Genomic DNA, 121,896 nt, shown 5'->3' with positions numbered 1-121,896 from the left:
AAATAAATCGTACCAACGTTTCTGAGGTCAGTCTACCAAAGCAATAGAAACAAAAGCAAAATTAAACCGATCGGACCTAATCAAACTTACAAGCTTTTGTATAACAAAGGAAATCATATACAAAATGAAAAGAACAACCTACAGACTGGGAGAAAATATTTACAAATGATGTGACTGACAAGTGCTTGATTTCCAAAACACACAAACAGTTCATATAATTCAACACAAAACCCAAACAACCCAATCAAAAAACGGGCAGAAGACCTAGACACTTCTCCAAAGGCGACGTATAGATGGCCAACAGACACATGAGAAGATGCTCAACGTCACTAATTATTGGAGAAAACCAAATCAAAACTACAATGAAGTACCACCTCACACCAGTCAGAAAGGCTATCATTAAAAAATCTACTAACAACAAATGCTGGAGAGGGTGTGGAGAAAAGGGAACTCGCCTACACTGTTTGTAGGAATATGAGTTGGTACAGTCACTATGGAAAACAGCATGAAGGTTCCTCAAAAAACTAAAAATTGAACTAACATATGATCCAGCAATCCAACTACTGGGCATATATTCAGACAAAACTTCAACTCAAAAGACTGGCACATATACAATGGAATATTACTCAGCCACTAAAAGAATGAAATAATGTCCAAATAACATGACGGCCTTTGAGATCACTGTAGTAAGTGAGGTCAGAAAGACAGATACCATATGATGTCCCTTAAAGGCAGAATCTAAAATATGACACAAATGAACCTATCTAAGAAACAGAAACAGACTCACAAAGAGAACAACCTTGTGACTGCCAAGGGGGCTGTGTGGTGGGGAGATAGATTGGGAGTTTGGGGTTAGCAGACGCACAGAATGGATGAACGACAGGGTCTCACTGCAAAGTACAGGGAACTGTATTCAGCATCTTGTGATATACTATAATGGCAAAGAATTTAAAAAGCAATGTACATACACGCATAACTGAATCATTCTGTTGTACACAGCAGAAATTCACACAACACTGTAAATCAACTACCCTGTAGTTACAAAAAAGAGAAATCTCAAAGTAGTCTTTTAGCATATATTATATTATACTATATGTACTATGTTATATTATACTATATTTACTATGTTATATTATACTATATTATATATATATATTTTAAAAAGAGTCAAAATGTTTGCTTTGTGTATTTATTTTTGGTGGGGGAGGGAAAAGAAGACGAGGTTAAAAAAATGTTTGGTGTCTGCTTCAAAGCATTTTCCCAAAGAATGGTGATTCGTTCACTATACATCATTATGGATGCACAATGTTCTGGCTTTCATGATGGTCTGAACTCAAGGTGATATGTGTTTTTCGGAAATCCTTTGTATTTTTTTGGACATATGTGGGTTGTCCCTTGAGTTCCTATTCTCATATGAAAGGTATTGACACTTTGGCTTCACAAATGAACAAAAAATAACATAAAAACAACTTTTGTTTAATTCGGGTCTGGGCTAATTTATTTAAGGAACTATTTAACAATAATGGGCTCAGATATTTGAATGCCCTATGATGCTGTGATTAATTAAGGAACTGCTGATCCTAAAACTACACAACCAAAAGGGAATGAGGGAAGGATCACAAGTCTGAATGCCAAATTCAAAGCCATGTATCAATAACTTCCTTCTTACTTTTGCAATATCTATAATGTAGAGGGAAAAGGAATAAAAATTGTAAGAGTAATGATAAATTAAAAAGTGCATACAGAACTAGGAAAATATTTGTTAGATTTGTTACTTACTCCAGTTAAATAAGATGTTTGTAAAGAAAAGCTTAAGGCAGAAAACTAGTTACATTGCTGCTGAACTTCTTGACAGCAAAAGAAAGAATACCAGTCTACTTCCCTGGTTTATTTGTCTTAAGACATGTTATCTTGTAACTTGAACATCTAAGTTATGCCTTGAAAATTCAAAGCAAAAAGTAAAATCATACGGAAAACCCGAAACGTCAATACATCTAAACAGATGTTTGCTTGTAGTTTTTGGTATCCAAAACCTTTTTTCCACACATAGCGCAGATGCCTAAAACAAACAAACAAACAAACAAACAAACAAACAAACAGAAAACTCATGTGAGCAATCAAGTGTTAACAACAACTAATTATACCAATCAAATATTTAACTAATATCAATGATTTGGTTTATTTAAGTCACTGGTGAAGGTAAAAAAAAAAAAAAATTAAACAGCATCAGAAAAGAGAAAACGAATATACTTTCAACTATGACAAGTTCTGTATACTTCGCCTTAGAAAAAAGAGCATTTATCTGACAAATAAGGTTTATGAAGGGCTACTCTTACACTGTGTTATCCAAATCAGTATCAAAAGAAGTACATTTGATATGAATATAAACGTGGTATTGCGAGAAACTCACCCTTTTTGTAGGCACAGCCCTGGCAATAATGAGAACCCGGTTGGTGTACAGAACTTTTACAAATTCTGCAAGTGGAGAACTTATTCTTTCCATATGGATCAAACCTAGAGTTTTTTTTAAAGAAAGAAAAATGTACAGTACGATAGAAATACTCTTAAATAACCTCACTTAGGCAACAAATGTGATTAATCTATGCTTTCTGGTCCCTCTATAAAACTCTACAATTGATAGCACAGCACTCTTCTAACTGGCTGCTCTCTTAACATACCTGCACGTTTCTGCCCCTTCCATGTAAGCTGTATGCTTATAAAGAGTCATCTGTACTTAATCCCAAACCTGTTTATCAGAGTTGTATTTGTCAATCTATTCAAGTGTTACAATTAAACATTATGGAAACTCATGAAATGAAGAGCACAAAAAAAGTAACTGATTCTACTAAAAACTAAGTGAATGCTTTGACGACCAGAAAAGAGTGTATCATGAAAACTGCTACAGCATTAGTCATGGGTAAGAAAACTCAAATTGAGAAAAAATTCAAAATGGAAGGGCTTGGCACTTGAAGTGTCAGTTCTTGAGCTACTTTATTAAGATGCTGAAAATATATATTCTGGTTACAATTTATATAAGGCAAATGATAAAGCAGACTCATATTCAAAAAGCCTTGTCTCAATGTAAAATGATTGATGAAATATATGTACAGTTATGCGCTTTGACTTAAAATAAGGTATGTGTATCTCTTCATGACTGCCTAGTTTAGCTGATATTTTCAATTAACTGATGTAAACTTTTTTGGATAAAAAGTTTCTATTAAATGAAAATGTCACCTTACTGTAACTGGCGTGCAAGATAATTTTAGAGGAAATACTTCCCATCAAATTGGCAGTAACTTTTTGTAACTGAACTCATATACTGAACACCAATACTGTCCAGACCTGGTTTCTTCTCTTGGGTACAATACAATAGCTCATTTTCAAAGGTTAATTTTTCTAAATCCAAAAGAATGTCACTTTACTTCCCAAAAGGGAAGTTAAGAGTGAACCTGATTCTTCCTTTGAATAACAAGCTCAATTTGTTTGGATGTACAAGTCTAGAGATTACTTTTTCTTAGAACTATATATTTTTCCAAAATGTACATTTTAATATCTCAGAAATCTTATGTACACTTCCCAAAGTGAGACATTTAAAATACCCAAAAGTAATAGCTACTTATTAATGACACTGAAGTAAGTTTGGGAGCATAAAGGAACTAGGACCTAAAACTGTATGCTCTGTTAAAGAACAACTTGGTCAATAATAACTGAATGATCTCAGAAGACATCAACAGGTCAGTCAACAATACCCAATGAGACAATGAACTGAAGTTTAAGTCTATTATGCTAATTTATACTCATTATTTAATAAACACCTTTATGTGTAAGGCACTTTATGTATTAGAAGCTTTATTATTAAAAGCCAAAGATGAACTTGACAAAGCTTCTGTCCTCATCCAGTTGACATTTGTGAGAGGAGACAGACAGTAAGTAAGGAGACAACCACACTTTTAAGATAGTAATACCTGTTGTAGAGAAAATTCAAAGAGGATATTTGTGGTGGACAGGAGGGGAAGGAAGGAAGGAAGGAAGGAAGGAAGGAAGGAAGGAAGGAAGGAAGACATTAGTTTAGATGCTGGTTAGGGAAATAGATGGGGAAACAGTGGAAAGTGTCAGACTTTTATTTTGGGGGGCTCCAAAATCACTGTAGATGGTGACTGCAGCCATGAAATTCAAAGACCCTTACTCCTTGGAAGAAAAGCTATGACCAACCTAGATAGCATATTCAAAAGCAGAGACATTACTTTGCCAACAAAGTTCCATCTAGTCAAGGTCATGGTTTTTCCAGTAGTCATGTATGGATGTGAGAGTTGGACTGTGAAGAAAGCTGAGTGCCAAAGAATTGATGCTTTTGGACTGTGGTGTTGGAGAAGACTCTTGAGAGTCCCTTGAACTGCAAGGAGACCCAACCAGTCCATTCTAAAGGAGATCAGCCCTGGGTGTTCTTTGGAAGGACTGATGCTAAAGCTGAAATTCCAATACTTTTAGCCACCTGATGCAAAGAGTTGACTCATTGGAAAAGACTCTGATGCTGGGAGGGATCGGGGGCAGGAGGAGAAGGAGATGACAGAGGATGAGATGGCTGGATGGCATCTCTGACTCAATGGACCTGAGTTTGAGTGAACTCTGGGAGTTGGTGATGGACAGGGAGGCCTGGCATGCTGCAATTCATGGAGTCGCAGAGTCGGACATGACTGAGCAACTGAACTGAACTGAACTAGGGAGTGTCTCTGGAGAAATGACATTTCAGCTGCGACTCAAGTAACCAGGAGCCAGCTATGTGAGCTCTTAGGGACGAGTTCCAGGAAGAGGGCACAGTAAGCAAAACCTCTTCCAGTGAGAGTGTGCTTGGCAAATCTGAATCAAGAGTTGGCTCCATGGGAAGTCACAGAGGTAGGAGGGGCCAGACCATAAAGGACCCCGTGAGACCACGGCACAGGACCTGGATTTTATTCAATGTAAAAAGAAACCCAAGCAAAGGAGTTACTTATCCTTTAAGGAACCATGCTGATTATTATGAGAATGAAGTATAGGGAATCAGAGAGGAAACAGGGAGACAGAAGTTATTACAGTATTCAATAAGAAATAATAATGATGGTTTACAAGAGGGTACTAGCAGCGAGATGAACAGAGGTGGATTCAGGTTACTTTTTGGTAGTAGAGCCATAGAACTCGCTAATGGATATGGGAAGCGAATGAAATGAAGAAATCAGTGAGGAATTTTGGTTTGTACAAGTAGATTGAACCCCAGAGCCATGATGAGAAGACTATGATTAGACTGAAGGAAAAAGAGGATGCCTGTCAAACATCAAATTAGAAAAGTCAAGGAGGCAACTGGATATATGGCTGGAGTTCAGAGGAGTCATGATGAGATATACATGTGGAAGTCATTAACATACAGCTTGAATTCAAAGGTGCTGGACTAAAGTCACTTGAAGAGAGATAGCAAATTTATAAATGGGAAAAAAAATGTCTAGGATTGAGTCTAGAAGCACTGGATTGAGAACAGCACTGGAAGGAACAGTTAGCGAGTTAAGAGGAAAGGAGAATGTGGTATCTCAAAGCCAAGAGAATAAATGGCTGCAAAAAAAGGAGAGAGAGAGACAGCACGCTGTTAAAGGTTAAGAAAGGTAATAACTGAGAAGCAGCCAAGAGTTTCAAAGATCATGTGTGATCTTGACAAGAGTAGGTTTATAAGTGTGGTAGAGATGGAGGCCTGACTATAGTGGCTGAAGGAGTAAATAGAACTTAAGGACACTGGGAAAGTACTCTCTAGATACAGCTTTTGAAAACTTCTGCTATAAAAGGAAGCAAGAAAATGGATGGCAGCTAGAAGAATTTATGGGGCTTTAAAAACTGAATATAGTAGAGCATGGTGTCAAAAATTGTTTTTATGGTGGGAGACATTTTTATCCCCATTCCTCAGTAAAAAAACAACATTCAGGAAAGTTAAGGAACTGTTTTGACTTGCTTAAAGTTATAGAACTAGACAGTAACAAAGTCTACATTCAAATTTATGTCTGACTTTAGAGTTCATGATCTGTCCACATTTGTCTGCTGCCTGTGATTCACAGAAAAACTAAGAACTAGTAAAAATAAGTACTATTTTCTGGTCAAATTATAAAAATAATATATAATATCTTCATATATTGATACAGTGAAAAGAACAGGGTGAAACCAATAGGATGTAACAGATAGCTTGGTTATACACCCTGGGAAGTACCTAAGTCTATGCTTTATTACAACAGAATGAGGCAAAACAAATTCATTCCAATATACTTAATAGTAAAAAGAGTAGAAATTTACGACTGCTTTACAGATGCTCTTTTACCTACCTTGCTTTTTTTGAGGTCAAAGCCTTATTTTCGTTCAGCTTTCTTCCACCACTTTCTGCATAGAAATATACACACACTTTAGTGGGTTATTTCTACACATTTCACATAATAACATAACCATGCAACATTTAACAATCAGAAAGTTCATTTTTTGACTTCTAACCAATCAGTTCAGTTGCTCAATCATGTCTGACTCTTTGTGACCCCATGTACTGCAGTATGCCAGGCCTCCTTGTCCATCACCAACTCCCAGAGCCTACTCACACTCATGTCCATCAAGTTGGTGATGCCATCCAATCTTCTCATCCTCCTTCTCATCGTCCCCTTCTCCTCCTGCCTTCAATCTTTCCCAGCAGCAGGGTCTTTGCAAATGACTCAGCTCTTTGCATCAGGTGGCCAAAGTAATGGGGTTTCAGCTTCAGCATCAGTCCTTCCAGTGAATATTCAGGACTGATTTCCTTTAAGATGGACTGGTTGGATCTCCTCACAGTTCAGGGGACTCTCAAGAGTCTTCTCCAACACCATAGTTCAAAACCATCTATTCTTCGGTGCTCAGCTTTCTTTATAGTCCAACTCACATCCATACATGACTACTAGAAAAACCACAGCCTTGACTAGATGGACCTTTGTTGGCAAAGTAGTATCTCTGCTTTTTAATATGCTGCCTAGGTTGGTCATAACTTTTCTTCCAAGGAGTAAGCGTCTTTTAATTTCATGGCTGAAATCACCATCCGCAGTGATTTTGGAGCCCCTCAAAATAAAGTCTCTCACTGTTTCCATTGTTCCCCATCTATTTGCCATGAAGTGATGGGACCAGACGCCATGATCTTAGATTTCTGAATGCTGAGTTTTAAACCTACTTTTTCACTTCATCAAGAGGCTTTTTAGTTCCTCTTCACTTTCTGCCATAAGGGTGGTGTCATCTGCATATCTAAGGTTATTGATATTTCTCCCAGCAATCTTGATTCCACCTTGTGCTTCAGCCAGCCCAGTGTTTTTCATGATGTACTCTGCATATGAGTTAAAAAATAGGGTGACAATATACAGCCTTGATGTACTCCTTTCCTGATTTGGAACCAGTATGTTGTTCCATGTCCAGTTCTAACTGTTGCTTCTTGATCTGCATACAGATTTCTCAAGAGGCAGGTCAGGTGGTCTGGTATTCCCATGTTTTGAAGAACTTTCCAGTCTGTTGTGATCCACACAGTCAAAGGCTTTGGTATAGTTAATAAAGCAGAAATAGATGTTTTTCTGGAACTCTCTTGCCTTTTTAATGATCCAGCAGATGTTGGTAATTTGATCTCTGGTTCCTCTGCCTTTTCTAAAACCAGCTTGAACAACTGGAAGTTCATGGTTCACATACCATTGAAGCCTGGCTTGGAGGCTTTGGGGCATTACTTTGCTAGCATGTGAGATGAGTGCAATTGTGCAGTAGTGTGACATTCTTTGGCACTGGAATGAAAACTGATCTTTTCCAGTCCTGTGGCCACTGTTGAGTTTTCCAAATTTGCTGGTATATTGAGTGGAGCACTTTCACAGCATTATCTTTTAGGATTTGAAATAGCTCAACTGGAATTCCATCACCTCCACTAGCTTTGTTCGTAGTGATGCTTTCTAGTGCCCACATGACTTTGCATTCCAGGATGGCTCTAAGTGAGTGATCACACCATTGTGGTTATCTGGGTCATGAATATTTTTTTTGTATAGTTCTTCCCCCTCTTCTTAATATATACTGCTTCTGTTAGGTCCATACCATTTCTGTCCTTTATTGTGCCCATCTTTGCTTGAAATGTTCCCTTGGTATCTCTAATTTTCTTGAAGAGATCTCTAGTCTTTCCCATTCCGTTGTTTGCCTCTATTTCTTTGCATTGATCGCTGAGGAAGGCTTTCTTATCTCTCCTTGCTATTCTTTGGAACTCTGCATTCAAATGGGTATATCTTTCCTTTTCTCCTTTGCCTTTAGCTTCTCTTCTTTTCTCAGCTATTTGTAAGCCCTCCTCAGACAGCCATTTTGTCTTTCTTTTTCTTGGGGATGGTCTTGATCACTACCTCCTGTACAATGTCATGAACCTCTGCCCATAGTTCTTCAGGCACTCTATCAGCTCTAATCCCTTGAATCTATTTGTCACTTCCACTGTATAATCGTAAGGGTTTTGAGTTAGGTCATACCTGAATGGTCTAGTGCTTTTCCCTATTTTCTTCAATTTAAGTCTGAATTTGGCAATAAGGAGTTCATGATCTGAGCCACAGTCAGCTCCCGGTCTTGTTTTTGCTGACTATATAGAGCTTCTTCATCTTTGGCTGCAAAGAATATTATCAATCTGATTTTGGTATTGACCATCTGGTGACGTCCATGTTTACAGTCTCCTCTTGTATTGTCGGAAGAGGGTGTTTGCTATGACCAGTGAGTTCTCTTGGCAAAACTGTTAACCTCTGACCTGCTTCATTTTGTACCTCAAGGCCAAATCTGCCTGTTACTGAAGGTATTCCTTGACTTCCTACTTTTGCATTCCAGTCCCCTATAATGAAAAGGACATCTTTTTTGAGTGTTGGTTCTAGAAGGTCTTGTAGGTCTTCATAGAACTGTTCAACTTCAGCTTCTTCAGCATTACTGGTTGGGACACAGACCTGGATTACTGTGATACTCAACAGTTTGCCTTGGAAATGAACAGAGATCATTCTGTTGTTTTTGAGATTGCATCCAAGTACTGCATTTTGGACTCTCTTGTTGACTATGATGGCCACTCCATTCTTATAAGGGATTCTTGCCCACAGTAGTAGATATGATGGTCATCTGAGATAAATTCACCCATTCCAGTCCATTTTAGTTCACTGATTCATAAAATGTTGATGTTCACTCTTGCCATCTCCTGTTTGACCACTTCCAGTTTGCCTTGATTCATGGACCTAACATTCCAGGTAGACTAGCCTATAACAACATTTTCAAAAATCTTCATTTAAAAGCCAAGTTTTAAAGACACTACTTAAAAATAAAACAATTTTTTACTAGGAGAATAAAATTTGGATAAAAGGCAATCATTATAGGAATTCCAGTCCATGGTTAAGACTTTGTGCTTTCATTGCCAAGGGGGTTGATTCGATCCCTAATCAGGAAACTATGATCCTGCATGCTTCACAGCATGGTTAGGGATGGGGGGCAGGGTGAGGTGGTGGAAAAAAAGCAATCATCTTATTCCTCAGACTCAAGGTAGGACTTTGGGAATGGGTCTATATTTATTCTATCTAATGTAAAATCCAGACAGTACTACTTTACTGCCAGTGACATTGAATAGTGAAAGTATTTCTTTTTGTTCCCTCTGAAAAAATCCTCACTGTATTTAATGATTATGATGGTGAAAATATTTACATAATTTGTTCAAGAATATAGAAATCAGGTGAGGAAAAGGGGCTTTCAATACTAACCCTAATTAAGCTTAATCAAATCAACTATTAATACTATGATGCACTTGTTGCTTAAAATTCATTTAACTATTTTGCTATTTCCTTTCTACCAAATCAGTAACCCTGACACATCACTGAAAGAATGAAATAGAAGAATATATTAAACTGTTGGGAGATCTAGTATTCTTTAATGTTTAATAAATGAAGTATGCTGTACATATAACAATATTTCATCTTACAAATAATGTGAAAATGAAAACATTATTCACAGGAAGTATCTGATTCAATATCTACGTTCTAAAAGGAAAAATACCTGTAGTATTCCTTGCACCATCTTTCCATGTATCTGGAGTGATAACAGTACCAAGTTTCTTTTCACCTGTTATAAAAAGATAGTAAAAACAAGGGGGATTAGCGTTTACTCTCTAATAAATACACTACATTGTGCCTAAAGTTCATAATGGTATCACCAGTCATAATATGTACAAGCCTGTTAATGTTGGGGTCAGGGCCACTGAACTGAGACTTAAGATATTAACTGTGGCAATGGATAACTGACTCTCAAGTCAAATTTGTGGATAACACGATGGCTTATAATAGGCTTCCTCTGCAAAGAGTAGGACATAACTGAGCAACTGAACTGAACTGTACATGTATAAACAAATCTGATAAACCTATTCAATCCATAAATATTTACTAAGCATCTCTGATGTATAAGCCATTGTACAAAGTACAGATAAAAGTAAAATGAATTAGATAGAGGTCTAGATTTTAAGGAGTTTATAAGACACTGATTTCCCTAACAGTAGTTCATAGTCTGATTCTCACAGGTGGGCCACAGATGATATATGAATAAGATAAAACCGTATACAAACTTTTTGTATATTCATTTTTAAGTAGACTATACCAAGTCCATAGCTTTCATCACATTCTCAAAGGGCTCAGAGAACCACCCCCAAAAGTTAAGAACTATTAAACTAAAATATAAGCTGGAAAATAACAGGTATAACAATTCAGAATTGTAGTATTAGGAGAAATCCCATGGAAGAAAAAAATAACGTTGATCAGGGAAATCCAGGAAACCTTGTGGGAAAGGCAATAGAGAGGGTTAGTGGCAATGGGACTGGTAAGAGGAGAAAAGAGGATGAAGGTAACCTGGAAAAATGACACATCCTGGGGAAAGGCATGGAAAACTCAGGGTTATGTACATACAGGCATACAAAACAGTTTGGTTTGGCTGAAGTGAAGAAAATAAGGGTTAGCAAAAATGAAATTTAAAACGTAAGCTGGAAAAAAAAAAAAAAAAAAAACGTAAGCTGAGGCTTTATTGTGGGGGGGTCCTCCCGAATGCCAGGCTCCATACACAAAAACACCAAATTATTTTCTGTACTCTGAGAATTTAATAAGGAAACCATCCATGGTCATTCTTTCACCTAAAATAAAAACTCTGATTCAAACTCACGGGCGTCTGTGTTCAAAGTTTTATATACTGTGGGGATATAAACAAAACGGATCATGTAATTATCAGGATATGAGAACTTGAATCTTTTTTACAGAAGAGTCAGACATACCTAACGGTAGGAAAAAGGTATTTGAGGATATGACAGCTCTTTTTAAACCTATAACCAGTTTGTGAAGTCAAAAAATCATATTTTCTAGAACTCTCAAGGGTTAGCATTAGAGTCACCGAAAGGCAACTATAAGGAGGAAAGTGTTAGTCGCTCAGTCCTGTCTGACTCTTTGCGACCTCGAACTGTAACCTGCCAGGCTGCTCTGTTCATGGAATTCTCCAGTGAAGAATACCGGAGTGGGGTGAAGAATACCGGAGTGGGTTGCCATTCCTTCTCCAGGTGATCTTCCGGACCGCGGGACGGAACCCGGGTCTACCTGCACTGCAGGCAGATTCTATAGATTCTGAGCCATCAGGGAAGTCCATAAGGAGGAAAGACTTCTCTAAAAGCCAGTGAAAACTACAGGGACTTCTTTGAAGATGGTAAGATTCTCCTAGCCCCGTGCCTCAGTACTCTAGGCATTCATGCAAAGAGCACTTAAGTCATTGGGTGGGATCCTCATTTAGGCTTGTTAGATAAAGCACAGGACACCCAGTGAGATTTAAATTTCAGATAAACAAAGAATACTTTTTCAGTAAAAAAAGTCATAAAAGTGCGTGCTTTGGGACAAAGCACTTAATAGTAGTAAGGAGCAGCAAGCAAGGCCAAGTCTCAAATACTGCATAGGACATATTCACACTAAAAGTTATTCGTTGTTTACCTGAAATTCAAATTTAACTGGGCGTCGGATACTTTTATTTGCTAAATCCAGCAACTCCAGATGTGGAAGTGATTTTTAAGATCCATTCCAACCCTGAGGGTCTGTGAAGCGAGGGAGCCTGTCAAGAAGCAGTACAGGCTGATAGCCGGGGTCGAGCGGAAGCAACCGAAAAAGACAAAACGGGGCAAAACTGAGACCACCCCGAATCCAACAGATACAGGACTGTAGGTCATTGGGGAGGGGCCGGAATGGTCAAACAGCAAGACAGAAGGACAGAGATAAGAATCGGAGGCCTGTGGTCGAAGGTAAAACAGAGAAAGGCAAAGTTCCCAGGGAGTTCGAATTAGGGTCTCCCAGCCTCTTTCTCCCGGAGAAAAGTCTCCTTAACTCACATTTTTCGCACACCATCCTTTCGCTACGATACCCTCAGCCGCAGAACAAGCAGCAGCTGGAAGATATCAACACTACAGCCAAGAAAGGACTCCCCTTCCGGGTTACTAAAACCCACTTCCGGCCCCACCGCCCTTCGCCCCGCCTATCCTGCACCTGGAAAGCAGCGGGAGGAATGAACGCGAGCGAGAAGGCGGGGCTGCCTTCTTGGTCCGCCCCTCCACTTCTGCGATTGGCTGTGAGGCCTTGGGTCACCGCCCCACAGGCTGCGCCTGCGCGAGGCTCAGGGCAGTGAGTGGCAACTGATGGTGGGAGGTAGTAACCCTCGCTTCCGTTTGGCGGGCGGGAGAGATAGGTAAGCCCAGCCGAACGCCCCCGCATGCGAGCCTCCCGAGGCTGCAAGCCACTTTCGCCAACTGCCCATCTGGCCGGAAATCTCTGTCCCCGGCCAATTGGCGCCTGCTTGCCCCTCGAGCGCCGCCCTTCCGGCGTTACCCAAGGGTTGCCCTGATGGACTGGCCTCTTTCAGATACGTCTTTCTGTGTCTGTACCTCCGTTTGTGTTGGTCTCCACGTCTGTATTCTTTGATTATGCTTCTCAGCTTGTCCCTTGCTGCCCACACTCCGGTCGGTTGAGGCAGGCTTAGGCAGAGTCCAGAGCAATACAATTTGGGATGAAGCTGCAGGTTAATGTCCCGCCAAGGCTCCTCTAGGAGTCGCTCAGAAGGGCCTTCTCTACCTCTGCAAGGCTTGATGGCCCGGGTCAGGTCTGACTGCGGATGCCGGGTTCCTGGCCACCTGAGAGGGCACCTGACCAGAGTCGTCCTTGGCTGGCCAGGACCTGACACAGGGCTGGTTTCTGAGAAGGGCAGCACTGGACCAACTCTGTTCATTCACTCATTCCGCCAGCCATCTGAGTTTGGGTACTGCTCAGTCTTAGGTCCAGATCTGCTTGGTCAGTTGGGATTCTGAGGGTGGCCCAGAAAAATATCTGAAGGGTTGTCTATTGAGAGAATATATTCTAGATTTCCCTCCCCGGCCCTCAGCTGAGCATAGCACCCTTGAGAAACGTTTCCTTTCTTGCCATTCATTCTCTTCTCGACCCCTTGGCGTGTATATATCAGCGAGGCTAGGTTTTGAAATGGCTTTAGCACTTGAGAGCTTGAGACCTTGGAGTATTTCTTAATCTCTTTTAGCCTGTTTCCTTATCAGTAAAGTATTAATATTTGCCTTTGAAAAGTATAGTGTGAATTAATGAGAATGTTGGGATAAGGTGTGGATTCGCCCTTTTGCCCTAGTGGGTGCCCTGTGTGTGTGTCTATAAAATGTATACATATGCATATATATATGTGTGTGTTTATATATATAGGCTTCCTTGGTGGCTCAGTGGTAGGTAGAGTGCTCAGTCACTCGGTCCTGTTTGACTCTCTGCAAACCTGTGGACTATAGCCCGCCATGCTCTTCTATCCATGGGATTTTATGGGCAAGAATACTGGAGTGGGTTACCATTTCCTCCTCCACAGTGCCTGCAAAGCAGGAAACTCAGGAGACCTGAGTTCGATTCTGACCGGAACAATCCCTTGGACAGAGGAGCCTGGCAGGCCACAGTCTGTGGGGGTCGCAAAGAATGGGACTCGACTGCGTGAATGAGCACATGGTCCATATCTATATGTATGTATGTAGAAGTTTTTCTGGACTGTTCACCACAGTGTAACCTGTGGACTATTACTTTAATAATTAACTCCTTACTTAACATCAGTCCATACCATGTATAAGCTCTCTGTTAGGTAATTTGTAAATATGTACGTACATCAAATATGTGTTTTATAGAAAGAAAGTAAATATTTTTCTTCCTTTCATTCATACCCTGCTTTTGGTTGGAATCTGGCATCTGTAACGGACATTGCCATTTTGGTATTTTTGCAGCGCCGGGATTCCTAGTTTAGCATAATGTTCTTTGAAGGCTCTTGATAACACTGGCCACCATTTGAGTATTCCAGTGTGTGCCTGGTGTTACTTGGCATTTGCTAGAGAATGTGAACTACTGTGATGTTAGACAAAGGTCCATAATCGTAAAAAATGCCAACAGTCCACCCAAAGTGTATTATGGGGTTCCTAGAATGCATAGCTTATAATTCCAAAAGGGCAAGTTATTAACCTATGTCCTTTGTTTTCACCTCTGATTTTGGCAAAGAAAAAAAGGAAAGGAAAAATACAATGGATTGCTTAAATAGTCCTAGCACATGACCATGTTGTAGAAACTAAACACAAATATGTAAGAAAGTGGTTAACGTGTCCTTTTTTAGGCTGTGAGAACAGTCTGAACCATGTTACTCCACATGCATGTTTCCACGCGTGCATCTCCCTGTTCTCTAGCTGCTGCTGCTGCCGCTGAGTCGCTGCAGTCGTGCCCGACTCTGTGCGACCCCGTAGACGGCAGCCCACCAGGCTCCCCCGTCCCTGGGATTCTCCAGGCAAGAACACTGGAGTGGGTTGCTGTTTCCTTCTCCAATGCATGAAAGTGAAAAGTGAAAGTGAAGTCGCTCAGTCGTGTCTGACTCGTAGCGACCCCATGGACTGCGGCCCACCAGGCTCCTCCGCCCATGGGGTTTTCCAGGCAGCAGTGCTGGAGTGGGGTGCCATTGTACTCTAGCACTTAGACATTTTTGCCCATAGAAAACTGACTTTGGTTCATGGCTTATTTTTAGATGTCGAAGCATTTAGGACAATGCAAAAAGTCATTATTGTCTATGTTCTTTTCTTAATTTGTTTTTCATTAGATAGCCACTCAAGAAAACACCATGAAAGATACTGACATCAAGAAACTACTGTATACCCATCTTTTATGCATATTTTCAATTATCCTAAGCGTCTTCATTCCATCATTCTTCTTGGAGAACTTCTCAATATTGGAGACACACTTGACATGGTTATACATCTGTTCTGTTTCTGCAACTGCCGTCAATTTAGTATTGTATTTAGTAATGAAACCAAATGTGTCTTCTAAAAGAAGTTCATTATCATACAAGGTAAGGCTTATTTCTTGATAAATTATTTTTACATGTAGGTAATTTCTCTTTTACTGGAAGGATAAAGTATTAGTCAAGCACTTATTAGTCTATTTACAGTGAATAAAGAAGCTGATATTTTCCCCCAAGTCAGTAGTGTATTACTTGCTGAAAGATTGTCCATAATGTTTGATAGATTCTTGCCATGAGTTCATTGGATATCATAACACTGTGAACCTATATAGTCATGTTTTTTTTTTAATTTTTTTTTTAATTTTAAAATCTTAATTCTTACATGCGTTCCCAAACTATAGTCATGTTTTATGTCATCATAAAACATGATGAAGATAAAAACATGTAGCAATTGCACCTTTAAACCTTATAAGACATTTCAGTTTATTTTCGTGCATCTTTTGCATTTCTGAAAGACACAATGAGTTTTTTAGCCATTCTAAAATAAACCACCTTGGTTGCTCTTGTTTCAAACGTGGCCTTCCTTGACTAAATAGTAGTTGAAGTTTCAGATATTGGAATCTATTTTCTGAAATATTTATTACAGTGTAACACGACTATTATTTGGAAAGTCCTCACTGAACATTATTCAGTACTATATGTGTGCTATTAGGTAATTTAACACATGTTTACTGCCTTTTGATATAAGAAGCTCAGTGTGTGTTTTACCGTTAGATCTTCTTGAAGTCAAGTAGGTCCCACACACTGATTTTCAAACATGCAGGTCTTTTTTATAGTAACATAAATATGATTTGGGGAATTATTTAATATTGTAATTTTTTGTCCAGTTTTTCTAGGAATTTTGTTTTAAAATGAAAAAGATTTATTATAGTTGTTATTTTCTGTAAATATTTCACGTGTAACATTATCACACAATAAGGACTGTTTTTTGTGTATCCTAGCACTCTTATTGGTAAATATTTCATAAATACTGCTTAACAGCATAATTCAGTACATAGCAGAGGAACAAAAATGTTTTCTGACTCTGCTTTTGGTTAGGTGTGTGGAATATGAAGGTCGATTCTTGTCTTTTAAGCTTTTTAAAAGTGTTGTGCAAAGCATATGTGATCTGACTTCAGGAGCAAATCCAAAGAAGAGTCCCCTGTACCACTCAATGTGGGACCAAGTTGTATTTGTAGATAAAATTCAAAGTATCTGCTGTCCTTCAGGCACTCTTGATTCTTTACGTTGTTCATTTCTTTTTTTAGGTAACCAGATTTTTGAAATGCTGTATCTACTTTCTTACGTCTTGTTTCTTCTTTCACGTAATTTTTGTTCTGTATGGAGCACCGCTAATAGAGTAAGTCTGAAATGTGTACCTTAAGCCAATTATGTTTTAAAACAGTCATTGGTAAAACCAAATGCTGATTCTGTTGGTGATTAGAGAAATAAAATGGTGTGTTCAGTTAATGGATCACGGAAGGATACTGACATCGTTGCCCTTCTTTGCCAGGGTTATTTATTTATTTTTTAAAGACAGTGAAATAATTTAATTTACTAAATGCTCCTATTACCTAGCCTTCTGTTACCCAGTTGCCTGAGGAGGGAGGTACATGAGAAATTGTCATATACTAGTAAGTGTATGATACTGGTAATCATAATTCCTTAGAACGTCTAAGGAAACTGATTATAATGATACATATAAATTAGTTATAAACAGCATATCAGTTCCTAGTAAATGTGATTCTAAACTGCTCAAAAACTTTGTCTTCTTAAAAGTCAGTAGATTGCTGTATTGGAGAAGGCAGTGGCACCCCGCTCCAGTACTCTTGCCTGGAAAATCCCATGAATGGAGGAGGCTGGTAGGCTGCAGTCCATGGGGTCGCTAAGAGTCAGACATGACTGAGTGACTTCACTTTCATGCATTGGAGAAGGCAGTGGCAACCCACTCCAGTGTTCTTACCTGGAGAATCCCAGGGACAGGGGAGCTTGGTGGGCTGCCGTCTGTGGGGTCACACAGAGTCGGACATGACTGAGCGACTTCACTTTTCCTCTTCACTTTCATGCATTGGAGAAGGAAATGGCAACCCACTCCAGTGTTCTTGCCTGGAGAATCCCAGGGACAGGGGAGCCTGGTGGGCTGCCATCTATGGGGTCGCACAGAGTTGGACACGACTGAAGCGATTTAGCAGCAGCAGCAGCTTGCTGTCTTTAATTACATAATAAGCTAATGTTTATCGTTGAAAGGTAAAATTTGATTGAATACCTTTTCTAAACCGAAAAATTTTTAATTAGGGAAAGGCAGATTCATGAATATGTCTTAACGCACACGGTAGTTGAAGAAAGTTCAGCTTAGCAGTGATAAATGATCATATGAAATGAGTGATGTAATACACATACACACACATAGCTGTGTGTGTATATATTTTTGTGTGTGTATCTGGTTATATGTACACACAATAAATTAATAGGCAGTTATTTTCTAGAGGGGGACAAGACCTTTGTAACAGGAAACGGCAGTCTTCTGTCTAGTCCATTTAGAGTAGAGTGGATGTCTGGAGCAGTGGTTCTCCAAGTGTGGCTCTAAAACCAACAACGTCAGCATTCTATCAAAATGCAAATTCTCAGGCCTTAGTCAGAAACTAGTTTACTAGTTCTTCGTATGGTTCCAGTATAAGCTGAATTGAACCACTGGTTGCATAGAAAGTTCCCGAGACTATTGAGGAAAAAGTTAATGATCTAGAAGTGGGTTTTCTTGCAATGGACAGTTTCAGTGTCATAGGGCATTTAACACTTCTGAGCTCTATAGTTCGAGCCACGTATCTGGTAGATTGTTTTTTATAGTTTGCATTTCATTAGTAACATTTTTTATAGTCATCATTTTCGTAAGACAATAAGTTTATATTATTAAATCTGTTTTAATAAAAATGACACAAAATGTGTCCACGCACGTTTAACACTTCTTAAAAAGTTAGTGAAGGTTTTCTTTTTTCTAGGTTGGCATTGGAGACATTTTCACTTGCGGTTATTTTGTCCACTTTCACTACCGTGCCTTGTTTATGTTTGTTAGGACCAAACCTCAAAGCCTGGCTAAGAATTTTCAGTAGGAATGGGTAAGTTTTAATTTTATATTCTAGAGATGTTTGAACTATTAAAAAAACTAACTAGTTAGTATTAAAAAACTTAACGAGGTCCTTTTCTATTCAGGGCAACTGTTTCTCAGCCCTGGATGGTTCCCAGAGATGCCTTCTAGGCCCGCTGCCGCTGGGGACTGGGACCCAGGGAGGGTTGTGTGCCCTTGAGGGGCACCCGAGCAGGCAGAACCATAGGCCTCTCCCTCCACTTCAGCATGAGCAGCTCTGCTTTTTTTTTTTTTTTCCCCTGTATGGTAGAATTTCATTTAGTCTTTTGTGTGAAAAAGAAAACTGTTACCGAAAGAAAACTTTGAAAACACTCCTTGGGGACACTTTGTCACTGTGATAAAATTGCTGCAGATAAAATTGCTTCCATACATCTTATTATGTAGAATTGGCGTTCATTAGCAAAAAATGTTTAGTGTTAACAACCATAGTTTCTTATTCACCCTCTTTTGTAGTGAGACATCAAAGTGCAGGTTTTACAGGATTTTATTCCCTTAGTGCTGTATGTATTTTTAGCATCACTAAGTTAAAATTTTAGCTTCTTAAAAAGCATTGAAATTACTTATATCAGAAATGGTTGAGTCATAGCTAAGGAAACTAGAAGTTAGTTAGCACCCATGATTTTGTCCTGTTTATCATCCAGCAGCAGAAACTTCTTGAGCCTTTAACTCTGTTTAGAGTTTGTGCAGAGTTTGTGGAGTCTGAATCAGCTGATTCTCTCCCTGAGGGGCTTCGATATTCAAGCGCCAGGGATGAGATGAGCAAAACCATAAGAGTAAATTTATGTAAACAGTAAAGTTTTAGGAACTCGGTAGCAGGGGAGATCCCTGAAGAGTGAGCTGTACTGGGGATGATCTATGAAAGACCTGGATCAGGAGTAAGAGATTTGGTGAGACTAAGGGGAAAGGGGAGACACTCCGTGCTAGAGGAATGAGTGAAATCATAGAAACTGAAATGAACGTGGTATTTTTGTGTGATTTGGAAGAGAACTGCCCAAGTAGAGCAGATACTTGCCATGTAGCTAGACTCCATACATTACTGACTTTTTCCTTTTGAAATGCATACTATTTGTTTCCCTTCAGGACCATCTTCTAGTGTTCATAAAGTCTCTAGAAAACAAAACAGTTTGTTTTGAATACCTTTTCCCACATCATTACCATATTATTCCAAATAGCATTGATTTCTTGTAGCATTTTAGTTTGAAATTTTTAAACAGTGAAAATCAGTTGAAATCTTCTTGGTTTGGATTGATGATTTATTCAGCTTTGATTTTGGTTTCTGATGATAGCACTGATGTTGCATGTAGGGTGATATTGTTATCTGATTGTACAGTCAGTTCTACTGTATGATGGCATATGCATAGCTAAAAATCCTTGCCTTATACAAAACTAAGCAGGAAGAAACACAGAACTTGTGAAGAAAATGGGACTGAGGCGCAGCACTCAGAAACTTCGTCAGTAACACATCATAAAAGGTATTCAGTATTCAGAAGAGCATGTGCACGCGTGTTCAGTTGTGCCCGACTCTTTGTGATGCTGTGGACTGTAGCCCACCAGGCTTCTCTGTCCATGGGGATTCTCCAGGCAAGAATACTGGAGTGGGTTGCCATATCCTCCTCCAGGGGATCTTCCCAGTCCTGGGGTTGAACCCGTGTCTCAAGTAGATGTGGGAGGAGTTGCCTCTTGTAAGGAGGGTTGTTAAAAAATTAAGGCAGATGGTGGACGGTGTGGCTCAGATACCTGAGGGGAACTGAGACAGCTGGGAGACGGGGTATTTTTAAACAGTATGGAGATATAATTCAGACACCATATATGTCACCTATATAGTGTCCAATTCAGTGATTTTTAATGTATTCACAGATGTGTGCAACAGATATGTCAGTTTTGAATATTTTCATCACCTAAAAAAGAAACTGTGTCCTTTGGCTATAATTCCCTTATTCCTCTCCCCTAGCCGTAAGCACCCTGGAGAAGGAAATGGCAACCCACTCCAGTATTCTTGCCTGGGAAATTCCGTGGACAGAGAAGCCTGGTGGGATACAGCATGGGTTGCAGAGACTTAGCAACTGAATAAGCCCTAAGCAACCACTAATCTATTTACTGTCTGTAGATTTGCCTGTTTCGGACATTTCATAACAATGGAATCATATAATATGTGATCTTTTGTGATTGGCTTTTTCATGTATCATGATGTTTCTGAGGCTTATCCACGTTGTAGCATGTTGTTAAGTCATGTCTGACTCCTTTGCAACCCCATGGACTCTAGCCTGCCAGGCTGCTCTGTCCAGGGGATTTCCCAGACAAGAATTCTGGAGCAGGTTGCCGAATCCTCCTCCAGGGGATCTTCCCTACCCATGTTCGAAACCCTGTCTCCTGCTTGGCTGGCGATTCTTTACCACTGAACCTCCTGGGAAGCCAGCTGTAGCGTGTGTTAGTACTCTATTCCTTTCTGTGGTTGAATAATAAGGATGCATATGTACCACATTTTGTTTATCCATTCATCAGCTGATAGACATCTGAGTTTTCACTTTTTGCTATTCTGAAAAAGTTGCTGAAGGAGTCTGTGTGCAGGTTTTTGTGTGGGTATACTTTTAAATATGAAACAGTTTTTTATTTTATGTTTTTAAACTTTACCGAGGAATAATTGATGATATAAAATTATACATATTTAAAGTGATTTGATATACATTGCAGAGTGATTCCAAGATCAAGATAAGTAACACATATGGATAAATGTTTTTATTTTACTTGAGTATATGCCGAGGAGTGGAGTTGTTGGGTCATATGGTAACTCCAGATTTAATCATTTGAACAACTGCCAGACTTTTTCAATGTGGCTGTTCCATTTTATATGTCCATAGTAGTGTGTGAGGGCTCCAATCCCCCTACATCCTCACCAACAGTTGTTAGTATTTGACTTTTTAATTATCCTTATGGGTGTGAAGTTTTATCTCTTTGTGTTTTTTATTTGTATTTCCCTTTTGACTAGTGAAGTCAAGCATCTTTTCCTGTTCCTATTGGCTGTTAAATGTTTTCCTTGAAGAAATATCTTAGATCCTTTGCTCATTTTTCAATTGAGTTTTTTATGGTTTTATTATTAAGTTGTAAGAGTTCTTTATATATTCTGGATACAAGTCCTTTATCAGATATATGATTTGCAAATATTATTTACTCTCTTTCTGTCTGTTGTTTTTTCACTTCCATGATAGTGTTCTTTGAAACACAAAGGTTTTAATTTTGATGAAATCTAATTTATTTTTTTCCTTGGTTGCTTGTACTTTTAGAGTCATATCTAAGAATCCATGGCCAAATCCAAGGTGTTGACGATTTTCTCCTGTGTTTCTTTCTAAGAGCTTTCTAATTTTGATTCTTAAATTTGGGTCTTTGATCCATTTTGTGTTAGTTTTTATGTATGGTGTGAAATAAGGGTCTCCCACTTTATTCTTTGCACGTGGCTTCCCAGTCATCCTAGCCTCATTTGTTGAAAAGCCATTTATCCCTCTGAGTGATCTTGGCACCTCTGTTGAAAATCAGTTGACAATAAGCGCATGATTCCATTTCTGGACTTTGAGCTCTTATTGCGTTAATGTATACCCTGATGCCAGTACAACACTGTCTTGGTTAGCTGCTGGATATTTGAGGGGTGTGCATGTTTTTTGTATTCATACGCTGCTCAGTTCAACTGGGTGCAGTTTTTGTGTTCACTCTTTCTCACAGACAGAATCACTCCTATTGTTCTTTAATATATCAATCAAATTGGAATAAATTCAAATTTTCAAAGCAAGCATTATAGCAGAACTGACCAAATATATATAAATTCCTAATATTTTAAAATTAGAAAAAGTCAAACTTTAAAACTGAAGGGAAACAGAGTAACCATTCTTAGTTTCTCATAGTAATTTATCATGAACTTATTATATAGACATTTTCTGAGCCTCTTTCTTTTGATAATTAATTTTTTTGAAGTATAGTTGTATTATATGTTATATGTTACAAGTGTACAGTATAGTGATTCACAATTTTTAAAGGTTATACTCCATTTGCAGTTATTATAAAATATTGGTTGTATTCCCCGTGTTGTACAATATATCCTTGTAGCTTATTTTATACATGATAGTTTATACCTCTTAATTCCCTGCCCCTGTATTGCCCCTCCCACTCTGAGAATTGAGTGAGATTATGAAATAGTAAGTGCTCAAGAAATGTTTGTCACCTGGATTAACAATTGTCAGGAGACATTTTTATACTTCATACTCCCAATCCTGACTGCTGTTTGTCTTGGGACTTTTCTTGGTTTAGGTAACAGACCAAGGAGTGCTGAGCATAGACAACCACAGGGAAGGAGGAAGGGTTTTTACAGTATATTTAACGTGAAGTTGATTTGAACTTTGTCGTGGGGAGCTTAAGTCTTCATGTCTCTACCATACATTAGTGATATTTCAGTTTCCTCCTATCACTTCCCTATCACTTTTATCACACTTCAGGGATTTAGTATAAATATGTCACATGTCCAATTTTGAATGAGGTAGGAAATAATCTGATACAGTAACTTGTTTAATGTTAGAGTTAGCCTTAAATGTTCACTTTAATGCAAAATTTTTAAAAATTCAAAGATCTGGTGATTCTGCAATGGTAGTGTGAAATACCCAAGAAAAACAATGACTTGTGTGTTATTTTGAAATTATTTGAATATATTAACATTTTTATATTGAGTCACAACTTTAATTTAAAATAATGTTATTATAATTTAAAGAGGTTATATAGAACATATGAATAATACGTTTCTTCCTATCCAGTAATCCTTTTCAACAGAAATTAAAGTTCTGATTTGAAGTACTTATGCTATAGTTCTAATTCACTGAAAGTATTTAAAATACCTTAAAGGACTGATTGAAGATTTTAGAACTTTAAGTTTTTATCATTCATCCTATGTTTTGTATACAAAACATTAGTAGAATAGTAGAGTGTTTTTTCTTTTTTTTTGCTTATTTAAAGTTGGCCCTTGTATTATTTTTGAAATATAACTAATTCAGGTGTTCAGTATGAATAGCTCAGTTTTGAATTGGGCTGACATCTTGTTCAGTATTGAGTCAATATTTTGTACTATTTTAAGTGAAATGTCATTATATCCTAATTTTTAGTGTATTTTTTTGCATGTTTAACACTAAGTAGATGATAATCAAATAAAGACTGAAGACACTAAAGCTCTGAATTTGAGAACTATGTAAGAGATGCATCCCAAGAATAAAGGGCAAGTTCTGACACTGTTCAGATTGAATATGTAATTAACTGACACTGTTTTAACAAGACTTTTTCTTAAAGTCATGTAAAGTTATTGTAAGGTTTTTTTTTTTTTTTAAGAATGCTATTTTAAAGAGGCTTGAAGATAGAAAAGTCATTTGGTTTCCTAAAAAATTCTAGCAACTTCTTTTTGGTATACTTTATTACTGAATATACTCAATTTGTACTAGTTTACTTCAATTTGTTGCTTTGGTGTTGTAATTATTGTGGTGCCTTTTTTTTTCCATTTGTTGACTTCCTTATAAAGGAAAATAATAATTTGACTATCTTCATCCTATATTTCTCATTCAAGTTTGCTTTTTCTTTTATCAGTTTATTTTATGCTTTTATTTGAATGTTTCAGAATCTGATCACTTTTCATGAAATGAAAAAATTTAATTTCTGAATACGTTCCTGAATCTATGATTATCTTGCCAAGGTAAAGACAGCCTATAAGCCCTATTTTTGTAGTGAAAACAGTAGGCCTCTTTTTGCCATCTTTGTGTTGAAATGGACTTTATATCGAAAAAAACCACTGTGGACATTAAAAGTGAAAGGATGGTGAATCACCAGTTTTTATATATATTAAAATTAGGTAATTTAGTCTTAATGTGGGTACAAAAACTTAGTAGCAAAGAGGCATTGGTTTTAATCTTTATTCAGTGGGGGAAGGGGAAAGTTTATAAGACTTCTGTAAATATCTTTAGCCACTAGGAGGAGTTGTTTAGTGCCTCTTTTTTTTTAGATAGAGATCAACAGTTAAAAAGATCAACTCCATCTAAATAAGGACTGTTTTGATGACAGCCTGTCTGAGCCATAGTATTTATTGTTAACTATCTGAGATAACTGATACAGTATCTGGAACATAGATAGTAGGCATTTGAAATGGTTTATTTATTTCAATTAAGATTTGATTAAATGAATTTCAGTGGAGTCAAATAGTGTGGACATTTACTTAGAACTCACTGTCATGAAGACTGATCTGTAATATTTAGTCACTTTTAAGTTTGTTTGCAGAATAGTGCACTATGTATTCTATTCTCAATCATATATATATATATATATATATATATATATAAAACTTAACTATGAAGAAATTAGCCATTAAGCATTGAATTCTAATGGCTTTATTATGGAAATTTATAAAATGAAAATAAATCAATGTCAGTGCTGCTATAAATCAGTGACTAGAAATAAATTTATGCTTTTTGTTTTTTGCAAAAGAATATTACAAAAATTCAAATAATAGAAAAATATCAAAAGTTAAAGATCTTAGAATGCTACATAAAGAATAGCTGTTACTAACAGATTTTATGTTCCAGATTTTATCTATGCAAAAATATATGTAATTTAAAAACAAAACTGGTTATACTAGTCACTGCTTTATAATATGCTTTGCTTTTCACTTATTGGGCTGGTAGGGAAATGGCAGCAACTTCTCTTCTCTCCTTAAATCTTCCTAAACTAATCATTGGGAAAGAATGGAATCACCATGATTTAATTAGCCTAATCATCAGAGATGAGATGAATGTTGGTAACTAATCATCATTATAAGTATTCCATGTACCATAATTTAACTAATTTCCTATTGAGGATTATTATCAAATTTTCATGATATAAATAATGTTGTTATGAACATCTTTGTACCATATAATTTTGTATACTTGAACACTGATTTCTGTATACCAGATTTCTGGAGTAGAATTCCTAGGTCAAAAGAAGTTGATAGACATCACCAAATTAAAATTCTAACTTGAAATCTATACACACACACACACGTATATACTTTATTATTATATACATATATATATATAGCTTCCTAGGTGGCTCAATAGTAAAGAATTGCCTGTCAATGCAGGAGACCCAGGTTCAATACCTGGGTTGGGAAGATCCCCTGGAGTAGGAAGTGGCAACCCACTCCAGTGTTCTTGCCTGGAAAATTCCTTGGACAGTGGAGGCTGGCGGGCTACAGTCCATGGGGTCACAAAAGAGTTGTAGCACGTCATCTGAGCACATCTGACCTCACATCACACAACTGAGCACACACATCATCATCAAAACTCACACATACACAAACATACATTCACCTCAACAGAGTGCCAGTTTTCCTGAATCCCCATCAGTGCTGTTTATATTCTTTATCAGTCCCAGGGCTGCTGCCTACTGCGTTTTACCTAGGAAGCAGACTGTTCTACTATAGTTTCATCTGATTCCTAATGGGATGCATAAGGCCTGGTCAAAAAATTTTTTTAATTTGTAGAACCGCCATTCATTAAATTTCAGCTGAATGTTTCTGATTATATTGCAAAGACACCATTTCCCTTGCCTTGGCTCTCTGCCTCCATTCTTTCCTTTTGCCTCATGTCACCCAAAATTTGATAGAAAAGAACATCCAGTCCTCAAAATGCAACTTCAAGACATGAAGAATTGATGTTGGTTAAGATGGGAAGGCAGCTTCAAATAATGCATTCATTTTATCCAAGCAAATGGGTAGTTTGGGCAGCCTGACCACATGAAGTATAGGCAAGTTTGACAACGGCTAAAAACAAACTACAGAAGAAGAAAAAGGCATGTAGAAGATAAGGAATTCAGCCTGGAAGACAATACTACCCAAGGAACAAAAACAAAAAAGCTCCCCACAGTTTACCACAGAAAAAAATGTTATTAAGGATATTAATGCAATAAAATAAGAGCTCAAATATGAGATAATTAAAGAAAATGAGGTGGAGAAGGAAATTGAAAAATTAATGAAATAAATTGAGAATCCAGATCATACTATTAGATCATAAATTAGAAACATAGATAAATTAGAAAATCAAGTTGTAGCAGCAAGAAGGGTTTGAGCTAATCAAAATGAAGCAATTAGAGAAGAAATGATAAATATAGAGAACATACAAAGGAGATCAACTTAAGACAAGTTAGTAGCCCTAAAATACAAAGCAAAAAATAATTCAAAGATATGATAGAAGATAGTTTCCCCAGATGAAGGAATTACTGAGTGCATATATAAGGGAGTTACTATATCAAGAAAATAATTGAATGAATTGGAGTTCAGAACAGAATATAAATACTGCATAAATATGATAGTAATGGAAGTTATACAGTGGGTGAAGGGAAGATGGAGAAAGATGCACCTCCAACCACTCTGGCTGCCCCCAGATCCTGAGCCTAGTTGCTACAACCTCTTCAGGAAGGCTTAAACAAAATTCTGCATACTAAGCAATGAGTCTTATGCCTAGTCCTTTTTATCTTCTGGGCCCAGAACACTAACAGCCAGGCTTATATCATCTAGACAGAATACTGAAATGATTTCTCTCTGAGAAAACTGGTACCAAAACACCTATAGATACTGACATTGGAGATGTCTCTTAACAGGCAGGGCTCCTAGCCAGTTCCTGGGACAGTGAGGCCCATCAGTTGAATCTTGCTACCCGTGTACAGTGAGCATCCAGCCGGCTGATTAGAGTTTCACTTTTTTGTTGTCTTTTGAAAAAGCACATTATTGAGATATAACTTCAAGCCATAAAACTCAGCCATTTAAAGCGTACAGTTCAAGGGGATTTCCCTGGTGGTCTGGTGGTTAAGATTCCGCGCTTCCACTGCAGAGGACAGAAGTTCAGTCCCTGGTTGGGTAACTAAGATCCCACATAACAGCCAAAAAATAAAGCAATAAAATGTATAACTCGATAGTTTTTTGTATAGGTGCTGTTTTGTAACCATCAGCACAGTCTAAGAACATTTCATCACCCCAAAAGAAATACCTGTTAACAGTTGTTTTCATTCCCACCCTTCTCTCCCACCCACCCCCTTATTCTCCATCCCAGGCAAACACTAAAGTACTTTCTGTCTCTATAAATTTGCGTTTTCTGGACATTTCATATATAGTGTTTTACATTTAAGTAGAATGGTAACTGAAGAAACACTAGACATTTGAAGAAGACTTCTAAGCTGAAAACCAGAAATGCAAACAACAAAAAAGAAACTCAGTGGAAATAAAAGCAGTGTAAGAACCAGAAGATAACTTTAAAAAATACATATTTTTATATCCATAAACATGAACAGGAGGTAATCAAAAGGAATATTCAGAGAAGAAGGCTTCTTGGGAATTAAAAAATTCAACAGAAGTAGGGACAAAGTTGAAAAGATCCTTTAGTCAAACAAAAGGGCAAAGATATGGGAAATGAGTTAAAAAGTAAGAGGATTAGAGAATTAATTCATAATGATAGTATCCCCAGCAAAAGAGTAAGAAAAACAAAATTCTTAAGGGACCTGGGCATCAAAAGGCAAGTCTTCAAATGAAAATTTCAAGAACTAAAAACCTGAGAGTCTAAATTAAGAAAGCCCATGTGTATTTCTGGCATAATGAATGAAAAGACCCACTCCAAGACATATTAATGTGAAATTTTAGATAACAAGAAATAAAGAGATGATTCTAGAGGCTCCCAGAGAGGATGGTGGGAAGGTGGGGCATAGAGAACATGTTACTTACAGAGAACTGGGAGCCAGATGGCCCTGAACTTCTCAAGCAGGAATCAGAAAACACTGGAGCAGTGCCTTCAACATTCTGAGACAAAATGATTGCCAACAGTTATAGTAAAGTCACTGTCAGACTTTAAACATCTCTAAAATCCGTTTTCCCCCTACATTTTCTCAGGAATATGTTAAAGGATGTACTTTAAAAAAAGGGGGAAATAGAAGGAAGAAGTCTTGAAATTCAGGAAAATGGAGACCCAGGAGCACAGAGAGAGGCGAAGGGAATTCACGAGATGGTGTAGGGCACTCGCAGGAACACAGTTGTGCCTCAGGCTTTTTAATTTTAAAAAGGTAGGCTACAGATTTCTTCTAATTTGTAGATTAGGTCTTGGTTCCATTTTTTTCTGCGTTTGTTGTACGTAAGATTGTAAACACTCTTCATACATCAAACAAACAAAATAGAGGACAACCTCTTGGATATTTGCCCTTATTTTAACAAATATAAGATGACCACAAGTGTGCTTATAACAGTGAAAAAAAAAGTGTGACGACATGGATCTTGCCCCTCGGCCCAAGGAATTTGGAGTTTAGGTTAGACATGTACATAGATCTTATTAGACTTACCTCATATTGCTGACTGGATTTAAAGCCTTCAGAGACTTCTTTTGACTTAAAAAATTTGACTTTTAAGGCTTTTATAGAATCCTAACCCTAAATCTACCACAATGAGATACCACTCCACCACTACTAAGATGGCTACGTAGCAAATGTTGGCAAGGATCTGGAAATCGGAACCCACATACACTGCTGATGGGATCCTGGAAGGCTGCAGTCCATGGGGTCGCTAAGAGTCGGACACGACTGAGCGACTTCACTTTCACTTTTCACTCTCATGCATTGGAGAAGGAAATGGCAACCCACTCCAGTGTTCTTGCCTGGAGAATCCCAGGGACGGGGGAGCCTGGCGGGCTGCTGTCTGTGGGGTCGCACAGAGTCGGACACGACTGAAGCGCCTTAGCAGCAGCAGCAGCAGCAGCTGCTTTGGACAGTAGTCTGGCAGTCCCTCAGAAGGTTAAGCACAGAGTTATCAGCAAGTCTGTTCCTTAATATATCTCCAAGAAAAACGTATGTCCACACAAAACTTACACATGAATGTTTATAGTAGCATTTAGATGTAATCGCCAAAAAGTCAAAACAACCTAGGTGTCCATCAACTAATGTGTGTAAAAAATAAAATGTGATATATCTGTATAACAAAATATTATTTGGCAATAAAAGAGAATGACATTTTTATGTGCTACAAAATTGATGAACCTTGGAAACTGTGCTAAGTGAAATAATCCAGTCACAGAAGACCACACATTGATTTCATTTGCATGACATGTTCAGAATAGGCAAATCCATAGAGACAGAAAGTGGATTAGTGATCTAGAGGGAAGGGGAAATTGGGAGTGACTGCTAATGTAAAGGGTTTTGTTTTGTGGGTGATGATTGTGCAGTTCTGTTAATATACTAAAAACACTGAATTGTGTACTTTAAGTGAATCGTATGGCTGGAAAAGGTTTTTCTGTAGCATTTTTTTTTTAACTGTACTCAATAAAGCCATTATTTTTTTTAAAAAATCCTACTCTAACCTTCTTTTCCAATGTTGTTACCCATTCTTCCACTTGGGCTCAACCAATTTTACTTACATTCTTTTAACCTATAGTATATCTCTTTCTCCATTTCTTCAAGACCAAATACTGTTCCTTCTTCCAAATTCAGCTGAACTTCCTCTTTCATAAAAAAAAGAAAAAAGTAAACCTCTTCTTAGCAGAAAGTAAACTCTGCTCTCAAGTTTTGTATCTCTCGGCAAATCACTTTACACATTGCAATACCAAGAAGTGTGTGTTTTGGTGAAAGGTAGTCAACATTTCTCAGCAACATAAAGTAAAAAATTACCTTAGACAAACCTTTAAATTGCCTGAATCATACAATTCTCTCTTTACATTCACCTCATCAGTTTTTTCACCTCTTAGGACTGGAATAGATCTCTGTTCTGTTGAATGTTAGTTGAAGATATTGACTTTTATTTTTAAGTGTTACACAAAATAGAGAAGAACAATTAAGCCCAAAAAATAACACAGATTTGGATGTATGGGGCTTGCCTCCAATCTTCTTCCAGCCCCAGTTGTCAATAGAAACAGGCTGAAGCTCTTAACTCGTGTAGGTGAGGGAAAGGTAGTAATGAGATGGATAGGTGAGTTGGTTTATGGACTGACTTGTCATTCTGGATGGTTTTAATTCAGTGTACATTTTGTGTATAGTAATTAGCCTATTTCTAAAGCAGTCATCTAACAAAGCAAATGTTTCCCCCCTTTACCACACTAACGGAAGAAACTGCTTTTCATAAACTTCAGAATAGCTAAACATTGCATTTGAAACAATTGAATATTTAGACTCCAGTTACTGCATTTTGGGGGAGTGGTTTACTCCACTGTAATGAGATTCTTATTCCACCCAGTTAAGTGATCACATTAGGGGCAGACTGAAGCCAGGACTTACTAAGAGACAGGCAGAATTATGTCTTTCCACCTTTACACTGTAAGATGTGCACTTAATAAATAAGAATGGTAGGCCAAAGCATTGGATCTTTTGTAATATTTTATTCTCATTCTCTACTCCTTCCCCACCAAATAGAGTTGATTTTCTTAAATGAAATGTGCCTAAGGGACTAGTTGAATAAATGATGCTTCCTTGGGACAGTGGGATACTAGTAAAACTGTTAATGGGAAGATGCACAGCAAAACCATGTTTATGACATGGTACATTTGAGTTTTGTTTTGAAGGGTTTATACATACATGTGTGCATATAAGCAGATGTGCATATATCATTCTAAACAAAATTGTGTGGTTTTGTGTGTATAAAATATTTCTGGAAGGATATGTACTAAGTTGATAATAGTCGTTTATGGGAAAAGGAACCAAAGTTGATAATAAGGGTGAGAGGAGGACTTAGCATTCATTGCAAATACTCTTTTGTATTGTTTGACTTTCAGTATGTGTATATGTTACTTTTCCAGCTGAAAACCACTTATGTCTTCTTGCCAATTAATTGTTAATGGTTCATGGCAAATATTTATTTGTCAGTTTGAGATGCTTATTTGAAATGGACAGAACACGTACATATGCATGGTGTTAATGTGTGCTATTCGTTTGATTTCCCAGCAGTTGAGATCTATCCTACCAGTGATTTATGTATTTGTGTTTTACAGAGTTACGTCCGTTTGGGAGAATAGTCTTCAGATCACTACAATTTCTAGTTTTGTAGGAATATGGCTTGGAGCCTTTCCTATTCCACTGGATTGGGGAAGACCATGGCAGGTTGGTTTCAACTCCTTAAAGCAGCAAAGTAAATGTTTGTACAGTGAGGGTAAAACCGATGACGCCAACAAGTGTATATATAAATTGTTTCATTGTTCAGTTAAGTAGGTATGTTGGTTCCCTCTGTCACTGTAATCCGGGTGACTTATTGGGGCCTCAGTGCTACAGGTATCCAGATTAGCCTGTTTCTGTCTTCCAGCACTGTTTTAACATATAGCAAAGCTGATTTTGAAATAAGTGTTTGTGAAATTAGAAGAAACTTATAAACATCAGATTTTTCATTTTCTATCACAATAGGGTATAGCTATTAAGCTAGGTGAAGCACCGTAAGTATTCTTTTTATCTGCATTTTACATTTGAGAAAACTGATACCTAGAGGACATGTGATCTTTCCAAGGTCACTGAGCTAGTGCTAAATACCTCTTTGTTGTAATTTTTAATGGCTTTGTAGTAAATCATTATATAGTTATTCTAAAATTTAACAAATTCACTATTGATCATTTAAGTTATTGCTAATAATTTACTATTTTACTGTTATAAACAATGTTATGATAAAGATCTTTTAATCTGTATCTTAATGGATGTTTCCAATTATCAAGATAATTTCTCCTAAATCAAGTTTAGTATTAAAAAATAAATATACTTTCTTTTCCAAAATGAGAATTTTTCTCTTGATTACAAAGACAGTACACATTTATTTAGAAAACTTCAGCAGTACTAATAATTATAAAAAATAAGTAAAAATTATCAAATATCCAGCCACCCAGAGGCAGCTCCCATTTGTGTTTTGGTGACAATCTTTGCAGCTCTTTGTATAACTATTCATAGTACACATATTATTTTTAATCTGTTTCTTTCCACTTCAACAGTATATTGTGGAACTCATTCCATGTCAGCGACAAGTTGCATGGGTGTAATACTGTATTATTTGTGTAAAATCATATATTAATTTCTTATGAATGGATATTTAAATTATTTTGTTTTTACTATTATTAATTATCATAATTATCATAAAACATACATCCTTGCAGTTTTGTCCAGTTTTCTCCTTAAATTTTTCTTAGTTTGTCCAGTTTTCTCTTTAAAATATATTCCTAGGTAGTGAGTCTCTGATATGTGTCTCACTTTCCAAAGGCCATTGAGGGAGCTAGATTGTATGTCTTGCACTTAACTGCCTACTTTTTAAGTCCATTCTTTGTGGTTTCTATTAGATGTTGTGTCTCCCTAACAAATGAGTTGTTGTTTTACATTCAGTAAGTCTGGTAGGTTTGCCCTTCCCTGTAATAGTTCTTCACCTACTTATATGTTATAGAAGTCCCCGGAGGTTTGGCATGTGTGTGTCACTGATACCATTCCCAAGGTTATAGTATTAATAAAGGTTTCTTTTATATTCTCTTGGCCATCTCAGTGATTGCTGGGAAATAGAGATTCACTTGTACTCAAGTTACCATCTTATGAAACTTAATTTCATTCAATAGTGTCACAATTTCTAAATTGGGGGACAATCAAAATCACTGAAAAGTGTACATGGGAAATTGTGTCTTAGTCCCTTATTTCAGATATATGAAATTAAATCTAATACACAGTATCAATATATAACACACCATGGGCCATCAGCTTATGAGTTAGTAAGGTAACGTGTAATTAGCTTGTTAGTTTGCATATAGATGGAATATTTTGGAGTGTAAAAGTTTGATATCTTGTTGCTGTTGTTCAGTCGCTAAGTCGTGTCCAAGTCTTTGCCATTCCATAGACTACAGCACACCAGGCTTCCTTGTCCTTCACTATCTCCTGGAGTTTACTAAACTCATGTCCATCGAATCGGTGATGCCATCCAACCATCTTATCCTCTGTTGCCCCCTCTCCTCCTGCCCTCAATCTTTCTCAGCATCAGAGTCTTTTCCAATGAGTTGACGCTTTGCATCTTACACCTGTATAAATCGTCTTAAGACTATGCAGGGACGGTGGTCCAGTGGTTAAGACTTTGCCATCTGGTGCAGGGGGCATGGGTTTGATCCCTGATTAGGAAACTAAGATCCCACATACTATGTGGTGCAGCCAAAGGTGAGGGGAACGACAGGCAAAAAAGACTATGCAGAGTAGATGTTGAATTATGGGGAGCAGATGCATCTTTCTAAAATCTGGGTTTAGGTTTGTGTAGAAAATAAATATTTCAATTATTTACAACCCAATTATCCGTTTTTGATTGTTTAGGCTTCTAGCTAGTGACTCCATTTTTCTACCTCAATTCTTATTTACAGTAAGAGGTGAACTGGATCCAAATTAATGGTATCAGACTTTTAAAATTAATATAAATTTTCTATTTGAATTATTGACTTAAAAAAAATTCTAGCTAGCTAATTTAGCATGTAACAAATGTTGGTCTTCATTAGGAATGTTTCATTTGACTGGAATATTACTGGTTATTTAATAATCTTTACTATTGGGTTATTTTAAGAGTATTCCAAGTTAATGAGCCACTTATTTACTATCATCTTTCAAAATTATGATAGATATGTATTCACTATCATCTTTTAAAATTATGATAGATATGTTAGAAGTGATGTATAATTAATCTTTTATTCACATAATAATTACCTGCCCCTCCCCAGTTTAGTGATTATTTACTAACTTAGCAATTATAAACTAGAGAGATGATGTCTTTTTTTTTTTCACTTTTTATTTGCATCAGAGTTTTCTGTTCTGTTTGTTTTTTCCTTTGTAAACCTAACTACACAATAAGCACTCAGTGTGGCTCATGATCCTGACAGAATCTGCCAGAGAAACAATAAACCAGATAAAAGATTATGGCATTACTTCAGAATGGAGATTTTTCTAAAGTAGAATTTCAGAAGAAGAAAACTTCTGTCTATACTTTATCATTTAAACTTGAATATTATAGTATTAGGAAGAGATTTTAGTTCTGTATTCCTTGTAGCCCAGTAAAGATTTGATATGTTTGTGGTAAAGCAAGCTTTTCTGGGTTGTGATCTGATTTTACTTATGTTTAATAAAAATAAGTAAACTTGAAAAAGCAAGAGTATCTGGTTACGCAATGACACTTTCTTTAAAAACACATACACACAAACCACCTCACAAAAACTTTCACGTATTTTAGTTCCATTTTTCTACTTTGTACTCAACCTGACTGTGTATTAAGTGCCCAGAGGCCAAGCATAAGATTATATAATGATGTGAGTTCTGTATTGAGCAAGTTCAAGAATACTTACAGTTTTTAAGTTGTTTCAAAATTTAGTGACTGGAAAGGCCCATTGGAAATATATAACCTTAATGAAAAGGTTTTTTCATTTACTAATAGGAATTTTAAATAATTTTAAGTAATGACAAATGACTAAAGATAACAGGCATCTTTATAATTGGAGGAAGCCTTCCATTTCTAGGAGGCAGCAAGAGAATTTGGTGAAAGAGAATATGGTTGATGGCTGCCCACTATGTTGTTGGTCATCTTTATTGTTTTCTTTGAAAGTAATTCAAAGTCATCTTGCTTCTCTTCCCTGCCTTAATTATTACATTATAAACATTGAATTGTCCATAACCCAGACTGCCTTCTTCACCCCTAGAGAAAATTTATAGCTGCAGTAACTGACAAAATTTTTGACTATGGAAAATCTATTTACATTATAATTTGATGCTTCCATCTGCCATAAAAATAGCTAATCAGTAAGTATTTGTTGAGTTCTTACTCAGCGTGTACAAAGTACATATTCTGTATAAGTTATAACAGAAATATTACCAGGACTGGAATTTAATTGTTTGGTAATGATAATTTAGATCCAGATTGTGAGTTAGATTCTGATTCAGATTTAATATGCTTTAAATGTTTTCAGAATATATGGTTATCAGCTTTTCTTCTGAAAAATGTCTTAATTCTTTACTTATCAAAAATCAGCACTTCACATTATTAAAAAAATTAGTACAAAGTTAAGAATTGTTGTTAGTCATTCTAAACAAAGGAAATTTACATGAAGTTTTTAAACCCACATTTTATTAATAGGTAGACAGATAACAGGATTTTTAAGAGCTGAGACATCAAATTACTGGGTTCAAACTCTGGCTCTGACACTTGCTAGTGAGGATTAAATAATATAATTCTAAATTACTTAGTTCAGAACCCAACAGTTAACTGCTTAACTGATGTTATAGGCATTTAGGTTTATGACTGTCTTTTCTAAGCATTCCCCCAAAACTGCCAATTCATTATTTGAATTCTCTGGAGGATGTGCATTACCTCAGCTTGTTTTATTCATTCTGCACAATGGTCCTTAAATTGGTGGAGTGGATTTTTAACTCATCTTTTTGTTTCTCTGGTATTTGGGCATTTAGGGTATTTGGATTTCACTTAATTTTCAATCCTATCTGACATTTCAGATGGCAATAGAAGGAAGACACAGTATCACTTTGTTTATGTACCAGGCACGAGGCTTGGCACTGTCGCACAAGTAACTTGATCCTGGTAACCATAGTGCAAGGTGGGTTTCATCCTGATTTCTACACATAAGAGAGCCACTGTGTGAGGAGAGGAGTATGCATCTTGGTCAGCGTTTCTTGACTGATTAGAGGAAGATTTGGAATCCAGTGCTCCAGGACACCATGATTCTCTTTATCCCTGTTCTTCTCTAACAATGGCCATGGCTTAGATTTTTTTGAAAAAGGTCGAGTAGTTATTATATTGTATTTCTTTCCCCACATGAGAATCTCATTTAAATGCCACAACCACTCAGTTGGTAGTGTATGTTATACCAAAAAATTTAATATATTTGTAGGAGAGTATTTGAAGCTAATACATGAGGATTTTGTACCTAGAATACCAACAAATACCTTTAAACTCTGGACTTCCAGTGCTACTATCTCCAAAATGGAATTGAACACATAATCAAATCTCTTCTGAGAGTATTTGTTTCTTATAAAGTTAAAAAGCAAAATGGATGGAGATTGTCTTTAAAACAGTTTAAAGTTGTTAAATATTTGTACTTATTCCCATCAGATACTAGATAAATGAGGCATTGTTGTATTTAGAAATTTGTTGTTTTCTCTGGTTTTATCAGGTTTAAAAATTAATATCTGTGAGACATATATTCATTATTAAAAGTCACAGGTGCCACAGATAATACTTTAATAAATTGATGCTGGAGATCATTAGGAAAATTAAATGAAGCACAGCAAATAATGGTAGAGAAAGGGATGAAGCCAAGATTATGGATTTAATTATTGAAAGAGTGCATATTTTTAGGTTAATTGGTGTTTCTGTTACTAAAGGTCTTACACAGTGTTTTAGACAAACCAAAATAAAATATTAATTTCTATGAATGTGAGTTACATACTTCAAGCATGGGAAAAATACTTATACTTAACTGATAGAAAGTGGTTTGGGATTTAAAAGGTGGGTTCATGTAGGGCAGTGATACTGAAAATGATACGCTAGTAGGACTTTCATGTGATAGAGGAGAGTGCTGGCTGAGGGAAAACTCATGTGCATGGTCCTGGCAGGCACCTTATATCGTCACTTTGACAAGAAGTTCCAGCCTGGAGACTGTGGACCTCTCCACAAATAGCTCTTCCTAAATCTGTGTTCTTAGTCACAGGAGAGTGGCAGAGAATTCGTGGCTCAGGGCAGAGTTCCAACCAGCTCTGAACCAACCAGCTCTGAGTTGCAACCAACCAGAGAAGCGCATCCAGATGAGTAGGTTCATCTGCTCATTTATTCTTACACCAGACAGCAAGCAGCATCTGCTTTAAGCACATCTGGAAGACACATCAGTAAATCCAAATTCAGAGGAAAATGTAAATGGTCATTTAAAACCAGTCTGAAGTTTGAAAGTAAGTAGGTTTTGAAAGATGAATTCTATCAGTCATGCAAATGTAAATCTATGGTAAGGGTGATAAACAAAACATATTAAAAAGTAGTTTGTGTGAAATTTAGAATTGCCTGGGTTTTATCTTCGTTTTTTATCTGAAAGCGTCAGTAATCCTAATGGTGGTGGGTTGTTCTCAGTGTTTCTAGGTTTTCTGATCTGCAGATAAGTCAGTTTTCCCTTGAGATCTCTCACATCACATACCTCTCCAAAAATTATATTGCAACACATTTTTTAAAGTTTGTTATTAAAATTTATCCCCCCAAAATCTTAGTTTGCCCCTTAATTCTTGGTTTATAGTAGAGGCTCTCAATACAGTTTTGAATGAATAGAGCCATTCAAATGGAGACTCTTAAAAATGATAGAAATTTCTGTCTACTATAAATAGGTAGGTGTAGTTTTTTAGAAATACTTTAAAAAATAGCTTTAGAGATGGTGTATTTGAGGAATGATAGTGTTGTAGATTATAATTACAACTTATTTCATATGTGTCTATTTAAAAATATGAACTGAAAGATTATCCATTGTAACTCATTGATTGGTCACTTGTCCTATGTGCCAGACCTGTTTTAGGTATGATTGTAAGTACCACATAGGACATTACCTCATTTGGTCATTACAGTAACCCTGTGAGGTGAGTTTTACAGTGATCCTCATTTTGCAAATAAGAAACCAAGGCACAGAAAGGTTAGGCGACTTGCCTAGGGTCATATTTTTGTTGACTTTTTTTTTTTTGAAGTATAGTTGATTTACAATGTTGTGTTACTTCCAGGTGTACAGCAAAGTGATTCAGTATATATATATATATATATATATATATATATATACACACATACATATATAGAGAATACTATTCTCTACTACTTAGAACATGCTTTCAAACTCTGTATATTGGTACATTTTACTTTCCTAAAATATAAAGCAAGAGTTTTATAGCAGTGCCTGATCAGAAGAATGTAGTGTGGTCTTCAGGTAGAAATAAGCTTATATAATTTTGAAGTGTCTTTCAAGCAGCAATAATAATGATTTTTCTAACAGAAAAACACATATCTGTATTATTTTAAAAGTTTTTTTAAAGCTTATTAGGGTGAAATTATTTTCTTTCTAAGAGAAAAATAACCTATTGCTAGTACCATGTACTAAGATCCTATGTATCAGGCCTTTGTTAATGCTGATTATTTTAAGCGAACACTGACTTTTTTCAAGTGCTGAGACAAATAAGGAATTATTTGATTTAGAGCAAGGATAATAGTAGTACTGTAAAGCAGGGTACTTTCTTCACATGATGTAGCTACTCATTTTTGTAAAGTTTTTTTTGACAGTAACTATAGTAGTTTTACCCAATTTCACTATATTATCTTTTGTTATGCAAAAGATATGCACAGAAAATTTTCTTTTAGTGATTTTTAAAAAAATTTTACATTTATAAAAAATTGGATAAAAAGATGGTCTTTTGGTGATAAACACATGTGACTTTTACATGAATGTCTTTGAGTTTTCTATTTTCCTTAAACAAAACAAGATAATTATATAGCTCCATCTCAGATGGCCATCATTTGGAGACATGTTTATAGCAACGAAGTTGAATTGTCTGTTCGATACCGTCTGTGTGTGTGTGTGTGTGTGTGCTTAATCCTATTTGTAGTATGAGGAACCATAAATAGAAACATCTCTGTATGCGAGATGATACATTTAAATGGAAAACTTCAAAATCTATGAAAATACGTGACAAATCTAGGATTGTTTGACAATTCAGTATGATCTGTTGCCACAGGATAGTTTTTAAATTGTTTTAAAGCAGTTATAAGAAGGTTAGTAACAAACTGTTTGAGGAAAGCTGGTTTGCTGGCAGCCTCCCGCCCCTCCCCAATCCCAACTCCCTCCAGGAACCTCTGTGCCGTTCCCTATCTTGGCTGATAGAAATCAGGAAAGTTTGCCCTTATGTAAAGAAAATCTCTTGTTAAAAATGACTGTGTTACAGATAAGGATTACTTACTTTAAGGAAAATCAAGCAGGAGAGTGTGACTTGTCACTAGCAAACAGTGTCTACAGCTAGTCCAGCATTCTGATTTGTTGATGGCATGGATTCCTTGAGATGTTGAATAGCAAGTGTTTCAAACCTTAACCCCTCCTTAGGCGAAACCTTTTAACTTTTTAATATTTACTTCATTGCTGGCATTCCACTGGAGGTGAGGTATGGCAGCTATTTGAAGAATGTGTGTGTAAATGTATCTTTGTGTTTGAAAACAAAGAGCCACACTGAAATTACAAAGTGATTAAAATAGAATTTAGTAACCCAAACTGGAGTCTGGCTGGATTCATGAGGGATTATGATTCTCCCTACACTTGGACAATGTGCTCTTTACCAAAGTGCAGGCGCTCACAATTGGCCGATGATGCATAAACTCAGAGCAATGCGAAACAGAGGAAAATCGAGTGTTAGTCCAAATGTTTACATAGAGTGTTAAATAAAAACTACTAAGGTAAGAAGTTCAATACTTTACATAGGTAGTAAACTATGCATATTATTTTATTTGTAACCCCATGTGTTGAGATGGGACACTATTAAAGTAACAATCACTTAAAAAGCAACAACCAACAAACGAGTATTCAATTTGGTACGTAAACTGAATAATTAAAATCAAATGGAAGCAATGCCTAAAGTAACTTAAGATAATTCACAATAAAAACCATTAGTTCAGGCTCTACTTATTGGAAATATGATAATTCAACATAGGCTAACCTAAAATGTACCTTTAGAGATCGAGTAAGGATATAAGCAAAATATTAAATAAGATGTCAGGAGGTCCCTAAAACTATGTTTAAGGACTTAAAACTGATGACTTACATGCAAAAAAACTAAGTTTGAATTCATTCATACATGATCTTATTTGAAGCACTGTATTTTCATTCACTAGCAAAATTCATGTCAGTGAGATATTTTTGAAGTATTTTATTTTCCAGATATTTCACTATGTTGTTCCAGTGATTAGCCTGAATTTCTGTGGAAACCTAAGTTTTAAATGAAGACATGCTTCTGAAAATAAGGCAACTTTTCTATAATCTTGTTTATAAACAGAACAAAAGAAATCTTTGGTTTTAGTTAAAGTGGCTGAAAGGGTTTTGCAAAAAAAAAAAAAAAAGAGAGAGATACTAAAGAACCAAAGCAATGAAAAGGCTCTTCATAAGCAATGGGAAACTCCAAACCCCATCAAGGTCAGTAGAGTACCTAAGGCACCTCAGGTTCAGATGATAACAATCATCTTTGCTTAGAGTTCTAGTAATCTATATACAGGATTTTTACCATCTTAATTAAGAACATGAAGCCAAAAAGGTAATGTCCAACAGTGATTACTGTAAGAAAGAAGAAAGTCATAGCAGTTGATAGGAAGAGATATTAGAATCCATATTTAAAAGATGAGAAAAATGAGGCCCAATCAAGAAACAGATGACACTAGGGTTTGTGTTTCTAGATTCCTAGTCCATTTCTCTTAGGGCAGGGCAAATTCTAGGTTTTAACTTTACTGGCTAGGAAACCAAGTGTGAAGAGTTTCAGATATGTGAACTGAGGAAGAAAAAAATTCCCATCAAATCCCCAAAGGCAAGCTGGAAATAAATATATAATACTTTACTGTCTTAATTCCTTTATATCATGTGTTGGACAACTTGGCTAATATACTAATTGAGTTATACAATTCTTTCAGTTCTATCTAAAAATAGCAGACCAGTATTAAATGAGAAAGTTACATCAGATTCCATTTGAGCATACATAAGGCCATGATACTTAACACAAATCACCACTTCTTGGGAGAAAGAAGATATCTACTGTCCAGTTCAGGAGAGAAAGCTCCTGACCAGTTATCCAGTAGATTCTCCACTCTTCAATGGGGAAGATGATGCTTATATTTTTAAAAAAAACCTCTACAAAGCTCACATACAAGACAATACATCCTAGATTTGTGACTGCTATGAGCATTTAAGGCTGTCATTTTCAAGTATAAAAGTTTAGTGTTCCATTACCCAATCTGTGCAATAGACATAGCTGTAAGCTCGAATCATGGAAATTAACAGAACCTCACCGAAGACAGAAAGAAATCATAATTTAGGCAACAGCAAGTTTAAATGTAGGAAAAGATGGGGAAAAAAATTATGTATTAGATTATGCTTCTCTGAACTGCAGCAGTGGTTCACATTGAATCTTTGTCTAACACACTGTCCGTCGCATGGCATTTGGACTAAGGTACATCAACAGCAGACCAAACAAGGAAGCTTAATTAGGTAACAGAACTATCATTAAGATGGTTCACCTCTAACACAGTTATACGGCCTGTTTCCCTAGAGAAAAATTAGAAATGGCTCCAGTATACCAAATGAGCTTCACAGATAAACATGAAAAAAAATTTTTTTTAAAGCAGGACCTTTTACCTTGGGACCACCATGCACTGCTCATGGATGGTCGATAAATCAATGTTATTTACTTCTGGCTAGAGGTAATATTGTGAAATGTAACATGACTGGAGAAAAACGGGTATTTGGAAGCCAGCACATCATTTAACTTATACTCTAGATGTGCACGTTAAGCTGTAGTTCTGTAACTCCTACTGTGTTTCGATATCTATGTCTGAAAGGTGACATCAGTTTTATTATGAAAGCAGCTGCTTTGTTATAAATTCCACGTAACATGCTTGAATTCTAGGTCATTTGTCTTTACATGATTTAAAGTGTCTTGTGGTTTGGTCAGCATACACACTTTTTGTCTCATTTGATATACAAGCCAATGTGGAAATTAAAAACAAAAACTACCAACTAGTGCAGAGAGCTAAGTTGAGTCCAGGATTATGACAAAGTCTGACCCAGAGTTTTTAGCCTGTAATCTCAGCGTGTATCTCATGCAGTCTGGGGAGCATCAAACTAAATCTACAGTCGCCAGAAGCCTTGTTACAGTTGAACGCACAGTAACTAAAGTGTGTACATTTTTAGTGTTCATGATAAATGCAGTTATGACCTTATTACACTTTTGGCATTCTTTAAGAAAGCACATTAAGCTTTAATATAGAAATATTTAGGTTACACTTGTGCTCAAGTAATAGTAAAACATTTGTTCTTTTTGATCTCATACATTCTCTCCTCAGGAATGGCCCATCTCCTGCACGCTTGGAGCAACCTTTGGCTACGTGGCTGGCCTTGTTATTTCACCACTCTGGATATACTGGAATAGAAAGAAACTCACATACAAGAACAATTAATTGGAGCAAAGGGAGAAGAGATTTCTTTGTGCAGATTCCATAAAGACTGTGCAGAAATGTATATGGTCTAGGCCAGGCAGTTCCACTTAACAGCACTGTTTTTTATGTAGTTACATGATGTGATTGTAGCTTTTTAAACTATGAAACCCCTGAGAGATTGTACCTTCTAGTTGAAATAAAGTATTTATAATAGATTGTGGCTTCAGATGCTGTTTGCTGCTTCTTGGACCTTTAAGAAACATTCTTAATGAACTTTTATAGAATTCTGAGGACAGGGTTGGTTTTTTTTTTCCTTTCAAGTTTTAAACTGCTTCATTATAAGAGGTCTGGGTACAGCTGTAGCATTTCATATGCTTTCTGAGAGAAATGTACAGTTTCCTTGGCCACTGAAGATGTTTCTCACGTAATCAAACAACAGTTTATACATCTTGATCCTATTCTTTTTTTTACTGTGTGTTTCTTTGGAGTTAAAATGGCTATGATAGCCTCATCAAAAACAGTCTTCAATCCCTTCTGTGTTAAAGCTGAACATTCCACATAGCAGCACGCACCTATCTGGGAGGGAGAAAAAAAAAAAATCACAAATATATAAAAACTTTTTTACACAACTGGCACCACACAAACATACCATTATAAGGAAAATAATAAAATGCAAAAAGAATGAAATCATATTTATGATTCCCTAGAGATAGCTAACTGTTAAAATATTAGTGTAAATCCTTTCAAACTTTCTCTGAAAAAATTCTTTCAATCATCAAATGTTTACTGTATACCTGTTACATGCCTGGCACTGTTTCTAGGTGCTGGGAATCATGTCTATGAACTGAGCAAAAGAGCAAAACCCCTGCTGTGTGATGCTTACATTTGCCTAAGTTCTACTGGGGGAGGGACACATGAAGGAATATAGAGATGGTGGCACATGCTGCGGGTTAAAACTTGGAGGGAGAGGGTGCAGATGACAGTGGTGGTGATGGTCAGTGAAAGCTGCTCAGCAAGGGAAAGTCTGAGCAGTGAGGGATACCTACTGGCAGGGTTTCCAGCATACACAGCCACAGACGTAACGATCCCTGATGCAGGAACGTGCTTGGCACATTCAGGGGGCAGGACAGAAGCCAGAGTGGCAGGGGACAGGGTGAGCAGGGGTAGTGGCAAGAGATGAGGTCAGTGAGGTAGCCTCAAGATAGTCCTCAAGTAAGGACTTTGACTTCTACTCTGAGAGGGGCCCCACCATCCATCCATCCATCCATCCATCCATCCATCCATCCATCCATCCATCCATCCTTCCGTCCTTCCATCCCTCCATCCTTCCATCCATCCCTCTATCCATCCATCCATTCATCCATCCTTCCGTCCATCCTCCGTCCATTCATTGAAAACTTACAGAGCACTGATTAGCCAAATCAGAGGAAGGAATTTGTTCCTTCCTACAAGGAACAAAGTTAAATCCCTATGCAACTCTCAATGAAAAGTATTTTAGAGGAAGAAGACCATGGACTAATAAATATAGAGGTAGAAGTGGTTTGGAGAAAAATGGGGAAGGAGCTAGGGAGTGGGGACAGGTCAGGCAAGGTCTCACTGAGAGAGTGATATTGGAGCAGAGATCTAAAAGGGAGTGCTTTCCTAGTAGCTCAGCTGGTAAAGACGCCGCCTGCAATACAGGAAACCCCAGTTTGATTCCTGGGTTGGGAAGATCCGCTAGAGAAGGGCTAGGCTACCCACTCCAGTATTCTTGGGCTTCCCTGGTGGCTCAGCTGGTAAAGAATCCGCCTGCAATATGGGAGACTTGGGTTTGATCCCTGGGTTGGGAAGATCCCCTGGAGAAGGGATAGGCTACCCACTCCAGTACTGTGGCCTGGAGAATTCCCTGGGATAGGGAGTGGGGACAGGTCAGGCAAGATCTCATTGAGAGAGTGATATTGGGTCAGATATCTAAAAGGAAAGGATGAACAGTGTCTACATCAGAAAGACTCCCAGGCAGAGGAAGCAGTGAAAGGGCAAAGGCCGGGAGGCAGAAAACGGGAAACAGCATGGAGGCCGTATGCCTGGAGCACAGTGAGTGAGGCAGAGGTGGCTGGGCCTGGATGCCACAGTGGGGGGTTTCATTTATTCAAAGTCAGCTGGGGAGCCACTAAAGGATTCTGCACAGAGCAGTCAGCTAATGGAGCTTCTATTTTTAAAGACTCAATGGCTGATGTGTGGAGAACAGGTTAACAGACACAGAAGCAGAAAGGTGAGTGAGAAGCTGTTCCAGTTAATCCAGGCAGAGAGGGAAGGAGCCTGGTCCAGGCTGCCAAAGGAGGGGACAGTGAGGAACATACATATGCTGGATATATTCGAAAGCAAAAAACACAGGTTTTGCTGAAGGGTTCACTGTATGGTATGAGAGGAAGAACAAGGTCAAGTGTGACTTCAAGGTTTTTAACCTGAGTAACTGGGAAGATAAGCCTGGATGATAAAATTGGGAATTCTGTATTGGACGTGTTAATTTTGAGATGCTTACCACAACGATGGGCTTGTTGGGTGAAAAGTTGGACTACCAAGTCTAGAAGTCCAGGCTGCAGATGGGAATTTGGGGAGCTCAGTAGTAGATTGTTCAAACCACCAACTGATAAAAGCTCAACAGGCCTAAGGACTGAGTGTGGATATAGAAGGAAAGACATCCAACAAGCTGAGGGCTGATCCCTGGACTCTCCAACATTCAGAGACAGGGAGACAAGGAGAAGGAGAAGAGGCCAACGAGAGAGGAGAAAGCCCAAGAGAGGGCATTCAAGGAAGCCAAGTGAAAGTGTTTCAAGAAGGGACCAATTGTGCCAAATGCTGCTGACAGGTCTAAAAATGGGATCATAGTGTTTTGCAACCATTTTTTCCCCTTAAACTATATAATAAGCCTGAACCCTGTAATAGGTATATTAGTATACAATTTTAATAGGTGCAGGATTTTTTGTTTTTTGCTGTGATAAACAATGCAGCAACTTTATGCCATCTCTTTAAGCACATCCTATATAATTTTTTTAGGATATACTCCTACCTATGGAATTGCTTGATCAAACACGTTCATGCCCTTAAGGCTTTTGCATGCTGTTGAGGCTGCTTTTACTCACTGACCAACAGAACAACAGAGTACCTGCTTCCTTGCCCCATTGTGTTAGTCGTTCAGTCATGTCCGACTCTGTGCGACCCCATGGACTGTAGCCCACCAGGCTCCTGTCCATGGAATTCTCTAGGCAAGAATACTGGAGTGGGTAGCCATTTCTTTCTCCAGGGGATCTTCCCAACCCAGGAATTGAGCCCAGGTCTCCCTCATTGCAGGCAGATTCTTTACCGTCTGAGCCACCAGGGAAGCCTTTGCCCTGCTGGGACAGTGTTTTTGCCAATTTTATAGATGGAAATTGAACTTACAGTTGACCACTAAGGAGTATGAACGTATTTCTTATCTTCTATGGCAATCCACATTTTTTGAAGAATCTGAGTCCCTTTTCCTATTGGAGTGTATGAATATATATATAATTCCCAGCATATGTATACCTGTCTTTTTCTGATTAATCCATATGCAATGGGGCTCCTGTACACTAAGGATATTAATCCATTTTTCTGCCATAAATGTCAAATTTGTTGTATGACTTTTAATTTTATTTCTGGCATTTTGATGTATTAAATTTTTATGTAATTAAATCATCAATGTTTTCATTTATGACTTTTACCTTTATGACATTTAGAAATTCCTTCTCTCCCAAGATGACAGAATTTAGTACTTGGCATTTGTAAAGTGACTTGTTAGTGAAACTATTTCTCTTTTGCTTTAGGAAACACTATTTTCCAAAAAGTTTTCTTGCTTTTTTCTGCCTCTTGATAGTGTTTTTAAAAAGACCTTATTAGATTTCATTTCCACAAAAGTCCTATTAAAGTCATAACATCTAAAAATAGAATCCAATAACGTTAGGACCAAATGGAGAAAAAAGTATGCCTTTCTTTGGGGAGAGGAAGACTATAAGTTAAGAGGCATTTTGTGCATCAGAGTTGTATTTTTAGAATGATAATATTTTCCACCTTTCATAAAAAGATTGCAACACATTTCCTCTCCTACTTAGCTATAACTTTTTGTTTTTTAACTGCAGATTTAAATTGCCCTCCAATTGCACTCCACTGCCTGCTCCATGGGTCTTCACTGAAGACAGGGCCTGATTAAGAAGCCCCTTTTTTATGACACTTCTTTCTATACATGGCTTATTAGGAAAATATTGTTGGCAGTGTAGCACAGGTTTAAAGGCTGGAGTCAGGTCTTTACTGAACTCAGCTCTGCCATTTATTACCTGCAGGACCTTACAAGCTACCTGACAAGTTATCTGACATTGCCATGCCTCTGGTTTCTCCTCCAGAGCAACTGGTCCATCGACCTCACCGAGCTGATGCAAGGATGAAGTGATCGAATGCATGTGGAACACTCGGCACAGTGCCTGGCATACGGTGAATGCACGATAAATCTCTGCTTCTACTACTACCTCAGCTTCGTTTACATTTATTTTTAAATTCTGTGAAGGTTGCATTACCTCTTTTGCTAGTTTCTGTCCTTGCTCCACACATATAGGTTTTTCCTTCATATCATTCAGTCTTGCTAAAGTTTTGGGGTCATCTCGGAGATCAATCTAGTTAAGAAAAGTTGATAATATCCCATCATAGCATCAGTCTTTAAAGATAAAACATGTAGTACCATTTAACCCCCACATAGAAAAAGAAAAGATTACAAAGGAACTTGATTTTTATTTTTATTTTTTTTTTTTTTTTGCCCCGCCCTGGGGAACTTGATTTTTAAAACAGACTAATATAGTAATTGCTCTGACATTACCTTTTCCAAAAGTGTGACAGAATTTATTATAACAAACAACTGAGATTAAACACGTATCTCATTTGCTAAATCTTGGGGCCATCATCTAAGGGCAACGTCACGAGGCAGGCCAGAAAGGCTTTTCTTGAACGGGTAAAATCAAAGCATACGTACCTGAGTTCCTATTAATAAAAAGGGTACATTTGGTGCGTATTCTTTAAGTTCTGGCACCCACTCCTCTTTCACGTTTTGAAATGAGGCTGGATTCACCACAGAGAAGCATATTAGGAAGACATCAGTCATTGGGTAAGATAAAGGCCTCAGACGATCATAGTCTTCCTAAGGAAGAAAGCAGAACCTCATTATTTCTAGCACTGTGAGTTTACTAATAAATATGCATATTAGATTAGATGGTCAAAAAGCATGGTCGGGACTATTCCACAAATGAAACGCGTGGCATTCTACATCCATCAACATAATTCCATTCATTTTTGCTGCTCTTCTTTTGGAAGTTCTGAACACCAGGGGGGTAAAGACATGACGATATCATTAACAACTATAAGGAAACTTTGAGAAAATACATTGTGATGACCACAGTTCTCACTGGAATCATCTTTAACTGAAAAGTTTGCACACAGAATTGATTGTGGCTAAACAGGTACAGTCATGTATAATAACTAATATTATATACTGAATGTTACTATGTAAACATACCAATATGCTCTCTCATGTTACTTATTTAATCCTTGTAACAACTATATGACATAAGAACCACTCTCTGTGTTGCATTTGCGTAGACCGAGGCGCCCAAGTTAAATGACTTGTGTAAGGAAGCATAATAAGCAAGTAAAGGAGACAGGATTCAAACACGGGCAGCTTCACTCTAGAGTCCATGCGTTAACCACTATACAGCCTCACTGAGACCTTAAATCTTTGTTTTCCCTGTTTATACAGTTTTCTTAATTGTGTGTATGTGTTACACGTGCATGTTTGTGTGAAGAATTAAAGATGGAAACATATGGAATAAATCTACAGTTCCTTCTTACTCCCCAGTTTCCATTTCTTTCCTGAACTGCAGATTTTTCAAATGTGTCTTTCCTGTTGTTTTTTGTGCGTGTATATGCCTAGAGCTCTATGTATTTAAACATCTGTACATAGAAGAGACGGTGCAATCCATGTTGTTCTGCACCTTTCCGCATGTCTTGGAGCTGGTGCCAGACTAGAACACGTTAGACTGCCATATGATTTTAAACTAAGGGTAGCTGATTTACAATGTTGCATTAGTTTCAGGTGTATAACAAAGTGACTCATATATATACAATGAATATATATGTGTGATTATATATATATATATGTGCATGTGTGTGCTAAGTCACTTCAGTGGTGTCTGACTCTTTGAGACCCTATAGACTATAGCCCACCAGACTCTTCTGTCCATGGAGATTCTCCAGGCAAGAATACTGGAGTGGGCTGCCATGCCCTCCTCCAGGGGATCTTCCTGACACACATATATAATTTATTCTTTTTCAGATTCTTCTCCCTCATAGGTTATTACAGTATATGTTGTTGCTGTTCGGTTGCTAAGTCATGTCCAACTCTTGGCAACCCCATGAACTGTAGCATGCCAGGCTCCTCTGGCCTCCACTGTCTCCTCGTATGTGAGTATGCTAAGTCCCTTCAGTCGTGTCCAACTCTTTGTGACCCCATGGACTGTAGCCCACCAGGCTCCTCTGTCCATGGGATTCCCCAGGCAAGAATACTGGAGTGGGTTGCCATGCCCTCCTCCAGGGGATCTTCCTAACCTAGGGACTGAACCCGCATCTCTTTTATCTCCTGCATTGGCAGGTGGGTTCTTTACCACTAGCGCCACCTGGGAAGCACTGTTTCCTGGAGTTTGCTCAAAGTTATGTCCATCGAGTCAGTGATACTATCTAACCATCTCAGTCTCTGCTGCTACCTTCTCTTTTTGCCTTCAATCTTTTGACAGACATACAATTTTAAAGTGCTGCTTCATAGTCCACAGAAGAGTTGCACCATCAATGGCTGTTTTAACGTGTCTCTATCACAAAAGGCAGTGAATATCCTGTTTGCTTAGATTATTTCCTAGGACACAAAATTCTGCTTGCTTACATTCCAGGGAGTGAGCAGAATCAGGATTCCATTTTTGTCAGGGCTAGCCTCTCATCTGTTTTCAAGGAAATTTTATTTTTGGCCTAAGCTGCCACCCGTCTTAAATGACCCTTCACTACTAGAACGGCATGAATGTGGAACTAAAGGCGTATTAAAAATATCTTCCACTTGGAATTTCAGTGGTAGTATTTCTCTCATGGGACGATTTTCCTTTCATGTCATCTTCTGACATTTTTCTTACTACAGTGTTACACTCAAGCATATTATTATCTCAAACTCTTGACTTTGGAGTTAACCCTTCTGGTTTTTTGCAATGCTTTCTAAGGGCACACGTGCAGTCTGGGGCCAAGGGTATTGAAAGATTTCTCAGGTGTTGGCTTGGGACAAGATGGGAAATGCCACCCCCAGTCTTCTTGAACATTTGTTTTAAAAGTGGAGGCTTCTAACTGGTTTTGAAAGCAGAGCTATAGTGTTAAGAAATTATTAATGATGAGCTCGAGTGGAGAAGGAAATGGCAACCCACTCCAGTGTTCTTGCCTGGAGAATTCCAGGGACGCAGGAGCCTGGTGGGCTGCCATCTCTGGGGTCACACAGAATTGAACACGACTGAAGCAACTTAGCAGCAGCAGCAGCCAAGTAGAATGGGTGTGAACTATGTTGGCACCCCAGTCAGTTACAAAAGGACTATTATAAAAAAACATGTTTTAGAATCAGTTTGAGTCCATTCACACAGAATGGACAGCTAGTGGGAAGCTGCTGTAGAGGGCTAGGAGCTCAGCTCAGGGCCCTGTGATGACCTAGAAGGGTGGGATGGGAGGTCCAAGAGGGAAGGGCTGTATGTATACACACAGCTGATTCACTTTGTTGTACAGCAGAAACACAACATTGTAAAGCAATTCTACCCCAATAAAAATAAAAAAACTAGATAAGCAAAAAACAAACATAAGTTTGAGTATTAAATAGTACAATTTGTTGCATTAAGTATACTTTCTGTACTCTACTCCAATTTCAAACTGCATGCTAAGAAGAATTAAAGGGACAGCATCTGATCTTAGCATTCTACCTAGCAGCTGTCCGTTCCTGAGCAAACTTGCACACAGCATGGTCAGGGAAGGAGGGTGGGGTTCTTGCTAGAAATTCCTCTTCCACCATATTTCGAGATCTAGTTTTCACAGAATTAGTAAATGAGGATACTATCCCATAGGATTATGAGGAATAAATGAGATAACGCAACTAAAGCACTCAGCAGAGTGCCAGACACATAAAAATCTCTTTCACTGCTTTAACATAAATTCTTCAATCTCACGGGAAACTGGTTCTCCTATTTTCTGCCATCCACACAGGGTCCCATCAATCCCATATCAGTCCTGACTCTGCGTCTCTCTCTCTCTCCAACCACAGAGAAGAAACTCTTCTAGTGAGAAACACAAATTTTCTACCCTGGCATCAAAACACACAAATGAAACTGAGGTCTCTTGAGGACAGTATAATTTTCAGATTACTATAAAAGAATGATATATTATTACTGTACTAATTAATCATTTGGGGACTCAAGAGCCTTAAGACTATTTACAATGTAACCCCCCAAAAAAGAATTATATATTTTTCAAGAAAATCAAATTAGATTTTTTAAATGAAAAATTTATCTCATCAGGGAAACAGAACATGCATTCTTTCTCGAGGAGGGTATTGAAAGTGAAAGTCGCTCAGTCATGTCCGACTCTTTGCGACCCCATGGACTGAATTCTCCAGGCCAGAATACTGGAGTGGGTAGCCTTTCCCTTCTCCAGACGATCTTCCCAATCCAGGGATTGAACCCAGGTCTCCCGCATTGCAGGCGGATTCTTTACCAACTGAGCTATGAGGGAAGACATCAAAAGTAACTGAATGGAAAGTTCTCTAGAAGTGCTTAACATTCATCCAAATATTCTATGGAACATAAGTCTACTGTAAGCATTCTTTTCATAATCTCAATGAGAGACATGTGGACACAAAGGAAGGAACCTAGACTAATCATTTCTGCTGCTGCTGCTGCTAAGTCATTTCAGTCGTGTCCGACTCTGTGCAACCCCATAGACGGCAGCCCACCAGGCTCCACCGTCCCTGGGATTCTCCAGGCAAGAACACTGGAGTGGGTTGCCATTTCCTTCTCCAATGCATGAAAGTGAAAGGTGAAAGTGAAGTCGCTCAGTTGTGTCCGACTCTTAGCGACCCCATGGACTGCAGCCTACCAGGCTCCTCCGTCCATGGGATTTTCCAGGCAAGAGTACTGCAGTGGGGTGCCGAATCATTTCTAGATCTGCTAAATTGTAGATTTTTGTTGCAAAAGTTAAAATATGAAGAACTGAGGTTGAAAAAAAAAGACCAGTGTGTTTAGAATTCCTTGGAAAGAAATGTTACTTAAGTCTGAACTATCTAATATGAACTTCTTCTGCCTATAATCTCCAGCAAAACCATTGGCAGTGATAATCAGAATGAAACCTTTCTGCTTTCATCTAGCCTAAGTAATTAGAAGTCTAAAAATAGATAACAAATTTAAAAAAATGATTCCCTGTGCATACTGTACCATGCATCATATAAAATTGTTTACATCTACTGCGCAGTATCTTGAGAGAACACAATGTGCAATTTTAGACTTGGGGATAAATAAACTGAAGCATGTAACCCTTTCCTCCCTAGCTATATATTTAAAATTTGACAACACAAAGAGAGTTAAATGTGGAACTGCCCTTTCTTTTAAAAGTCCTAATTCCTCAAAGTCAATTCTCATGTTCTCCTAATTCATAAATTGATTATATTTTAGTCCAAAAAATTTTTTTAAAGGTAGATGTTTAAACATTTCAGCCTGGTAACTGAAATATTCTCAGTGTATTAAAGACAACTGTCTTACGTTAAAAGCTGAGAAACAGTGGTGAACTTGGTCAACAGGATTGCTGAACTGCTTAATAAAAGCTTTAGTTTCTTAGCAACTGGCTGAGTACCAGTGGGATCCATTTTCTTACAGTGGGTTCTGGTAGCTCACTGACTGATTAGACTCTCCGTGCTCATCAAGAGTGCTTGACCTGTAAGGATGACCGGCTTCACCCTTCAACAGTATCACAGTTGACGATCTGACAAGAGCCCACAGACAATGAGACCAATGAAACATGCTCTGAGAGGAAACAAAACACCTTCAGGTGCAACAGAGAACTGGAGCAAATGGCCATCAGTCAGAAGACCCCTTTTAACGCCCAGTTCAGCCAGCAGTGCTCTTCAGGGTGCCCACTTTTGCAAGACCTTTGTTCCCTTCATTGTGGACCTGGGTACTCCCTCCCACTTTAGTGAGTTCTGTTTAAAATACACATTTTTAGAATGTGTACAGCTACTTAAACTACATATCCAAAATGTGTACTTTAAGCAAACCACTCACATTGGGTAGTGTAGCCTCTGCCATGCTTTTTGTGGTATTCTGTCACATTATGGGCTAGAAGAAGCACAAGCTGGAATCAAGATTGCCGGGAGAAATATCAATAACCTCAGATATGCAGATGACACCACCCTTATGGCAGAAAGTGAAGAGGAACTCAAAAGCCTCTCGATGAAAGTGAAAGAGGAGAGTGAAAAAGTTGGCTTAGAGCTCAACATTCAGAAAACTAAGATCGTGGCATCTGGCCCCATCACTTCATGGCAAATAGATGGGGAAACAGTGGAAACAGTTTTGGGGGGCTCTAAAATCACTGCAGATGGTGATTGCAGCCATGAAATTAAAAGATGCTTACTCCTTGGAAGGAAAGTTATGACCAACCTAAACAGCATATTAAAAAGCAGAGACATTACTTTGCCAACAAAGGCCCGTCTAGTCAAGGCTATGGTTTTTCCAGTGGTCAGGTATGGATGTGAGAGTTGGACTGTGAAGAAAGCTGAGCGCCAAAGAATTGATGGTTCTGAACTGTGGTGTTGGAGAAGACTCTTGAGAGTGCCTTGGACTGCAAGGAGGTCCAACCAGTCCATTCTGAAGGAGAATAGTCCTGGGTGTTCTTTGGAAGGAATGATGCTAAAGCTGAAACTCCAGTACTTTGGCCACCTGATGCAAAGAGTTGACTCATTGGAAAAGACTCTGATGCTGGGAGGGATCGTGGGCAGGAGGAGAAGGGGACGACAGAGGATGAGATGGCTGGATGGCATCACTGACTCAATGGACATGAGTCTGAGTGAACTCTGAGAGCTGGTGATGGACAGGGAGGCCTGGCGTGCTGCGATTCATGGGGTCGCAAAGAGTCGGACATGACTGAGCAACTGAACTGAACTGATCACATACTGGTCACTGAAAATTAGCAAAGAGGTTCCAAGGACATGTACACACAAATAAAAGAAATAAACATCCCCTCTGAAGCTCATATTTCGTTGGGAATTCAAGACATGAATACAGGAAAAGATAGTCAGATACAGCAATGGGAGAAAGAAAAGTGTAAACTGCAGCAGGTGAATATATAAATGCTTAATCAAAAAGACACTAGTAAGCAACTGCCATGTGTCCAGAATGTGCAACCATCAGGGAAATGAAGGACAAGATTCAGCCATTTCTAACTTGTAACACGCTTTATAAATGCTCATAAGACATCTGCATGTTGAAAATGTGGCAACGAGCTTGAATGAGCAGCAAGAGCAGCAACACCCATGGTGTGCCTGGGTACCTCACTAGAACTTTGCATACCTCAAAGCCATAGCCTAGAACAGAAGAAATGGTGGTGCTGCTGAGAGAACATGCTAAGGTTGGCACTGAGGAGGAAGAATTGATAGAGGAGAGACAAAAACGTTTATGACGGTTTTTGCTCTTAGGGAGTTCACAGCAAGGGAAACAAACCTATGCGGACATTATATTACAAGTCAGAATGTGGTGGAAACCAAGGGCAGTAATTAGGAGGCGCTAAGAAAAGACTTCTTAGAAGAGGTGGCATTTGGGCTGACCCTTACAGGAGGGAGAGGATTGGAACATATGTGACGAGCTAGCATGTGCCCTGTGTCAAATCACTTATTTCTTAGAGCTTTTGTTTATCAGTCTGTGAAATAGGAGACTATCAATGACAAGTGCTTTGAAAACTATAAAGTGCTGTAAGAATATATTATGCTTCCAAATAATCCAGGATGTTACTTTAGAAAATATTTATCAAAACCTGTAAGAGTTTTCCTCTTTAACAACCTAGAATAAGAAGTGGGACCGCAATTGAATAATTCTTTTAACAGTCAAGTCCCAGACTACTACTACTTCAAGATATATAGAATGTAAGGCAACTGAGTAAGGATGTCCTTGACAGCTGGTGGCTTGTGGTAAATGAAGGAGTAGTCATCTCCATCTGAAACATCTGTTTCTGCTGAGAAGCCCAAAATAGGTATCGGGCATGGCTCCCGAACCAGTCCAACCCCCAAAGGGTGCTACTCTAAAGCCAAGTGGCACATGGACTGCGGCTGGCTTCTGAAGACCAAAAGCATTTTGTCAGAAAACTTATAAATGATCAACATTTCTATAATAATTCTTGGCAATAGCAGTCTATGAAACCTCATCTTCTTTGTGTAGTTCTTTTGTCGTTTTTATGTTCGTTTTGTATTTCACTTTGTGAAATATCATTTTTCAGCCCCTTAAAAATAACTTTTCAAGGAAGCTGGGTTGGGTTCTTTGGAGGAGTACTTTGGTAAGTTTGCTTCAAAATGCATTGACGATGCGTTTATTGGACTAAATAAAATTTAGGGAGAATTTTTTTTTAAGTGCTAGAAATTCCTAAAAGGTCATTGTTTTTCAAAAACTTAAAAAAATTTTTTTTACTTTCTTAACATCATTTTCCCTTCCTTTCTTTTCTTCCACCCTCCCTACCTCCCTCCTTCCCTTTTTTTAAAAAACGTCTTCTGTTCAGTTGTGAAATGGGTGTTTACTTATCATAAGCCTGATTAGTTCCTGGCGAGAGTTCTTGAAATTGAAGGCTCAGCTTCTAACTTTAAGCAACTGTCATCTTCATATATTTTGATTAGAATAAATCCATTTCCCAGTTAATTTACTAATTATCTAGGAGTTGGTGAACTAGACCTTTGGCTTCTTTTCCATTATTATCTTGCTTTTGGCTGTCTGAGTGACTGTAACTCCTGTTTAGGTTAGCTGGATGAAAAAAGAGAGAAATGTAAATGTGTGGTAGCAGAAAGACAACCAGCTGGAGCACTGACTGTGCCGTTATCTAACCGTGTCTCATGAACCTGCACTTCCTCATCTCTGGAAGGAGAGGACTGAACTAGATTGCCACGTCACATGGTGAGACACGCTCAAACTAACACTTTTTACCCTTGTGAGCAGCCCTAGTAACAGATTTAATGTGGGTGGAGGTTTAAACTACCGAATAAAAATTGAGTTTTAGGGTACTGTTTTATCTAAGCTGACCCCCCAAGGCAGGGGATCAAGACTTAGCTAAATATGGCCCTTCGGCAAGCTTCATTTCCCCATCTGTGAGGGGAGAATAAATATAGCATACACATGTTAAGATAAATGAGAGAGCTGGTCAAGTGTTTTGAGCTCTTCAACAAGACAAGCCTGACTTTCCAAAAAAAGACAAACCACAGCTTCGGAGCCAGTGCAATTTCTTTTGTGTGTGGTGAGATGACTTCCTTCATTGTAAAGGATTTAGAGCTGCAATTCTACATTGTCTGGAGCTATAATTGCAAGTCTCTTTCACTGAAACAGAGGTCAGCTGGCCTAAGGCAGGCAGCAGGATGGTCAATGTCAGGTCACACTCTGTGCAGTGGGTTCCTTTTCTAACTTCTTTCGGTACAAATTTCACATGGATGGAATAGTCATGCGTCCATGTATTCCAACAAATACTACCCACTAGGTGCTAAACCCTGTGTGCTCCAACGAGAAACAGTTGTGTACCCGGCCCTCGTGGAGTTCACTGCACAGCAGAGGCAAGTGCTTCCCCACTAGGGCAGGACTCCTCCAGGTTCAGGGGACACCGGGAAAATGCAGGAGTTATTGCTGATTGTCAACATGAATGTGGGAACCCTACCAGCATTTGGGGACTGGGAGCCAGGGTGCTACTTGACCTGTGTAGTGAAAACCGGTCCTGGATCCCACATGATTGATGAGTGTATCTTGCTAGGCGCTGAGTGACTCTAGGTCCTAGCTCTGCTGCATATGAGACAAAGGTAGATTTACCTGGTGTTGCTCAAACATTACAGGACTTGTTTACCACTACCAAAAATTGTACACCACTGGCAATACTACTTCTAGTACCCTAACTGCTAAAACTAAAACACAACCCTGTTAGTGAACTTTTGGAGTTATTGCTACAGGTGTTCACCTGATGACTTCATTATGATTTCTGAAGTACTCAGCCCTGGGAACTTAGGAATTTAATACTGAAATAAATGCTTTTATTATGAATTACTTTCCTTTTATTTCTCCTTCTTACTACTGCCAGGATGTAACACTGATTTAAAATTTATGTATACAGAGAGGTTATATTACCTATTCATTTGAAGATAAGTATAGGAGAACTCTATTTTAAAAATTGTTATCAAAAGGGGAGAAGGAGATTTCCCTGGAGGTCCAATACCCAATGCAGGGGGCCCAGGTTTGATCCCTGGTCAGGGAACTACATTCCATATACCACAACTAAAGTTCCTGCATGCTGCAATGAAGATCAAAGATTCTGAGTGCTTCAATTAAGACATGGCAGAGCCAACTAAATAAATAAAAGCAAGGGGTGTAGATCCAATGTATCAATACCAAGGACTTCCCCGGTGGTCCAGTGGTTAGGAATCTGCCTTTCAATGCAGTGGATATGAGTTCGATCCCTGGTTGGAGAACTAAAATCCTACATGCTTTGGGGCAACTAAGCTGGCTCCCCACAGCTAGAGAAAGACTGTGCACCACAAGGAAGACCCAGTGCAGCCAAAAAATTAATAAATAACCACTGGACTGGCAGTCCAGTGCTTAAGAATCCACCTTGCAATGCAGGGGATGCAGGTCTGATCCCTAGTCAGGGAACTAAGATCCCACATGCGGCCAAGCGCTAAGCCCACACACTGCAACTACTGAGCTTGTGCCACAATTAAAGAGTCCATTCACCCCAGTGAAAGATCCTGTATGCTGCAGCTAAGACCCAAGGCAGCCAAATTAAATATATATATATATATATATGTGTATATATATATATATATATGTGTATATATATATATATATATATATATATATATGAGAGAAACTGAGTCAGGTATTTAACAAATTGGGACGAAAATGATTATGAATACAAACTGGGATATGCTGAGAAGGAAAAGAGCCAGGAGAGAGGGCAACCAGGATGACCAGCTTCAGCCTGGTTGGTGTGAAAAGACCTCTTGGAGGGAGTGATGTCTAACCTGAGATCTGAGGGATGCGCTGAGGAGCCACTATAAGATGGCAGGGGCAAAAGGCCCAAGGCAGGAAAGCCCTGACAGACGCTAATGCAGGAAAGGCCAGCATGACAAGGTGAGACAGGGTGGGGAGCCCGCCTGGACCCTTAGAGCTTACTACAACGGAAAGTTATGGAATGAGTGTCATGGAATTTGTTTTTTTTTTTTTAAGGCAATTCAGTCTGCTTTGTGGTGAATGAATGTGGTGGGCAGGAGTACAAGGAGAGACAGTATAATAGTAATTCAGGTGAAAGAAGATGGTGGCTTAGATTAAGTGGAAGCAGCTGATAGCTAGAGAAATGGTGGATTCTAGATATACTCTGGAATTAGACTCAAGTTTGGGTGATGGATGTGGAGGTTTAGGCCTTTAGGTTGGCGAGGCTTCTGGAATAATCCAGGGTTCAGTGTGTGCAGCTGGACGGGTCATGCCTTTTACAGTGGTGAGGAAGACTGAGGGTGGAGAGCCTGGTCCACAACTAGAGAAAGGGGCCAGTTTGGGGCCATTAAGTTCGCGATGTTGACAATGGAAAGTGCATCTGGAGAAGCCCTCTGACTGAGTTCTGGACTCAGCTCTGGAAGTCTCCTTTTGGCTGAATCGGACACATCTGAAATCTCACATTTCTAAAATGAAGTCATTTCTTCTTTCTCAAATTTTTAAATCCTCCTAGGTTCTCCATCTCATGAAAAGATATCACAACTCAATCAGGATCAAACCAGAGCCCTGGAAGGCCTCAGTATCAACATCAAACACAAAGTAAGTCAATCACTTGCCCAGCCAGTCTGTTGACCCCTCTCCACATTCCTCACCTGAGTACTTCAACTCACCTTTCAAACTTTGGTCTAAAAATCTCTTGGTTCAACAAACTTTCTTCAAATCCCCAATTCTGATTAAGGTCCGTCTGTAACACAATGTCATCCCATTTCTTACACTGTAATAGACTGCCTCTTTTCTTTTTTCTTTTTTTTAAATCTGTATCCTTTGCAGGACTCCCTGAGGGCAGAGGACGACTCTTCAAAGTCTGGTTTATAGTAGCTGCTTTTAAAGTCTTGCTGAATGAACGAGGATAGCACATGGGAGGTGAAGTCAGAAGAGCCAATTGCAGCCAGATCACAGAGGCCTGCATCTCCTTCACCAGCTACAAAGCTGGAGACAGTGGATAAAGCATTTGAATTCTCCACTAACAGGGGAAATTTTCAAGTTGCTGTTACCACTTTCAGCCAAGAATCCAACTGCCTGTCAACCCATCTTCCTAAATAATAAGGTAAGCTCGAAGGAGCAAAGCCTCAGACTGGGCGATTCTTCCAGTATTTTGCTTCCTGCTGCTGTTTCTCACTGCCACCTTTTTTCCATTGTCTTGACACTTATTCTACCCTGGATGGAGGAGATCATTGACTGTCTACCCAGCATCCTTTTCCTGCTTGTTCCTTCTTTCCAAAACTAGTTTCGTTCAGGACCTCTCTCTCCTCTATCCAGACACATGACCCCATATTTAGCTTAAAGTAAGTCTTGGTTGGATTTAAGCCAATCATGGAGTTTCATTCCTTACCCCCTGGCCAAAGTAAGTATGGAAGGATTTACCACTCACTGGCCCCATCTCCAATACTCTGGCCACCTGAAGTGAAGAACTGACTCATTGGAAAAGACCCTGATACTAGGAAAGATTGAAGGCTGGAGGAGAAGGGGATGACAGAGGATGAGATGGCTGGATGGCATCACTGACTGGATGGACACGAGTTTGAGCAAGCTCCAGGAGTTGGTGATGGACAGGGAAGCCAGGCGTGCTGCAGTCCATGAGGTCACAAAGAGTCAGACATGACTCTGCAACTGAACTGAACTGGCCCCATCCCTGCAGCCCCTGAAGACTGTTCAGTGACTCTGCCCAATGCTGTGGTCCCTATATCACAGGGGACTAGTTTTTGCCCAGGGCTAGCTATTTCAATGCAGGCATGGATACTTTCAATGCAGGCCTGACACTTCCAGGGGAGCAGCCCTTCTACCCTTCCAACACCTGAGCTTCAGAGGACCCTTGGGCACTGTGGATGCAGGTCACCTAGGCTTCCCGTGGGCAAGGGTGCCAACTTAGAACTAGGAGTTATGGATGGGCCAAATCCAGAGGAAACACCATTTTTCTTGACTGTGGACTAAGGCCTACATTCTTTGTCTTTGAAGCTGAGAAAGAGGCTGCTGCTATTAAGTTGGTCAGTCATGTCCGACTCTGTGCAACCCCATAGACGGCAGCCCACCAGGCTCCACCGTCCCTGGGATTCTCCAGGCAAGAACACTGGAGTGGGTTGCCATTTCCTGCTCCAATGCATGAAAGTGAAAAGTGAAAGTGGAGTCGCTCAGTCATGTCTGACTCTTTGCAACCCCATGTACTGCAGCCTACCAGGCTCCTCCGTCCATGGGATTTTCCAGGCAAGAGTACTGGAGTGTAGTGCCATTACCTTCTCCAGAGAAAGAGGCTGATGATGACTAAAGTCTCTAATTGGAAGACACCTTTACACACAAACTTCTAATACACTAGGGACAAACAGCAAGAGAAGACTCAGGAACCACCCTCTGATTAAGCCTGAAACGCTGGTTTTCTCCATGCCCACCTGAGGCAGCCACGCTACACAGAGGAGTTAAATCATAACTAGCAAACATATCTGGAATCTGAATACTTGAACTACACTCCCTGGCCAAACACAAGATGGGGGAAGGAGGCTTCCGGGCAGGTAGGCAAAATCAGGATCACCTAATGTCATTCACAAATACTGTCACAGAACAGACCCTTTAGGAAGTACACACAATTTCCGTTGGTACTTGACGGAGGTGGCAGTTGTGCAACATTATAAATGTACTGGAAAGAAGTGAAGTGAAAGTGTTAGTAATGTCTGACTCTGTGGGAACCCTGCGGACTGTAGCCTGCCAGGCTTCTCTGTCTATGGAATTCTCCAGGCAAGAATATTGGAGTGGATGGCCATTCCCTTCTCCAGAGGATGGCCAGCCTAGGGACCGAATGGGAGTCTCCTGCATTGCAGGCAAATTCTTTACCATCTGAGCCACCAGGGAAGTCCATAAATGTACTACGTGCCACTAAACTGTACACTTAAAAATGATTAATGTTACACTGTATGAATTTCACCTTAATTTAAGGAAAATACATGGGTTCACAAGTGTGCAAAGCCAGGTCCTTGTGGGCACCCCCACACATGTGTGTATACACACACACACACACACACACACACACACACAGATTTCTATAAAATTCAGAGAGGTGCCTGTGCATGGCAGAAATACTCTTCCCCCACAGAGTCCCTGGCGGAAACTCCCAAGACATCCACTCCTCAGGTGGTGCGGTCATCACCATGACACGCTTCCACGTTGTGGAGCACGACTTACCCTCCTTCAGGCACGTCTCACACCCCCTACCCTGCCAGTGCTGCATGACCTGCATCATCTTCTCCCTCCATTTCTGGCCCCCTTGTTCTGCAGGAGGCTGCCAGCAGAGCTCTTTGCCAGGGTTATTATGGAGTGGCTGCACCACGCTACCTTAGCCTTATTTCACTTCACAGCAGAGAAAGCACAGCCTTGCTTCCGCTACCACACTAGTCCGACCAGCCCACCAAACCTTCGGCTCCCAATACACGGATGAGGAAACTGTGGCTCAGAGAAACTCATCACTTGTCCAAAGTCACAGTTGAGTTGGGCAGAAGTGAGGCAGGAAGGCAGTTTCTCCTATCCCCTAGTTTAGGACCCTCATGGCCTCTTTGTTCTAAGCAAGCAGTAGATTTAAGACATAGACCTTTTAAATCTCTGAATCATAGTCTTACTGGCTATGTGGCCTCAGGCAAGTTACTTACTGTTTCCATTTCCTTCTTCTATAAAATGGACTCAACTGTTGGAAGATTAAACAACAGACACTGAGCCTGTGTGGTGGCTGCAAACTTATTACCCCACCCGATGGCACACATTCTCTGTTCAGTTTCAGCAGATTTGATGCAAAGGAATAAATTGGAGGAAAAGGAGGACTGGAAATCGACTTTGTGAAAAACACACTGAGAAATTTGGCTGCTTACTAAGAGCATGTTTACCACGGCAGGCAAGAACTGAAATTCGAGGTTTTACTAAAATAGCTGAAGATAGCCAAATCAATAGACCCCAAAAGTATTGTTTTAAAACAATGGTTAACAAGACTTGAGAAGTGAAAAAGTCAAGATGTGTGCGGACTTTGATGTGGCCGCCCGGCCCTGCACTCAGCACAGGCAGTTTTCAGCTGCTGCCTGTGAAAGGTTCATTGGACCCACGCGTGCATCAGCATCTGTGCTCCCAGAAACTCAGCCAGTCCAGGAGCTGGATTGCCCACCACAGAGAATCTGGCTAGAAGAAGATGTGACGCTGGCCAAAACACCAAGAGCCAGAGCAACAAATTCAAAAAGCAGCAGATGAGGAGACAACAAAATTTTCAAGAAAAACCTCAGTCATTTCCAGCGGTTTCGAATGTGCATTCTCTTTCCTAGATTCTCTGAAAGACTCGAAGGCAGCACTGGGACAGGGGCTGCCCCTCAACTAGGGCAGAGAGCAGCAGCCAAACCCAGGGCAGCGGGTGAAGTGCTGTGAGGCCGTGGCTGGAGCAGTCGGGCCTGTTAGCGTCGGGGTGGAGGCAGTTTTCAACTGCGGAACTGTGGACCCCAGAGTCTGGTCAAATCGCCGGGAATCTGTGAGGTTCCAGCTTTCAGCACCGCCCTAAGTCACCCACTAAGCTGAGTCCCGTCCAAGCTGACATGTCTACCCTTTTATGGAGTCTGTGTTATGTGCTTCCTGGAAAATCAAACAGTGTACATCTCCTTTCAGAGAGCCACTAGCTCAGTTAAGCAATCTAGTAAGACCCTGGCAGCTGGGGAAGTCACTAATTAGAATAATGACTTACAGATCTGGAGCCTGTGGGCCTGCTCTGAGGTCCAGCATTGCTCTCTTGGGCTGTGCGTGTAACTTACACAAGTCATTTCAGTGTGTCTGTTTTCTCATCCATTTAAGCAAAGGCAGGAGGAGGGGTAGATAATATCACCTACTTCAGAGGTTGTTTTTATGATCAAATGGGATACACAGGTCCAAAGAAGGCCCCCTGATATAGGCACAAAGAGACACATACGCTAAGTGCCACAGGAATTCATATGCTATGTCTACCGCCTGAGGACTAGAGAAGGCTGCATGGAATACCTTGTCCTACCCATATTCCCTCTTAACCTCAAACGCACATACTCCCATCACCTCCTCACCTAAGAAAACTGTCCTGACCTTCCCTGTCCCCATCCTCAAAGTGGTATTGCTCCTTCCTGCTTCCCAATGTCAGTATCTGGGGATGCAGTTAATAAATATAGCGGAACTATAGTAGGACACCCTAACATAAAGCTACATGTTAAGAACTAAAGTCATGAAAATGAAACCATAATTGTCATTAGTTATCTGCAATATGGGTCATTACTAAGAGATCACATTACTAAGAAATCACTGACATGCTTGAAAACACCCAAATCTAATCAAGGTGAATAAAATGTAACTAAAGGAAGCTGTAACCTGATAGAGTATGTTTTAGCCTGTCTGAAAAATGTTGACTTAAAAATCATTATCTATAGAGATTCTACGGGCTTCCCTGGTGGCTCAGAGGTTAAAGCGTCTGCCTCCAATGCCGGAGACCTGGGTTCGATCCCTGGGTTGGGAAGATCCCCTGGAGAAGAAAATGGCAACCCACTCCAATATTCTTGCCTGGAGAATCCCACGGACGGAGGAGCCTGGTAGGCTACAGTCCATGGGGTCGCAAAGAACTGGACATGACTGAGCAACTTCACCTTCACCATAGAGAGTCTAAGTAGACTCTTGTTGTTTATTTGCTAAGTCATATCTGCCTCTTTTGCAACCCCATGGACTGTAGCCAGCCAGGCTCCTCTGTTCATGGGATTTCCCAGGCAAGAATACTTAAGTGGGTTGCCATTTCCTTCTCCAGGGGATCTTCCCAACCCTAAGTAGAGTCTAGCAAAGGAGAAACTGAATAATCAGAAATATTCATGCCCATCCAGCTTTGCCCAACAGTAAGATGTTGGACTTGGTGGACAAACAGATCCTGGACACTAGAAAGCCAAGCTCTCACATGGAAGGGACAGTTAACCATATGGTTCCAGGATCCAGATGAAATTCATATAGCCTCTACCACCTTTTGTTCCAAAGCCTGAATCCCAAGAAAGCTTCTAATGAATTAATTTTCGCTGGTACCTTAATGCTAAGGGAAGGTACACTGGATAACAGGCACTGAACAGGTATCTATCACTATAACTTTGCTCTTCATATGTATGTTTTCTGACTCTTAAAACAAATTGGAGAAGAATTCAGTTAAATCTTAGCCAACTGAACACGTGCATCTATCCCAAATCCTCTGACATATATAGTAAATTTTAAAAAAAGGCATAAAACCACAGGACAAATTAAGCAGCCACATAATTTTAGAAGGTAGAAAGCCAAAGAACAAGTAAGAACTGATATGCAGACCCTGGGAGCCAAATCCCGGATCCTGGGCCAACAACAAGGGGAAGTTATAAAGCACCTTGTTCTGCTCAACAGAACCCTTTAAAGGTGTGGGAGCTCACACAGTGTGTTCTGAAAGTGGGTTGAAAGCGGAGCCACAAACAAGGGGTGGGTTGATGGTCTGCTTGTAAAGCAGTTACACCCCAGATACCGTTCTCTATCATGATAAATGTTCTCCCCAACCCTGACCAAAGGCAGAGATATTTATTCCCAGGAAAGTGTAGAACAGAGGGTTCCCTTGGTGGGAAGACACAGGGCCCAGTTGAACATACCTAACACACAGGCCAGAACAGTGGAGCCTAGCAGGACCATCTCAGGCAGCAGAGAAGAAGATTCTTTTCTGGGGAACATGACTAATACAGGAGGAAGGACCAGGTTCCCCAGGGAAAAGGCCCAGACAGCTCACCCTACAGCAGTGGTTCTCAAACGGGGACGGGAAGTAAGGGGTGATGTTGCCCCAAGGGAACACTTAGCAATGTCTGGGACATTCTTGATCATCATGACTGGGGTGGGAAAGACAATAGGGATGCGCGAAGCATCCTACAGTTCACATGACAACACCCACGACAAGCTGTCCAGCTCAAAATACAATGGTGCCAGGGTGAGAAACCCAGACCTTCAGTAAGGACCGGAGTCATCCAGCTGCATGTATACACAGCACTTTCCACATTCTCCAGTGTCACTCTCATAAATATAATTAGACACTCAAGAAACTGCTGCAAAAGGCAGAGACTGAAGCAAAAGACTGTGGGAAAACAAAAATTTCAAAAACCTATCATTAATACCCGCAGAGACTTCTGATGTTCGCTTTATGTAAATTAATCTCTTTGTTGTTAAGGTGTCTAATGGTTGATGTGGTCTATCTTCTTTGTGAATTGTACCTTTTATCATTAAAAATATTCATCTTTATTTAAAATAAATAAATTTTTTTAAAAAGACAAAAAAAAAAAAAAACTTCAGAGAAATTAGAGAAGATACTCAAACCAAAAGTAAGCCAAGCCAAACTTAGAAGATGCTAAAGAAAAAGAGAAAGAACATCCAAAGAACAGGAAAAGGTTCTGCTAGAATGACATTAAACAAACAAAGGGTAATGGTAGATGACAAAATTGAGGAACTCTCCCAAAATAGAGCAAAAAGACACAGAAAGGGCAAACATAAGACAATTGTGGCTTAGCGGGTAAAGAATTCACTTGCAATGCGGGAAACTTGGGTTCAATCCCTGGGTTGGGAAGGTCCCCTGGAGAAGGGAAAGGGTACCCACTACAGTATTTTGGCCTGGAGAATTCCATGGACTGTATAGTCAGTCCATGGGGTTGCAAAGAGTCAGACACGACTGAGTGACTTTCAGAGAACCACCCCAAAGCTCCAATATCTAAAACGTGGAAGTTCTAGTGTAACAGAAGAGATTAACTGGAAGTGAAGAAATCGAAGAAATAAACCAGGAAAATTTCTCAGAACAGAAGGACATGAACCTCTAGAGTGAAAGGTCTCACAACAGTTCGCTGGACCCTAACCCAAAGACCATGAGTGTGAAATTCCAGAGAGGTAAACCGGGTTCTTGACAATGAATCCAGATCCAGATTGGGATCAGACTTTCTGATAGCAGAAACTGAAAGTGGAAGACAATGGAGCAATGCCTTTAAAGTTCTGAAGAAAAAAATGATTTCTAATCCATTTTCAAAATGTCAATCAAGTATGATGGAAATAAAAACACGTTCAAACACACAGGCATCAAAAAATTTGCCTACAACGCACCTTTTCTCAGCAAACTAATAAAATAGATGCCCTACCAAAATGAGGAACTAGACTATGCAGATAAGAAAAATAAAAATAAGGATGTAATACATAAGATAGAGCCAAAGGGAATCCCAACAATGATGAGGGAAAATCCCAGGATGACAGCTGTGTAGCAGCTAGAGGCAACAAGCCCAGTCTGAAGCAGAACAGCAGGCTCATGGCAAAAGTCTCCAAGAAGAGACGGACAGAAGACTTGATACACTGGAATGCCTGGAAAGGCAAGTTCAGGATGAAATAGACATACAATGAAAACTTAGCAAAGGAAGAAGCGAAATAAGTAGTAATTCCAGGGAAACAAAAAGTAGCACAAAGAAGGAAAAGTAATTAGAGTACATTACATGGCTCAGCTGTGCTAACGCAGAAGTAAAGATATAACGATGGGTCAATAATCAAACGAAAATGACCATATTGCTCCTGGGGATGGGTGGATGGGAAGTGGAAGATCCTCTGAAAGAGAGCTAAAGCCTCATCATTCACAGTGTGAAGGCAACAGAGGATTTCTTTCACCAAAATAAACTGCTAAGAATTGAAAGTACTTGCCTTGGGGGAGTGGAAGGACTTTTCTACAGAGAAGTGGAGAGGAATCTCTTGTTTTTCCATAACAGGATCTTATAGAACTGTTGACTCTTTAAAACTTAAGCCATTTGTATATATAAATTCAATAAAACAAAGCAACCTTTTTTTTATAAATTGAAGGAAAACAGAATAAAGAAGTAAATTTCTAAAAATATTCACCATCACCACCTACAGCCAACAGATTAACATTTTGACAATTTTGTACCAATTTTTTTCTTACACATTATGCATCTTTTTCAAAGTTGTAATCATGCTACAGTTTTGATTTCTGCTTTTTCACACTTAACATACCACCAGCCTTTTCATATATCTTTACATATCCGTTGAAAGCAGTTTTTAATGGCTGTGATTACTCTAATACACATCATGCTATCGTTTAACAAATCCCTTTTTACTAGGCATTAATGTGTTTATATTTATCACTGTTATAAGTATCACTTTGAATAACATTATTTTATGTAAATCTTTGTGTACACTGAATGTTTCCCTGGCATAAATTCATAGAAATGGATCATTGAAAATGTAACTATCTTTGCCAAATTAACTTCCAAATGGACTGTATCAGTTTTTACTGAACTGTACATAAAGCATCCTCTTCCCTGACTTCTGAATATCAGTTTTTCTCATGTTCAATTTGATAAGTGAAAAAAAGGTTTTATTTTCATATCTCTGCATTTTGTGTGTTCTTTGGCTATTGGCTTTTCTTCCTTGTGAGCTGCTGGTTTATGGCTTGTGTCCATTTTTCCAATGAGACCACATGGAAAGTTAATCCCTCCACAGCCTTGTTTGTATCTGGATCTGTATGAATTAACACAAATCAGACCCATGGACCTGATGATGTGTGAATGCCTCAGTGAAATCAGGTTTCTAAGTCTCAATGGCCCCACTGAGGGCTGAGCTCTCTGGGAGGCTCCAGGCAAGCAGCACGGCAGTCAGGCACCTCTATGACGATCCTCACACTCCTACCTTTTCTTGGCACATCCCATTTTCTGCTTTCATTTGGTCATATGGACTTTCCTGGTGGCTCAGGTGGTAAAGAATCCACCTGCAATTCGGGAGACTTGGGTTCCATCCCTTGGTTGGGAAGATCCCCTGGAGAAGGGAACAGCTACCCACTCCAGGCTGGAGAATTCCATGGACTGTATAGTCCATGGGGTCACAAAGAGGGGGACACGACTGAGCATCTTTCACTTTCACAGTCTGTATCTTCTCTTTGCAATAGACTCTAAGCTCCTACAGAGGAAGAATCCTATCTGAAGGATCCTTATGCTCCTCATGTCACCTATATTTAACAGATACTCATGTACTTAAGGGTGTGGATGGCGGGAGGTGGGGAGGATTATGAACACAGGCAGCAGAACTGGAACACTGAAAGAGCAGAGGGAGGCCAGCCCCGACCCCTTCTGCAGGCCGCGATGAAGACCGCAGCAGAAGACACGACCGGCAGAACTTCAGAAAGCGGCTTCCGGGGTCCAGGCAGGACGTTCATGTGATGAAGACTGACACAAAGGAATAAAAAGGACAGGCAAGGACTATTCGGCCACAAAAAGAAATGAAGTACGGGTATACTCTACAGCACGAGGGAACTCTAAGAACATGATGCTAAGGGAAAGAAACCAGACACAAGGGTCACTTATTGCGTGACTCCACTTGTATGAGATGGCCAGAACTGGCAAATCCACAGGGACAAAAAGTAGATTAGTGGTTGCTAAAAGCTAGGGGGAGAGGGGAGTGGAGAGTATTAGTAGGTACAGGGTTTCTTTGGGGAATGATGAGAATGTGTTCTGGAATTAAACAGTGGTGATAGTTATACAACTTTGTGAATATGTAAAACCTGCTGAATATGAATAATACCTCAACTTTTACAAAGGAAAGAGGAGTAAACTTATACATCAAGCAGTCTGGCCCATGAGAAACTTCTGAGGAATTGCTTTGTTCATAATACCAGCTTGCCTAGACTGATGCTTCCACAATGCCTGACCCAGCAGCAGGATGTCCAGGCTCCCCACCAACCCCCTGCTTTTAACAGAGAGACACCTAACATAAAACACACTGAAGGGATCCTAGAGATCCAGACTTGCTGGAGAACAGCACACATCCTGTCCGGTATTTTATCCAAATAGGCCTGGAAGCCTTTCTGCTAATGGCATCCTTGAGTTAAGAAATGAGTTTTACTATGCTTCAGTGGACAACACCTTATAATGACCACCTATAACCTGATTTTAAAGAACTTCAATAACATCCAGACAGGTCAGAATCCCCTTCAAAATGAGCTGATGGAGGAGATGCAGAGTCACGGGGAAAGTACTTTCCATGATTATCTTTCTGACAGAGTCCCCTAAATCCAACACACACCTGGTTGTGAGCTGTGCTGAGTGCACGTGCCACTTGCAGCCCGCTCCTCCCCACTCCCAGGGCTTACAATCCGGGGCTGAGTAAAGATTTACACAAGAATAAAATGAAGTGCTAGACTAGAGCCTATAGATGATTTTCTCAGCTGAAATTCAAAGGAGTTCAATCCTTAAGAGGGCTGGAGCCTCAGAGGAGGAGCTCATGGGATGCCTGGGACTCAGAAGGACCTTCTCACTTTCTGCAGACTGGATAAAGACCAGAAACTCCCTCCTGCCAGACAAGGCCCCTGTCTGAAGACTGCAAGAAACCCTCTCACCTCCAGCCCTTCCCCATTCCTCCAGGGCCAGGGAGGCCACGAGAAACACCTTAATTAGGAATCCTTAATCAGCTAACTGGGAAGGACAGCTCTTTGAAAATTAAGCTGGGGTAAATGGAATTTTAATCAAGCTGGACAATAAGAATTAAATGCTTTCCCTCAGTGGCAGCTCTTACAGAGGGCACACTTGAGCCAACTCATTTATAATCCCAACCATTAACTCATTTGAAAGAGGATGGTCTTAGAGAAAAAAAGGAGGAGGAAAGAAAGGAATGAAGGAGGAATTCAAAAGTGGGGGAAGGGAAGGGGACTGGAGGAGGGCACTTACACAGACAGCCATGGTCAGCCTGCAAAGTAATTACAGCTGAGAAGAGTGTCTGAGTAATGGCCTATCCCAGTGACCTGCCTGGGGAGTTTCAATACAAAAGGATGTCATGCCCACCTGTTGCTCTGTAACTAATTTAGCACAAACCGAAGTAGCATTGTCCTCAGGGGCGGGCCTGTCACCTCCCAGAGTGCTAACCTCAGCTACAGTGAACACAGCAGGGCCTAAGCCTCAAATGTGTCTGGCTGCTTACAGTACAGGGGAGAACATGGCTTGACACTTGGGTTTCATCAAAGTATACTCATGGAGCCTACTGTGTGCACACCCTGGCCCAGACAGCATACCACTGGAGCCAAGGGCAGCTTAAGAAGTTCTGCTTCCGTTTTCTGCTGCTGAATCTGCCTCAGCCCCATCTCCACCAGACGAGTGAGGAAGGCAGCACCATTGGCTGAATGATTCAATTCATTCCAACATACAGAGCATCCCAACCGCATGTAAAGAACTAGAGACAAGGGGTGTGTAGGCGTGTTTGGATGGATAAGGGTTAAAAGATGAATAAGTTATGTACTGCACTCTGGAGACAATGTGTAAGTAGAGCAGGTATACAGCACGTGTGTGTATGTGCGTGTATACACACGTGTTGGGGGAGAGAAGGTGGCTTGCTATGAGGAGATACATGAGGTTCAGTTATTCGTTAATGGTGGCTCTGACATTTCAGTTGTATCAGAATCACCTGGAGGGCCTGTTATACCAGAGTTGTCCCAGATTTTCTGATTCAGGAGGTCTGGGGTGAAGCCTAAGAGTCTGGATGTCTAACAAATTCCCAGGAGACACATGTTGGCTTGAGGACCACATTTGAGAATCAGTGTAGTTTAATTCAAGGGCTTTCCAAGTAGTGCTAGTGGTTAAGAACCCACCTGCCAACAGAGGAGACATAAGAGATTCGGGTTTGATCCCTGGGTCAGAAAGATCCCTAGGAGGAGGGCATGGCAACCCACTCCAGTTACCTGGAGAATCCCATGAACAGGGGAGCCTGGCAGCTATAGTCCCTAGGGTTGCAAAGAGTCGGACACGACTGAAGCAACTCGGCATGCACACATGTAGTAATTCAAACCCTTGCTGAGCATTGAGTACATGTAAGAATCCAACCTGGCACTTTCTTCACCTAAAATCGACCTGGAGAATCCTAGGTAGCTTAGCTCTTAGGAGCAGGTCATTGCTTGGGAAGGACAGAACCCAGCCCCCTCTGCGTCCCCTGATGAACAGGCACCTACTCCCTTGCCCCTTTTGCCGAACTGTGAGCTTCCGCTGGCAGGGCCTGACCTGTCTTGTAAGCCCCGCCCCTGGCACAGGTACCGGTGGCCCAGACTGGTGCTCAAGGAATGTTTGCTGACTGAGTGAATGAACGTTTTCATCCAGTCCTGGCAGCCTCAGTGGCAGGATGCAGCCCAGGCTGTGGGATGTGGGAGCTGAGGTGGTGTCAACGGGATACTCAGGAAGGCAGGCAAAATGAGGCGCAGGTGGCAGAGGGAGCCTCTGGGTGCATATGCAGGGCATACCCGATGGAAGAGGGACAAACAGGTTGAAAACAGCAATTTTTACCTAAATAAGAAAACTCCTAAAGGGAGAAAAGAAAAGCCTGGGGCAGCCCCTATGGGATGGAAAAGACACCTGCCATTTGCTGGCTGTCACGGCCCTGCCCAGTTGCTGCCGCACACATACTCCAGTCAAGTCAGGGCTGGCAGGCAAGCAGGGCTGACAACACGAAGGGGCACCAAGCACAGCCCGGTCCTCCTTCCTGGGAAGAGGCAACACAGGTACCAGCACGAAGCTTCTTCCACAGCCTCAGTGGCAGTGCAGCCTCCAGTACCACGCAGGGGACAGCCTCTTTCAGCAAGAATGGAAGTTAATGAACATGTGGAAATGCCCTTAATCTCCCAGGGTGGGGGTGCGGTGGGGGTCTCTTTAACGGCCATTTCAGGAGCAGCCCCTGGTGTCCCAAGAGTGGGTGCCCCATCCCACCCACTCTTCCATCCAGAAAAGCAACAGGCCTGGAATACACTGTTAAATGAAATAACAATGGAGTGTACATGATATAAAGGAGACATATAACACCATTGAGCTGATTCATGTGAGTGATTTAACATAAAGAACCCAGGCCTTGCAGTTGGGCAGTCTGGCCCGCAACCTTCATTTTGCCTTTTATCAGCTGTTGTGGTATAAAGAAGTTACTTAACTTCCCTGAACCTGCACAGGAGACAATGGCAACCCACTTTCTTTACTCACAGAGCAGGTGAGAGGCCTCATGGAGGCATGACATGAAACGTGCTTTGTACCCTGTAAGAATACCATTCAATGATGAGGGTGTCATTATTGAAGCCCAGAGTCCACCCTCTGTCTGGAAAGGGCTGGCTTGTGTGGGGATGGGGACAAGAGGAGGCTAAGCCTCTACTCAGTCACTTTAAATGAAACAGCAGCCCCTTCCCCCATGCTCTGCTCTTCTATTAAAATCAACAAGTAACGCAGCACCAGATTAATATCTCTCTAATTACTAAGCTGTCACCAGGTGGAAAACTCCATAATTTAGTACTCATCCCTACTCCACATGTTGACACTGATAGCAGGGATCTGGGTACCATGAAAAGACACATTAGGGACACTCCATGCCTGCACTCCCCATGCTCTTCCTCTCTACCCAGAATATCAGTTCTCCATGCACCTCTGCCTGTGTGACCTCATTTAGCCCATTGCTTTTCAAGCTTTCACTCCACAGGAGAGAAAAGAGATATGTGTTCAGCACACAGTGGGTGGGGTAGAGGGGCCCTGGGGTAAGTGACTGAGGTCAGGCTGATTGAGCTGGAAGGGACAACCTGAGCCCAGGGCTGTCCATCCTAGGCCCCACCCAGCTGCCTTGAGGCTGAGAAAAATCCCTTACTTGGGAGCTGGAAAGCTCTGATTTAATAATCCCCATTTTACAGATAAGGCAACTGAGGTTTTGAGAGGTCAAGACCCTTGTTGAGAAGTGGATCCTGGCAGTCCAATGTGGGGGCCCACCATTGTAACCAGTCTATTGTGCCACCTTCTATCTCTTCCTGCAAGCCAACAACTTCTAAAAGCTTGTCTGGACCACCTCCTCTCAGCGGGACCATGTGGCTCTCGGTTTCACACGTGGAGTATTCCCTGTTGCATAGGAGGACCCTTATGCCATCTGATCCCCCTTTTCTCCTCCCCCAGGAGACTGACACACAGAGCCAGCCCTGAATCAACACCAGCTGAACTGAACTGGTGAAACCCCCAAAGTTGACCTGGACCATCGTCACAGATTGAGTGCCAGGCCATTTGGGACCATCTCTAACCCTGATGGAACCCTGCAAGGTGGCCGTTATCTTCCCACTTTATAGGGAGGGAAGAAGCTGGGCTGCCTGACGCTCTCACAGAGAGACGAGAAGCGGGATTCAAAGATGTTCCAGACAATCCAACACCCCTACGTTTACTGCCAAGTTGCCTCCTCCCCAGGGGATTTGAGACTGAGAAGCCTCAGGAAAGATGCTTGAGACGGCACTGGGGGACGGACCCACAGGTGATACTAAAGGCCCCCAGGGTCCGAAAGAGGGGATAACACTGTTGGCCTGCTGCTTACCTACAAGCCTGTCACTTCTTTGAAACTTAAGAAACTCCTACTAAATTTACAAAGCTTTTTTTCCCAAGAAAAGGGGTGCGCCAGAAGCTCTTATTTAAGAGCAATAACCCTAGTCTTTGGTTAACCTTTTAGCAGAAATGGGTTGGCAGCCAAATGGGAATCAACTCAATTTAAGAAATATTCATTGTAGGCTTACCATGCACCAGACACTGGGCTACGAGCTGGAAACATGATGGAGAAAAAGAAATACAGTTGCCTGTCCTCACAGAGCTTAGAGGGAATGGAGCCAGACCTGCAGGCAGCAGATCTGGAATGGACCGAACTCAGGAGGGCTGGGAGACCCGGGGAAGGGCTCTGATGGCCTGCCGCGGCCAGCCTGCCACCGTGCGCAGCCTCCCTGGCTGGGTCTCCCCTCGCTTCCTCGTGCAAAGCAGCTGTCTGCCAGGAACTAAAAGAGGAACAGCAAACTGCTGAGGGCAAGGAAAGCTGCTCCTTGACCCAAGCACGCCAAATTAGGGCAAAACCAAGCCCTCTGACTGCAAACAAATTCAGCTGAGGCACACAAATTTTAAAGACATGTGTGGTCTTGGGCTTAATTTCTTTGTAACAGCCTCTCTTTCCTCCTCCTTGTATACTGCTATTCTGTGTCTGAGGCCCCTCAGTAGTACCAGCTGCTGCCAACACATGTGTCATTGCTAGAAACTGATAGCCCCAGGGAGAGTAGCTCTGCTTTGTGTTGTTTTAATACCATTAGGGCTCATCTCTTGAAACCCCAAATTCCACAACAAAACCGCAAACACCCAGCGCCCCATAAGGCCTCTGACCCATGAGCTTTAAAGCAGTGCTTCCCACCTTTTTCACATCCTGGCACACACAGAAAGGACCGCATGTGCTCAGCTCCCTGGAGGCTGCACACTGGCCCGTCCCCCGCAGAGCCGAGCGGATGGTGTCTGGGCACACCTGTGACACTGTTCCTGATACACCTGCTGTGAAGCTTTGGTTCCCAGAGCGTAAATGTCACCAAACTTTGAGAGAATCATAACAGAAGTGAAGCCAGATGGATCAGAGGACCACATCCCAAACCCGCATCAGAGTCCCAAGACGGGGGACACAGGACCTTTGGCCACCGCAAAGGCTTTGGAGCAAAAAAAGGCCATCCACCTTCCCCAGGCGGGGGAGGAAACCAGCATTCCCTATGATGCAGTGCAGGCTAGAGATATAAATAGCTTCTAAAAAGGTTAGCAAAACGCAGAGATGACAAAGCTACAGTAGGTTACTAAGGGAAACCAGGGTGCTCAGTGCCAGCATCTCACCTGTTGCGGCTGGTGTCTGAAAGGGACACTGCAGCTCCTCTCAAACTCTGCTCCCTGGCCCCTCAGGACGAGTGAGGGGGTACAGGGACCTGGAGGCCTGGTGACGAGAGTAGGCACTTCCTGAGTCCCACTGATCTTCCCTGCAGACCCCTCCAAACTAAGGAAAAACCTTTCTCTGGGTCTGGTTTTAACAAGCCCACTCCCTCAACTCCCTCAGCAGGGAAGAGTCCACCTCGGAAGGTTTCGTGAGGATGCTGGCCTGAAGGCAGGAGGTGTTCCATGAATGGCAATTCCCTGGGCTTTCCCCTCCCCCTTCTCGTGACCCTGGGCCCTTGGGTGCTGCCCAAGGAAACACTGAAGGCGGGGCATTCCCAGGCTGCCGGCCCTGGAGATTCCCTTCTGGAAGGGAAGTGCTTTCCTGGGCACCCAGAGGGCTTGCAAGGGAGCCACAGCTGCTGGGTTACGACAAGTAAGAAACAGACCTTGCCTGTCCCTGCACCAACCCCCGGGGACACCTGAGCTAAGGTATTTATAGCTCTCCTGTATGCATCCTTGAACTTGTGTGTGTTCAAGTTAACACATATAGCAACAGTACACCCCAAAGCACACATATGGATGTGTACACACTGAGGCAGTGACTAAATCTGGAACTCTCGGGAACCCAAACTCAGCCCCAACACACACCCTCTTGAGTGTGGGTATTCCGGGACCCGGGATAAACTGGGCGTCTGTCCTTCCCTCTTCAAGGTATCAAGTTCTGCCTTCCTGCCAAGGATTAAGAGATCAGCCGGGTGCTGGAGAGCAGCTTGCCAGGCAGCTCCCACCAGCTCATCTGCCAGAGCCCTTTCCACTTCCCCCAAGCTCCCCGTAGAGAGGCAGGAGGGAAAAATCTCACCCTCTAGCCCCTCTGTGAGCAGACAGAAGGGCTGCAGAGCCGACCTCAGAGCCCTGAAAGCTGGGCAAGAAAGGAGAAGCATTGCAGAGGCCCAGGCCGGAAGCCAGACCCTCAACAGGCCCCAGGGAAGAGGAGGGAGTGTCCTCAGCTTCCACTCTGAAGGGCTTGGCAGTAAAATATTGGGCCTGCTCCTGGGCCACCCAGGGTCTTGGCCAAGAGAGGGGGGCTTCCCTTTGGCCTAATCTGGTGGTGTTGAGGGATGGGTCCAGGCAGAGCACGTGACCAGACTAACAGTGCCCATCACACTCATGTTCTCTCTCTCTCCGCCACCAGCAGAGGTGAAGGGGGAAACTGCCTGCTCTGGAAGGCAAGAGGTCATCTGCTACAGCCACCTCTTGAATTGTTCTAATATGCTCTTTAATACATAAATTGGGCCATTGTTACATGGCTTTGAACTCGACGGGGGTCAAAGAGGGGACCCCATGGGACTTCCCTGGTGGTCCAGTGGTTAGGACCCCATGCTGCCAAAGCAGAGGGCTCAGGTTTGATCCCTGGTTGGAGAACCAAGATCCCACATGCCAAACAGGGCAGCTAAAAAATAAAAATTAACAATTTTTTTTAAGAGGGAACCCAAGAGTAGGTGACCAGACTAGAACTCCCAACCAACCCGAGGAAGGTGCTGTTGCAATGACTCAAATACAGAGAGCACACAAGTACACAAGTGAACATTATACTTTATTTTTAAAAACTTTTTATATTTTTTTCTGGCCTCAGGTAGGATCTTAGTTCCTCAACCAGGGATCAAACCTGTGCCCCCTGCATTGGAAGTGCAGAATCCAAAGCACTGAACCACCAGGGAAGTACCCAGAAGTGAACATGTGAATGAGTTCCTTCCCCATCCCAACCTACCTCCCAAAGCAGCATCCACTGAAACCTACATATCCCACTTGGTCCTCAGATTCTACACTGAGCTCTTCATTTTGCTAAGAGTTCTGTCACTGGGGATGTAGGTTCTGATTGAGAAAGGAAAATCATCGGACACAACAGGGCATTTAGAGAAGGGGGCATTCAACTGTGTCCATGTACCCATGGAGTACATGTGATGGGGACTGTGGGAATTCTGAAGGACAAAGTTGGCACCACGGCTCCACTCAAAAGGCTCTAGGATCTGGCATCCTAGTGGAATTTCTATCAACTCCAAGTATAACATGCCGCCCTCTTCCACCTGCGACCGCTTCACCCCACAAAACTGCCCACAGTGGAGCACAGTAATTTCTCCAAATATTTATTACACATCTACTACTATGAATGAAGAATAGTGTCAGCTGCTTTCTATACATTAAACGATTTAAGTTGGCCTACAACAGTGCAGGGCAGATTTTAGTTATCTACATTTTTACTAGATCACAAAGAAGGTTAATAATGTGGTAAGAATCACAAGAACAGTTCAGCCAAGTAGAGATCCGGGCCCAAGCTCATTTGGTTCCAAAGCCCATGGGCTTTTTTTTCCGGTGCCCATTAGACTTTAAAATTTCTCTCTACATGTATATGTGTTTCTTGATCACTAGTATTATTGTAAGATTAATCTGATATCAATTCATAAAGGCATGACGCCTTAATGCCCAAGTATAACACAAGTACCTCCTATATAACACACATGGCATCTAATTCAAACACTTTCACCTATGCTGTCATTGGCCATGGCAGATCCCTATCTTAAATTTATTCTTTGTAGCCCCCAGGTGCTTAGTGCAGGGCTAGGTACCATAGAGTCGCAAAGAGCCGGATATGACTGAAGAGACTGACCACAGACACACACAGGTACAAAATAGGCACTCATTTAATCTCATTGAGGATTATGTCGCTAAGATTGCTTATTAGTAATAAATGCTTGGATGCTGAAAGATGAATTATTGCTAAGAAAAGTCTTAGACACTGGGAGAAACACCAAGGGGGCCTAGTCCACCTCTTGGTCAACAGAATAGGTGATCCACCACTGGGTAAAAAGAGTAAACTTTAATCACTAATAGGTTGATCCCACTAGGTATACAGCTTACAGTCTCCACTGGACAGAGTAGCTGACTCTTCGGACCTGAGTTATTTCCTCTGCAGGACTGGCATATAACCCCCACACAGAGAGTAGCTGTGAAGATTCCAGGGACCATGTCTAGAGACATACAAGCAACACAATCAACCCAGGTGGTATGTCAGCACCTCCCATGGCTTCCTGTGTATATAACCACCTCTAACTAGGGTAGATTCAGACCCATGACCTAACCCCAGCAACGCCCTTCAGTAGCTGCGTGACCTTAGATCAGCGACCTAGCTCCTCTAAGCCGCTTTCCTCATCTGCAAAGAAAGTGGATCACCTATCTCATGGGGTTGATTAGTGGAGAAGATGATATAATATTTGCATGTGGATGACCCTGGCCTGATATGTACAAAGAAGAAAGTCAGCAAATATTAGTCAGATTTGAATGTGCACAGAACAGCTCTGACATATACAGGGCTCGTGGTCAAAATACAGTCATGGTGACAAGTAACAAAGAAAAGGGAAGAGGCACTAGTGAGAGAAGTTAAAATTAGAGACAATTCTTAAAAAACCTCTCTCCTTTCAACCAATCATTTCAACCTGTTGTTTACCAGCTGTACTGCTTAAACATTGGTCTTATTTGATTGAATAGGTTCTGCCTATTGCCATCCATGACAGAAGGAGTAGCTACAAGGCAGGTAATGAAAAGCGGTCCTGGAAAGCTAAGAACTGGTTATACTGGGACTTCCCCGGTGGTCCAGAGGTTAAGACTTTGCCTTCCAATGCAGAGAGTGGAGGTTCTATCTCTGATCAGGAGCTAAGACCTCATATGCCTCCGGGCAAAAAACCAAAATATAAAACAGAGCAATACTGTAACAAATTCAATAAAGACTTCAAAAATCATCCACATAAAAAACAAAAAATCTAAAAAGAACCGGTTATACTGACCTGGGTCAGTTTGGTGAGAGGGGGTGGCCTTAGGCACCTCTCTCTGCCAACAGTCTCTCTTTTGAGACTACTCTATAGAGTCTATTCTAACAGTCTCTCTCAGAGGCTCCGCTAACTTCACAGTACAGAAACCAGAGGTCACATTGAGGTGCCCCCCGAGAAGACATTTTCCAGAACCTAACCTGACACTACAATTCTGAAACCCAGATCTAGATGAGTTACAAAGAAAACCTCCTCTTTACTGACCTACCAAGTCCGTGCCAGACTCAACGCTAAGCATCTAGCATATAATATATGCCCAGGGGAATGGTCTGAATTTTTTACGCATCTTACGCATAAGGAAACTGCACCGTTGGACATTCCCTACAGATAATCTCTAAGGCCCTCAGCTGCCCACATGTCCTGAAGAACTCAAGTCAGGAAGACACGTAGAAACTTCCATCTGAATTTTCAGGTCTAATCACACAGCTGGATTTTGCAAAACTTCATCACACATCTTAGGCCCACAGCAAAAGTGGGTTTGGGAAAAGGGTGGAGCTGGGACAGAGTCAGAAAGGAGACTTCAGTCCTTCAGAAGCCACCTCTAATTTGCCAATAATGGTTAGAGGCTGACAGGAGGAGGGTGCATTTTCTTTCTGCACAGTGATTTCTACCAAAGAAAACCCAGACAAAGTCACCTGGCCTTCCTAGGGAATGACAACAACAAAAGCTCTTCCTCCAAGGTTCAGGCTGAACTCCTAACCTTTCCTTCCTCTCCCTGCCCCAGGGAGTGGCTGGATGGTTGTTGTTTCTTTTCTTTTTTTCCCTGTGGTCCTCAGTAACACCACAAATTACGTTTCCAGGGACTTGAGTCCCAGAGTGCAATGATGTTGTAATAAACATAACCAGGACCAAATGCCTTCCCATCATATTAGATGATGCCATTTCCCACCAATCAGGCTCCTCGGGCAGGCAGACCACTCACCAATGAGGGACCAGACAAAGGCTGTGAGGGGAGACCTGGTCATCTGCAACTAAAAATAAGGGCGCTTCAGGATTGGCTGCTGCCACTTTGCAACAGGAGTTGGGACCCACACACCAGGCACCACACCGAAGGCACACACAGGCAAAAACTTTCAGCCCAGGGGTTCACATGGGGTGGGCCGGTCTGCCTTTGTTGCTGAGGTTTTATCTTTTTCCCCATGTGCTGACTCAAAGAAATACTTGATCCAGAGGGACCCTCGCAGACACACCCTCGCTCCTAGACACCTCAGTTTCTAAAGGCTCTTCGCGATCATCCTAAATTGGGGAAAGGGAGCGGGTTGTTGGCCGGGGCCAAGACACTCACCTGTCCCGCTGTGTCATAGAGTCCCAGGAGGTACTGCTTGCCCCCCACGGTGACGCTGACTGCAAGGGCAGAAGTGGGGGCGGGGAGAGAAGCTCAATTACCTAGACTCTGGGGCAATTCTGTTCCCCACCAGGACCCTCGCCTCCCAAACCAGCGCTCGCAGGCGGGAGCTCCCAGGGAGATGCCACCCCTTTTCCCAGGCTCACAGTGAAGGGGGGGGTGAGGTTGGGATGTAGTGGCCCCCAGCTGCCCACTCCCTTCTCCCAAGTCCCGTAGCCACGTTTCCCCCTAGGGGTTTGAGACTGTTGGGAAGGCGACTGTAGGAAGGTCAAGGAGGTCGGCCCGGAGCACCGAGGGGGTTGGGAAATGCCGGGCGCCGGGACGCGGGACGCGGGACGCGGGACGCGGGACTGGGCTCCAGGATTGGGGGGGCGGGGTGGGAAGAGGAGTAGGTCTAGCTGGCAAGGGGGCTGCCCGAGGGATAGCCTGGGGGTGGGGCCGGGCGCCCAGTGGAGGGCGCGGCGGGGGAGGGGCGGGGAGCGCACGCAGGGGAGGCGGCGAGGGGGCTCATCCAAAGTTGCTCCAAAGTTCCCGGCCTGGGGAGCTGCCCCTTAGTCAGCACTTCCGAAGCTTACCTGCGTAGTGGTCGAAGACGGTGGGCACGTACTCCTCCGGGAAGGCGTCGTTGGCATAGCTCATGAGTAGGCACGTCTTGCCCACCGCCCCGTCACCGACCACCACGCACTTGAGCATCAGCGCGCCGGGCCCGTGAGCCATGCTGCGGCCGGCCGGCCTCCGGGCATGGTCTCCCCGGAGCCCCCGCCCCGGCCCCGGGCTTAGCCCCAGCCCGCCTGGGGGGTCCGCCGCCGCCGCCGCCGCTCAGCGCAGCAGGGCCGACCCCCCGGCCCCATGCAGCGGCTCCCCCCGCCCAAGGGGAGGGGGCGACGGGCCCGGGGCGCTGCCGCCGCCTCGGTCGCTGCCCGGATCCCCGCCCAGGCCCCGGTCGCTGCGCCCGCCCGCTGCCCCCGCCGTTCGGCGCCCGCGCCCTCTCCCCGGCCCGGCCTCCCCAGGAGGATCCACTGGATCATAAGACTGGCCGGCCCCGGGGGAGACGGCAACTTTGGGGAGGGCAGCGGAGGGGAGGGGCCAGGCGGCTCACCCCGCCCCGCGCCGGGCCGGGGCCCCCTCCCCGCTGGGCCCCGGAGGAGGGCGGGCCCAGGCGCCTCCCCCGATTGCGGGCAGCCAGCCTCGCGCCCCCGCCCGCCCGCCGGCTCCAGCGCCCCGCGCCCCGCCCGCAGCCGCCGCTCTGCCCTGCCGGCTCACCCTAGCTTGGCTCCGCGCGGGGGCTGCGGGGAGGGGGCGTGGAGGAGGAGCCGAGGAGCCGCGTAGCTGGGAGGAAGGTGAGACTGGGGGAGGGGGGCTGAGAGACCCGCGCTCGGGCGGAGCCGAGGGCTCCTCGCGAAAGTGCCCGCAGCGCCCAAAGCGTCCCAAGGCCCCGAAGCTGGGAGAAGACGTGGAGCCCTCTTGGGGGTCCACGACGACTTTTATGATGACGCAATAGTCGTGCAAAATTATTCATATATATTTAAACTCCACCCGGAAGGCAGGATCCATTCTATTAGCCTCTAAATGCACAATAGAACTAGAAATCGGGAAGGAAGAAAGGCCAAGAGAGTTTGGGGGAAAAAAATTTTTTTTTTCAGGCGCACGGGGGTGACAGGGGAGGGGTGGCGGTAGTCCCTGAGCTGGAAAGTAGGAACTCCTGAACTGAGGCTTGGTTTCCACTCCTTCCCCTCCACCAACCCAACCCATGCTGTCCACATCATTTGCTATGAAACTGGTGACTAAGGGAGTTACAGCATCTTGGAACCACTGACGCACTCTCCACCCCCCGTCCCCCTTGCCAGAAAAGGTAGACTGGGCGACTGTGGATGCTGCGGATGTACCTGTGCTCCCCCTAGAGGCGACATTCTCTGAGGCCCCTTTACAGTCCCAGGATCCCTCGAAGGTGTTAGGTTGGGATCCCTGAGGAGTGATACACCCCAGAGCTCAAAGACGTGGCCAGTGAGCCAGGCGACAACCCCTGCCCTCTCGCCTGGACGAAGCTTGGAAACACCCATCTGTTCACTGGCCAAAAGTGCTGCTTCTAAGTTTAGGCCTTGGAGGACAGGGAAGGCGGGGATGATACACTCCACGGTGACACCACACCCTCCCTCCCCTTGCTGATGCGAGATAAATCGCTTCCTGTCATCAGTTCACAGGATCAGAAAACGCTGTGTTGAGAGGCACCGCAGAGGTCAGCCATACGGTCTCCCTGAGATCTCTCTCAGATTGTAGGTAAACAAATTGAGACGCAGACAGGTGAAGTGGTTAACCCAAAGGTCTCCACCTCTTTCCAGCATTCAGGTTCTGGGAACACACCGTGGGAAATGCTCAGTTAGTTATGTACTCACGCCATGCTTCCGAGGCCTCAACTCTCAAATCCCAAATCTGATTTCCATTGTCCTGAAAGACATCCTGGCTTTTCAGAAGTTCCTTGTGGAGTCCCACTGGATGTCTCACCAGACCCCTCCATCATGTTTGAGTGTGAGTATTTACATTGCCAGCTGCTTTAGATTATGCAGGCAATCTGAAAGACACTTTATATGTACTGAATGCCCAGTTAAGGAAGGCAGTTCAGTGTCTTGAAGTCAGATCTCAGTTCAAGGCCAATCTCTGCCATTTCCTTCTACAGGGGAAGAAAGGAGGACTTGCCTCCTTTGCCTGCAGGACTACTTCTTCAGGCAGCATTTGCTGGGACTAGAATTCTGAAAGGAGTCTATTAAGAGAGGTTAAGGAGCTACTGCATACTCTCAGCCGAGAGAAGACATTTGGTTCCAACTCTGACAGTAGTCAATCCTAAAGGAAATCAATCCTGAATGTTCATTGGAATGACTGATGCTGAAGCTGAAACTCTCATACTTTGGCCACCTGATGCAAAGAACTGACTCACTGGAAAAGACCCTGATGCTGAGAAAGACTGAAGGCAGGAGGAGAAGGCGACAGCAGAGGATGAGATGATTGGACTCAATGGACATGAGTTTGAGTAAGCTCCGGGAGTTGGTGATGAACAGGGAAGCCTGGCATGCTGCAGTCCATGGGGTTGCAATGAGTCAGACATGACTGAGCAATTGAACTGACAGTAATTGGCAGTGTGACCTTGAGCATGCCACCCCTCTTCTCGGGGCCTGAGGTTTAAATGTGAGCTTGTCCATAGGGTGTGACCAAGGCTGACCTTTGACAACTCTAGAGCTCTTCACAATGTGCTCTGAAAGATCCTGGTAAAGGCTTTGGGCCAGTTGCTAGAGACATGGGGAAGGCTTTTATGAGGGATAATGAGGTCTGTTCCAGGACTGGGAGGATGGAGGCTTCCTCCATTCAAGACTCCAGCCTCTCAGTTCTTTTGCTGCTTTTCAGAAGGGTAGATATTTACTGGGGATCCAGAGAGCTGGATGATTAGCTCCAGAACCTTAACAGATGGAAGGGTCTCTAGGTTCTGGATCCTTTGGGAGAAGTTCTGGGAATATCAGGACATTCCAAGTGGGGAACTGATAGATGAATCATGCAATGGTGACTTCATTGATGATGGTGACCTCATCCCTTTGGCCCGTAGAAAAGCCAAAACAGACTGCCAGGAGTACTTCGAGCTCTGGGTTGATTCCACCAGTTGTATATGGAGTAGGAGGCAGAGGGGAGTATTATCTCAGATGCCCAGGTCAGCTCACTGATAGGTTAGCTAGAAGGACCAAACAGATCTCAACAGGTAAGTACTATATAATGTGTTCAGTGCTGTGGTAGGGGATGGAGAACAGTCTTTGGAAAGTGCAGGGAGGCTGTTAGGACCTAGTTCTGGGTGTGCAGAAGGGTGTCATTGGCCTGGGGTTTAATAGGAGTAAAATAAGAATGCCTGGGAAAGACAGAAAGAAGGAACAGCACACGACTTCTTGGGAATGGTGAGCCATGTCGGGTGGACAGAATGCAGGATTAGTGGTGTGAAAGAACTGATTTGTATTTAATTGAGAACTGTGTGATGCCACCAGGCCGTGGGCCTCTGGATGCCACGTTCAGGGCATGCAGGGCCAACCTGGGCTGGGCAGTCTATGCACTGCACAAAGGCAGAGGGAGAAATAGGATACCCAGGAAGGCCCATGTGATACCTGCAAAGCCATGACCCTGGCCTAAGGCTGTGTACGTGGGAAGAAGGGGCACGTTTTTAATCACAGAGGCAACTTCTGCTTATCAGACCTGTGCCTGTAGGGTGGCATCCACCCAAAGAGGGACACCTTTTAAATTTGTTTTTGTTGTTTATTCACTAAGTCATGTCAGACTCTTTGCGACCCTGTGGACTGCAGCACGCCAGGCTTCCCTGTCCTTCACTGTCTCCCAGAGTTTACCTAAACTCATGTCCATTGAGTCAGTGATGCCATCCAACTGTCTCATCCTCTGTCATCCCCTTCTCCTCCTGCTTTCAGTGAGTCGGCTCAGGGTCTTTTTCCAGTGAGTTATTTCTTCGCATCAGGTGGCCAAAGTATTGGAGCTTCAGCTTCAGCATCAGTCCTCCCAATGAATATTCAGGGTTGATTTCCTTTAGGAGGGACTGGTTTGATCTCCTTGCTATCCAGACAAAGGCACTAGCTAGGTAAACAGTGGCTCTGGGAGTAAGGCTGTGAGGAAGGGAGGAAAGGAGGATTTGCTGTGTGCTGTCACTGTGTACTGTGCCCAGGCACTGTCCTGGGTATTTGCTGCTCATTTCATGGGTCATCCTATTACACCCCCAAAATAGCCACGCAAAATAAAATTCATAGAGAATACCTATTGGCTTCTCTATCCAAAACAACACCCTTTGCTTGTGTTACACGTTCTTTCTCTTGGTTTATTTTCTCTTTTAAAAAACATGTACCTGTTGATTTATTTGGCTGCTCCAGGTCTTAGTTGCAGCATGCAGGATCTTTTAGTTGTGGCATGCAATCAAACCCAGGCTCCCTGCATTGGGAACATGGAGCCTTAACCCCTGGACCACCAGGGAAGTTCTGATCATATGGTTAAATGGTAGACGCCCTCTTCTTACACATCCTGTCCTTGACCTCCATTAATTAGCCCTGGGCACTTGACGCCAGATGGGATGACCAGAACCCTTCTTGAGAAGTTTGAATTTGGGATTTAAAACGGGTACTAACTAAACTGGAAGATAAGAGCCTAAAGGCAGTGGGTCATTCCTGCTTCATGTTTCAGACATTTACAAAATAGTCAGCTCAAGGAAATGAAGCAACAATGCACAGAGAAACAAAAATGGAGAGAGGTGCTCTCCACCCATCCCCCTTAAAAGTGGCAGACATGACACAGGATATTTGTGAGTTCCTGATTCTGGGTATCCCTGAAACTCTGTTGTATACTAGCAGACTTCAGTTGGTCACTTAATAAGTCCTCCCTTCCTTTTTGCCTAGATGGTGTAGATTGATTTTCTGTCACTGGTAAGCAATCTTGTCTATGATAGTATTATCACTGCAGTCAAGATAGATGATGTGCAGAGAAATTAAGACATTTACTCAAAGTCATGTAGCTGCTAAGTGGCAGAGCTAGCTTTCAAAATAATTGATCTGAGCTCATGCTGTTTCCCGTATTCTACAGGAAGGAGGCATTAAAAGTTTTCAGTTGGAAATGACAAGTTTAAAGCTATCTTTTGAGATGATCACTCCGGGAGTGGTATATAACATGGATTTAGAAGGGACCAGAGTGAAGGCAGAGAAAGTGAGGAGGAGAGAGGTCAAGAAGGTCTGGATCAGGCATGGCTGTGAACATGAAGAGGAAGCAGGAAGTTTAGATGACCAAGTTCACAGGGCTCGGTAACGCAGAGAAGGGCTGGGATACTCTGAGGTGTCTATGTTATGATTCCATTGACATATCCCTTCTCTCTCTTCCTTTTAAATCTTCTCTGTTTTATCCTCTTCACTTCTTTAGGTTTCTTCCTAACTTTTCAAAACTTACTGGTCTCCTCTTGATGATTAAACATGTGGCCAACTGCCTAAACCAAGCTGAGAGTAGAACTCCCGAAGGACACTAAGTTTCTAAAATGTATTTGCTTTCAGTCATTTTGTTTGTGTCCCCTTCACATTTACTCCAGAAATGGACAACTGGATTCCAGTAGATCATTTGGTGTCATGACGCTTTGGGTTCCAAGTAAAAGGAAAGTCAGCCCCAAATGGTTTCAACAGCAAAGGGAATGTATGGACTTCTTTGATTGAAAACAACCAGAAGTAGCTCAGGCTTCAAGTATGGCTTGATCAAAACCCTGAATCAACTTTTTTTTCCTGCACTGCTCTCAGTTTTTCTCTTCTCTCTGGGTCAGCGTCCTACTTATGTTGCTTTCTCTCTTGAAAACAAAATGGTTATACCAGGTCCAGGCATTACCACCCATCTACCACACTGCCCAGGAGGAGAGAGAGCTTCTCTTGATTCACTTAATACACAAAATTCTTGGACTTCCTCTCATCAGATTAGCTGAGTTCATCACGGTGGCCAGCAGAATGTCAGATGCTCATTGCCTTAGGCCTGGGCTACTGGCTGTCCCGGAAACCATTGCTGGGACAGGGGCTTGGAACTATCCTTATTAGGCCTGTCAGGGCCCACCCCAAGGCCAGAGTTTTATTCCCCCTCAAATTCTGTGTTTCCTGTACAGTGGACAGTAGGCATGGTGGGTAATATATGCTGGGGAGGCAACCAAAAATACCTATTATCCCTGGATTGTTGCCAACAGTCAAAGATTCAAGGTCTCCCCAAGCTATACTAGAAATAAAGAAAAAGCAGATTTCAAGGGAAGAAGGAGGTGAGAAGGATCCAAGTCAAATCTGTGATTCGTTCTAAATTTCAGTCAGTTGATTTGTCACTACGTGAATCCAAGCTTGGTGTGAGTCCCTAATTCTTGGCTGACAGTAGTTACTCCTTTCCCCCTTCAAACTTCTTTCTTGGAGTTGTTGGCAAGGAGGTAAAATGGTAATTATTCTTTTACCTGGTCCCTTCTGCTCTTATTTATTTGGCTTCACTTGGTCTTAGTTGCAGCACACTGGATCTTTGATCTTTGTCGCAGCCATCAGGATCTTTAGTTGGCAGTATGTGGGATCTAGTTCCCTGACCAGGGATTGAAGCCCAGGCCCCCTGCATTGGAGGCCCAGAGTCTTAGCCACTGGACCACCAAGAAAGTCCCTCCTCTGCTCTTCAATTATGCTTCTTTCCTCCATACTTGCCCAGTCTCTTCAGACTGCAGCCTCTTCACTCCCCAGGGCTCTCCTGCTTCCTAGACTCCACCTGGCCCACATCTGTAACATCACACTGTGTGCCATGCCTATTCCTCTTTTTCTCCCTACCACTAAAACCTCCCATCTGCATCCTTTTCTCTTAGGGGTCAGATGTAATGTATTATACTATTTTTTAGCTGAGATGTTAATGGTTTAAACACTGTAGCAGTTTCTTAAAGATCAGTGGTTCCTGATGATCAGGATGATTTAAAAAATCCAATACATCTGGCTCACTTGATTTCACTTCTAGTTATGTTTCTAGAATACATCTAGATCTCCTTTTTTCCAGCTCATTACATACCAGAAACAGAAGTAAATCCAAGCCTCTGAGAATTTTAGCTCAAGCACCCTTAATAATGTTTTCCCATCTTCATTTCTAACCATCTTTTGCTGCAGCCTAGGTCAGGAGACCAGTCATTATAACAGGTGGCATTGCCACCATTGCTGAATCATAGAAAAGGACACTTCTTAGAGGCTGCTGGTACAGAATACTTCTATGATCTGGGAGTGGCCACCTCCTGTAAGGTTCAAAGGAGGCCAGATCATAGATCCATCTTCCAGAAATGAAATTAATGATTTTATTCCAGGCTTCAGTTCTAACAGTACCAGAAAACCATCCAAGGTTTGTTGATGATTATTTTTCCATAGTGGATCCTGTGGTCACTGAGTGTTATAAGCACATTTTGAATTTGGGGAATCTTCCACTTTGTAAGTCTTGGTGGGAAGAAAAAGATCACTCTTGTGGAAGCTGTTACAGCCTCTTGCTTTCCTTGTCAGACTCAAGAGCTGGAGTGACTACAGTTAAATACAGAGCACACTCTTGCAGCTTTGGTGCTGGGCCCACAACTCAGTGCTGAATACAGGAAGTAGCACATAGGGTGGGTGGTGGTGTTGGTTGTGGTGTAATTGAGTTCCTGGTGCAGAAGTGACTACTGTATACACTGACTATCTAGAATTTGTTGGCAGCAACAATACCAGAAGTGGTTTTCTCATGGGAGCAGGTCCTGAGGCATATGTTGGGCGTGGTTCCTGTAATGACAGTCCCGAGCAGCTTCTCTAGCCTGCCACCATCCTGTGAGCCAAGCATCATCCTTAAAATTTACTCTTCTGTTCTGTTCACCACTTCCAGCTTCTGTTCCTCACAACTCCAGCCTCCTGAGAAGATATTGGAGGACTGGATTGCTTGATTCAATGTGCTTCACGCAGTGCGAGCAGAGATTCCAACTTCTCCCATACCTAAATCCCTCTTTTTAGACATTGAATGTAGCTCAGGACTGTGATTTCTGAAAGAAAGGAACAAATGAGGCAAACTCTATTACCCTTTCTGCTGGAAGTACTTTCTGAATCGCAGTGCACAGTTGAGCCAAAGTTGACCTTAGTGGTCTTGCTGAGTTGAGGAGACTTTTCAAGACTGAGTACCAGAGAGGAGGGAGTAGTCTCTTGAGTCTGTTGCTTATGCTAAGTTGCTCATTGTTCAGTTGCTAAGTGGTGTCCGACTGTGTGTGAACACATGAGCTGCAGCATGCCAGGCTTCCCTGTCCTTCACTGTCTCCCAGAGTTTGCCCAAACTCTTGTCCATTGAGTCGGTGATACCATCCAACGATTGCATCGTCTGTTGCTCCCTTCTCCTCCTGTCCTCCCTTCTTCTCCTGTCTTCAATCTTTCCCAGCATCAGGGTCTTTTTCCAGCAAGTCAGCTCTTTGCATCAGATGGTCAAAGTATTGGACCTTCAGCTTCAGCATCAGTCCTTCCAATGAATATTCAGGGTTGGTTTGCTTTAGGATTGACTGGTTTGATCTCCTTGTTGTCCAGAGGACTCTCAAGAGTCTTCTCCAGTGCCACAGTCTGAAAGCATCAATTCTTCGGCGCTCAGCCTTCTTTATGGTCCAACTCTCACATGACTACTGGAAATATTGTAGACTATACGGGCCTTTGTCAGCCGAGTGATATCTCTGCCTTTTAATATGCTATCTAGGTTTGTCATCACTTTCCTTCCAAGGAGCAAGTGTCTTTTAATTTCATGGCTGCAGTCATGTGTCTGCAGTGACTTTGGAGCCCATGAAAATAAAATCTGTCACTGTTTCCACCCATGTGCAGGCACAAAGTGAAACGCCACAGGGAGTTAAATTCTTATTGAGCTCTATGTTCCAAGTTTGTGGGTGGAATAGAAAGAGGTATCTCCCTGGGACAACCACTGCAGCACCTCTTCACATTCCTCTCTCCTCTACCTGAAAAAGAGTTGCAGATCCCTCGGATTGTGACAGTCTATACAGAAGGCTCTTTCCTCACTATCCATCCATTTATCTATGAGTCCAACAGATTATGCTTAAATGCTATGTATTGGACTCTGTTGTTCAGTCTCTAAGTTGTGTCCGATACTTTACGACCACATGAACTGCAGCACACCAGGCTTTCCTGTCCTTCACTATCTCCTAGAGTTTGGTTAAACTCATGTTCATTGAGTCACTGATGCCATCCAACCATCTCATCCTCTGTTGCCTCCTTCTCCTCCTGCCCTCTATCTTTCCTAGCATCAGGGTCTTTTCCAGTGAGTCAGTTCTTTGCATCAGGTGGCTTGGAGCTTCAGCTTCAGCATCAGCATCAGTCCTTCCAGTGAATGTTCAGGGTTGATTCCCTTTAGGATTGACTGGTTTGATCTCTGGGCAAAGTGTTAAGATGAGCGCAGAGGGGGTCAGAAAGAGCACTTTTCCCAGCTATGTCATATGGAAGTCCCTGTGCACCGTGAGGGACACAGTTGAGTGGATACACTCTCTTCCTTGCAAGCCAGTAGCTTCCCTGCCTCTGGGCTTGAGCTGTGTCTCTTAGCAGAGGTGAAGCTAGTCAGGACCTATAGCAGCGAGCATTAAGGCAATACTAGAGGAGCATTTGGCATCTGAATGCATCCCCTGAACTGGGAACTGGTAGCAAACATTGCTCCTGATGTTCCTGAACAAGCAGAGCATCTGCTCTTTCTAGACTGTCCCTGACCGTGGCCCACCAGCTGGAGACTTGGCCAGCCAGCTGCCTCAGAAAAGCTTGTGTCCTGGGGCTCCTGGATGACCTCAAGCCCACCCTCCACTTGCCTGGAGGCTTTCTGGGCTCTGACTACTGGCCTGCTCCTACCTCAAAGCAGCTTGAGGTTCTGGGAAGGGCAGGATGATTGGGGTGGTGTTTTGTGAATGAGGATACCTGTGGTTCACCTAGCATTTAACACAGCTTCGTAACTCCTCACCACATTTGGCTTTCACAGAATTCCTCCTCAACACCCTCTCTGTAAACAGACGAGGCTTTGTGTCTTTATCCAGAGGGAGTTCAAACAGATTGTGAGCCCTTATCCAGATCACCCAGCCTGTGAGTGACATCAGGATTGAACCCTTTACCTCTGATGCTCCATCCATTGCACTTCTTATGACACCAGTTACGGTCCATGGGGGCATCCAGGGCAGAGAGAGGCCTCTTACTTCAGGGGCAGCCTGGTTCCTAACTTCAGTTACCATCCCATGATGTCCTGTGACTGCCCAGCCCCTGGGGGCATGCTCAGTAGATTTTAGCCATGTAAGTTGCTCATGCTTCCCAGGTGGCTCAGTGATAAAGACTCTGCCTGCCAATGCAAGAAGACATAGGAGACACAGGTTCAACCCTTGAGTCAGAAAGATTCCCTGGAGGAAGAAATGGCAGCCCACTCCAGCATTCTTGCCTGGAAAATTCAATGGACAGAGGAGCCTGGCAGGCTACAGTACGTGGGCTGACGAAAAGTTAGATATGCCTGCTTGACCATGCTCTTCATACATCATGTAGCCAGAATCTCAGACCACTTCCACCCATCCCCATCCCCACCTAGAAGAGGTGTGTTTTGGGGATGAATACTTTCATAAATCGATTGAGGGAGAATTTCCAGGGTCTGCTTGAGTAATACTGGTTGCCTTCTAAGGAGGTTGGATTCAATTAACTTGAGGTCAAAGTTTTTTGTTGTTGTTTTGCTTTTAAAAGTACTATTTATTTGGCTGCACTGGGTCTTAGTTGCAGTATGTGGGATCTAGTTCCCTGACCAGGAATCAAACCCAAGTCCCCTGCATTGGGAGCACAGAGTTTTAGCCACTAGACCATCATGAAAGTCCAGAGGTCACTGTTGTTCAAATGTTTTGTATATTCAGTTCAGTCACTCAGTCGTGTCCAACTCTTTGCGACCCCATGAATCACAGCACGCCAGGCCTCCCTGTCCATCACCAACTCCTGGAATTCACCCAAACTCATGTGGATCGAGTTGGTGATGCCACCCAGCCATCTCATCTTCTGTTGTCCCCTTCTCCTCCTGCCCCCAATCCCTCCGAGCATCAGGGTCTTTTCCAATGAGTCAATTCTTCGCATGAGGTGGCCAAAGTATTGGAATTTCAGCTTTAGCATCATTCCTTCCAAAGAAATCCCAGGACTGGTCTCCTTTGGGATGGACTGGTTGGATCTCCTTGCAGTCCAAGGGACTCACAAGAGTCTTCTCCAGCACCACAGTTCAAAAGTATCAATTCTTTGGTTTTATATGTTAAATCACAGTTAAATACATTTCCATTGTGCACCAGAATGTGTATGTATGTATGCATCACGTATATGACAAGAATTTGACAAGCAACACTTAAGCTCACTACCTGTAATGAATTTTGGATTTTCTATTCCTTTTGGTTTCACAGCCGACACTTTGAAAAACCCTATCTAGGAGCTTTGTTTGCTGACTGGCTGGCTACCTGGCTGGCAGCTGGAGAGCTCAGGACCACAAAGTGATGAGAACTCCTACAACTAAATGACAAAAGCAACCTGGTTTTTAAAATGGGCCTGAACAGACATTTCTCCAAAGAAAATACACAAATGCCCAATAAGCACATGAAAAGATGTTTGGCATCACTAATCATTAGGAAAATGCAAATCAAAACTATAACGAGTACCACCTCACACCCATTAGGAAGACTTTTGTCAAAAACACAGAAAATAACAAATATTGGTGAAGATATGGGGAAATTGAAATGCTTGTTGCATTGCTGGTGGGAATATAAAATGGTGGAGCCACTGTGGAAAATGGCCCAGTTTCCTCAAAAAAGCAGAGCATTGCCACGCGATCTAGCAATTCCCTTTCTAGGTAAATACCTATAATAATTGAAGGCAACGACTGGAACAGATATTTGTACACCCACACAGAGGAATGTTATTCATATTAGCAAAAAGGTAGAAGCAACCCAAATGCCACTGACGACTGAGCAAAATGTGACAGGTACATACAATGGGATGTTATTCAGCCTTACAAAGGAAGGAAATTCTGACAAGTGCTACAACAGGGATAAACCTTGAATACATTTTGCTAAGTGAAATAAGTCAGTCACAAAGGACAAATGATTCCACTCACAAGAGGTTTCAAGAGTGGTCAACTCTAGAAAAATGAGCATCAAAGAATTGATGCTTTTGAACTGTGATGTTGGAGAAGACTCTTGAGAGTCCCTTTGACTGCAAGGAGATCAAACCAGTCATTCTTAAAGGAAATCAGTCCTGAATATTCATTGGAATGACTGGTGCTGAAGCTGAAACTCCAATACTTTGGCCACCTGATGTGAAGAACTGACTTGTTGGAAAAGATCCTGATGCTAGGAACGATTGAAGGCTGGAGGAGAAGGGCACGACAGAGGATGAGATGGTTGGATGGCATCACCGATTTGATGGAAGTGAGTTTGAGCATGCTCCGGGAGTTGGTGATGGACAAGGAGGCCTGGCATGCTGCAGTCCACGGGGTTGCTAAGAGTCAGACATGCCTAAGCGAATAAACTGAATTGAACTGAGGGTGGTCAAATGCATAGAAACCCAAAGTAGTGCAGTGGTTGCCAGGAAACGCGGGAGGAGGGAATGAGGAGTTAGTGTTTGATGGGTACAGCATGCTGGAGGTGATTGGTGATGTCTGTCACACAACAGTGTGAATGTATTTAATGCCACTGAACATTACTTAGTGGTTAAAATGACAAAAATTTGTTATGTATATTTTACCACAATAAGACAAAGAAAAAAGATAAAAGGATTTTACTTTTCAAATGGGATTTCCAGCTTCTCTAAAATATGAGAACCTGTGCCCCCAAGTCCCTATTTCCAAAAGACTCAGAAGCCTGGGCCCTTTAGGCAGGGATGAAACGGAGGGGTTTGTTTTGGAGGTGGGGGGAGCCACCACTGAAAGCCTTTAGCCATGCAACTTTGTAGCACATTGCTCTTGGGGAGAACTGGACTTCTTTGAAGCAACCTTCCTGCAGATGTGTGAAAAGGAGAAACTAAGTTGTAAATTCTTAATGTACATTATTTGGGGAAGAAATGTCTCTGACCCTACCTGATTCTCTCCTTTATATTACCTGCCTGCTTCTTTTGGGCATTAGCTTTCTCCAGTCCCAATCACAGCCTGCTTTGCCACTGGGATGGAGTTATTAGATTAAAACTGTATGTGTCCCCTTAGTTATCAGTAACTGAAGCAGAGATAAAGCTTTGTGAACGCTTCGGATTTCCTCTTTGGGAGGACGGGTCTTTTAATTCCTCTCCTTTAATTCCAAACCAAATGAACTCTCTGGCTGTTGCTCTCTCTACCCCAGCTGGCTCTGGAAGGAGCGGTGGTGCTTCACACCTGCTTTCCCACATCACATTGAGTTGAGCGCTCAACCTTGTGGGTGGAGCTTCGGCAGGTGCTGCTGGGGCCAGACCCTGAGGCTTCAAACCTGCCAGCTCTTGTACCACATCTCCTTCCACATGTTCTCATGTTCTTGTCCAAGCCCTCATCCATGCGGTCTCCTTGACCTGGCATTTACTTAAAGCCAAACTCTCCAGCTTTCACCACCACGAGGCTAATCTTTCTAAACTTGGGTTTGGCCGAGTTACATCCCTACTCAAAACCTTTAATGGGTCTCCTTAGCCTCATATCCTAGCCCTCAGTCTGACATTTCAAATCTTCCCCAATTGAGCTCCGACTTTCTAGACATCGCTCACTCCCACCGCCACTGGAGGCCTGTCTGCTGCTGCTGATCCAATCTGTTCTCTGCGCTCAGACCTCCTACACATTCCTAGCACAGTGCTTCTGCCCACAGCGTTCTCCCTGTCTAAAGACTACAATTTTCTCTTCCTGCGTCTCAAAAGTGTCTGTTCTTCAATGCCTGTCTGTGCTTCTCCCTCCTAGGTTGACCCTTTGCCCAGAGGACCACTCCTACTGCAGTCTGCAGCCACTCAGCCTGTGTCCTCTGCTTGCTCTTTTTCCTTCCTACGTTGGGTCCTGGTACCTTCTACGTTTCTGAGCCAGAGACCTTCTGGAAACCCCAAGGCATTGCTTCAAGTCAGGTATCACTAACAGCTTGACTGATTCTTATCTATTTGGAAAACTCTCCTTCATGAATATATCAACTTGCTACCTTTTCCAAGTGGTGGTGATGGTTTAGTCACTAAGTCGTGTCTGACTCTTGAGACCCCATGGATTGTAGCCCGCCATGCTTCTCTGTCCATGGAGTTCTCCAGGCAAGAATCCTGGAATGGGTTGCCATTTCCTTCTCCAGAGGATCTTCCCGATCCAGGGATAGAACCTGGGTCTCTTACATTGCAAGTGGATTGTTTATCAATTGAGCTACCAGGGAAGTGACCTGCATCTAAAGCATTTGTTGTCACTAATGGTGTGTTTCAAACCACCCACTACATAATTTAACGGTTGCAGAGCAATTTATTATAAAAGAGCCCATGGTGAACTTGAGAGGGAGGATTTTAAGCATTGGATCCCTTCATTTGCTTAGCCTTTTTTTTTTTTTTGGCTATATATTTATTTGGCCATGTCAGGTCTTAGTTGTGGCATGTGGGATCTTTAATTGCAGTGTACGGGATCTAGTTCCCTGATCTGGGATCTAGTTCCCTGATCTGAGATCGAACACTGGCCCCCTGCATTGGGAGCTTGGCATCTTAGCTGGTGGACCACCAGCGAAGTCCTCACCTAGCTGTCTTGGAGCTGCTGATTGCTAACAGGCCACCCTGTAGTGTGATTTACCGTTGACCTGTTGGACCCCCCTATGACATCATGGGCTTGGGAGGCAGGGCTGGTGTTTGCTTGTTCTTTATCTCTAGTGCCTACATAGTGCCTGGCATGTAGTGGATGTTCAGCAAATATTTGTCCAGAGACAGAAAAGGAGACACCCCCTTTCCACATATTAAGTATTTTAAACTCCACAAAGGAGTCCTTATTTTTCCAAATTTCCTCACCCACTTCCTGGGCCCTGCAAGTTGCCCCGTGCACCCTTCCCTTGCTCACTCTGTCATCTCTAAGTGTCTGGAGGCCCCGGTTTGGTGCTGTTTGTCTTTAAACCAGGGAGCCCAGACCTGGACACATGACCCCTCAGACTTGCAAATCCCAGCTGGAATGAGGACCAGTAGCATCAGGGTCTGGACAGGGCTCCAGGCTGACAGACACATTCGGCCCCTCAAGCATGCCTGCCTTCCCTCCTCCCTCTCGTGGTGAGGATTCTCCAAGGTGCACACAGGCTCCTGTAGGTGAGGACTGGTGAAGACAGATTTCCAAGCCCACACGTCCTCTAAGAACACCTCTCATGCCTATGAATATAAAATCATCAGTTTCAAAATGTCTTCTTCCCAAGGTCATAAGGAGGGGTTTCTGGGGGTGCTGGTAATGTCCTTGTGCTTGACCTGGGTGCTGGTTACTGCATGTTTGCCTCCTAATAATTCAGTAAGCTATATACTTTTCTGAATGTGTGTTATAATTCACGATTAAAAAAAAAGTACTCCCCCCACTCCAGCCTCAAGCCTTTAATCCAATCAATTCATGTTTAACGAGTGCCTGTCTGCATCCAACCCCTGCTAGAGAAGGAGATTTTTGTCCTCAAGGAATTTCCTGGAGGAAGCAAGGTAACTGGAGCATCAAAAGACTGTGAATTATATCTGGAAAATAGGCCATGCTGTCATTTCGAGGAGGAGTCCAGAGGTCAAGGAGGTAGTGGGGCTCACACTGGGCTGAAGATGTAGATGTGATTTAGTTAAGTGGAGAGAAGCAGAGGAAGGCTGTTTAGCTGAGGGAACTGTGTGATCACAAGCTACATGACTTAGGTAGGGCTGAGCCTGCTGTGTCTGGGGGGCAGTGAAGAGACCTTGGTATTGAATAGTTCATGGGAGTAAGACTGTCTTGAGACCTCTAGTGCTGTCCCCTACCAAGCATGGGCCGGACAGATGCCACTTACAGTGCAAGCCTGCCTTGTGGGACGGGAGGGTCCTGTGCCCTCGTGCAAGAGCAGACATGTATGTTTCATATTTCTTAGCTCCTTTTCATTGTTTTGTTTGAGCCACAGGCTCATGTGAGTTCATAATCCCCATCCCAGACAGGCGGTAAGTTACATCAGCCAGATGCATTATACGGGCAGCCGCGTTCCTGCGGAGACACCTGCTCAATTCCTGACTTTTAGCCCTACCCCACCCTGCAGCTGCTTCCAAGTCCCAGCACCAAGAGACTGACTAGAAGTGGGAGTCCCAGAGGAGGTATGAGAAATCGGGACTGCAGTTTCAGGGACTGTTGTTACAGGCTGTGAGATGACTCCACCTCACCCCCAGCCCAAGAGCCCTGAAATTCCAGGACTTCACCTCCCATCACCAAGGATATGGCTGGCCACCTGAGACCACGGGTGAATATGCTGTGAAGCGCTGGGAGGTTCTCGAGCTTCTTGCAAGGCTACTAAGTTTAATACAAGGAAGCAAGACTAGGATGTGTTTCTCCTTACTTTTGAGAATGGAAATCAAAGCAGTCATAAGTACTCTGTACATACACAGAGGGACGATGATGAGGCTTAAAGCAGAGGAGAAGAGCCAGTTATAAAGCAGTAGCAGTAGTAGTAATGACGCTGATGATGATGGTAACTACCAAGCATGACGATTAACTGTGTGCTTAGCATTATGCTAAACACTCAGTTCTTTCATTTAAGCCTCACAATAATCCTATGATGTGCATGCTATATTATTTCCATTATACAGATGAGGAAACTGAGCCTTCAAGGCATGAGCTGATTCCCCAAAGTCATACAAATGTTAAGTGTAGAACGAGGATCTCAATTCAAGCAATCTTACTCCAGAAGATTACTTACACTGTGGAAGCCAGTGATGCCCCCTTTAAGCCCTGTCTGGACTTGGAGAGGGTGTCCTCGCTTATGGACCAGAGCGTGCCAGCGCCTGTGGCCAGCGTGCCATTCTTAGAGACCATCTGGCACATTTTGTTTGCCCTGGTTTCTCACTAGACAACTTTTGCATTTGGCTTCCCATGTGACTCACATACAGAGAAAGAGGGCCATGACCTGCCAGCTTGACGGCTGTATTTTTCATTAGTAAATTAATAAGCTGGCTGCCTGGGTTCACATACATATCTGTTTCTGATGGTTTGGTTAAGGTGAGCCCACCCCAGAGTTGAAGCCCACCGTATGCCAACTTAATTGAGATTCTGGGTGTGCAAGCACAGCCCCCAGCCCAGGCCTGTGTGCCAAGGAAATTCCTCTTGGCCTCCTTTTGGCGGGCTTGGCTCGCCTTCCCCAGTGACAGCCTGGCTCTTTCGATTTGAGCTGCCAGGTCAGACTGAGAGGGTCGTCTGCAGAAAGAAGGAAGCAACAGTGCCAGGTTCCAGTAGGTGTTCCAAGTTCCACATTCCGCCTGCAGACACCCGGCGCCAGAGCAAAGGCTGGCCCTTGGCGGGGGGCTGGTAAGGATTTGTCTGGTACATTTTTTTCCTCTACACACTTAACCTGCAACTTCCTGCATCTCCCCCTCTCTGTCTTTCATTTACAGTGGCTCTCAAAGCTGGTGATCAGCAGGGTTACCCAGAGAGCCTTAAAAAAAAATTAATGGACTTGTCTTATTTAGGAACAGAGAATGTTTTGCTCTGTTTACAAAAGCGCAGTTTAAGGAAAATTACATCCTAAAATAATGGAGAATGGATGGGCTAAATTATTTTCTTTTTAACTTCTGATGACAGTTTGCAAAGTTGAACCCAAAGTCTTGGTCTTTGTCATGAACATGGGTGTGTTTTTCCAACAAGCTTGGTGAGTGGTACATCTTTCAGGAACAGCATTCTTTTTTTTTTTCCAGTTAAAAAAAAACAGGTAACATAAAGTCTACCCTCTTAACAAAAAATTTAAGTGTACAGTACAGTACTAGCTATATACGCATTGTTGTATAGCCAATTTCTAGGACTTTTTCATCATGCCTGATTGAAACTCTATACCAATTAAACAGCAACTTCCTGATTCCTCACCATTCAGCCCCTGGAAACCATCATTATACTTTCTGCTTCTATGAAGTTGATTCTTAAGATACCTCATTTAAGTGTAATCAGGTAGTATTTTTCCTGTGACTGACCTGTTTCACATTGCATAATAGTGTCATCAAGGTTCATCTATGATATAGCATATGACAGAATTTCCTTGTCATATTAAGGCAAAATAATGTTTCATTGAATGTATATACAACATTTCCTTTATCCATTCAATCATTAATTGACATTTAAGTTGCTTCTACCTCTTGGTTATTGGGAGTACAGCTCCAGTGAACATGGGAATGCAAATATCTCTTTTGAGATCCCATTTTCAATTCTTTTGGGTAAATCTCCAGAGGTGAAATTGTTGGATTATATGGGATTCTTTAATCCAATTTTTGTTGATTTCTGTGTAAGATAAGGGCCCAATTTAATTCTTTTGCCTGAGGATGTTTAGTTTTCCTAGTATCATTTGTTAAAGAGATTATCCTTTCCCCATTGTGTAGTCATGGCACCCTTGTTGAAGATCATTTTATTGTGTTTGTGTGGGTTTATTTCTAGGATCTGTATCCTGTTATATTGATCTCTCTACCAGTACTATACTGTTTCGATTACTATAGGTTTGTAATATATTTTGAAGTTAGGAGTGTGACACCTCCAGTTTTGTTCTCTTTCAAGACTGTTTTTGCTGTGAAGGATTCCTTGTGGTTTCATATTAATTTTAGGGTTGTTTTTTCTACTTCTTAAAAAAATGCCATTGGGCATTTGATAGAGATTGTATTGAATTTGTAGATCGATTTGAGTAGTATGAACAGTATTAAGTCCTCTAATGAACATAGGTTATCTTTCCATTTATTTTTGTCATTAAATTCTTCCAACAGTAATTTGTAGTTTTAAGTGTTCAAGTATTTAGCTTCCTTGGTTAAATTTAGTCACAGTATTTTGTTCTTTTTGATGATATTATAATTGTAATTGTTTTCTTAATTGTCTTTTTAGATTATTCATTTTAATATTATAGGAACAATTGATTTTTGTATGTTGATCTTGTATGTTTCCAATTTTGGTATCTTTCTCTTGTCTAATTGCTGTGACTAGGACTTCCAATTCTATGTTGAATAAAAGTGGCACGAGTGGACATCCTTGCCTTATTCCTGATGTTAGAAAAATAGCTTTCATTTTTTCACTGTTGAGTATGAACGATGATGTGTGCTAAGTTGATTCAGTCGTGTCCGACTCTTTGCGACTCCATGAACCATAGCCCTCCAGGCTTCTCTGTCCATGGGTTTCTCCAGGCAAGAATATTGGAATGGGTTGCCATTTCCTTCTCCAGGGGATTTTCCCGACCCCGGGATTGAACTCATGTCCCTTATGTCTCCTCCATTATAGCTAGGTTCTTTACCTCTAGCGCCACCTGGGAAGCCAGGTGAATGATGTTAGTTGTGTACTTTTCATATATGACCTGCATTATATTGAGGTGATTTCATTCTATTCCTACTTTGTTGGTTGTTTCTTTTTTTTTTTTAATCATGAAAGTGTGTCTAACTTTCTCAAATGCCTTTTCTGCATCTATTGAAATGATCATGTGATTTTATCTCTCATTCTATTAATGTGGTATATTGCACTGATTGATTTTTGCATGTTGAATAATCATTTGTCTGATCCTTGATTTTTATATGTTGAACCATCCTTGCATTCTAGAGATAAATCCCTCTTGGTCATGGTGTATAATTCTTCTAACGTGCTCTTGAATTTAGTTTGCTAATATTCTGTTGAGGATTTTTACATCTGTGTTCATCAAGGATATTGGGCTGCAGTTTTCTTTTCTTTAGTGTCTTTGGCTTTGTTATCAGGGTAATTATTGTTGTTCAGTTGCTCAGTCACGTCCAACACTTTGTGACCCCATGGACTGCAGCACACCAGGCTTCTCTGTCCTTCACCATCTCCCCAAGCTTGCTCAAACTCATGTTCCTTGAGTCGATGATGCCATCCAACCGACTCATCCTCTGTCATCCCCTCTTCTCCTACCTTCAATCTTTCCCACCTTCAGGGTCTTTTCCAATGAGTTAGTTCTCATCATGTGGCCAAAATATTGGAGCTTCAGCTTCAGTATCTGTCCTTCCATTGAATATTCAGGGTTGATTTCCTTTAGGATTGACTGGTTTGATCTCTTATCAGTCCAAGGGACTCTCAAGAGTCTTCTCCAACGCCACAGTTCAAAAGCATCAATTCTTTGGTGCTCAGCTTTCTTTATGGTCCAGCTCTCACATCCATACATGACTACTGGAAAAACCGTAGCTTTGACTATATAGACCTTTGTTGGCAAAGTGCTTTTTAATATGCTGTCTAGGTTTGTCATAGCTTTTCTTCCAAGGAGCAAGCATCTTTTAATTTCATGGTTGCAGTCACTGTCTGCAGCGATTTTGGAGCCCAAGAAAAAATGCTGACCTCTTAAAGTGAATTTGGAGGTGCTCCCTCCTCTTCCATTTTCTGGAAGAGTTTGCAAGGAGTTGACATTGATTTTTTTAATTTTTTTTGTAGGGTTCTCCTTTGAAGTTATCTGGTCCTGGGGTTTTTTCATTGGGAGGTTTTGATTACGGATTCAATCTCCTTACTTGTTATAGCTATGTTCACATTTTCTATTTATATTTTGTCTTGGTAGGTTGTATGTATCTCGGAATTTATCCATTTTTTTTTAGGTTTTCCAATTTGTTGGTATATGGTTGTTCATAGTAATCTCTTATAATCCTTTTTATTTCTGTGGCACCATTAGTAATGTCTCCTCTTTCATTTTTAATTTTATTTGAGTCTTCTCTGTTTTCTTAGTCTAACTAAAGGTTGTCAGTTTTATCATTTCAAAAGCTCTTAGTTTTATTGATTCCCCCCCCTTTTTCTATTTCATTTATTTTTGCCCTAATTTTTATTATTTCCTTCTGCTAATTTTGGGCTTAGTTTTTGTTTTCCTAGGTCCTTAAATGTATAAAATTAGACTGCTTATTTGAAAATTTTCTTCTTTTTTAAAAAAAATATGCATTTTATTTTTGGCTGTGCTGGGTCTTTGTTGCTGTGAACAGGCTTCCTCTAGTTGCAGTGTGCAGGCTTCTCATTGTGTCGGCTTCTCTGGCTGTGGAGCGCGGGCTCTAGAGAGTGCAGACCTCAGTAGCTGTGGTGCACCAGCTTAAGTCATCATGAGGCATGTGGAATCTTCCTGAACCAGGGATTAAACCTGTGTGTCCTGCATTGACAGGCAGTTTCTTAATCATTGGACCACTAGGGCAGTCCTTTCTTCTTTTTAATTGTAGGCTTTTAATACTATAAACTTATTTCTCAACACTGCTTTTGCTACATCCCAAGTTTTGGTATGTTGTATTTCATTTTTGTTTGTCTCAAGATATTTTCTAATTTCCCTCTTGATGTCTTCTTTGAGCTATTGGTTGTTCAAGAGCATTTTAATTTCCACATATTTGTGAAATTTCCCTTTTTCCTTCTGCTACTGATTTCTAGTTTCATTCCATTGTGGTCAGAAAAGATGCTTGGTGTGATTTCAGTCTTTTTCAGTTTGTTAAGACTTGGTTTGTGACCTAACATGTAATCTGTGCTGGAGAATGTTAAAATTGTGCTTGAGAAAAATGTGTATTTTGCTGTTGTTCATGGAATATTTTCTGTTAGGTCTGTTTGATCTATATCATTGTTAAAGTCCTCTGTTTCCTTATTGATCTCTCTGGATATTTTATTCATTATTGAAAATGGGATATTGAACTCTCTCACTATTATTGTGTTCCTGTCTGTTACTCTTCCGTCCTGTCAGTGTTTACTTCATATATTTGGGTAGTCCGATGTTGGGTACATATCTATTTATAGTTATTATATCTTCTTGTTGAATTGACCTTCATTATTATAAAATGTCTTTATTTTACTCTTATGACAGTTTTTTGCATGAAGTATATTTTATATAACTTAAGTACGGCCATTCCTGCTCTCTTTTGGTTACCATTTGCACAGACTATCTTTCTCTGCCTTTTCACTTGAAAGTAAAAGGATATGTGTTTCACAGTCTATGTGTGTTCTTAAAGTGAGTCTCCTGTAGACAGCATATGACTGGATCTTGTTTTGCTTTTAATTTCGTTTAGCCCCTCTACAGCTTTTGATTGTGCAGATTAATCTGTTTACGTCTTAAATAATTCCTTGCGCTGTTTCCGGTTTGTTCAATGTTTCCTGCCTGTCTTCTCGCATTTTTTGGTCCCTCTCGCTGTCTCCATCTTTCACTGATTTGTTTTAGAGACGTGATTTGGTTGGCTTTTCAGTTTTGCTTGTGAATCTGGATGTCCATTGCCTTCCTCAGATTTGGGGAGTTTGGAGTCATTATTTCTTCAAATAAGCTTTCTGCTCCTTTCTTTCTTTCTCCTCACCTTCTGGGACTTCCCTACTGCATATATTAATCCACTTGATGGTGTTCCATATGTCCCTAGACTTTCTTCACTTAAAAAAAAAAAATTTGCTTCTCCAACAATAATGGATAATTTCAAATGGCCTATCTTTGAGTTTGCTGATTATTTCTTCTCCATAATCAAGTCTGTTGTTGAACACCTCTAGTGAATTTTTCAATTCAGCTATTATATTCTTTAGCTTCAAATTTTGTTAGGTTCTTTTTTAATATTTTTTGCCTCTTTATTGCTAGCCTTATTTTTTCATATGTCATTTTAAAAATTTCATTTATCATTTGCCTGGGCTCATTAAGCATCCCAGAGAGTCTTTTTTTTCTTTTCCATTATGGTTTATTACAGAATATTGAATATAGTTGCCTATGCTATACAACAGGACCTTGTTGTTTAACCATGCTATATATAATAGTTTGCCTCTGCTAGTCCCAAACTCCCAATCCAGCCCTCCCCTACGTCCCATCCACCTTAGCAGCCACAGGTTTGTTCTCTTCTGTGAGTTTCTTTCTTTTTTGTAGATAAGTTCATTTGGGTCGTATTTTAGATTCCACAGATAAGTTATATATATGATATTTGTCTTTCTCTTTCTGACTTATTTTGCTTAGCTTGATAATCTCTAAGTCCATCCATATAGCTGCAAATGGCATTATTTCATTCTTTTTTATGACCAACTAATATTCCATTGTATATATATATGTGTGTGTGAATATATATATACCACATCTTTTTTTCCATGCATCTGTTTATGGACATTTAGATTGTTTCCATGTCTTGGCTTTTGTGAATAATGCTGAAATGAACTTAGAGGTGCAGGGATCTTTTCACATTATAGTTTTGTCTGGATGTGTGCCCAGGAGTGGGATTGCTGGATCATCTGGCAACTCTAGTTTTTTGAAGAACCTCCATACTCTTCTCCATAGTGACTGCACCAATTTACAGTCCCACCAACAGTGTAGGAGGGCCCAGAGAGACTTAAAGATATGGATTCCCACCCAGACCCTACTGGCATAGATTCTAATTCAGTATTCTGGAGTGAGGCCTGGAAAGCTGTATTCCTGAAAGGTCCGCAGGTGATTTATACGTACATCTAGGTTTGGAAACCACTTCCAGTTAAAGGATTACCATCAACCTCTCCCACCTCCAGTTCTCTCCAGGATGCCACCATCTGTCCACGAGTATTTTGTCTCTTCGTATCATTTGAAGCACTGAAGATCTTTCTTTTTCTAGGCAATCTTCCTGGATTGAATCCTGTTTAACCACAAGTTTCTTATGACTCCCCCAGCCCTCTCCAACCTGAAATGTGCCTACACTTTCCATTTTTGTATTAATTTGGCCTTTCCATTCTCTCCACTTGTTATCTGTGATTGAGCCATTGCTGGCTAGAAATCTTTTGTCTTGATCATCTCATAGTATTTGATCACAAAAAGGTGGTGAGTGTAGTAGAAACGGAACTCTGGGAACCCAAGTTTGAGTCTGATTCTACCAGGGTATGACCTTGGACAAGTTGCTTTCCCTCTCTGGGCTTCAGTTTCCTCATCTGTGAAATGAGTCATGAATAAATGGTCTCTGTGATCGTTCCCTTTGGACCCTAACTCTATCCTTCCTCCCCTCATACACTCCGCAGCTCAGAAAGTGGAGTTCCGGAAACATACCTGAAATTCTGCCCTAAGTCAGAGGAACCAGAGGGTCCACCAGTTCTTCCTCTGCCTCTCTTTCCAGGAGCAGCCATGGCCCTGAGTGATGTCGATGTGCAAAAGCAGATTAAGCACATGATGGCTTTCATTGAGCAGGAAGCTAATGAGAAGGCCGAAGAAATAGATGCCAAGGCTGAGGAAGAGTTCAACATTGAGAAAGGACGCCTTGTGCAAACCCAGCGACTGAAGATTATGGAGTATTATGAGAAGAAAGAGAAGCAGATAGAGCAGCAGAAGAAAATCCAGATGTCTACCATGAGGAATCAGGCAAGGCTGAAAGTCCTGAGAGCCCGAAACGACCTCATCTCAGAGTTGCTGAATGATGCAAAGCTGAGACTCAGCCGGATCGTCACAGACCCAAAATTTTACCAGGGGCTGCTGGATAAACTAGTGCTCCAGGGTCTGCTACGACTGCTGGAGCCTGTGGTGATTGTACGCTGCAGGCCACAGGACCACCTCCTGGTGGAGGCTGCAGTGCAAAGAGCCATCCCCCAGTACACCTCAGTCTCCCACAGATGTGTGGAAGTTCAAATTGACAAAGAGGTGCAACTGGCTGCAGACACAACTGGAGGTGTGGAGGTCTACAGTAGCGATCAGAGAATAATGGTTTCTAATACTCTGGAAAGTCGACTGGATCTCTTATCTCAGCAAAAGATGCCAGAAATACGAAAGGCCTTGTTTGGAGCCAATGCCAACAGGAAGTTTTTTGTATAAGCCTCTGGAAAGTGAAGCTCCTGTTGAACTTTTAAGCCGTAAAAGTATAACTTATTAGGGCAAAGCAAACTGGTAATATCTCCTCGTCTGTTTCGCCCTGGGATTAGTCTAACTTTATGAAATACTCTCTGACTAGCTAAAGGCATTATACTTTGGAATAAAGCCTGACTTAATGCTTATAAATCTAATTCCATTTTCTCTATACATTCTAGAGCTCCTGGTCAATTCTACAGTCTGGGCTGAAAGAAATAGAGACATCTGCTCGTTAGCTCAGCTTTCAGCTGAGAGTGAATGGTAATCTTGATGTATGCGTCTGGGTGTCCTAAATTTAATACGTATTTGAAGTGTGTTTTTCTTCTTTTGTTTCAGCTTCTTGTTCTTATTTTACTTAATAAGGTTTAGACCTCTTTTTCAAGGAGGGCCTGGCAACCCACTCCAATATTCCTAACTGGAGAATCCCATGGACAGAGGAGCTTGGTGGGCTACAGTCCATAGGGTCGCAAAGAGGGGGACACGACTGAAGCGACTTAGCATGCATGCCTGCACAGAACGCTTTTTCTTGTGTCGAGGGTCAACTTCATGGGCATATGATGAGTGCAGTCACACAGAGCTCCATGCTCAGAATTGCCCAGCAGTTGGGGTCTACAACAGAGGATGAGATGGTTGGATGGCATCACCGACTCGATGGACATGAGTTTGAGTAAGCTCCAGGAGTTGGTGATGGACAGGGAATCCTGGCATGCAGCAGTTCATGGTGTCACAAAGGGTCAGACATGACTGAGTGACTGAACTGAACTGAATTGGGGTCTACTGCTTGGTAGCTAGCCGTCTTGAAGTTCTTACTTTTATCTTTGAATGTGTGCTTTATAAGTGAAGTCCAGTAGGACTTCCGTGCACGTGCCAGGGGCTTGGGCCTTGGCTCATGTGTGCAAGTACTAATTCTTGAAGTCTACACATCTTTCTGGGATGGGTTCTTGACCACCCACTTCTCAGCTCGCTGGTACTCCAAGATCCTGCCTTCCTCTCCCTAAACCAGTGAACACTAGTGCCCTCTGCCCCTGGTTAGGGCCCAGTGTATGCAGGGAAGGTCCGTATCCTTCATAGAAGCTTAGGGCTGGACATAATGGTGGCCATCTCTGCCCCAGGTTGGCAGCTTCATGGCACATCCAGCAGGGAACTTGGTGAGCATGGGTTTCTTACCCACCAGATACTGAGCACATCTCAGTGTGGAGGTAATGACCCTGGGATTCACCTGCCTACTGTGAATTGGATCAGCCAGCTTATTGGGATGGGAGATGCGTGGCTTGACTTCCCTGACACTTGGCAGAACACATAGATCTGGGGACTGGTGGGAAGGAGGGCATAGCATTTGTTAGGGTTGCTGGGCCTGAGTCTCAGGGTGGGACTTCCAGAAGCTTATGAAGATCTGTTTTTGCCTTGTAAAGTGCCCTGTGCCTCATGGAGTCCTCCATTAGACAAATCAGTGCATGGGGGAGCTTGGGCTCATCTCTTGTTGCCAGTTGGATGCATCTTCTGGGAGAAGCCAAGAAATACAGTCATTTTGGTGATTCTCCATATGGGCGTTGCACAATATAAAGATAAATGATTCATGCTAAGGATTTTATATTGTAATTTTTGTTTACCCAGACATTAAATAGCAAATAAACACCATGACAAGCTGAAAGAGAGACTGGAGAAATAAATAAAAAGCTTTATAAGTATTTCTGTGCCTTTAACTGTACTTTGGGCTTCTCTGATAGTTCAGTTGGTAAAAAATCCGCCTGCAATGCAGGAGACCCTGGTTCAATTTCTGTATTGGGAAGATCCACTGGAGAACGGATAGGTTACCCACTCCAGTATTCTTGGGCTTCCCTTGTGGTTCAGCTGGTAAAGAATCCGCTGGCAATGCAGGAGACCTGGGTTTGATCCCTGGATTGGGAAGATCCCCTGGAGAAGGGAAAGGCTACCCACTCCAGTATTCTGGCATGGAGAATTCCATAGACTATATATAGTCCATGGAGTTGCCAAGAGTCAGACACAACTGAGCGACTTTCACTCACTCAACTGTAATTTAAAATTTTTAAAAATGTTTTTAATTTATTTTTTGTCTGTGGTATATCTTTGTTGCTGCATTTGAGGGCTGCTTCCTAATTGAGGTACGCGGGCTTCAGTAGTTGAAGGGCACAGGCTTAAGCACACAGGCTCAGTGGCTGTAGCATGGGGGCTTAGTTGCCCCATGGCATGTGAGATCTTCCCAGACCAGGGATTGAACCCATGCCTCCTGCACTGCAAGGGGGATTCTACCACTGGACCACCAGGGAAGCCCTAACTATACTTTTGAACAAAGGATCCCACAGTTTCATTTTACATTAGGCCCCATAAATTATGCAGCTGGGTTCTGCCTGTGTATGGTGACTTAAAGTCTAATTTATGCCTGAGTATGATTTTTGTATTAAAATAGAAGTGTTTTGAAGAAAAGAACCCTCAAGAAATTCTACCAAGGGCAAAGCTGGGCTTGTGTGGTCAGGAATTTATAAGTAACAGAAATCCCATGAAGCTCAAAAACAGAATAGGAGGCAGGCTATCCATAAAGAGGGTCACCTCAGAGAAGCTTGGGACAGGCATCTGTCATAGTCTCAGGGGAGGGCTAGAACTGAGTATCAGAAAGCTTTATGAAGTCCTCTAGATGGTTACTTCATTCTCCTATTTAAAGAATGACGTTTTACTGTCCATTTTAGATGGTAGAGTTTGCATTCCCCATACACTTTGTATCCCAGAGTCTACGTGTTGTGGGCTTCCCTGGGGGCTCAGTGGTAAAGAATCTGCCTGCAATGCAGGAGATGCAGGCTTGATCTCTGGGTCAGGAAGATCCCCTGCAGAAGGGCATGGCAACCCGCTCCAGTATTCTTGCCTGGAGCACCTCCATGGACAGAGGAGCCTGGAGGGATCCATGGGGTCGCAAAAAGTCAGACACGACTGAGCAAGTAAGCATGAATGCACTACATCTAGTTTCAGAAGCAAATTTGCTTTTCTTCGAGTCAGTTCCTCTTTTCTGAGAAGGAGTCCATTTGGCCCAGCTCAGATCAGATGTCCATCTCCAGTCCAGTTGGTGTCTGGGGTCAGTTCTATGAGAAAAGGGTGTCTTTGTTAGCTGGACAGACTCCTTAAAGATGTCATCTTTGTGGGCCCTTTTGAATTGCAAGCTCAGTCATTCATTGAAAATTTTCTGAATACCAGGAATGAGCTAGGCACTGTGCTGCTCGGCTGCAAAGAATACCATCTGGCCCTGTTCTTTCACTAGTTACAGACACATTCACAGATGATAACTTGGTGATGGAGCAATGCAGAAGTGCTGTATACAGCATGCTGTAGAAATACAGTAGTAGGTGGAAGGAAAGGGTCACAGGAGGCTCTGGGCTGTTGGCAGTTGAACTGGGGAAAAACTTCAGGTAAAGGTGGGAGTGTGGGGGTGGGGAGAGCATTTGGAAAGTCCCTGAGATGTGTAAAAGCAAGTTGTGTTTGAGGACCTGTGTGTAGTTCAGTGTGATGGAGTGTGGGAGTGACAGGAAGTGACATGGATGAGGCTGAAAAGATGGATGGGGCCTGATTACATGGTGCTGTGTGCCCTGCTCAGCAATTAGATGAATTCAGGTAGGGGAGGCAGGGTGTAGGTGATGAGAGGTCATTGAAGGACTTTATTTATTTTAAATATTTGACCGAACTGCGTGGCATGCGGGGTCTTAGTTCCCTCACCAGGCATCAAATCCACACCCCCTGCATTGGAAGGGTCTTAACCACTGGTCCACCAGGGAAATCCCAGAGAGCTGGACTTTCAAAAGATTCTTCTAGTGCCACAGTATGTGGAGGACACTTTGGAGAAAGGGAGAGACCGCAGGCAGGGGCCCCGTCAGAAACTGTTCATCAGCCCAGGTGAGAGATGACAAATAATGTCCCCATCTTTTTGGTGAGGTAGGTTAAATTCTTTGATACACAGGCTGGAAGAGGTCAGAGTCAGTGACCTGTGTCCTACCCACTCTCAGCTCCCTTCCTTCCATCCCAATAAATCCTTTCACTTGTCCAGGGCTTGAGACTTTCCATCACAGTTTCACACCATCTGACAAGTCCCACTGGACAACTCCCCAGCCCACCCCCTTCTCTCCCAGCCATCATTCCTGGCCCAGCAAAGAAAGCATTCCGTTCCCAGCTGCCTGAGCCCCCTGCCGCCTCCCCTTCTGGAGACTCTAACCCCACTTCAAGCTCTATAACCCAGGAGTATCTGATCCCCTGGCCAACCCCAGTTCTGACCCTCTGAGTTGGTCTCAATCCATTATTGGGGCCCCAACGATCATCCATGTCCCCCAGATTGACATGAATTCATCTCCTCTGCAAATTCGTTGTAATGAAAGGTTTGGGGGAAAGTTGAGAGCTTTACAAAATTTCTCCCAGTCCCACGTCAATGTCTCTCTGTTTTCCGAAATGTCTCTTCCAGAACTGCCTGATAGTATCTCTCTCTCCCCAGCCTCCTTCTCAGCCTCTCAACCTGTGTGTTCCAGTCTATACCGTCATAATGTCCCCTCCACAAAACAAAAACCGGTGGTGGACCAAGCCTGCCCTCCCAGCCCCTGGTCGCCAGGAACCACAGCCCCGGTCGATGAGCTCTTCCCCCTCATTGCCTTTATTTCCGGTCAGCAGCTTTGTCTGCTTGGCCCACCATCTTTTCCAACACAGCTCTTTGTGGGCAGAACTCCGTCTTCATCCTTCTCTGGTCCCTGCTGCCCTGTTGTTTTAATGCTGACACTGGGGGTACACGTTGTAGGGTCTGAACAAACATTTATGCTTGTTACAGTCTTCTGCCCTGGCCTGGTGCTGGTTTCTGGATGGGGGCTTCCAGCATCTGTCTCCTCTTCAACAATGGATTGTGCCATAGAAAGGGATGCTTAGATGAGGTGAGGGCCAGGCCAAGGATGCCCACCCTGTAACACAGGGATGGTGTTTGATAAGAGAATCCCTCTCTCCTGCTCCTGGCGGGGAAGGCTGCAGATGCGTGGAGTGTGAACTCAATCAGGACTCAATTCAGTCAGAGTTGGTTCCTCCTGGACAAAACTGGGTTTTATTGCGTCCCTTCCCTCCCTGGGAAACAAATGGGGGGAGGGGCTTGCTTTGGACCTGGGTGTGGAGGTATGGGGCTGTGGATGAGCTAAGTCTACCGCCATGAAGGGGCACCTTTCTGTAGCCCCCAGGCCTACCCTCGACCTGCGGGGGTAGGTTGCTGACCAACATCCTGTCCTTTCCAGCAGCTGCACTGCTGTCCAGATCTTTGCTTTAGAAATGTTTGCACTGGGCACTTTGTTCGATACCTGCTACAAAGTGACACACATTATTATTGTTAACCATCTTACCCTCAAGAAGGCGTGTTCCATGTACAAGTTCCTCGTGCCTGTGAGCCAGAAGGAGCAAACTGTTACAACCGCAGGCAGGCACAGCCCTTCCTCACTGCTCTCCTCATTAACACTTCCTGCCGAGGTGCAAGGGAAGCTGTTTGCTGCTGACGCAGTCCCAGGCTGTGCTCCAGCCGAGGCTGTTCTGCAGGCTCACTCCCTGCTGTGGGAGAACTGGGGGGAGCTGAACATCAGGTAGCCAGGCCCTGCCCCTCACTGAGGCCTGCTGCCCCAGGAAGGCCAGGATAACCTGGTGGATGGAGAGTGTGGATTTCATTTGGAGCCTGAGCTGCCTGGAGAGCCGGAAATGGAGAGGGAGCTTTGCACACATGCTAGTATTTCGGAAAGTTGTGCAGGGCTTCCTCTCTGTCTCTAGGGTTCCAGGAACCCCTGAAGAGATCAGCAGACCTATACTGGGCCAACCCCAACCCCCACGCGTCTGGAGAGCCAGTGCAGCCCTTCATTGGACTCCCCAGGGAGATGCTCAAGTCTTACCCCCTTCCTCTCTTCTCTGCATCCTGTCCATTCCTTCCCGGCCCATTACTCTGACATGATGCCTGTTTATTGACAACACTGTGCGCGCTCAGTCACTTTATTCATGTCCGACTCTTTGCGCCCCCGTGGACTGTAGCCCATCAGGCTCCTCTGTCCATGGGATTCTCTAGGCAAGAATACTGGAGTGGGTTGCTATGCCTTCCTCCAGGGGATCTTCCCCACCCAGGGATCAAACCCGCATCTCTTATGTCTCCTGCATTGGCAGGTGGGTTCTTTACCACTAGCGCCACCTGAGAAGCCCATTGACAGCACTAGGAAGGACTGAATCTCTCCTGCCACCCCCACCCTCCTAAGCTCTGCTCTTCCCACCCCACTTAAGCTCTGTTCTAAAGCATGATAAACCCTCACTTTGTCACAGCACCCCAGCTTTCCTGCACAACCTCACAGCTCACCTCGTGGTCTTTTCCTGCAGTATGAGACCCCTTTCAATATAAGGCAAGCTACTGCATTCTCTTTGCAGATGCAGAAAAATGGATCCCCAGTTCAGATAGAGTCTTGCCAGACCTTGGCCCAGCTCACCACCCACTCCTGTATACTCTTGGAGTGATGGAATGGAGCACATATTTTTTTTTTCCCACTGGGAAATGAGCCCATAGAGGGTGATGTTTGACTCATCCTGGCTGCTACCAAGCCTGAGTGGATTCATGTGCCAAAGATTACACAAGATCTAGAACTTGAAGGGATCTCAAAAACCAAGTGTTCATTTGAATCTGAGGCTCAAAGGAAGCAAGAAAGTAGTCCTGGGTCATAGTCAGCTAATAAGACTCTTGGGACTACAGGCCAAAAACCTGATAAGACCAGGTTGTTGTCATTCATTTTTATGAAAAACTTAGTGTATAGGAACTCCAAAACTTTGACTCCCAAGAAGACAAATACGTTAGCAAATACATGCCTATAGCTGGTTCCTTGGAGAATCCTTCATTTCTCTCTCCCAGGGCGTCTGTCCTCAGAACACAGAGGTCCAATGAAGGTCCACAGAGGAGATGTACCAAGGGAGGGGGTGAGAGTATAAGGGATGTGACTTGAGGGGTCCTAGGGTTGGACTGGGGCCCTGGGTGAGGTCAGGGCGCTGGGGACATGTTGGGGAGCAGAGTGGGTGGGAAGGTGGGCTTATCACACAGCACCTAGCCAGAATAGGTGCTCATGAACCTCTGTAAAAGAAAGAAGCGAGGGTGGGAGGGAGAAGAGGAGAAAGTGGAAGCAAGCTGCATTGGGCTCAGTTGAAAGGAGGGAAGCAATAGGGAGCGTGTGAAGATTCTCATCTTTTCTCCTTTGGAATTTGAGCTCTGAGTGTTCACTCAGTTACATTCTGAGCAGCAGATCTCTTTTTCGTTCATTCATTCCACAAATATGTATTGGCTGGTTCCCAATGTCAGGTGCTCTGCCAGGCACCACATCCAGTTTAGTGAGCAGGGCAGCTAAGCCCCAGGTTTTACAGAGGAACCTGCTGTGGAGGAGGGTGGGGCACAAGTGGGAGGGGTCAGGGCTGGGGGTGGTGGGGATACTGGCTACGCTGAGCAGGCAGACAACTGGTGACTTGGGTTGATCTAAGTACTATGGAGAAGTAAAAGTTTATGCTTAGGTAGGGAGCAGAGGGAAACAGGAGGAGGCAGCTGTGCATCCAGCAGGGTGAGGGGAAGGGGACAGAAAGGATGGATGTTCTGAGCAGAGGGACCCACAGTGTAAGGCACCAGGCAGAGACAGCTCTGCTGGGTTGAGGAGCAGAGAGGAGGTCAGTGGGGCTTCACTGAGTGAGTGAAGGTGAGAGAGAAGGGGCAGGGCCAGATCCCATGTGACACTTACAGAATCTGAATTTATTCTAAATACAGTGGGAAGCCACTGAGGGTTTGCAAGCATGGAATGGACATTTCATTTTAGCAACTCCCTGCTTCTCTGTTAGATCCCCAGCACAGCATTTGCACCTCTTTACTCAAAAGAAATCCCACAGACTCCATGGAAATAGGAAAACAAACACCCAATTATCATCAGCTCAGACCAATGGACAGGTCTCTTTATAGGCAAGATTTGTTTCCCCCCAACGCCTCTTTGTAAATAGCACTTGGGGCCAGTCGTTTCCCTTTTCTTTACAGAAAGTATCATTACCTTACCCTTTGTCTTCAGCAGCAGGAACTGCTCACATTCAGGTGTTCCATGCCTTCTGTTCCAGTTTGGGGACAAACGCTTAAATGTACTGTTTACGGAAATCACCCTATCCAAGCACTTCCGCCTCCCATTCTTCTGACTAGGGACCCTCCCCTGACATCACGATTGGTAAATCTAGACTTTCATCCCCCTCTTAACTTTTTGTGCCATTACCTTGCCCATGGAAATCCTTTGGTTTTCTTTTAGCTCTTTAGAGCACATGCATCCTGCTGGACCACTTGAGTCGTATGTCTGTCTGACTCCTCCTGCCTTCTGGAAGCTTTCCCCACTGGGCCCTGGACTTGTCACGCCCCTGGACTCAGCCCATTGGTTTGTTTTCTGTGCTGTGGAGTTTGAATTTGTTTCTCTGGAGGAGTAATTGCTGCCTTGCCTGTGACATCCACATTTTCCTCACCTTGAGTCATAGGGGTCACCTGATCCCCAAAGGAGAGGGGACTGCGGACAGGGTACTGGCTCTGGACCCATGACAACAGGAAGAGCTGATCAGTGGGAATGGCACTGGATATATCTTGAATGAATTAATGAAGCCTGGCTCTGTGGAGTTGTGGCCTGGTCTCTGACTAATTCCTTTGTGCTTTGGATTGGGCTTACTCCTGCTCAGTCTGGCTGTGACCCTGGCAAGTCACATCTCCTTCTGTAACATGAGGGACCAGGACCTGATTCCCTGGGGTTCCTCAGCCCCTCCAGTTCCCTACTGCTGGCTTGGCCTGGTGTCTCTGAGACTTGACCTCTTCTGATCTCTCTCTCTTTTTTTTTGATTGAAGTATAGTTGATTTACAGTGTTGTTAGTTTCAGATATATAGTAAAGTGATTTTATTTATTTATTTATATATAAAAGAAAAAATATATATCTGTATATGTGTTTTTCTTTTTCACATTCTTTTCCATTTATAGGCTAGTTATAAGATATTGAATATAATTCCCAGTGCTATATAGTAGGTTCTTGTTTATCTATTTTATGTATAGTTTTTGTATCTGCTAATCCCAAACTCATAATTTGTCCCTCCCCTCCTTCCCCACCTGTTTCCCATTTGGTAACATAAGTTTGTTTTCTATGTCTGTGAGTCTATTTCTGTTTTGCAAATAAGTTCATTTGTATCTTTTTTTTTAGGTTCCACATATAAATGATATCATATGATATTTGTCTTTGTCTGACTTACTTTGCCTCAGTATGATCATCTCTAGGTTCATCCATGTTGCTGCACGTGGACTTATTTCATTCTTCTTTATGGCTGAGTAATATTCAATTGTATATGTTATATATATAGCCGTATTTTCTTTATCGATTCTTCTGTTGATGAACATTTAGGTTGCTTTCACGTCTTGGCTAATGTGAAGAGTGCTGCTCTGAACACTGGGTATATATCTTTTTGAATTAGAGTTTTTGGTCTTCCATATATATGCCCAGCAGTGGGATTGCTAGATCCTATGGTAGCTCTATTTTTAGCCTGAAGGAACCTCCATACTGTTTTCCATAGTGGCTGCTCCAATTTACATTCCCACCAACAGTATAGGAGGGTTCCCCTTTTTCCACACCTGCTCCAGCATTTGTTATTTGCGGACTTTTTTTTTTTTTACTTTATAATACTGTATTGGTTTTGCCATACATTTTAACAATGGCCATTTTGACCAGTGAGGGGGTACCTCATTATAGTTTTGATTTGCATTTCTCTAATAATTAGCGATGTTGAGTATCCTTTACTGTGCCTGTTGGCAACCTGCATGTCCTGATGCTCTTTCCAGGCTTGCTTGTCTGGTGCCTGTCTAGTTTGCAACTAACCTTGGACAAATGCTGGCCTATGGGGCCCCTGATCCTCCTCCTCTGGGGACTCTTGGTGAGACTGTACACCAGACGGTGTGGGGGAGGGTAAACTACACATCTGTTGGCCTCTCTCTCCATCCAAGACCAAGGCATGTTCCCAGGGAGCCTGTTTTGGGGGACATGGCTGGCTGTGTGTGTTGGGGGTGGAGGAGTTTGGAGTGTTGGGGGAAAGCCTTAGGCCTTAGACATTCCCATTCTGAAGACAGAGAGGAGAAATAGAGCCTGTTCCCTGCCCCCAGGCCCTTGCTCACTGGAGAGAATCTACACTTAGATCTCAGAGTTGGGGGTCTTAATCATTGTTTTTATTCTCCAGGCAGCACCATCAGCCTTTGCATCAGGAAATTGGTGTGGTTTATAGGCCAGAGCTCTGGGGTTATAGGCTCTGGTCCCAGGGTTGCCGAGCATTTACTAGTTAACTCCAGGTAACTCATTTGCCATCTTAATGCCTTAACTTTTCCATGGGTAAAATGAGAAAGAGCCTAGTCTCATTGGGGTGTTCTGGCAATGAAGTGAGATAGAACAGAAAACATTCTAGAAAGGTAAAAAAGATTCGCATGTGCTCTGTGCTAATTTTGATATGGAATCTTAACACAATAAAATATTGTATTATAAGTGTTTATAAAATAATAAAATAAGATATCAAAATAATAAAAATATTTTTATTAGTATAGAAGAAACAGAAGATACTCAAACAAGTTTTTAAAATCACACATAATTTTACCATCCTGATAGTTATCTTTTGATATTGTTTTTTCTTTCAGATTTTACAATATTTTCAAATAATTGTGTATAGTACGCCTACCATTTTGTACCTTGATTTTTCACATAATGGTATCACTTAATCTCCATACCTTTCATTTTCAGTGCCTGCAAATTATTGCACCTAATGTGTTTTAAAGTTCATTTAACTATTCAAACAGTAATTGTCATTAACTACTTTGAAGTTTTCATTATATTAATAATAAATGATACCATAATTAAAACATGACTTTTTAGTGAAATCAATCTGTATATAACATTTTGTGTACTTGTTAAATTAATACATACACACTGCATTAATTTATAATATGTACACACTGCATTAAAAGATTCAGAATAGTATAGAGAGAGCTTAAATCACTGGTGATTGTACCACTGAAGGATACCACTGTGAGAATGCGGCCGTCTGTCCTTCCATTCTTTTGCTGTTCATACACTGTGCGTGTGCACACACGACTGACCTGATGGTGTGTGTGTGCAGTATCCATTCTGATTTCTTGCCAGTTAACTGTGACAGGCAGTTAAGAGCATGGGGGTTAAAAGGCTGGACTCTAGCCTCAGATTTTGTGGGTTCTAATCCTGCCTCTGTCATTTATCTAGGTAAGCCCCTTGGGTAACTGCTAAGCCTCAATTTTCCCACTTTATTAGCTAGTCAGCCTTAGGCAGGTTCCCTCTCTAGACCACAGTTTTTAGAAGACGGATAATAATGGTATCTGTCTCCTAAGGGTTTAAGTATCAATCCACAGAAAGCATTTAGCAGAACATCTGGCACATAGGAAGTACTCAGCAAATACTCCCTGTGGTCATTGTTTCATACATTTTTCCATGTCATGAAAGGTTCTTGGAAATCATTTTAAACAACTGAACAATATTATATATTTTTTTATACTCTAATCTATTCAGTGTCCTTATATGGTTGGTTAATTTCAATAACAAAGTGACTTTCATACACCTAAGCCTTTGCCCCAGTTTGAATTACTTCCCGTACAAGCACACTAGAAACGGAATTAAGAGGCCATATGAAGATTTTTAAAAGACCGTTTAACACATATGCCAAGTTGCTTTGACAGAAAAGATTTAAAGGAACCTTAAGCATAATTTTCAAACTGCAGCAGCAGTAAGCGCTACCTTGGACTTTTTTTCCTCTCTCCCCTTTCTTTCTAGCCCAGCCCTTTAAATTGTAACATTTGGAGCCAAATCCTTCAGGATCCTACACTTTTGAGACGGTCCCTTATTGTGAAAGGGACCAGAGCCGGCGAGAGAGGGAGAGAGAGAGAGAACTGGTTTGAATGTCGCACGCCCAGACCGGCTTAGTAATTGTATCACAGTTGACAGATGCGGGAGCGGTCACGTGACCCGGGCATGACCTCATAGTTCCCAGCTACCCCTACGCACTCTTCACGTACATGGTTCGGCCTCCGGCACCCAGAGCGAACTCGGCGGCGGCAGCGGTGGCGGGAGGGGGAGAGCCTTTCCATCACTCTTACTTTGCAAGCTGTCGAAAGGAGACCTGGGGTTTGGAAACTCTCTTTGGTTCCCTGGGCGGACGAGGAGGACTCTAGGAAGCCCGGATTTCTGTAATCACTGGCCAGAGGGAAAATTCTACTGCGCGATTAGCAAGTATTTGCTGAGCGCAGCTGGGTACCCAGTTCTGGCTGCAGGCCAGGCTCCGTGCCAGTGCGAATTTCATCTCGCTGAATTCTTTATATCGGCCTCTTACTGCTAAGAAGAGAGTCGTGGAGACAGAGATGAGAAAACGAATGGCTTAGCTGGGGAGTGAGGACTCGCCCAGAGCAAGAGAAAACTGGAGGAAGCAGTGGGTGCCGCACGTGTACAAGAGGTGTTAGACCGCGGTCAGCGAGTCTCGGGAGAGCAGGTGGGGGCACTGCCCCACTGAAAGCTTCTGGAAGAAAGGAACGGTGAGGCGGGATACAAACAAGTCGAAGAGATCTCACACCGACCGGACAGGCCGTCTGTAGTGGAGAGAATGGGATTTGGGAGAAAAGCTGAAAATCAAACAAGCGAGAGAATAAAGAAGACGGAGGAAAGTGTTGATAGGATGAAGGGGGAGCGCCTCGGCCCAGTTTTGCACCAGTGAGAAGGCCCCACCCTCAGCCCAGCACTTTAAGGGTGCCCCCAGGTCCCTGGAGCCTTAGAAATCCTTAGAGGATCTGATTTTGCATTCACTGAAGGCCATCCTCTTGCAGCAAGAGCTAGGCTCTGTGACCCTCATGCTCTAAACGTTTTTCTTGTGGACTCCATTTTTTTTCCTGGAAAATCTGTGTACCCCTTTGCACATTTTTAGGAGCAAATGTTCAAAAATTTTCCATAGTTTAAATAGTTACATAGGGTATACTTTCTGGTGTATGCAAATATTGACATTTAAAGATAAAACTGTTACAGTACTCTGAAAAATGTTTCTAAATGAAATAGTATAGTGATTGGATACTCAGCATAATCCTTTTTAAAAATACATGAAGTTCTCCCTTAACAGTTGGAAAAATTTCATCTCTTTTTTTTCTCCTTGAATTTGTTTCCTTCTACTTCCCCAACAGAATTTTATCCTGATACATTTTTATGATTGAATATCTTTTATTCACCCAATCATACTTCTCTCCAACAAAGCTATGTATATAAAAATGAATTTATTTTAAAATGTTCTTGTGACCATAGATTCTAAATATTACAGAATATTTTGTCTGGACTTGTACCATGACAACTAATCACAATTAATCAAAACAAATGCTATTAGAATATTTAATAGCTACTTCAGTTCAGTTCAGTCGCTCAGTTGTGTCCGACTCTTAGCGAACCCATGAATCGCGGCGTGCCAGGCCTCCCTGTCTATCACCAACTCCTGGAGTTTACTCAAACTCATGTCCATTGAGTTGGTGATGCCATCCAGCCATCTCATCCTCTGTCGTCCCCTTCTCCTCCTGCCCCCAATCCCTCCGAGCATCAGAATCTTTTCCAATGAGTCAACTCTTCCCATGAGGTGGCCAAAGTATTGGAGTTTCAGCTTTAGCATCATTCCTTCCAAAGAATACCCAGGACTGATCTCCTTTAGGATGGACTGGTTGGATCTCCTTGCAGTCCAAGGGACTCTCAAGAGTCTTCTCCAACACCACAGTTCGAAAGCATCAATTCTTTGGCGCTCAGCTTTCTTCACAGTCCAACTCTCACATCCGTACATGACCACTGGAAAAACCATAGCCTTGACTAGACGGACCTTTGTTGGCAAAGTAATGTCTCTGCTTTTCAATATGCTCTCTAGGTTGGTCATAACTTTCCTTCCAAGGAGTAAGCGTTTTTTAATTTCATGGCTGCAATCACCATCTGCAGTGATTTTGGAGTCCAAAAAATAAAGTCTGCCACTGTTTCCACTGTTTCCCCATCTATTTGCCATGAAGGGATGGGACCAGATGCCACGATCTTCGTTTTCTGAATGTTGAGCTTTAAGCCAACTTTTTCACTCTCCTCTTTCACTTTCATCAAGAGGCTTTTTAGTTCCTCTTCACTATCTGCCATAAGGTTGGTGTCATCTGCATATCTGAGGTTACTGATATGTCTCCTGGCAATCTTGATTCCAGCTTGTGCTTCTTCCAGCCCAGCATTTCTCATGATGTACTCTGCATATAAGTTAAATAAGCAGGGTGACAAGATACAGCCTTGACGCACTCCTTTTTCCTATTTGGAACCAGTCTGTTGTTCCATGGACAGTTCTAACTGTTGCTTTTTGACCTGCATACAGGTTTCTCAAGAGGCAGGTCAGGTGGTATTCCCATCTCTTTCAGAATTTTCCACAGTTTATTATGATCCACACAGTCAAAGGCTTTGGCATAGTCAATAAAGCAGAAATAGATGTTTTTCTGGAACTCTCTTGCTTTTTCGATGATCCAGCGGATGTTGGCAATTTGATCTCTGGTTCCTCTGCCTTTTCTAAAACCAGCTTGACCGTCTGGAAGTTCACGGTTCATGTATTTTTGAATCCTGGCTTAGAGAATTTTGAGCATTACTTTACTAGCGTGTGAGATGAGTGCAGTTGTGTGGTAGTTTGAGCATTCTTTGGTGGCAGCCGAGAGGAGCTACCCCACGTCCAAGGAGCAGTGCTGCGTGGGTGCAGGAGGGCCGAGAGGAGCTACTCCACGTTCAAAGTCAGGAGGAGCAGCCGTGAGGAGATACCCCTCATGCAAGGTAAGCAGCAGCAGCTGCACTTTGCTGGAGCAGCTGTGAAGAGATACCCCACGTCCAAGGTAAGAGAAACCCAAGTAAGACGGTAGGTGTTGCAAGAGGGCATCGGAGGGCAGACACACTGAAACACAGAAATCACAGAAAACTAGTCAATCTGATCACATGGACCACAGCCTTGTCTAACTCAATGAAATTAAGCCATGCTGTGTGGGGACCCCCAAAACTGGCAGGTCATGGTGGAGAGGTCTGACAGAATGTGGTCCACTGGAGAAGGGAATGGCAAACCACTTCAGTATTGCCTTGAGAACCCCATGAACAGTATGAAAAGACAAAATGATAGGATACTGAAAGAGGAACTCCCCAGGTTGGTAGGTGCCCAATATGCTACTGGAGATCAGTGGAGAAATAACTCTAGAAAGAATGAAGGGATGGAGCCAAAGCAAAAACAATACCCAGTTGTGGATGGGACTGGAGATAGAAGCAAGGTCCGATGCTATAAAGAGCCATATTGCATAGGAACTTGGAATGTCAGGTCCATGAATCAAGGCAAATTGGAAGTGGTCAAACAAGAGATGGCAAGAGTGAACGTCGACATTCTAAGAATCAGCGAACTAAAATGGACTGGGATGGGTGAATTTAACTCAGATGACCATCATATCTACTACTGTGGGCAGGAATCCCTTAGAAGAAATGGGGTAGTCATCATGGTCAACAAAAGAGTCCGAAATGCAGTACTTGGATGCAATCTCAAAAACAACAGAATGATCTCTGTTCGTTTCCAAGGCAAACCATTCAATATCACAGTAATAGCTACTTAAGGAAGCATAAAAAATAAAGCTTAATTAAAAATGTATCTCTTAATGAGGATGAAGTGCTTTTTTCCCCACCCCAATTAGATCATATATCCATAGAGGAATATTACTCATTGCTAGGAGGGGTCAAGTTTCAGTATTATTTCTATTTTAAAAAATAGATGCAAGAGTTGAGCTCAGAAACCTTTTCACATACGTAAATACTAAAGAATGTAAGGAGTTTTGTTATAGCAGTATCACTCAGTTTTATAAACTTTTTGAGTTATATGTCAAAAATCATATGGGTAATCATTAAAAACCTCTCAGTTGACAGATAACTAGAATAGATTCTCCTTCACTTTGGATGAAAGCAGAGAACCGGAAGCTAGTTGATTTGCCCAGTCATTTAGCCACCATTCTTCTCCACATGGATACAGGAATTGAGACTCTCACTTCGTTGTGCCATACATGTTCCCTCAGGCCAGTGCACTGTGGGAAGGTTCGGGGTGGGTAAGAAGCATGCTGCTCTTTGGGGTGTAA

The 121,896-nt window shown here is 42.2% G+C and overlaps 4 protein-coding genes across 9 annotated transcripts; 2 read left to right on the top strand and 2 right to left on the bottom strand.

The window, feature by feature from the left end:
* Positions 1,176 to 12,526, bottom strand: CRIPT (CXXC repeat containing interactor of PDZ3 domain). The gene is made up of 5 exons (XM_005686569.3): positions 12,401 to 12,526; positions 10,051 to 10,116; positions 6,336 to 6,390; positions 2,411 to 2,514; positions 1,176 to 2,059 (listed from the first exon to the last, which is right to left on the bottom strand). Exons 1-5 carry the CDS (start codon positions 12,414 to 12,416, stop codon positions 1,995 to 1,997), a joined length of 306 nt encoding a protein of 101 aa, XP_005686626.1. The 5' UTR covers positions 12,417 to 12,526; the 3' UTR covers positions 1,176 to 1,994.
* PIGF (phosphatidylinositol glycan anchor biosynthesis class F) lies at positions 12,646 to 42,928 on the top strand. 4 transcript variants are annotated; one of them, XM_018055192.1, is made up of 8 exons: positions 12,918 to 12,971; positions 15,178 to 15,426; positions 16,626 to 16,717; positions 18,354 to 18,470; positions 19,891 to 19,971; positions 31,504 to 31,612; positions 36,002 to 36,102; positions 42,618 to 42,726. In XM_018055192.1, exons 2-7 carry the CDS (start codon positions 15,199 to 15,201, stop codon positions 36,074 to 36,076), a joined length of 702 nt encoding a protein of 233 aa, XP_017910681.1. In that variant the 5' UTR covers positions 12,918 to 12,971; positions 15,178 to 15,198; the 3' UTR covers positions 36,077 to 36,102; positions 42,618 to 42,726. The 4 variants fall into 4 exon arrangements, with proteins under 4 accessions (XP_017910682.1, XP_005686622.1, XP_017910681.1 ...); XM_018055193.1 differs by lacking the exons at positions 12,918 to 12,971; positions 36,002 to 36,102 and adding an exon at positions 12,646 to 12,753 and having other exon boundaries at positions 42,618 to 42,925; XM_018055191.1 differs by lacking the exon at positions 36,002 to 36,102 and having other exon boundaries at positions 12,952 to 12,971; positions 42,618 to 42,925.
* RHOQ (ras homolog family member Q) lies at positions 39,977 to 81,282 on the bottom strand. The gene is made up of 5 exons (XM_018055194.1): positions 80,814 to 81,282; positions 80,179 to 80,237; positions 47,728 to 47,892; positions 47,279 to 47,374; positions 39,977 to 43,286 (listed from the first exon to the last, which is right to left on the bottom strand). The coding sequence occupies exons 1-5, from the start codon at positions 80,953 to 80,955 to the stop codon at positions 43,131 to 43,133; spliced, it is 618 nt and encodes a 205-aa protein (XP_017910683.1). The 5' UTR covers positions 80,956 to 81,282; the 3' UTR covers positions 39,977 to 43,130.
* ATP6V1E2 (ATPase H+ transporting V1 subunit E2) lies at positions 81,369 to 106,045 on the top strand. 3 transcript variants are annotated; one of them, XM_018055189.1, is made up of 4 exons: positions 81,369 to 81,578; positions 82,578 to 82,764; positions 94,693 to 94,850; positions 104,854 to 106,045. In XM_018055189.1, the coding sequence occupies exons 2-4, from the start codon at positions 82,732 to 82,734 to the stop codon at positions 105,635 to 105,637; spliced, it is 975 nt and encodes a 324-aa protein (XP_017910678.1). In that variant the 5' UTR covers positions 81,369 to 81,578; positions 82,578 to 82,731; the 3' UTR covers positions 105,638 to 106,045. The 3 variants fall into 3 exon arrangements, with proteins under 3 accessions (XP_017910678.1, XP_017910679.1, XP_005686621.1); XM_018055190.1 differs by lacking the exon at positions 94,693 to 94,850 and having other exon boundaries at positions 104,949 to 106,045; XM_005686564.3 differs by lacking the exons at positions 81,369 to 81,578; positions 82,578 to 82,764 and having other exon boundaries at positions 94,778 to 94,850; positions 104,949 to 106,045.

The sequence above is a fragment of the Capra hircus genome, chromosome 11, assembly GCF_001704415.2.
Source record: "Capra hircus breed San Clemente chromosome 11, ASM170441v1, whole genome shotgun sequence".
NCBI lineage: Eukaryota > Metazoa > Chordata > Mammalia > Artiodactyla > Bovidae > Capra > Capra hircus.
This window is presented reverse-complemented; position numbering and strand designations above follow the sequence as displayed.

Bases quoted from the DNA above. Each gene is read 5' to 3' on its own strand.
- CRIPT (XM_005686569.3), bottom strand. The intron at 2,515-6,335 runs GTAGGTAAAAGA...AAAAAACTCTAG, and splicing joins TTGACCTCAAAAAAAGCAAG to GTTTGATCCATATGGAAAGA. The intron at 2,060-2,410 runs GTGAGTTTCTCG...TGTTTGTTTTAG, and splicing joins GGGCTGTGCCTACAAAAAGG to GCATCTGCGCTATGTGTGGA.
- PIGF (XM_018055193.1), top strand. From the start codon at position 15,199: ATGAAAGATACTGACATCAAGAAACTACTGTATACCCATCTTTTATGC. The intron at 16,718-18,353 runs GTAAGTCTGAAA...TCTTTTTTCTAG, and splicing joins TATGGAGCACCGCTAATAGA to GTTGGCATTGGAGACATTTT. The intron at 31,613-42,617 runs GTTGGTTTCAAC...TTCTCTCCTCAG, and splicing joins ATTGGGGAAGACCATGGCAG to GAATGGCCCATCTCCTGCAC.
- RHOQ (XM_018055194.1), bottom strand. From the start codon at position 80,955: ATGGCTCACGGGCCCGGCGCGCTGATGCTCAAGTGCGTGGTGGTCGGT. The intron at 80,238-80,813 runs GTAAGCTTCGGA...CTGCCCTTGCAG, and splicing joins CGTCTTCGACCACTACGCAG to TCAGCGTCACCGTGGGGGGC. The intron at 47,375-47,727 runs GTACGTATGCTT...TTTCTTAACTAG, and splicing joins TTTTATTAATAGGAACTCAG to ATTGATCTCCGAGATGACCC.
- ATP6V1E2 (XM_018055189.1), top strand. From the start codon at position 82,732: ATGTCTCACCAGACCCCTCCATCATGTTTGAGT. The intron at 82,765-94,692 runs GTGAGTATTTAC...TCTCCCTCCTAG, and splicing joins CCCCTCCATCATGTTTGAGT to GTTGACCCTTTGCCCAGAGG. The intron at 94,851-104,853 runs GTATCACTAACA...TACACTCCGCAG, and splicing joins AAGGCATTGCTTCAAGTCAG to CTCAGAAAGTGGAGTTCCGG.